Source organism: Brachyhypopomus gauderio, chromosome 14, assembly GCF_052324685.1.
Source record: "Brachyhypopomus gauderio isolate BG-103 chromosome 14, BGAUD_0.2, whole genome shotgun sequence".
Taxonomy (NCBI): Eukaryota; Metazoa; Chordata; class Actinopteri; order Gymnotiformes; family Hypopomidae; genus Brachyhypopomus; species Brachyhypopomus gauderio.
The window spans coordinates 9337258-9467066 of NC_135224.1; the positions used below are offsets into that span (position 1 = coordinate 9337258).

General features: G+C 45.8%; 1 protein-coding gene and 3 long non-coding RNA genes across 17 annotated transcripts; 1 reads left to right on the forward strand and 3 right to left on the reverse strand.

Annotated features, from left to right (window-relative positions):
* Positions 1-17980: 17980 nt before the first annotated feature.
* LOC143474562 (uncharacterized) lies at positions 17981-30714 on the forward strand. The gene is made up of 4 exons (XR_013120812.1): positions 17981-18141; positions 19006-19092; positions 28735-28839; positions 30429-30714. It is a non-coding gene; the product is annotated as an uncharacterized LOC143474562 (long non-coding RNA).
* LOC143474955 (uncharacterized) lies at positions 23363-24202 on the reverse strand. The gene is made up of 3 exons (XR_013120890.1): positions 24161-24202; positions 23838-23911; positions 23363-23624 (listed from the first exon to the last, which is right to left on the reverse strand). It is a non-coding gene; the product is annotated as an uncharacterized LOC143474955 (long non-coding RNA).
* Positions 30715-42457: 11743 nt separating the features above from the next.
* On the reverse strand, positions 42458-99391 carry dysf (dysferlin, limb girdle muscular dystrophy 2B (autosomal recessive)). 12 transcript variants are annotated; one of them, XM_076973379.1, is made up of 57 exons: positions 99109-99391; positions 92967-93022; positions 92739-92830; positions 90993-91098; positions 87027-87141; positions 86357-86571; positions 85542-85670; positions 85357-85419; positions 85223-85273; positions 85025-85055; positions 84730-84845; positions 84470-84596; positions 84241-84344; positions 83371-83439; positions 83229-83272; positions 83038-83120; positions 82007-82039; positions 81620-81735; positions 81258-81371; positions 80975-81152; positions 80652-80776; positions 80450-80556; positions 80166-80361; positions 79803-79949; positions 79585-79713; positions 79228-79394; positions 78812-78926; positions 78278-78383; positions 77321-77463; positions 76291-76461; positions 74776-74863; positions 74610-74687; positions 70595-70776; positions 70137-70277; positions 68640-68669; positions 68022-68057; positions 67797-67841; positions 66322-66417; positions 65957-66118; positions 64748-64913; positions 64582-64655; positions 59990-60049; positions 54173-54271; positions 52722-52850; positions 52010-52165; positions 51372-51463; positions 50757-50927; positions 50273-50415; positions 48508-48647; positions 48004-48092; positions 47799-47894; positions 47382-47523; positions 46485-46584; positions 45636-45808; positions 45361-45470; positions 44557-44704; positions 42458-44225 (listed from the first exon to the last, which is right to left on the reverse strand). In XM_076973379.1, the coding sequence occupies exons 1-57, from the start codon at positions 99194-99196 to the stop codon at positions 44166-44168; spliced, it is 6342 nt and encodes a 2113-aa protein (XP_076829494.1). In that variant the 5' UTR covers positions 99197-99391; the 3' UTR covers positions 42458-44165. The 12 variants fall into 12 exon arrangements, with proteins under 12 accessions (XP_076829494.1, XP_076829493.1, XP_076829492.1 ...); XM_076973378.1 differs by having other exon boundaries at positions 84730-84848; XM_076973377.1 differs by lacking the exon at positions 99109-99391 and adding an exon at positions 95996-96396.
* A 5385-nt stretch (positions 99392-104776) lies between these two features.
* On the reverse strand, positions 104777-109920 carry LOC143475328 (uncharacterized). Of its 3 annotated transcripts, none has more exons than XR_013120998.1 (3): positions 109307-109920; positions 107471-107874; positions 104777-105085 (listed from the first exon to the last, which is right to left on the reverse strand). It is a non-coding gene; the product is annotated as an uncharacterized LOC143475328 (long non-coding RNA). The 3 variants fall into 3 exon arrangements; XR_013121000.1 differs by lacking the exons at positions 107471-107874; positions 109307-109920 and adding exons at positions 106130-106240; positions 106588-106794; XR_013120999.1 differs by lacking the exons at positions 107471-107874; positions 109307-109920 and adding an exon at positions 106130-106794.
* Between the last annotated feature and the right edge of the window lie 19889 nt (positions 109921-129809).

A 129809-nucleotide genomic window follows, 5' to 3' on the forward strand; every position in this document is an offset into this window, starting at 1 on the left:
ACAACTGCCAATGCAGTAGGGAACCCATAATATGACAAATCCACATGACCGACGGTAAACAAAACAATCTTAACACGATACCATGATACAGATACAGAACAGCAGATTTCATTTTTGTTTGTTTTGTTCAGTGCAGATGGGGAATCCAGCACCACATACGTCGCAGAATCAACCAGCGTTCGTTTGTGAGTGATGAAGACTGAGGTAAATCCAGCAGACAAATCCCGAGCAGTGACGTATATTGAGGGATTCACTGCGTAAACCATGAAAGGGAGAAAAAGTTCAACAGAAACTGTGGTTTGGTGTATGCTGTGTTATATAATGGTTCCCTGGTTAGTGTTCTACTGTGTTTCAACCAGAAATGGCGAAGAGATGTATGACATCATAGGTCATGTTTGTATAGCTCAGGCATCAGGTGCTGTGCACTTTATATCGTTAGTCATTCAGTGCCACACTCTCTGTATCCATGTTCACATCCAGTCAAAACACACACACACACACACACACACACACACACACACACACACACACACACAGCCACGCCCCAACACACATGCACTCACACATTTCTACAGGCACGCAAATTTACTGTCAAAATATCAATTTGTACGACATGTGTTCACACACCATTTTGGAAATAAATGTGTATATGTACAAGTATTTGTTTTAATAGATAACCCTTTCTGTAAACCCCATGGCTGCTGTTAGGGAATTCATTTCAACTTTTTATTTTAGCTTTTTGACCCTCAACGCCAAGACGGGAATGTCTTTGTCGCTTGTGTTGTTGCTGAGTGATGTGGTGGCTTGGGTTTCTGTTTATTTTACTGTATAATTACAGATGGGAGAGGGCGGCGAGCGAAAGAACACAGAGGAGGAATGGAGTGAGAGAGAGTAAGAAGGAAAGAGAGAACTATCACATTTCAACCTCTCGACCATCAGTGGAAAACACATGTTCTGCAGAGACACCCAAACACTGAGGACTGACAGGGTTGGGATGGGCAGGCAGGAAGTGAAATCTCCAAATCTCAGACCTGGAGGGCATAGACCTCCCCCTCCTGTCTCCAGTCTTCCCCTGGTTTCAATCAGCTAGTTATGGAGTGTTATAGTTTTTGGTATTTCATGTTTAACAGCCCTGGGAATGGGTGCAAGTAGATTCATGAAAGCATGCCACCCAAATCAGCTTATTACCTCAAATAGAGTGCTTGGGTCACGTTGTGTCTTGTGGTGAAGGTTACCTTTAGGGGATAGTGAATGTGATATATTGGTGCTTGGTCAGAATTAGCGGGCACCTCTCTGACTGTCTCTCTTTCATACACACACCCACACACACACGCATGCTCTTTCCCTCTGTAGACAGGCTCACCGCAGGGTGCCGTTAGGGCCGGGGAAAATTCTGGAACCTTGCCTGAGGATGCTGATCATGCTTGACGGTTCTTTGGAAACGTGTAAAGGGAAGCATGGTGCACACGCATCGAAAAACACCTTGGAGGCCTGCACATTCCTTCACTTTTACCTCTTTTATCCCTCTCTCCCTCTCTCATTTGCTCCCTATTTACTGTAACTTCACAGGGCCCAGGACACCCTTTCATGTGGCAGCCTGGGTTGGAGAACGGGAGAACGGAACCAGACAAAATCCTAGAATCCTCTGGAAACCTGAAGATTGAATGGACCAAAAGACGACAAGGGAAAAGGAAAATCGTGGCATGTGCAGTGAAGAACTCTGAGACTTAAAGGGCATGTCGATGGACATGTTTTGTTATATATGTTGGCAGCACCAAAGTCAAGTTTATGACCCAGTACAGATCACTGGAGCTGCTTGGTCCAAATTCTAGAGGTCTTACATTCAAAACACTTCAAAGTACTACTTTTGCAAATACCAGTCTATTACTTATGGTTCTTTTTTTCCCTTCTTACTTTCTTTTCTCCCATCTCACTCTCTTTTTCTCTCTTTCTCTCTGGTGTGCCAGGGCCCAGGGCTCAGTTATTTTGGTTAACCACTTTACCTCAAAGCAGAGGGTTCTGGAGTCAAACAACCCGTTTACTGTTCAACTGCATGTCTGCTGACATTCAGCCATCCACATAACAAAAGGCCCGTTCCTTGGTTTGCAGCTGCACAGTACGAACATTATTCTTCGTTTCCTTCACGATTGGAGTTCTACTGATATCTGCTGATATCAAGCGTCCGACCTTTCCTTGCTTACACATGGCTCAGTAAAAACACACGGGATGCAAATGGATGCACTCATGTGTGCTTTTTTTATTGCATGATAAAAAACTTAGCCTGGGCCAAGCTGAGCAATCGGTGACTGTTTAAAATCATTTTTGCTTTGATTAATTGCATATTGATACCTAGTCTCTTAAGTATAAAAAAGTCAAGAACCCCTGTGAAGTCCAGAACCCCTGTGAAGTATGAATGATTTCATGTTGGAACTGTGATGTGGTTACTGTGGCGTACCTTCACAAGGAGGCCCTCAAATGTTCTTTGCATATATAGTTGAGTCTATATCTGTGTGAACACTAGGGATGGCTTTTGGGGTGAAGAGTTCAGATGTGCGTGCAATGCAGCCGGTGTTGGAGGAAAGTGTATTGCTCACATGTGTGACTCTCTACCTCCTCAAACCGTCCGCCAGTGTTAGCAGCAGCGTGGCTCTGCTAAGCCTCTGCAGCCCTGATGAAATCCAACGCAAGGAAGAAGCTTCAGCTCAGACTGAGGCTCCGCCCCAGCTACACCGGCTCCTTCAGCAGGCCTTCCACTTCTCAGATTCAGTTTGTGAGGGTGCATGAACTGTAGTGGAGGGAGTTTGGGTGGAGGGTGGTGGTGTGGGGCAGGGAGGAGGGGTTCCTCTGGATGCTCTGCCACAGGACCGTTGGGTGAGGAGTTCAGGTCTTATAGCAGTGTGGCATGTATGAAGTGCGACAGTGAGAGAGCGTTGGTGGAGGGGTTATCATACACACACACACACACACACACACACACACACACACACACACACACACACACACACACACACACACACACACACAACTGCATGGCTAGAGAAGCAGAGACTGAGGAAACAGAAGTCAGCAGGGGGAAGGGGAGATTCCCACCTGGAGTAGCAGATATCCCTAAACTCCCTAAATGACTATGACATTCATAGCCAAGCTACTGGCCTGGATTAACCTTGCTCCAAGAACTAAGAAACTCGTATATAGTCTCATTGGGGGTTGACCTTACAAACACACCCACACACACACCAGCAGACACAAATCTTCACAAAAATGCAGTAAAAAGAGGAGCTTGCTTTGAAAAACAAATCCATGTACAGTGACATTCACACATGCACCACTCTTACACTCAGTCCCTCCTTCACATGAGTCAAAGAAGTATGTAGTTTAAATTTTTATTTATTTCATTTTTTACTTCTCGCACACCCTCACACACTCAACCCTGTCAGTCTGCGTGCAGAGAGAGGTGAACGTGGGGACAGAGGAACTCGTAAACAGGTGAACTTAGGGAAGAAAGAGGCAAGGGGCAAGATAAGGTCACCACTCGCCCAAAGTTTCCCATGAGCACGTACTGTGCACGTGTGTGCGAGTAACTTCTGCAGTAAGGGAATGAAAGAAGGGTGCCCCGGCAGCCCCAGACCCCGCACAAGCTCACACTAACCCCTGCTGTAAATTATCATTATGTTTGTAGCTAGCGCGCAGCAAAACAGTCCTCCGAACTGAAGCTTTGTAGAGGTCAGCGAGGAGCTAGCATCGCAGAGCTAGCAGCGCAGAGCTAGCAGCGCGGCGAGAGAAGAGGCTAGCGCTAGCAGCCAGCATTCTTCCTCCGTTGGGAAATTTGCAAGGCGGTGGTCTACAGGCAGCGAATATGATGAAGACAGATGAAGAGAAATGTTAGAAATGATGAACTTGAGAGATGAGAGGCAGAATGAACTTAGCAAGAAAACAAAGGAGAAAGGACGGTCAGTAGTCTGCAGTTGTAATTATAACTTCTAATGGATGAGGTCTGATTTGGTTTCTCTTCCATCGTTCAAGGTAAAACATAAGCAACATTTAGCGATTTTCTCTGTCATCAAGACCGTGAAGCTAAGGGGCTTGCTCAAGCTCTTTCCAAATGCCTGTCCTCATGGATGCGGGTTTCCTTGGAGAGCGTCATCTTGGATACACTCGCCTTGCCGCTCTGGTCAAACTCCAGGCTCAATATTTTCCCTCGTCTCATTCCGAAGCAGCAGCTATGTCTGCCAGGCTTCCGTCCTGCAGGAGAAAGATGGCGCTGTGCTTTTTGAAGTCAAACGCAGCCCTGGCGTCCAAAGCACACATCCAGGAGACCTCGGAGTTCCACGCGGTGTGAACCCAGGGATGATGTCCTTCAGCCATCTTCCAGCATCCGCGGCCGCTGGCCACCGTGATCTGGGAGGTATGTGGCAGAGCAGAGAAGAAACAGGAGACGAGTTCTGCATGGGTTAGAGACAGGGCGGCTTTCCTGGACCGGTGTATCGGACGGGGGAGGGGCGGTCTTAGTGTACTTGTCAGTGGTCTAAAGGATGTCTTATATCCTAATTGAATTGATTAATGTTACACTAATTCTCAAATGAACGTGAAAAGCTTGCCTTTCAGCCATTTCACTCATGAATGATGACTGTTTAGCCATGTAACAGTTATGACATTTGGATGGGATACAACATGGCTGAAATATAAGGACTAGCTTGTGATTACGATAAACATTTCACCTCAGGATTGAAAACTTTGACTGACAGATTCAGGCCTGCTGTACTCATCTGTGGGAACTGGCCTGTTACTCCAGCTCGGCCCTTACCCCCCAGACCCGAGGAGGCTATAGCACCCCCCAAACACCCCCCCCCCCCCCCCCTTCATGCAAGATGTGAGTCTCTAAAGGCCACTGAGGGGCCCTGACTTCTTCACCTCATTCTCTCTCTTCCTCTCCCGTGTTCCTCTTGTCAAGTGACTCTTATTTAACAGGGATGGCAGTAAACCTTCATCATGGGGTGGGAGAATGGTTTTACTAGTTGTCCAGGCATGGCTGGGAGTGTTTATTTTCACTCCGTTCACTGGGAATAGATGCCTTTGGTTTGTCAGAACACTGCTACTGTGGGATGGGAACTGAAGGAGGGACTTCAAAGAGAGCACAGCACATTTAACCCTTCACATTTTGCCCCAACAACATCATCTTTTTTCCCCTTTCCTGTATAACATATGTAACATTCATAAATCCATATTTGTGGGAGTACTTGATGTTTTACTGGGTAAGTACCCTTATTAAGATTTTTTCTTTTCATATTGGTTTTATGTGATTGCTTTGCAACATTAATCTGTAATCTTCAGTTTACCTCTTTTTTTTAATACAAAATCAATGTAGGGCTAAAGAAAGGTTTGGAATATGAGGCATATTCAAACTTTCATCCAAATCCCGAACATTTCCTTTTCATTCTGAGAAAGCAGAAAACCATTATTGTGAGCTGTTTGTATATTGTTTTATTTCAGGCCTGAGATGAGAATGTTACAAAAACACTGCTAATAGCATGTTACTCATTCTACCCGCGATCGCTCTCCACTGGTTTCCAGTGAGCTGGGGAAGGCTCTGTTTGTTCAGGGACACAGCGCACCCTGTTGCTTAAGGAGGTAAAGAGGAAACAGACCACACCGAACGAGCATCCCTGAGTCACAGGAAGCGCGGAGCACCATAATGTCGCACTGCCGTGTGCCTCCGGGAGAAGACAGATGGGTGTCCACGCTGCGGTTATGAGCCGGCAGATCTGGCCGTTCGTGCCGTGGTTGGGAAAGTGCTCCGTGACTCACGTTCTCCGATTCGGAGCCCGTGCAGTGAGGACAAAGACTGAAGGTGCCGGATGACACGGCGCAGTGGATGGTGCGGTTTGCGCTTCTGTGTGTCAGTAAAATGCTCGGTGACAAATGGTGGCATCAAGGTATTTGGGAGGTGAGGAAGAGGGAGAGATTGAATTGCTCTAAATGGGGTCCGTCTGAGTGGGTGAATCTGACAACCTTCGTCCACGTGAACTGGCCCAGGAGTAACAGATGTATTTAAGAGGCTGGGGGGTCAGGCGCCACGGCGGGGGGTGGGGGGAGAGGGGCAGTCTTGCTCCTGTTGGGTCAGTGGGAGTCACTCAGCGTGACGGGCCTGGCTGCGCTACCCAGCCTCCGGTTTGGACCCATTGGGTCCAGAGGGCGGAGGCTTGACCCGGACAGTGGTTCAGTGGTTTCATGCAGCCTGTGGTCAGTCTGCAGTCCAGCTCCTACTGCTGTGACACACACTTTCAGCATATGATCATGTGTGTGTGTGTGTGTGTGTGTGTGTGTGTATGTGTGTGTGTGTGTGTGTGTGTGTGTGTGTGTGTGTGTGTGTGTGTGTGTGTGTGTGTGTGTGTGTGTGTGTGTGTGTGTGTGTGCGTTGGATAGTATGGCCTCTGACCACCCAGGCACATCTATTCTCAAATGATCTGAGAAATGGTGTTATTGTCTGTCAGAAATGGTACAACCTTGACAAATTTGAGGTTAAGGGCAGTTGAAAGGCATACATAGTTATACTGTGCAGATTGCACACTAACTCCTGGAGATGCGATGGCCGTTCAGTTTAAGGGTGTGTGTTCAGTTTAAGGGTGTGTGTTCAGTTTAAGGGTGTGTGTTCAGTTTAAGGGTGTGTGTTCAGTTTAAGGGTGTGTGTTCAGTTTAAGGGTGTGTGTTCAGTTTAAGGGTGTGTGTTCAGTTTAAGGGTGTGTGTTCAGTTTAAGGGTGTGTGTTCAGTTTAAGGGTGTGTGTTCAGTTTAAGGGTGTGTGTTCAGTTTAAGGGTGTGTGTTCAGTTTAAGGGTGTGTGTTCAGTTTAAGGGTGTGTGTTCAGTTTAAGGGTGTGTGTTCAGTTTAAGGGTGTGTGTTCAGTTTAAGGGTGTGTGTTCAGTTTAAGGGTGTGTGTTCAGTTTAAGGGTGTGTGTTCAGTTTAAGGGTGTGTGTTCAGTTTAAGGGTGTGTGTTCAGTTTAAGGGTGTGTGTTCAGTTTAAGGGTGTGTGTTCAGTTTAAGGGTGTGTGTTCAGTTTAAGGGTGTGTGTTCAGTTTAAGGGTGTGTGTTCAGTTTAAGGGTGTGTGTTCAGTTTAAGGGTGTGTGTTCAGTTTAAGGGTGTGTGTTCAGTTTAAGGGTGTGTGTTCAGTTTAAGGGTGTGTGTTCAGTTTAAGGGTGTGTGTTCAGTTTAAGGGTGTGTGTTCAGTTTAAGGGTGTGTGTGAGACCGTTTGTCTTTGCACTTCCCATTGTCTCCAGCCAACAACATTAAATGATCGAAGAAACCAAGAATTCAAGCAAAATCCTAGTTGTTATGGGAAGACACTTGGAAGGCTTTCATTTGTTGTTGAAATTATGAAACCATTAAAAAAACTGAGTTATATATACCCACCATAATCAAAATGTTTTCTTGTTGTTGTTAGAGTAGTAAGAATGCAGCATCCCTGACTGTGGAACCATTTCCTGTTTAAATATACATATAAACAAAAAAAAAAAAAATATATATATATATATATATATATATATATATATATATATATATATATATATATATATATATATATATACAGTATATATATATATATATATATATTTTATATATTTAATAAATATGTTCTTATATGGATTCCAAGTTTGCATGGAGATAATCTTCAAATTCTTTTTGACTTTTTGAAATGCTGTTTTATGGTAAGTGTAAGTCATTCTACATAAGCACCCACAGTCCTGTAGGTGGTTATACGTCCACACTCACTGCCATCAGCCAGAAGGGCCTCGCCTTGCTGATACAAACAGATGGCATTGATAAATCAAACCTGCAAAAGGTTTATTGAAAATAAATTATAAGCATTTTGCTTACGTACGCTTCCATTAACCCATTCCTATGTTTTATACCTCATCTTTCTCCTTGCCATAGTCAGCAGTTACAGTAAGAATAGGCAATAAAAAAAAATAAAAAAAAGTTCAAACACTTCCACAAATGTGGCTGTACAAAGAGGAAGTGGATTACAGTAAGGGCCATATTGTAGCTGCCAGCCACATGTGTGTGGGGTTACTCATTACCTCACAACCTAAGCAGTATGGTCACACTTACTGTACTAGCATGTGTGAGTGTACTGTAATTTCTGAATTGATGTTTCAGATCGTATGTCTGTCCATCCATCCATCCATTCATCCATCCATTCATCCATCTCATGAGGGTTTCTGATGACTTCCCATCCTTTAAGACTCAAATGTGTCATCTTCAGAGCAGAGTGTAAACACAAGGTACTCACACAGTGTTCACTTCCCCGTCCTGTAAAGCCAGCAGACTATAATGTTCCCCACAGCACCAGGTTCCATCAGTCCAGTGTACGCAAAAACGCTAAACACTGGCACTAACCATAAACTTCACTTCCTATGGAGATATAACCGTGCCCTCTACCCTCACACACAGGAACTGATCCCCGGTCAGTCCCTTTAAACTGGACCAATTACCCAGCTTACACAATCCAACAGGCTAACGGAGGGCCCCTCTGCAGCCCCGCAGACCCCAGGGCTGTCGTTAAAGCACGGTCATTACTCCACAGCAAATCCCTGCTTCTGGGGTTCAGTAAATTCACCCCCTTCACCCCTCTAAATCTGCCACTCGCCTCCTCCCGCCTTGCTCTCTCCATCCGTGTTCCTTCTTTCTCTGTCTAACGAGAAACAGGGTGAAAAGTGCAAAAACATACCACAACAGAGCTGGAACGTATTTACTGTGAGCGCACGGGTCATTATTTTAGTGTAGAGAGCCCTGTGAAACTCTGCCGGGGGATGGTAGCTGTGTGTGTGTGTGTGTGTGTGTGTGTGTGTGTGTGTGTGTGTGTGTGTGTGTGTGTGTGTGTGTGTGTGTGTGTGTGTGTGTGTGTGTGTGTGTGTGTGTGGGTGTGTGTGTGTGTGTGTGTGTGAGCGAGAGAGTGTGCGGGGGGTAGATTTACAGCCAGAGTCGGCCAGCCTCAGACCCTCATTAGTCCTCACCCCCATAACACACACCTCCACTTTGCTACATCGTCCAGCACACACACACACACACACACACACACACACACACACACGCACACACACACACACACACACACACACACACACACACACACACACACACACACACACACACACACACACACACACACACAGAGGCCTCCTCTCTGTGATAGTTTTAGCAGAACACGTCTGTATAAGACTCGCCAGGGACGCCCACAGGTCAAAGGGCAAACAAATTTTCTGTCAGATTTACTGGTGCAGCAAGGTTGGTGGCAGTGCCGTTAAAACCTTCAGCGCGAGTTCAACAGCGCGAGTTCAACAGCGCGAGTTCAGTGCTTGGACCTGGAGTGCTGAGCCTAAAACAAAGAATAGGACATGACAACAGAGTACTAATGACATTTATTACCATGTACATAAAGGTGAAGAGCACATAAATGTCTGAGGATCTTTTTGTTCCTCTATCGACAATTTGCAGAACATGATCTGCATGAACAAACCACGAAATGCTGTTTTGTTTAATAAAGTGAATTATGGTGGCCATTAAGAGACTGCTATATGTGCCTCTAGTGTCCTGCCTTTGACCAGAGTCATTGTAATGGTCTGCTGATAAAGACATGGCCTACTACTGACCCTGACACGCACACACACACAACACACACATACACGCTCACTCAATCTGTTAATGGAGTGCTGATGAGGACATGGTTGTACTGTTAACCTATCACTGACCCTCACAAGAGCCTTCCTATGGGAACAGGAAAAAACTGCACACAAACACACACCCACCCACCCCCCACACACACCACTGGTAATGAAGTGCTGATATAGTCAAGAATGAATTGTGGCCTCCCTCATACTCTTACTGGTCTCCTCTTCAAAAAACATACCGTAACTCCCATGCATCTGTTTTCCATGCACGCACACACACATACACACATGCATGCTACAGTGTAGAACATTTAAATAGGAGATATACCCCACAAGTCCCACATGGTTTATGTTTAACAGGAGGAGTTGGCCAAAAATGGGGTGAGATGGGGTTGAGGTTGGGGTCACCAACATTGCAAACGATGTTTTGTCACCTGCACAGGGTTTGTACCCACAACCCTGGAACTCAACTGGGGCTGATCTCATCCCTAAGCTTTCACCGATTTAAACAGGAATTGGTCCCTGTAAATACTGGTTTTAAAAGCTACACTGCATTTTTTTTTTACCCAAAGCAGTCGTCTGTACCTCAGCTAAAACCTTCATGATTTCTGGGAGTAGCCTCGACCGAAGATGGAATTAGACCGATTTCCCTCAGCATTTCTCATACTTTTACATGTAAGAGGGGTGTCAACCCAAAACAGGCCTACAGGACTAAATCTGTAGGCTTCAGCTGTGCTCCAGACAGAAGAGGTCTGGGCAGGAACAGTGAAATGTCATTTAAATTCCTCTCATTTTGGGGCTCGGTCAGTATCATCAGCAATCACAGAGCAGCAGCTCCAGGTCCCCACTGGTACTCCAAGCTGCAGAACAGCAAAAAGACGAATTTAAAAGGTGACCAGCCTCTGGTACATGTCAGGAAGGAAAGGTCAGCACACCACATCAAGCGCCATGCGGCCAGCGTGACCAGAGGAAAGAATGCATCGTTTACTTGAATGCCACTAAACAAACAGATTAGTAAACACTGTGTCCCGAAGCCCTGCAGACATTTGCAGCAAACCTAAATCACTTTACATTACCCGCCTATTCTGGGAAGTCATGCGAGTCGGTCTGCTGAAGTGAACAGAAACATATCTAGCATTTTAAAAGATTGATTAGAAAAATAAATCAAATGTCTCCCCCTTGCCATCAATTTGGAAGAGCTCTGTTGTTGCAAACACACTATGTGCAAACCACACTAGAATGGTTTCTTACTTATGTATTTATTTAGCTTAATAAATGATTGTGCACTGGGGTGCTGTGACCCTTACAGGAACCTCCTGTGCTTTCAGACCCCAAGAATCGGCACTCGCATAACCGTAGGCCAAAGTCCATCAAATCTGCATTTTGAACAAATAAAGAACAGAAAGAGACGGAGGGAGAAGGAAGGATGGGGGGATAATGTGTATGTGGTGAGAATCCCTCGTGTTTTTGTCTTCTGTCAAGCCCCCTCCGACATTAAGCCGACTTGCCAGCCGAAGTAAAGACAGTGAACACAGTTCCATTGATGTCAGGCTACGCTGCCTACCCACAAACCCCAGCGGTGTACGGACTGCATGCGGTGTTAATTGTGGAATGTACCATGCGCCATCATTAGGGGGGAAAGGAGGAGTTAGCAAGGGATTAATATTCATCCTCATCCTCATCGTTCCACCTCTGAATGACAGCAGAGGGTTCCCATATAGACAAGAATGATGCAGTAACATTCAAAACAAAATACCAAATGTCACTGTCGATTAACGCGACTCAACAAGAGGAACTCCTGCAGGGCTCCCAGCAGACGCGCCTGTCAGTTTGCAGTGTTTATCGCGTGGGAACAAGGCGACGAACTCCAAATCAACAGGATACGTGCGTGAGCTGCACAAGGGCATTGTGGGGTGTCAAAAAACTGATTTCATAGGCGCAAGATAGCCCTCTTAAAACTGACTCCAGGGGGCTTGAGTATTCCATGCTTGCCTGCGGTGAGGTCCAGGTGCCGTGTCTGACTGGCTGCACCTTTCTGGGGTTCATAGTGACCCCACTGCCTTCTCGTGACTTGGCAGTCTGATGAAGTGGCAAGATCACGTACTCGTCACTCCCTCCATACTGTCGTTCCTTCTCCCTCTCCTGCTTTCTTCTCTCGCATCCATATTCTCTCCAGACAGGTGGCATTTAGTAATCGGTGCAGACTGAGCCGTCTTTCTCCGTCCGAATGGGCCTCCTGTTCTCTGCTGTCTGTGGGTGACCCTCACACCTGCGCTGGCCTTTCGCATCACTCATCATTGTTTGATATTCCAGCCCAGCTGCCGAGCGAATCCATCGTCCCATTGAGTCAACTTATCGCTGTGTCCCACCAATGAGATTATTCTGCCGCTCCATCATTCCCTGTGCAGTGGTCCTCTTTCATCTCCAACGGCCTGCCCCCCCTTTTGTCCTATCAGATACAGTAAAAGCGCAAATGTAATGAGAGGCTTGCAGGAGGGCCTTCTGAGGAAGGGTTTGGGGGGGTATCTGAGGAGGCACACACACACACACACACACACACACACACACACACACAGCCCAGCGTCTGACCTCAGCCTTTTCTGACTTCTTTAGTGTTCTCAGCTCATCTGAGCCTGATCCCCATTAGATCTTACACACTGCTTTGCCTGATTTAAAGGACACCAGGGTTAAACTCACAAGGTCTTTGGGTGGTTCGTTTTTTTTTTTTACTGCCAACATGTGTAAATTATGATTCTGTAACAAAAGTTCCAAGACAACAAAGAAATAACTGAACCATTACAATTGCTTGAGATGCCTTCAGGGTCTACATAAAGTTTGAAGTTTGAAGAGACGGACACAGGGGAGGGACTCTAACCATCAAACTATTAAAGAAGCAATGAGAGGGGAACAAATTCTCAGCAAGAGGTTTGCTAGCTTCAGTCAATAGTCCATTATTAAATACCAATAGATCATCTGAAACATCATCTGGTATAAAGAGGGAAGTCCCTCTTAATGTAAGGATATTTGCTATCAAATATATTATATTTGCTGCTTTATATCTTAAATAAAGAACTCCCACCATATGTCAGTCTTTCTACCATTTAATTGGCTAACGAATGGACATAAGTCAGAACGGAACTTCAACATCCAGAATATACGTATTCAGTGTCATCTCACACTCCATTAAACTTGGAAAATCAGAGTTTTGAATCACTGGATCACGATGTCCGCTCAATAGCCCATCTAGAATATTTATAAAGAACACAAGTGCGGCTCTCCGGCTAATGACTTTAATGCTAGTTAATACATGACAAAATGTTCTGAGGGCTCATGTTGTGAACCTCCTGGGCTCGGAGGGAAGTGAGAGAGGAACAGAGTGAGATGAGAGCAGAAAAGGAATGTTTTAAATGTGCTGCTCCAATCTGAGCAGTAATGAACCCAGAACACAATATTATGGCTGGCAGCAGGTCAAAAAACCTGATGATCTAATCCCACATGGCCTGATTTGTTTATGTTCCAACTCTTCTTTCAGGATGTTAAGGTCAACACAACTAACGCTGTGTACCTTGATGCTGTATAATAACATACCACACAGTAACTTACTTTTTAATAACGAGGTACCTTAGCCTTATCGACTAAATGGCAGCCTTAATCTATACTGCAATACTACGAGACGTACTGAGTTCTGACTTCACCAGAAATTTCTGTTCCTTTAGAATTCGGATTTTTTTGTCCTTTAATAAATGAAGCTCAGGTCAGAAATGTATTGTCTCAGCTCAGCTCATTCTTCTTTCGCATTTGAGACTTGGTTCAAAATGGTTCCAAAGGGCCCCTTGGTGACAGAGTGCAGGGGCCAAGAGGAATCGGAGACGGCGATATGGTTGACTTGACGGGGATGACGGGCCGGAGGGCCTGCTTGTTCTCAGCGAGCACTCTGTAAAGCGCAACAACAAAGCTGATCTCAGACCAGCTCCACTGAGGAGGAGCAGGCCAGAACCTAAGAGGACAACTGGTCAGAGAACAGGCCTTCTGAGAGAGACTAAGTCAATAGTCCAACGAGTCTTGATTTTTGGTGGGAGCTGATGGAAAAGTCAACAAAGCAATCGAAATCTTCTGCAAACGCACTAGTAGAGTTTCAGAGATGCTTAGAAAGTCTGGTAGTCACCACGCTCGTCACGATTACTCCCCGCTCAAATGACGCCGGGAAATGAAGAAAAAACAAAACAAAACAACTATGACATACAAAGCGACCTGCTAACATTTCAAAGGCCTACCCTGCACCTGTGGAACAATATTACCATCCGAGGTGTATTATATCAAACCTCAGTGAGATTGTGAGCCTGACAGAGATGCTACAAGGTGATGGGACGCCGCACTAGATCTTTTACAGAAAGGGACATGAAAGGATGTGAACAGACGTCAAGGGAAGTAGCGCCGCCTAAATGTAAACCAGCCCTGTGACTTTGAGGGTTGAGTATTTCCTCTCTGGAGTCTCTTCCTCTCTCCTCTTCTCTGTCTCGTCTCCTCCTGCTCCTGCAGGGATCTGGAAACTTAAGGTTTAATGCTTCATTGGCTGCACATGTGGTGGCCACGGAGATTTCTGCAGTCTCCCATTGCCAGCTCATCTCCACTCTTACACGGGTTTGGTCTCGAGGCATTAGGGACTGATTGAACGGCCCCTCAAACAGCTTTTCGGCTGGTAGGAGATGTTATTCTGGTAACGATGAAAAGGCGAATTCAAGACATCCAGTGAGCTCCTCTCTCTCCACCTTCCTTTGAAAAAAAAGAAGACTTGCACAAGTGATTCTGGTAAATGAGGCCACGGGCCTAATTAGTTTCTTAAGCCAGCAAGGGGTCATCTTGAAGTAATTTGCGGATAGATGAAAAAGAGAAAGTCATTTCCAAAATATCTACAGGACAGAACAGAACAACACTAATCCTCATCGTGAAAGGGAATGAGCCAAAGGTCACATCGTTTTTATTTTTTTCAACTAGGCAATACAAAATGGTGAACAAGAACATCATTATTGCATAAAGCTGCCGAGGAGAAACCAACTCAATTTCAAAGATCTGCTACGTACATAACTGTTTTCCATTCATGATCTTGTCTGCATATATTTTACCACTTGATGATGTCACTGGGGGAAAAGGCTCCATCAGCAGCCGCTGGGAACTTCGCAGCACCAGAAGTTACCGCAGTGCCGTAAATCCTCATCCCCTACCAGACACTGTGGTCATGTCAGAGTTTTGCCGTGAGTGTATCCATGCTATCTCATCAGTTCCTTAGGCTCTCTGTCAGTGTCAGGCATCAGAAAGCTGGAATAATGATCAAAAATACCATTGACAAGCCCTAAACTTGAGGGGGGAAAAAAAGACAAAGAAATGACTCGATATGATTCATTTTACATTTTTATTACCAAAGAACAGCAGATGTCACAGAAGGTTGTGGGTCTGCAACAGCTTTCAAATGTCCCCCGCCCCCGTCCTTCTCAAAGATACCTCACAGCCCTGATTTCCTTCACCCTACAACGTTTATTCTCCTTTATTCCCCTTCCCTCTTTTCTCAGCCGGCGGCCTCCTGCCTGTTGTTTTGAACTCGACAGGGAATGCCTCAGAAGAGTGTTTCTTTACTGCCAAACATGCCCTGAGCACATTGTTAGCGAGCGAGATTTAAAGGATCCGTCTAATCAATCCCAGATCACGGTTCACGTCGGGGTCAGCATTCCGACTCGGCAGGAGCCCCGCGACCGGGCCACGCCTGCTTATCGCTCCCATTCCACTAGTCTGGGCTTTGGTCGTTTGACCAGGTGTGAGGATGGGATCTGGGAGCCCCCCCCCCCCCCCCCCCCCCCCACACACACACACACACCAGTCTCACCATAGAGCTCTACTGAATATAACATACTGGTGCCAGATTTTTTTTCTACTGATCCTATTAGGAGAAAATGAATAAAAAGGAGGAATGGCAGAACGAGTATATTAAGATTCCAAGGACTAATGAGGGTACAATTTGTTCTTGTGGGAATTTTAGGGATGTAGAGTGTATAATGTCCAAACATGTGGCCTGTGCTAATGAACAGTTTAACAGTGTTTCAGTCATGTAACCAGCTCAGGAAGGATTAAGGGTAAAATTAAGGCTCAGTATTGTTGTATATAACCATGTTGAAGTAAACAAAAACAAACAAATAAACTTTGTTGCAAGCTGTGAATTAGAATAAGTTAATAATAAATTACAAAGAGCATGTATATTCTGTATGTGTGCAGTCGCATACACACACACACACACACACACACACACACACGCACACACACACACACACTGGTGGACAGAGTCTTTGACTTTGACTTTGAAATGGTTACACAATATCTCTCAATTTTTCAAAGCTCTTGATACCTGTTATAATGACTTAGTGATGCTGACACATAAACTTCCAGTCCCCCCAGTCTCTCTCTCTCTCTCTCTCTCTCTCTCTCTCTCTCTCTCTCTCTCTCTCTCTCTCTCTCTCTCTCTCTCCCCTGCTTACCTTTTGGCAGTGTTACATTCTTAACCTCTGACCCCTCCTGGAAGAAAGTGTGAGATACAAAATCCATGTACCTATAAAGAGTAAACGAGGCCTCTGCTACCCCACCACTCATGCTCCCCCCCCACCCTCACCCTCTCCATCCACCAGCCCCCCCAAGCACTGCTGGCCACAGCTCCTAACTTGGCTCCCTCTGAACCAGCAGTCAGAACACCCCTTGAACAGCATGTCCGAAGAACAGCACGTTTGAACAGCATGTCCAAAGAACAGCACGCTTGGTAGGGCCTTCGATGGAGGAGGATCCTTAAGTTCTCCTATACCACATTCACTCACTGTAATGTTGTCACCAATGCCACCACAATGTCAATGTCTCATCTATAAATTAATTTTATTGACATTTCAGCTTCTGATTTCTATTACTCATCCACACTGAAAGCAACTCCATATTACATATATTGCCAAAGATAGACCATCTTTCTTTCTCATTTACAGAGTATCATCTGGCCCTGTGCAGTAGGTGTGCTGGACTGAAGGCTTGACATCCTTGGCTACGTTGGATCCCATCAGTGACGGGGCGTGTTGCAGGTGGACGTGGTGGTTCACTTCTGAGGGTTGAATCTGAGGTCCCAGTGCCCAAACCCATCTTCTTTCAGCGCGGTTCTGATTTCTTGCAGATGGCATGGCTAGAGACGGGGAAAATCCAAGGGGCGAACAGCAGGGGTGGGGGAGAACACGCCGGGGAAAGACTTGCGATGCTAAATCTTCTGTTTTAAATTGGGACCGGGCCCCGGTGTCTCAGGTCTCTTGGACCGCATGGTGGAAACCGAATACCCAACCCAACTGTAGATCTGTTTCAATTCTGGAGTCGAATAGGGGACGTGTGTTTGAGAGCTACTTGAGTGCACAGACGTGTTGACAGGCAGAACAGTACAGAGGCAATGTGAATGTGCACGGAACCCTTCAAACCTCTCAGCACGTGGAGGAGATCCAGGGCGGAGCCCCTCACCTTGACCTTTCTAGCAGTGAATATTCCTTTCCATTAGCCATATAGAAATGTTGTTCTTTAAAATGGTAAAGACTGTTCTGTGGATCTATACATGTTGATCACTGATTTTCTTAACACTTTTCAATATGGGCCATCAGAAAACTTCTATATTTACCTCTGTGTTGAGGATCATTTGGGGGTATCATCTGGAGGTATCAGAAGTAATGTACAGCAGTAATTTAATTATGATTATGTTTTGTTGTGACAAGCAGAGGTGGGTAGGAACGCGTTACATTTACTCCGTTACATTTACTCAAGTAGCTTTTTGGACAAAAATGTACTTGTAAGAGTAGTTTTAATATGAACGACTTCTACTTTTACTTGAGTAAATATGTGCTGAGAAAAACGCTCATAACGCTCATAACGCTTATAACACTCCTTGTTAATTGTTAGAATTAATACTTATAATATATTTTTATACATTTTGGGATTTTGTCATGTAAAAAATCATAAAATATATATGTTTTCAGAGAGTGAACGAGAGCTTTCACTTCATGAACGAATCAGAGAGTGAACGAGAGCCCTCAGTACAGTGAACGAATCACTGAACGAATCACTGAGCATGCGCAGTTCTCTCGCAATGAATGTGTCCGCCTCCAGATTCTCAGATTCGCGGGTGATTCGGTGATTCACAGACCACACTGCAGTTCCCCTGCCGGCCTGCACGGTCGCTGCTGAGCTCAATTACTGAACTGAAATAAGAACGAATCAGCTGAGGAAGTGATTCGATTCAGTTCGTTCACTCAAATGTTTCGTTCATTTGAACGAATCGTTCGCGAACGACACAACACTAGTGGTCGGTGCCTCGTGAGCTTTTAGCTCGGGTTAGCTAAGTAGCTAGCTCCTAGTCGGCGCTGCTGTGAGGTTTTACAAGGATGGAATCGCAGGATATTGTCAGCAAATTGCTAGGTATGTTTATAATAAATAAGTGTTCAGCTATTAATAATTTGCTGACATTTGTGAACTAATTGTGATGTTTGGACTTTTTTAACTGGTGGTTAAATGATGCAGAAGTGGTGTAGGTACGTTGCACGTAGTACACGCGATGATGACAACAGTGGTGTGGTTGTGTGGTCATTGGCTCTCATTTTTATTTGAAACAAATCCAAAATGTTGCCAATCTGTAGGTTGCCAATCGGTGTTTCTCTTTTGAAACCAGCTCGCTTGACTCACCGTCATTGTGGCTTTGCCCCTCTGTATGATATTAGTGAACCGCCACTCCATAACCAATCAGTGAGCTCCAACTGCTGACCCCGCCCAAGATCTTTTTTTTTATTTATACATCTTTATTTCTCATTTTCCAGCACACATTTACAAAGGGTGAAATAATATGCAATTTTAGCCCAAGATCTTTTTAATGGACGTGCAAAATGTCTAGATTTGGCAAGTTACATGTCACGTGGTTAATATACTGCCACAATTTTACAATAGTCATCATCCTGCCCAATCCTAGTAGGTGCTATTATTAGCTTAGCTCAGCAAAATAAATATATATTAAAACCTCAGTTCATTGCAGATGCACTTTTGAAATAATAACAATGTTGCAGTAGGCAAATAGCACTGATTTGCACTGGTGGTAGTTGTTGTTTTTATTTTTTTAATTTATTAATATTTAAAAGTTGTTCTCTGCACTACTTTATGTAAAATAGTTTTTAAATATTTTTTGTGCAACACCTTTATATTGATTGCTTGTTATACTGTAATATTTAAGTCATTTGCTTTTTATTTGTTTCTTTAATACTGATACAATCAACCCAATGATTAATGATGCAGGGGGCACCATTCAAAATCTCGCCTAGGGCACCACATTGGTCAGGGCCGGCTCTGGAGCTTCTGGCAAACGCTGAGGACCTCCGTCAGGTAGAGTCTGCTTCTGTGCTGTTTGTTTCATCATTGATTATGATTGTGTAGTAGGCTACACTGTAACAACACACATGGTCTATTCAGCACTTAGACACGTTTTACAAACATAGAGGGTACGCCGAAGCATAATAAATCTTATTACATTCTGAGATCTATTTGGAAGGGATTTGCCAAACAAATATTGCAAACAGTTATTTTTAAAAAATCTATTGATTTACATAAAAATAGTCAATTTAAAGAATAGAATGAACATTTAATAAAGGATACATTAAAAGAAAGGATAAAGCCAAAGTTAAACTACAACTACTACAAGTAAAATAAAGTGCACAGTTTAAAAGTGAAAAACAACGTTTAAAAACAGGCGTGGCACAGCTGAGGGCCTGTAAGTCTTAAAGGCCTTACAAAAGAAGATCTTACGTTTGTTCTTGATAGTGTTTACATTGTCAAGGGATGACGATTGTAGAGCAGCCTGGCAGTTCTCTAGTTGCATGGTGGAGCCCAAACACCCTGCGGAGGAAACTCATTTCAGCTGCTTGTATCCACGGACCCATTCTTTCAGTCACTACCCAGAGCTCGTGACCCTACGTGAGAGTTGGAAAGTTGATTGACCACTAAGCTTCCCCCCTTTTGACTCAGCACTCTCTTCACCACAACAACCCGGTATGAAGTCCGCAACACTGCAGACGCGGCACCAATCTGCCTGTCAACCTCGATCCTTTCCTCACCCTTGAACTCGTCCACTTGGGGCAATAACTCACTCCCAGCCCAGATATGGCATTCCACCCTTTTCCGACTGAATACCTCGGTCTCAGTTGTAGAGGTGCTGATTTTCATACTGGCTGTTTCACACTTGGCAGCAAATTGATCCAGGGAGGACCACATCATCCAGAAATGCCAACAGGACCAAAACAGCCACAAAAAAACAGACAGATGGAATCCTGAGGCCATCAAACCGAACCCCATCCACAACTTGGTTATGCCAAGAAATTCTGTCCATAAAAGTTATGAACAGTATCACTGACGAAGGCCAGCCCTGACAGAGTCCAACCCCAACTGGGAAGCAGTCTGACTGGTGGGGATCTGAACCAAACTCCTGCTCCTGGATAGCCCATAGAAGCAGGCCCATTACCCCATACTCCCGGAGTGCAAAACCCCAGTGAGAAAACCCAGAGGGACACAGTGAAAAGGCATTTCCAGTTACACAAAACACATTTGGATGGGATGAGCAAACTTTCATACACCAAAGGGATGTAGGAAACCGTGGGCTTAAATACAGAAGCAAGATGAGTTAATGCAGTGGTTCCCAAACTTTTTCTGCCGTGCCCCCCTTTAGTAGATGAGAATATTTTTGCGCCCCCCCTACACCCCCCCCCCCCCCCCCCCCATATTGACTAGGGATGTGTTGAAAACTTACAAAAACAATAGGTTCACAACTTTGGTCAAACATGAAAAAAAATAACTGCAAGAAACATTTTAAATGGTTCAAGAATTCTAAATGTAATTTAAAATAAATAAGGAGATGAAATAAGAGAAACAGCAATACATATGCGGCTAGTTTGCAAGCGCAGACATCACGCAGAGCACAAAGCATGTAACGGCCAGAAATATGTGTACTGTCTCTTTAAGGGAGCGAGTTGAGCGTGCGTATGGAATATTGTTTTTTTAGCTTTCCGCCGTAGACCGAGTCAGACCACTGCTCTTTAATTTATTTCTGTAAGTAACGCATTAAATGAGCTTTGGACAACTCACCAGTTCATGTATGAACAGTGAAGTATTGCTGGAGCCCAGGTTTATTTTGGTCAACCAGCAAATAAACGGACTAAGTGGAATACCACCAGCGCGAGTATTAGGGTTGAACTAACTCCGAAAAGCAAGCAATACAAGCATATAATTAGAGTGAATAGATCTGTTTTTATGGATCGGTCACATTGTCCCCGATACCCGATCTAGAATTTTTTCAGATATTAATATCGGAATCGGTGCATCCCTAATATTGACACATGTGCACGTTTTACTTTCAAGCTCCGCGCCCCCCCTGCAATAGCTCCGCGCCCCACCTAGGGGGCGCGCCCCCCACTTTGGGAACCACTGAGTTAATGCAGTGTGTGTGTGTGTGTGTGTGTGTGTGTGTGTGTGTGTGTGTGTGTGTGTGTGTGTGTGTGTGTGTGTGTCAGTGTGCATCTATAGGGGCATATACAATTGTCAGCTGCATACTGGTGAAACAAGATTATATATTTTCTGCCAATTATGACCAATGGAATCTTTTACCTTTAAAGAGATGTCATCTTGGTGCCAGAGTAGCTTGTGAAATGTTCTGCCCTGCTAGACATACCCCAGTCAACTGGAAACACCATTGCCATGAAATGGAAGCACGTAGGGGCAATGAAGGCTCAGCCATGAAGCCATGAGCCAATGAAGGCTCAGCCATGAAGCTATGAGCCAATGAAGGCTCAGCCATGAAGACATAAGCCAATGAAGGCTCAGCCATGAAGCCATGAGCCAATGAGGGCTCAGCCATGAAGGCATGAGCCAATGAAGGCTCAGCCATGAAGCGGTGGATCATGTGAACTCACAGAGCAGGACACGAGTTGCATCACCCATTACGGAATTCCGACCTGCCTCTGGAAGCAACATCAGCAGAGCACCTGTGTGTTGGAAGCTTCATGGAACGGGCCAAGCAGCCACACACAGCGAGACCCACAACCTCCTAAGATGACCCCGTTCGATTCCAAGCACCGGCTAGAGCAGTGAAAGGCACGATTGCCCCTGGAGCGTGGAGCAGTGCAGATGGGTTCTCTGGAGTGACTGCTCAAGCCTCACTAGCTGGGTGACTGAAATTTTGTATTAACGCCCCATTGTTTTGGAACAGTGGGACGAACTGCTGTGGTAAGGGAGTGAGTCGTGAGTGGAAAGGCAGGCAGACAGATTCTTAAAATGAAAGAAAGAAAGAAAATATTGCTGAAGTCGGAATAGAGGGAACGGAAACAAAGGAGGTCCCTGAACAGGGCAGGAAACCTAACAGCAGAACCCACAGGAAACACTGGAGTTCCAGGTGCATGGGCCCCTGTATTCCTACCTCAACCTTGTTGGATCGCATGGAGATGAAGGTCTCACTGATGATCTCCTGATGGAGGGTGAGAAGAGCAAGATGGTGTCTAAGTAATGGCAGATCAACTCTGGAATTCCCAGACAACCGTGGGGGGGGGGGGGGGGGGCATTTTTATTTTGCACATTCATGAATATTCATACCTCAGTGCATTCCTTATGAAGATAAATATGTAGAAACGTGTCTAGGCAACCTTTATGGATTATTGGCATAACACAAAAAAAGGCACAATTTAATAGTTCAAAACATGTCTTTACGTTTTTCTTAAACATAGAGAACATGCAGACACTCCCCCACCTTCAAGCATTCACCCTACAGTCACATAACCTGCAGGTGAAGAGCAAGGCAGGGCATGGTGCAATCATGCTGGGTGACCTTTGGCCGAACGGACTCCTAACGCTCTTCAGCGATGGTGCTTGAAACCCATAGAGACACGGAGCGGCGACAAAAGCCATGCCTGCTGCCACGCGGCGTCCCCCCCCCCACCCCCGCCTCCTCCCCCCGCCTTCACTCTGACAGCCATGAAATGCTTCTGTCAGCCTGCTATACACTAGCCCGGGACGCCCAGACGAGCGGCACGACTTCACACTGGCCCTCCCGCTAGCCGTCCTCGCTACGCTGTTGTTGTCGCTTTAGCAACGGGGCATGACACGCAGCTCTGAACACACGCCACAGTTCCTCGGAATTCAAAGACGGTAGCGTAAAGTACGCCTGTTGCTGTTCTTTTCTCTGCGAGCCTTGAAAATAGGTTGCGATTTGTTTAGCTTCCAAAGCAAGGAGCCACTTAGCTACATTTAATGACAAAACCAGCATCAGGCTACAGTCAGTGCTTAAATATTCCATGCCATGATGGAATACTAATTGGACATAAATCTTTGCTTTCATGGGATGATTGTGGTTTAACGAGAACTGTAAACCTTTCCTGCACTGTTGTACAACTGACGGTGCACCTGTTTCACCATCACCTCTTTAACAGCACCTTTTGTTAACTAAATTACATATTTAGCTGCCAAACAGCCATTTGCTGATGTATTCTGCTTCAGTAAGGCTTTAGAAGTGCATGCAAGCCCCATTAGGAGTGGATGTGGTCACAGTTTTAGGATGAACACTGAAGGCGAGACGGGGGAAAGAGTCAAAAATCACCAGATCAGAAGGGTTGTGCTGCACGGACGCTCCACATCAGGGAGCAGTTGGGGAGGAGGCCGGGAGTCAAACGGAGCCACATCTGAGGAGAAGCTTTATGCAAGGCGGAGTGGTGGGGGTCTGACACCACCGCCAGGTCTGGAAGAGCAACTGGCCAGGGCGTAGATCACGGGAGGAGTGGAGGGAGGAGAGGTGGAGAAGGAGAAGCCATGAACTGCCTTCCCCATTCAGATATTACAGGGGACGGCAATTCATTCATTTTTATATCAGGATGATGGACCTGAGGAGAGTGGAGAGACGTTTTAATGGAGGCTGTTGCTTTGGAGACGCTCTGTGCACATGGAGAATCATTGAAAGGGCAATGAGAAGATCTCAAAAGATGTGTCCATTTAGAACAGAATAATTCAGTTCAGAGATAGAGGATTTAAAGAGTAACAAATTTTAAACCAAAGCAGATTTTCTCTTCATATAAGGACGAGACTAGTCAATATACCTGTATTTCTTCTGCCTGCTGAATGAGGTTGAAATCATTGTGCAGTAGAGATCAATACTGGAGCATCACAAATACTTAAGAAGACAAACGACAAAAGCAGACAGGGCGGGTAGCAGAAGGAAAACAGGAAAGGTTATGAAAAAGAGGGCGATGAAACACTTTGAAAGTTCACTCTGTGCTACTTAGGCGGAAAAGAAGGCAGTGAGCCACTTCAAGGCTAGACTTTTCCATTTCAATTTGTCTATAAGACTGACAGCTAATAACTCTTGAGCTGAGGCTTTATACACATATCAATGCGCACGCACACACACACACACACCCACCTTTCTCTTCAGTAATGGAGCTGGCCGATGCACACTCTAGACCATGTCTTTCTCTTGTGGCTTTTCATCGCAATTACCATCCCCCTGTTAATGCTAGTGACCATTTTCCACACCCACTCCCCACCCCCATCTCTCCTCCATCTCTCTTACATCTCTCCTCCATCTCCCCTCCATCTCTCCTCTATTTTCATGCTGCTGCTGCATTCTGGGTCTGGTCACCACATGGATCGTCTCTTTGACCCCAGGTTTACAGCCAGACGTGAGTCCAGCCAACATTGAAGGCTTCTCGCACCGCGTTCAGTCTGCTCAGGCATTTCAAGCAAAAACCCTGTTTAAATAGCCCTATCACATTTGCCAAGATCTTTATTATTTTTCCTTCCCAAATGGACAGTGGTGCTTCTGATAAGTATGTACTGTAAGTTCCTGCTACGGTCCTACGAAGAATTCACCTGTTTTAAATGAATCAAACAGATTTCATGGTGAACGATGAATTTGTCAGCCAGGATTTCAAGTCCTTATTGAAGTTACTTCTTAACTCTACATCCTAATTAGGATTAATTAAGCACCCGGAGGGAAAACTCACATATGGGCTGGGAGAGCACAGACCGACTCAGGGAGCAGACAGTGAAAGGGCGACGTGTGTTTAAGGTCTCGTAACGTGACGGGTCAAGACCATGTTGAGGCCAGCCATGCCAAATGGGATTCACTGCAAAACACAACTGGTAGTAGCTGCTGATACTACCTGTAAAACTTTATGAGACAGCATTTCCCACAGTGACCAGTGCCAACAGGACTAAACACATAGGATCACAGTATTAGGATGTCTGGCTCTGGGTTTATGAAGCGTTGCTCATAAACACAAAATACACATACGATGAGACACTGACGCTGGTGTCTCAATATCGCTTAGTCACCGAGGTGGCCTGTCTCATGCTGATTGGTGGCACAGCAGATTCGAGGGTCTCCTGGCTTTTGCCATCAGTCTGACATCGGGTCAAACAGCAGCAGAAGGCTTACTGGTCGTAAATTTGGATTATTACGTTCACCCCTTGTTCATGTCTGCTGGACTATGAGACTGTGGCAGTAAAGGAAGAAAGGAAGATTTTCCCCAGATCCATTTACACTTGTCATTCTTATTTACTCCAGCTGTGTGGCATCATTATTACCACTTACCTTTGGTAATATTAGGTGAAGGAGTTTTTCGAAGGAAGCAGTAAACGCTGGCACAATACGTTTTACGGCGGTTTTAAAAAAGAAGCTTTTGTTTTCCCCATGATTCTGCACTGCAGAACAGGACACGGCCTCTTATAGGAACAAGCTGTAGTTGAATAGGACAGAGGCTTCATTCAGCGCTGTTATCTTTTCTGGGGCTCGTCAGGAAAGGAGGGACATTGTCTATTAGAACAGGACCCAAGGTGTTGTTCCCTTTTGGGTGACTGAAAAGAACTCATTCTGGGTGTAGTAATCAGGCCAGGGGGACCACTGATTAGACCAAGTCTCATACAGTCCTCTGCGTCCAGCTTTCAAGAGAGCAAAAGGGGTGGAATGCCAACCAAGACAAACAGGGAAAAGCTCTGAGCGTAATGGTGCCTGGTGGGCAGGCTTGCCATAAGGGCAGTGTGTGAGAGAGTGAGCACATCTCCTGCTGACATGGAAAAGGGCACTTTAAACACACCAGTCACTATTAGTGCTTAGTTCAGATGCTTTGAATGTAAATCTGAACTTCACCTTTGACCTCAAAATCCCTTCATCACCACTTATCAAAAGTACAAGAAAATCCATCTTTGAGAAATGCTTCTAAATGCCCTTTTATGTTTAGACCTTTCTCTATAATCTGTGATAACTAGGGCACTATAGCAAGTTTACTCTGATATGACATTAGTATGACATCAGCATGACATCAGATCTGTGTACTATTCTATGATGTCAGCACCACTGTGCATAAGTGCTTTCTGAGGTCTTAGCTTTTATTTTCTCTGACAAGGCCAAAACCAGCTCATTTGCAGCCAGACAGGTGAAAAGTTAGCCTGCCATGCCTGAGCACTTCAGGATCTGTAGAACAGGGTTTCTCTGCGTTACATTTCATGTGCTGGTCCTGTTTTTGATTCTTTCCACTTGGTCCTCAGTAAAGCAAACAGTCTAGTGTCTAAAGAAAGAGAGGCTTGTTCTGGGGAGTGTGGGTGGCTAACGTCGACACACACACCCACTTCACTCCATCACAAAATATAAAAAAAACTATATATATTATAGTAATCATTTTGGGCCCCTGGTGCAATGTATAAACATATGAGGGAGAACATGTATGTATATGTGAATGTGTGGGTGGGGTTGCATGAAAGTGTTACAGCATAATTACAGCATAATAGAGACATGCTGTTACAGTATAATAAAGATATGGTGTTACACTGTAATTAAGACATAGTGTTACAGCATAATAGAGACATGCTGTTATAATAAAGATATGGTGTTACACTGTAATTAAGACATAGTGTTACAGCATAATAGAGACATGCTGTTACAGTATAATAAAGATATGGTGTTACACTGTAATTAAGACATAGTGTTACAGCATAATAGAGACATGCTGTTACAGCATAATAAAGACATGTTACAACATAATTACAGCATAATAAAAACATGGCGATACACTGTATTAAAGACATAGTATTACAGTATACCTGATGTTACAGTATAATAAATACATTGGGATAAAGCATAATAAAGATGTGGTGTTACAGCATAATTACAGCATAATAAAGACATAATAAAGCGTAATAAAAACATATTGTTCCAGCATAATAAGCTAAACAAAGTAGCAAATAAAGATGTGGGATTGGTTTTTCTTCAACTCCTTGCTCTGAGGAGAATGGGGGAAAGCATATGAACAGGGGCAGGAGAGGGGTCATGTTGACTGTCAAACCCCAGTTCATACTGGTCCACGGAATGTCATATCCCAGCTGATGCAGGGATTTGATTTGAAGTTAACACTGCACTTGTTTTAACCCTAGAAAAGGACAAAGGGCAAAGGACACAGTTAGGAAAACAGTACTTCTGTTAGCCATAGATCTTTAGAGCCGCATCGCTCATTGTGGGTTTAATCAATCACCTGCTTTTGCCATTCTTAGCACACACACACACACACACACACACACACACACAAAAACACTGTTGTTTGCATAGGCACAGTTACTTTCTCTTCTACACACCATGTGCATGCACACACATATATACACACACATACACACACGCACAGAGTAATTTCTCTCCTGAGACGTGACCTTTTTAAGTGGAATAGAAAACAAAGGCAGGGCTTATGCGCGCCCTCTTGTCCAAGTTTTACATGTGATTTATTGTGATAACAGCGAAGGTTCCAGTCTTGGCAGACTCCCTTTAGATTTCTACAACGACGATTTCTCCTCCGCTATTTGTTTTGGTCGTAAGCTAATAACAGGGCCTCTGACGAGGGTGCTTTGAATTTCCAGCTACTGAGAGCATTTATGTATTCAGCTATATTTTCAAATAGCACTGCTTTCTGTCATGTAAATCATTATTTTTAAGTGCCATTGTAAGGACTGAATCGTGTATATTAACTTTGGTTGTTATGGCATCCCAACAAAATTTTCCCTCAATTATCGCTGTTTTGTAAGAGATGAAAATGTAAAAACTGAAAAATGTATTTAGCGCTCCTTTTCCCACACTGGCTTGAGGTTAGCACACAAATTGGCCTTTACTGTGATACTTATATAAAAATTACAGTAGGCATCGAAATAAATATTAGAAACTCTAACAGATGAGTAGATAAGAGAGACAGACAGAGAGGGAGAGAGAGAAACAGAGAAAGAGAGAAAATGAAGAGAGACAGAGATGGAGATAGTGAGAGAAAGAGACACAGAGAGCGAGAGGGAGGGAGAGAGAGAAGTTCAGAATGTCTCATATCTCATATCTCATTTGCACTAGAAGAGACAGATGAGGAAGGAGAGAGTGATGGACTTAAGAAGGTTATTATACTGAGAGAAAAAAGAAAACTCAACGAGAAGAGGAAAAAATGTCTCATTTCTTCCTGACCAAACAGGCAGTGACTGGCTAGTTTGGTTTTTTTTATTCCAGTATTCCAGTAATGCAGTTTCAAACATGATTACTTACAAGCGTTTCAAACCTGACTCAAGCATGCTTTATCATCATGTGATCTCATTCAGAATGACCCATGTCAGGAAGGCAACAGGAAGGCAGAGCATAAACGATATTTATTTAATCATATACCACAAATGTATTTAACTAGTATTTACATGCAATTGTTAATCGCATATTAAATGTAGTATAAATACCAAAAATATAAAAAATGGATACTGATTATAGTAATTAGAACTTTACATAAAGTATATATAAGTTTAATCGCAGAAGCTGCTGGTTTTGTTAATTGTGATATAAAGGCTGTGCTGAGAGACGGTGAAGCCACCAGTCCACTGGTTGTGAGCACATTACGCCGGTTTGCCACGTAACAAATCATTGAAAACACAATTTCGACTGCACCGCTATACTGTCCTCACCATTCCCATGTTCTTACGACTCTTCAGAGTAGATTGTCATGAATCGGACTCACGTACATGAGGGAACCATGTGTCGCCAACCCAGGGGAGGGCCTTCATCGTGGTGGTGGAAGATCAGAGAGGATGATCAAGGTGGGGTTTTTTTTGTCCTTTCAAAACATTTATAAAAGCATCCAAACTGAACAGTAAAAAGGAAAAAAAGTAATTATAGCTGTTCTGTGCCCTTCTAAAATCGTACCACACAGTTCTAGAAACACATGGAAATGTCTAGAGAAGAGGGGGGGGGATGTTCAGCCCCAGAGCATTCTTAAGAGCAGAGAGGGTAGACGCTTGTCTTGATGGAAGACGAATAGACCAGAACAAACGCAGACGATGGTTCTGAAGTACACTGAGCTGTTGACGATGCCATTCGAAGTTTTGGAGCCAGACGGTGGTGAAGCACCAGACAGCTCAAGAATCTGGACTGGCGGTGCATACGCGATCCGTTGCATGTCTGATTTAGAATGAGCTCCGCTGTTAAACATTGACCTCATGCCTGATCACGTTTGTGGCTGGGCCTTGGGCGTGTCCTGTTTCTTTACTCCACGCTCCTAACTAGCGCCTACACGCACTTACTAACGCTCTCCTGAACACTCCGATGAATTATCATTACACCAGAATGAGATCAAAGCGTAATAATGATTCTGCAATGAGCACAGACTTGCTTGAAACAGACCAACAGCATTTACTTAAGGACAGAGAGCAAGAAGTTGCAAAATTACAACCCAATGCAATCTGACAACAGGCTTACCTGGACTGAAGATATTTTGTACACGTGTCATGTTGAATGGTTTGAGATTGCTAAGTTGTGAACATGTAGTTCAAGGTCTGAATGCCTTATTAGTCTGTTTGTGCTGTACTATGATCTAATTTGAAGCACAACCAAAACATATTTTTCATTTCTTCCCATGTAATGAATGCAGTAATTTTTATAGGTCTAGCTTATAATGCAAATATTACAACTGGGCTGTAAAACCCAGCCCCACCATTATGGCAGCACTAATAATACTGTAAGCAATTGAACAGGGTCCTTGGCATTGCCCCGAGCTCCTGCTCCTGGATGAATTAAGAAATGCGAGATGTGAATCATTAAAAATAAATCCAGCAGCACCACCCAGTGAGAAGGCAAGCACTATGGCCATGAACACAGGCATGAACCCTGACCCTGCCACCAGCTCCCACTGCTTCTCTGGGTCGAGTCCTGGACTTCAGCCAGTCCCTTGGAGGAGCCTTTTCTCTACCATTAACCCCCTCTTTCATCCCCGATGTAGGGAAAGAAACGCTTACCGACCTTTTGGGGATGACTTATGGAAAAGGAGAGGGGCTGAGTGGTTATTAGCCCCATTTTGCTAGTGGGTGGTGCCAGCCTCACAGCCTCACAAAGGCCGCCTTAAACCAAGAAAACCGGACAAGGCAGCAGAACGATTTACTGGTGTTACTGGGAGGCATTTTCCACTCCTGTGGGTACCAGCCCCAATTCTCTGCCTCTTTTGGTGAATTTTGCCTTGTTGTACAAAGTTTTTTCTGTTGTTGTTGTTGTTCATTTGTTTCCTGGCACCAGAGGCTGGCCTGACTACACACACACACACACACACACACACAAACAACACACATATTCTTCTCCAGTCCTCATGTTTTACATTGCTGCACACAAATGATTCTTGTGGATTTCTCTGTTTCAGAAAACCCACGGTGTAACCACACAATTACTTTACGAGTGAGCGGGAATGGGAAACACACTGCTGCGGGGCATTCTGTGGGGTCAGTGGAGCTGGAGATCGATGGACCAGGTTTACGACTGCAGGGTTTCTAGTGAGCGCGCTCCGTCGATCGCTAGGACATGTCAGTGGATTCCACTCGGCACCCACACTGTGCCCATATTTGTGGAAACACAATGTAGCACTCAAGTCAACATCCTGCCTCAGTTCTTTTATATTGTTTGCACTCTTTACAGTTAGCCCAGTGATATTCTGCCCTTCTGAGGTCAAAAGCAGCATAGCGGCAAGACCTAGTTTTTGTATATTGGAGTAAACACACATGTGGGAAATATACCGGATGTCTGAATCACTGACTGTAAAACAGCTGCCTGTTGAACTTTTAATACCGATGTGTAAAAACCCTGCTGGCCAGTCAGCAATGAATCATATGAGTGTTTCTTCTACAGAAAGCAAACCCTCAATCATAACGAACTCACTAATTATTTGGTGCTAATTGAGTTTCCACGGTTCACGTTTGACTCATACCCCACTACACTGTGACCGTATCCTACCTCTTATGAGTAGTCATCATGTGCTTCTATAGAAGTGAGCTGTTTGGGCCCTGTGTCTAGAGCTGGAATCTTCTCATTTTACATGGGAAAGTTTAGGGCCGTTTAATGCTCGCATATGGCTGAAAATAAGGGAAATATCTTCTGTGGTTGGTATAGTACAGTTGGCACTGGACCTATTGTTACAAACCTGTTCGTAATTGACAAGGTGGTTTACTAGGTCTGAAATATATCAGTAATGCAGCAGTTTCATGCAATAATTATAACTTGGAAATACTCACTATAAAAGCCTAATTAATGTTTGACCTGTCTGGATCCTGTATCGAGGTGCAGTAAAATCATACAGGAACACAATAACCCTGGGCTTTAAGAGGGTACAGTTTAAGAGTATACAGATGTTTCAGCTGTTCATAGCCCAGAGGGGGTCTCTCCAACTCAGGGCAACACCAGTGCCCAAATAGCTCACCATAGAGTCTCACCTACACATGCTCCGCACTTAAAAGATATAAAAATGTCTAAACATACAGGAACATGTGCACTGGCTGCCTAATAGCACACGCATGCACAATACCTTCAGTCATGTTCTCAGTGCAGACACCCCAAGGCTCACGCAAGTTTAATCTATCACAGGAAGCATTATTGGTCATTGTTGGTGTACGTGGTTCACACACATGGTGTTTCATGGAAACTCTTGAGAGAATAAAGCTGCCTATTGCTGTTTTATCTTGACAGGACACATGGGAATTCTCTAAATTCTCAGAATTCCTGGAATCTTCACTCATCCATGGGGCTCTGTCATCCCGGCAGGGTCTAGATAGAGCGTGAGGCTCCCAGGGCCTCCACAGAGAGGCGGCACAAACTGGTGACAGTACACCTTTCTTTAATATCATGGTCATGTTTGATGTTGCGTGGTTCTGCTCCAGGTGCAAAGTAACTGTAGCATGTTCCTGATCAGAAACACAGTGGCTCCAGTGAAGCGTGAGAGTTTTAGTGTGTTGGGATGCATCTTTGTTTACTGGTGATGTGTCGACATGGATGAATGCAAGTGGGTTCAAGTCTAGTCAGCGTTGGGCGATTCGTAATGTACAGGGGTGGCGTCCTAGCCGAACGGTGTCATGAGCTCATGGTGCAAAAGACCAGACAAGCACAATCCCAGTCTGCTTTCAATAAGGTGTATAGGTTTATTGTGAAGGCCACACTCGATTGTGTACGCAACAGGAAACTCTGACAAAATAGCCAATAATGGTCATCCCAATGAAAACACATCTGGTACAGAAAATTCTAAAACATGTCTGAAAGTGGCCTTTTACTTTATGTTCAAGCTCACCATAAGTAATGTATTGGGCTTGAAGGGAAAAAGGTCTCCTGGTTATGATTTAATAACCTCTGACACATTAGGTGTTAGTCTTTTTCATTATAGAACCACAGGCTCAGGGCAAATTCCTTTATTCAGGATTCAAAGGGATTCTTAGTAGGGCAAACATTAAACACCGTGAAAGAGGGACAGCTTTTTCATTCGCCATGGAACCAATATTTTAATTTTAATAATTTTCAGACCCCATTTCTTGAATGAATTCTTTGAAGCGTTGTAGAAAACGTTAGCTTTACAAGCTCACAAGCCATCAATGAATGTGCACTCCTGAGACCAGTGACGCTGAACATGTAAAATACCAAAACAACAGAGCTTTTTTTAAGAGGGGAAAATAAAGATCAGGTTCCTTGGTGAGTGCTTGTAACACAAAAAGCTAAATTAATTTATGAAATATAACATGAAATATTGCAATCTTTGCCACAGCTTGAAATATTGTTTTTGACAACTCTTCCACATATCCTGTACTCCATGGTTTTATTAGGGTGGGTTAAGGGATATGGTCATTTGAGGGGAAAGTCGATCTCATTAGGAGAACTGGAAAAAAGGTCTATTGAAGTTCACACTGAAACAGGATATTAAGTCATAATGGGATGGGAACTCCCATTTGTTGGGGCCATTACACTGTTGAGGAAATACACAAGAGATACAAAAATCACTGTAAATTGACATGGAAAAAAAGATGTTAACAGTAATAATAAACTGGCGAATGATATAAAGTTTCCATGTTGGTTAGTGTTGCTCTAGACTGTATTCCACTAGATTTCAGTATTTCCCTGAATGGTAAGTAAGGCCCTATCCAACTTGCAGCTTCAGAAAGATGTTTATTTATTGACTGATTTGTTTATTTGCTTTTTGACAGAAATGTGTTCCTTATGATGTTTTTAATTGTCCTGCATAAAAGTTGGGTTTTCATTTTCAGCCTTTGGTTTAGAAGAGTTCCCAGCGCTGACTGTCGTAAAATGATGGTGACTTCGGGCCAGGCGTTACAAGCTAAACTCTTATCATAACAATAAGATCATTGCTTGGATTCATTCAGACACAGGCGTTCCTCACCATCAAAACTTTATTTGACTTGATTCTACTGGGACAGTAAACATCATAGACACATGCATTTGCCTTATTGTTTCATTAAAGACGCAGGGCATTCAAATTCAAAATATCAGCAAAAAGTGGGCGTATCATTTCCCACTGGAATGTATAGCATCTCCTCCTGCTGCTGGGCTCTCTGGGAGCGATGCGATGTTTACGATGCTTTGGTCGACAGCGCGGATATTTTTCCTAATTAAAATGAAAATCTTTCTCCGTGTAATGGAAGGTTCAGCTAATTGGCTGTATAGATGAGATGCCTACCCACCACTCGGGCTAGGCGCGCTTTTGCCGGGAACTCTGGGTAAAGCGAAAAGCTTGCGGGCACATCTGGGGGAGGCCGGCGAAACGAAGTGGTAAGACCCAACGCCACTGGGGACGACAGCACAGCTACCCACAACAAAAGGAGACACTACTGGAGCTCGATTCTTGAGCTGAACAAAATAATGACTGGGAGGAGGCGGGGCCTGGAGAGGAAGAGCGCAGTTACCACGCCCACAATGCAACTTCAAAGCAGGGGGCATTTTTACGTTCCTGCCCGCTGACCTCTAATGTTTCCTCTTAATGTAATAAGAGGACAGAGATGCTGTCTGGTTTGAGCTGGTCTCCCAAATGCCCCACCGAGAAGCCACTGCCCTGCTGATGGATTTTTCATCTTACAGCAACCGAGGAATCAACACACTTCTCCTCATTGACAGAAGGTCCTGTAAGGTCACTCTCTCAACTTCCCCTGCTTGTTTGACTGCTTCTCGCACAGATCCTTAGAAGCGCAGAGGCTTTGTACGTGTGCACTGAGTTGCTGCCGTAGCTGTCCACTTCACAGTCACGTCCCCACTTTACTGCGTATTGTCATAAGCCTTGCTTGTGGTTTTTTGCTTGTGTTGTCTTACAGGTCCTTGGCGAGGAAGACGTAGCAGGAATGGCCCTGGTAGGAACAGCTTGACATCTTTGTGTGTGTGTGTATGTGAATGCAACACCACTGATTGCAGAACTCATAAACTATGCAAACAATTAGATCCATAGACTCGTTAAAGCTCCTTGGTTGCGTTTTCAGGAGTGCACAAAGCACATATGGAGAGTGTCATGATGTTATACGGCCTGTGGGGTGTCATTACTGAATCTGCTCCATAGTGGGCATGTTACTGTGGGCATGTTCTTAAAACAGAAGCAGCAGTAGTGATATACAGGTAAATTCACCTTAAAAACACGTTTGATTATTATCTGAGGGCAGACCAAAACAAGCAAAGGTATTGTCAAAACAAAAGTGAGAAAAAAATGGAACTCATCAAAAATTCCACGATTGCCTGACTCATAAACTTTAGCTTTTTCCATTTCACTTTGCAAAATTCCACCTTATTTATTCTGTTGATTAGTCTGTAAAATGAGTTAATACCTATGCATATGCTTGCTATGTTTGCTTTAAGAGGCCACTTATTGGAGCTATTAAGCAGTTAGATGTCATAAAGGTAGAAAAAGTGATGGAGAAATAGCCCCTATGTCCCAAATCACCCACTTATCAAAGCAATGTTGTTTGAGAGCTGTTAATCTAGTCATTTCATTTGCGTAATAATGGTCTGTTGGTCTACAGCAGTTGTGGAGGCAGCATTCTAAGAGGTTGCCAAGGTCAAGTTAGCAGTCAATACAGATGTTGTTTATGAGTGTTGCTTTTTGATGTTGACTTGTCTGGATTTTCCATGACCTCATTCCAAAGGTGATAAAACCAACATTATACCAATGATCTTTTTCAAGGTAAAGAACAAGTAGAGATCACCTTTGTAACCGTAGCAGCTCCTACTGTAAGATACTTCAGCTGGGAATTATAGTTTCAACCATGCATTTAATAAATTGTAGTTTGTTATATTTTGTAATCTTTCAAAATATAATACGCTAGCATTTATGATATGACATTACACATTTGAAGTCATGGAAGGCAAAAAAGTGATTTGTGAAATGACTCATAGGTGCAGGGCTACATATTGTTTTATTCCATGCTAAAAGTTGAGCCTGTGTAACTGTCTACTTCCTATCAGACTAATGATCCCCCCCCCCCCCCCACACACACACACACTCAGGGTTGTAGATCTGATTTGCGTCTCACACACTCAGTGTACAGTTGTCAAGGAGCAAAGTAAGGTGTCTGATGCTGTGACTGTTTCATCCCCTTATACACAGACACATGCTAGTCAGACAAAGTGAGGAGTGGTGGGAGAAGAGATGAAAGAGGTTTGGCTATGAGGAGTCTACTTACATGAAGATATGGTGATGAAGAGAGTTTGGGTATGGCGTAATGAATGGAGCTGTAGTCCCCTTGTTGTCATGACATTTTAGGAACTACTAGTTGCCACGGTTCAGTTAAACATTCTGCCCCAATATTTCCTGCACGAGAGGGACATGAACTTATCATCCACAGAAGGGATACATCCTCAAAAGTCCTTAAAATATCAATATGCATCAGAAAAAAATATTTGCCATAAGGAACCTTTTCTTTAGAGAGATCATTTTAATCAAAACCTTTCCACCAGGAAATTATTTCCGCTCGTAAGACCGTTGGAAACACCGGAAGGTTTTCAAAGCACAATTTCTTCTAAAGCCTTGGATACACAGAGCCGGTCTCACTCCAACAAATCAGTTTGGAAATGATTTTGAGAGGACATTTGTTTATGTGTCATACTGGAAAAGATGGACAAAGTCACGGATGCACATTGTACGGGGAGTTCTGAGGAATCTGAGCAGCGCCATGTTTATAGTGTTGTCTCAAACATACCCAAATCCACTCTAACAATAAACAAGACAACCTGAAGAAAATTGCAATCAAACATGATTGCTGCTTGATTTATGCTCGTGTGTTGTTCTCATTGCACCGCAGTGGTGTGGATTGCTTTGTCACGGTACTGCAACGGCGTCCTGAAGAAGGTCTTCTGGAGGTCTTCAAGGCAATGGTGTCTAGTGGCGTGTGACCAGTCACGATATATTGTCAAAGAGCCAGTACAAACATTTCATGCAGAGTACAGACATAGTCTTTTTCCACTTTCTACATTCTTATCCAAACAAGGAGCCCGTTCATGCTACGGACAGTGAACCCACAATTAGGCTTTTTAAGCTTGGAGCAGTTATATTTGAGCTGCTAGACAGTAATACATGTATATAAAAGGTGGCTATAATGTGGTGGTATCCTAGCAAAGGTTAGCAGGTGCCAATTATCCCACTTTGGTTGCACTGGGCAGTGTAACATGGGTGTTTCCCATGACTGTAACCTGGTCAGAGAGGGAGTGTGGTGGCCCGTGGGTTTTGCATCACTTTCTATGCAAAGATTTATGAGGGAATAATATATTCTCCACAGACACACATTTAACAAGCGCCACGTTGATGTGCACACAGCTGGGTAACCCTGTTACATGTTCGTTACTGTGTAACAGATGTAGTTCAGATTGTCCCCAAGCTTTTGATTCCTATTCGGTTATATGTGGAGCTAATCCATGATCCAGTGCAAGGCCTAGACATCTGAGAGCAGGACACCTGCACTTGTGAGGTGGATACTAGTGCATTTGTGTACTTTATAATGCTTACGATATTCAGGAATACTGCATACATGACATAGCACAGGGGTAGATCTAGGAATTCTGGACCCAATGAAAGATGACTGCTGTGCACCCATTCCACACACACCCATGCTTTTTACCAAATGTCATTATTTCTCTCTCATTCTCTCTCTCTCGCATGGAACTGTGATAGGATGCCAACTTTGCAACAAATCCAGTTGTGAAATTTCCTCGCTCCTAAATATTCCACAGTCAACTGTCAGCTGTATTTTGAGAAAATGGTAGTGTTTGGGAATGACAGCAACTCAGCCATGAAGTGGAAGGCCACATAAACTGATGCTGAAATGCATAGTGCGAAGAGGTCTGCAGAGTCAATCACTACAGACATCCAAACTTCTGAAGGCCACATGATCAGGTCAAGAACAGTGTGCAGAGAGCTTCATGGAATGGGTTTCTATGGTGGAGCAGCTGCATCCAAGCCATACATCACCAAGTGCAATGCAAAGCGTTGGATGCACTGGTGTAAAGCACGCCGCCACTGGACTCTAGAGCAGTGGAGGCGCATTATCTGGCGAGTCTGGGTTTGGTGATTGCCAGAACTGTACTTGTCTGACTCCATTTCAGGAACTGGTCTTGGTTCCTTCATTCCAGTGGATGGAACTCTGAATGGTTGAGCATTTTGGATAATTCCATGCTCCCAACTTTGTGGGAACTTTGTGTGGAGCTGGCCCCTTTCTCTTCCAACACGACTGTGCACCAGTGCACAAAGCAAGCTCCTTAAAGACATGGATGGCAGAGTCTGGTGTGGATGAACTTGACTGGCATGCACAGAGTCCTGACCTCAACCTGACAGGACACCTTTGAGATGAATTAGAGCAGAGACTAAGAACCAGGCCTTCTCGTCCAACATCAGTATGTGACCTCACAAATGTGCTTCTGGAAGAATGGCCAAAAATCCCCATAAACACACTTCTAAACCTTGTGGACAGTCTTCCCAGAAGAGTTGAAGTTGTTCTAGAGGCAAAGGGTGGACCAACGTCATATTGAACCTTATGGATTAGGAATGGGATGTCACTTAAGCTCATATGTGAGTCAAGGAAGGTGAGCAAATACTTTTGGCAATATAGTGTATACATGGTGCTGCTTGAAAGTGTGACACCAGGCACAGGGAGAAGGACGAGGCACGAGTCCAATCTTGCACACTCTTAATGTCATGTTTATTGAACACAAATAGCACAGACGATGCACGTATAACAATCCACATAAACACAGGTATGATTCTGACAAAGACGAGCACGGGACACTGCGCAAACGCACATTAAATAGACAAACCACTTAAGCCCCAAGTGATCTCGAGACGAGCCACAGGTGAGACCAATGAACACACTCAGACACAACCACAACCACAAAGATAAATGTAAATGTGCCATATTTTGTGATTTTTTTCACCGCAATCGAAATTTGTCCTCCGCCTTTTACCCATCTGTGAAGTTAGAACACACACACACTAGTAATTACTAGGGATGTGGATCACACATGCCCAGAGCGGTGGGCAGTCCTAGCCCGGCGCCTGGGGAGCAGTTGGGGTTAGGTGCCTTGCTCAAGGGCACCTTAGTCATGGCCTCAGGTCTGGGAATCGAACCCATGACCCTCCAGTCACCAGTTCCCTAACACCAGGCCATGATTGCCCCACAGATGCAGACGTCTAGACGTAGATAACATAAACACACGCCCAAAGGGGAGGGGTCAGGGGCTGTAACGTGACAGAAAGATTGTGAATTGTGATTGTGAGTAGTTCTGGATTTTCCTGGTATTTTACCATGATACTCCAATTTTGAAATGTCAGGCTTATGTTCTTCAATTCCATTTACTTGTTTTTAGGGAAATATGTGAGTTGCCATGAAACATGGAAACAAAAGTAAAATCAACATGTAATGGTACGCCCTGCCTCCAATCCCCCCCCACCTCCTAACCCCTGTACAGGCTTACTTGGTACGGTCCGTTTTGTGCGTCTTTGTTGTGCGTTGTTTGTTACTGTTGTGGTTGTTTGTTTGTTGTTGTGTTGCCACTCCTCTGTCAGCCTGCCTCCTGTCTCAGCAGTCTCTTGTTTTCCCCTCTGTAATGTGTGCATTTAAACCTTTGTGTTGTGTCCTCTGTTGTATTTGTAATTGTGGTGTTGTTGGTAAATGTTCTAAGTTTGCGTAGCTTTCTCAGCCTCTCCTCCCTCACACCATGACAGAGCCACAGCTGCACTGGTAAAGTCAATTAGGTAAAAGAAACATGTGAGTGCTCAAGTATTCAATTAAATTAAGCATATCAATCAAATGAGACATGCTTGAGACTAGATTTGAGCCGCACTGATTAAAACGGAGAGGAAAGCAATCAAACCAAGACCAAGGCGTAAAGCACACAGATCAACAATGCCAAGAGGAAGGGAGACCAAAACCAAAAATATACCAAAATATATAACCACAACAAATCATACACAAATACTTACAATGACCAACAAACAGAAGACCAAACACAGGGTTTAAATACAAGACTAAACTAGAAACAGGTGACAACGATTGCAAGGGGCGTGGTTACAAATGACAGGGGTGTGGCAGGAGAACACAAGAAAAACCAAAACATGAGCACATGGACAAACCAAAAGAGACAGGGAGACAGAGGACAGGGCTGAAGGGGACAAGAAACTAGATAGATAGATGGGGGCAGAGCTAAACGTTACAAAGGTGGTGACCATCAAAACAAATACTAAGAAGCACCAGAATAATAATAATTCAGGTAAAGGCCGACCCACACACCATCTCCAAAGAGTTGCAGACTTCTCTGGCAGCATCTGGGATAAATGTACATGCGTCTATGATCATGCGAAAAATCAGTAAACATGGCATTCATGGGAGAGCTGCTAGAAGGCTTCTGCTATCAAGAAAGGACAAAGTTCCATGTGTAAAGTTTGCCAGAGAGAACTTGGACAAAACAGAGGCTTTCTGGAAGTCCATTCTCTGAACAGATGCGTGCAAAATTTAATTTATATATTTGGCCAAAATCACAGGTGCCGTTGTTTGAAGAAAAGTCTACACTGCATATGAAGAGAAGAACCACCTCTCAACAGTGAAGCATGGTGGTGGAAAGGTGAAGGTCTGGGTCTGCTTTTGTGCCTCCAGACCTGGATGATTCTGTATTATCCAGCGAAGCATCAATTCCCAGTCCCATCAACAAATTCTTGACCAGAACGTCCTGTCATCAATCAAGGAGTTGAAGCTGGGACGGAAATAGATTATGCAACAATACAATGACCCAAAAAATTGCAACAAAACTACCAAGGAACGGCTTAAGAGAAAGAAGATTTGCAGTCTGGATTGGCCCAGACAAAGACCTCAATCCCATAGAAATGCTGTGGCAAGATCTGAAGCGGGCGATACATGACGGATGTCCCTCCAACCCCCCTCAGCTGGCAGAGTTCTGCAAGGAGAAGTGGGCAAAAATCCCCAAAAGCAGATGTGAGACACTCGTTTGTGGTTACAAAAGACATTTGGTTGAAGTAATGGCTGCAAAAGGTGCCACAAGCTACTAACTAAGAGTTCACATACTTTTGTACTTGGCAGATTTTCAGTTTTTGGAGAGAGAAATTACTTTTGTTGAATAAATAATGAAAAAATATATATATTTTTTTTTCAATAGAAAACAATGACCATAAATGTGTGTGTGTGTGTGTGTGTGTGTGTGTGTGTATATGTGTGTGTGTTTGTGTGATGGATGAGTCTAAGAGTGCCATTAAAATGGAACCCTATGAAAACAAATGGAGTTTGAACACCTCGTCATGCATTAAACCACTGATTTATCCCTCCTACTGGACTAGTGTGTGGGGCCTCTCTACCCATGGGGCACTAATATTGTCAGCATTCTGCACCCCACTACATTTGAGTTAAACGCAGATAGCTGAAGTAGGACTAAATCAGTAGGGTACCATGTTTGTTCCACTTTAGCTCTCTCTCTCTCTTTACCAGGTCATGATTCACACTCAGTTAACGTCCTTTTTTCATTTCAAGGTGGGCAGTCCGTCCGACGCGACGGCTCGGCGACGACAGCGAGACACTCTCCGGCGACGGGCAGAAGGCGTCTGCGCTCCAGGTCTGGTGGCGGTCCACTCCGCACGGCACGATCAGAACACCCTGTTCCCGCGGCGCGTCCGTGCCAAGGGCAGGCTGGGTAATGTGTTTTCCTAAGGCCAACGCCTCCTCCACGCCCCTGAAGCATACTCAGCTGTGATGCTTCAGGGCAAAGTTACAGTGGCTCTAGCTCAGCCTCTAGCTTGGCCTGATGACTACAGCCATGCAGACTTCACCTCTAGAAGCACTGAAGAATCAGCACAGGAAACTAAAACAGCTCCCCCACCAAAACAGATAAAGCCCGATTCACACTACACGATTTTAGGCTGGTTTTTCAGTCGCCGACTGATCGGCGACAGAAACTGTGGTCGGAGGCAAATCGGCGATCACTCGTCGCTCGCTCAGTCGTGTAGTGTGAACTGCTGAAAGACGCTCGCCGAGCCGTCGCCGACTCGTCGCAGACGACCGGCAGATATCTAGCATGTTTAATATCTAGCCCAGTCGGCGACTGAGAGTCGGCAGCAGCGTCTAGCTACAGCCAATGGGAACGCGGAGAGAGAACCGCGGCACCGCTGAAGATATCTCTGAAGAATGTAAAAAACTTTCAAGAATGCTTTCAAAACAGTAACCCAGCAAACACACAAAATCCTCACCTTTCTTACAACTTTACTACAACACTGTGTTTAAGTTATTGTGACAGCACTGGAGAAATAGTGCGATTGATTATATCTATGTTCACTGCAACGGAGAGATGAAATAATTCTGGCAACTTGGGACTATGGAGTGTTTAAACGGTAAAAAAATAATAACGAAAATGTGGAGTACATGTACATAGTTTTTTTTCTTCTACGTGGTGTTGCTGGTTCTCACGAGAGTTTAGTTTTCGTGTTCTCGTGTTTTTGGACGGCAGCCAGATGAGTCGGCGATTCCCCAGTCGTGTAATTCGTGAGCCCGCGTCGCCGATCAGTCATGTAGTGTGAAAGCCACAACAACTGAAAGACTCGTGATTACAGCACAACCAGTCGTGTAGTGCGAACGGCACAAAAACCTGACGACTGAAAAGTCGTGTAGTGTGAACCAGGCTTAAGAGGAGGTAATGAGCATGTCTTAAGTTCACTGGTAAAGCTCAAGATTTTTCCCCCCCCACAAATTAATTTGCTCTGCCACTAAGACATTCTGCACTAAAGACTGAGGTGACTTAGCCGATCGGTATCCACCTTTGTAACAGCTATTAAGGCTGAACACATGCGTGAGGCTTCTTTAGAAAACAGAGAGTGTCTCTCATACTTTGTGGCATACACACACCCCTGGGCATTTCTTCAAAGATTTCATGTAGTCAAGGGAATATATATATTTTTATTGGAATATTGCTATGTCATACACATACAGCATATTGCTATAAACAGATACATATACAATGTCTTGATCTTATCCCCATGAAAGGCACAAGCAATAAGGCATTAAATCCAGCACATTCAGCATGACATTAGAGATTGATAGAGGAAGAGATTGATAGAGAGAGACTGATAGAGGGAGAGATTTATAGAGTGAGAGACTGATACAGTGAGATTGATTGAGAGATAACCTTCATAACCATGGGTGATATGCAGCAATACCAATTTTTTAAAAAAAAGGGATCGTCGTGTTGTGTGAATCAGACAGAATTGCCGGACATTTTCTGAACAACATGGGACCCTCAACTAGTTACTTTGGTTGCATTTCAAGTATTTTGAAAATTGCATTGTAAGGATTAAGGCAAGGATATAATGGAGACACTTTAACTAGAACTCATGGAGAAGAGGCTATTGAGCAAACAAACAAGATTGTTATGTTTTTATGATAATTGAAACAAAACTCTCCCAGGCTGCCCTCAGCGTCCACCCCGCCCCCTGCTCTCTCTCTCGGTACGTTCACGGGCTCATAGCTGACCTCCCCTTCTGCTTCTAGACCAGTGAGGCCTGTGTCCAGATCAAAGCCCCACTTTAGGGCCCCTCCTTCTTGGTTTTCGGGCCATTTTCTTTTCCTTTTGAGTGGCATTGTGTGACACTGGCTGTCTGATAAACGACACTGCTTGGCGTGTGCACAGGTCAGCTTTACGTATTAGGTGCAGCACTGTGGAGTCCTGGACTTGTGTGACCCCTGGGCTGGGACCTGTGTGACCCCTGAACTGGGACGCGCTGCCCACAGAGCTTTGCAGTGTGTTTGAACACTCTGACTACATTTTCAGCTACTTAAAGTGGTTCTGACCAGATGCTCATTCATTCAAATGCACAAAAAAATGAGTTCAAACTCATCACAGGGCCCCGATGTTTTTCAACAGGCACTCTCTCCCTGTCTTGATCTCCTAGCCTTAAAATAATTCTCATATGCGCAAACTCGCACAAACGCACGCACATACACACCAGCCCATGGCAGGTCCCTTTAGTGAGGGATTGCCGTGCAAAAGAAAGAAGAGAGGGATGAGGGCGTGAGAGGAGGAGGCTCGTGCTCCCCTCGGTGTGAGAGCAGAAGAAAGCCGTGAAAAAGCCTGCGTTTTACATGACATAAACAAGGGTTTAGAGCAGGCATAAAAGAGCACGCACGAGAGAGATAAAAGTGTCTGAGGGAGTGCAGAGGTCAGTGCCCGGTCACAAACAAAACTGCAGAGCCCAGAGCTTACGCGCTCGCATGTACGCGCAAGTACACGCAAGTACGCGCATGTACACGCAATTGCACGCGCAAGGCTGCGCAAACGTGCACGCTGAGACATACGTGTGCAGGCATAGACGGGTTGATCAAAGGCACACATGTCAAACTGAACACACAACACACACAGCGTTACTGCCACACACACACACACACGCGCGCGCTCTTCCAGCGCTCTCGCATTTCTGCATGCACGTACGCGCCGCCTGCCCAGGCAGCACGACTCAATTGGCCCCTCGGAGCCGAGTGGGAGAGAAGGGGGCGGGGAAGCGTGCTGAGACGCCATCCAGTGCCGGTAGGTGGTAGGCGGGGCCCCACCATCATCCTGCCTTCAAAGTCTCTTTTCATTGGCCCCCTGCTCACTGGGTCCCTTTCCCCACTCCGCTGAAGGGTCCCACCATCTTCATAGCAGCATAGTTCTGTGAAGCCAAATAAAAACAGGCCATTCACATGACAGAGATTAAAATACCACTCCCTACAGTCACACTAAGTGGAGCTCTGTCCAGGAGTGGCCAAAGAATGAGTGCTGACAGGATATTCTAACCAAAACTATGCGTGCCTACAGCACACGCCCCGCCGATGAGCTGCTCTCATTCGTGAGTGCGTGAGCGTGAGAGAAATATTCGAAGCAGGTGTAACTTTCAATAACGCATGCAACATTCCAGAAAAACGGTCAGAGTGATACAAGCTATTTGCACACCAGCCACCCACAGATACGCACGCACATGCGAAAACACGCGTGTGACTTACGGGGAAGGCGTAGAGGAAGACCCCGAGGAAGAGCAGGATGAAGAAGAGGAGGACAAGGCCTAGGATGACCCACTTAAACCGCCTCCACACGATGAACTTCAGGGTCTTGTACGGAGAGGAGAACCACAGGAAGGAGGTCTCAGGTCTCCTGCACAGGAAGAGCAGACGGACTGGTCAGCATGCGCTGGGGAACACTGGGGTATACTGGGGTACAGTGGAGTACACTGGGGTACACTGGGGTATACTGGGGTACAGTGGAGTACACTGGGGAACACTGGGGTATACTGGGGTACAGTGGAGTACACTGGGGAACACTGGGGTATACTGGGGTACAGTGGAGTACACTGGGGTATACTGGGGTACAGTGGAGTACACTGGGGTACAGTGGAGTACACTGGGGTACAGTGGAGTACACTGGGGTATACTGGGGTACAGTGGAGTACACTGGGGTATACTGGGGTACAGTGGAGTACACTGGGGAACACTGGGGTATACTGGGGTACAGTGGAGTACACTGGGGAACACTGGGGTATACTGGGGTACAGTGGAGTACACTGGGGTATACTGGGGTACACTGGAGTACACTGGGGAACACTGGGGTATACTGGGGTACAGTGGAGTACACTGGGGTACACTGGAGTACACCATGTGTGGGCTCAGCATGAGTGCTATGTCCTTCATCACGGAGCATTGGGTATGCTGACCCTATAGGGCAGGCTAGGTGGACCTTAGAGGACCAACTAGGTGAACCCTAGAGGGCAAGCTAGGTGGACCCTAGAGGGCAGGCTAGGTGGACCCACTTACTGAGGCTCCTCCAGACGAGGGTTCATGTTGGGCTCGTCTCTGCCCTGTCCCGCTGGACGCTCGTCCTGCTCCTGCTCTGACACTATCTCCAGCGACATTTCTACCTTTCCCTGAGTGAGAGAGAGAGATAGAAAGAGAGAGAGACCAGGAGAGAACACACAGATATGGACTGTGGTTGCAAACATGGACACTTTATTGTTAGATTGAATTGTATGTTAGATGTATTTAACACGAAGAGGGTACTTCTTTCTGGAAAGTTATCTGAAGTCACTCACAGCTAAGACCTTCTCTCCATGACTATCACATGTGCAGGGCCACCAGCCTTTGACTGTCTTTTGCTCAAACAGAGACACCAGCTTGTCTGGGGTCTGAGAGAGCAGCTCCAGGCTACATTTCTCAGGGGACTTCGCGGGTCTCTGCATGTGGTTCAGATCCATCTCCAAACAACCTGAGAGGGATGCAGGGGAAGAGGAGGGAGTGCGTTTTCAAGCTTTGATAAAGACGGGGCAGGAATACACTGTGCTGTCGGGTCTGCGCTCAAAAGGGGGCCGTTTGTCATTGTCACTTTTTACACTGTGGCTGCATGATATTTATTTTAAATGTGTAGATATTCCATATTTCAGCTCGCTGCGTTTTCAGAGCGCCTTAAGGGAGTCGTGCTCCTAGGGCCATAACTCTTATTCCCTCAAATGTGCTGATTTGCTGGAAATAAGGTTAATAAGTACAGCAATAACAGTGCCAGTAAAGTGGACCATGGGCCAGAATGATGTATTTGTGCATGTGTGGTACTACTGTGTGTGGTGTGAGGCCATGGATGGAAGTTACAGGTTACGTATGCTCAAACCAAGGCCTGTACACACAACTTAATGATCAAAACACACACACATGCGCACACACACGTGCGTACACACACGCACCCACTAAGCTGAAACATCAGGATCCTATCAGTGTGGTCCTATTTCACGTCGTGTTTTTGCTTTGCGTTCCCCTGTCACGGTCAAGGCTGAGATATGGTGCGGTAGAGCAGCACTGTGGTTTTGGGGGGAGGTTAGCAAACACTGAACTAGCCGAGGTGGAGGTCTCTCAGAGGATCTGGGACTTCTTAGCTCCCTGTGTCTTCTTACCGAGGTAATCGTCAAAGGAGAACTTGTCATTGTCCCAAATCTGAAGAATAAGCTTGGGAGGAATCTTAGTCTCAGCCTTGTCCAAACTCCAGAAGTGCTCCTGCAGAGACAGGGACAAGGACACGGAGAGAGGGAGAGGGGAAGAGAGAGAGGGGGGGAAGAGAGGGAGAAAACATGAGACAGACAGAGAGGCAGAGGTAAACAGACAGACTTAACGAGTGCCTGAGAGGAACCAAGTGAGAAAATGATGGAGAGAATGTGAGAGGGGGAGAGAATTAGAGAGGGGGTGAGAGACAGGCCCAGAGAGAGAGTGAGAGGGAGAGAGACAGAAAGGAGACAGGACAGACCCGGTAGGAAAGAGAACCACTACAATCCCACTTCCACACCCGGTCACCAGACAGGATGCCATCGCGGTGACAGCGTCCTGGCCGTACAGTAGCCGTGACTGATGTGCGGCGCTGCTCCGCGGGGTAATGAAGTCCCGCTTCACGCCAGCACGCTGCTGCTCCGCACCAGTAAACACCGCCTGCCCGTGTGCGCCTCCCGCTTGACGACCGCGGCACCAAAGCAACGTTTTACCATAACCGATCTCCTGCAGGCCAAAACCTCCCGCTGTCACTCTGTCCATCACCCCTGCTTGTTCTGAGCCAGGCTCAGAGAGGACAGCTGTACCTGGACGGGACACCGTCGTCCCTCGGTTGGGGGAGGACGGAGACACCCCAGCCTGGCAATGTGAGGTGTCCTCACCATGCAGGACTAGTCTGTATGTTTCATTGGGAAGCTGATGCAAGGTAAGACCATGAGGGTTTTCTTTCTACGCCAATAGCACCAGCGGCCACACAGTCTCGATTTCCACCCACGGACGTCTCCGCCCAGGGCGTTCGGTCTGAAGCCCACCTTCTTATCAATGGTGCAGGTCTGCTCAGCCGGCAGGTAATAGAAGGGGAAGAGGAACCTCCAGTTGAAGTTGCCCTCGCCGCCCAGTGAGCGGTAGTGCACGTCCGTCTTCTGCTTGTTCCCCTCGTGCCCGTGCATCCAGCTACAGGAGAGGAACCAAAAATGAACACAGTCTCCACCCCCCCCCCCCCCCCCCCCCCCCACCGGGCGGTGTCACCGGCCATGACATACGGCCCCAGTTGCCCTGCGACACTGTTTGTTTGCCACTGTTCGATCTCTTTAGCGTCTGTCTGTTACTATTGGTCACATTGGCAACAGACAAGCAACAAGCCCGTGGCGCGGGCAACCGGAGCGGCTCCGGCCCGGCAGAGCCAATCGACAGGGGCTTAACAACCTCATTAAGACACCCAGACGTACCCTTTCACATAAATGTCACTCATCCTCTCTCCGGTGACACTGACATCATCCAGGATGACATCACTGGTGTTCCATATAATACAGCGCAGAAAGAACCTATGGCAAAGGACAGGGGCAGAGCTGACAGCAGCACACAAACACATTCTCTCCGGTGCTTTAACAGAAAACGCTGCCACGCTGCCAAATTCGGTCGGCGCCGTCGTACTTCTTGGCTTTGCGTGGAGTGATGTTGAAAGGCGGTCCTGGGGGGCCCAGAGACTTAGGGAAGAGGTCCACCCACAACTGCAAGCGTCCCTGAAAAAGGGCATACAAAATGTGCCAATCAGAGGCACACCATAGTACACGCCACGAAACACACACACACACACCGTAATACACACACACACTCCGTAATACACACACACACACGCCATGAAACACACACACACTGTAATACAAGCACACACATACACCATAGTACACACCATGAAACACACACACACAGTAATACACACACACATCGTAATACATGCACACACACACACACACCATGCTACACACACACACACAAACCGTAATACACACACACAGACCATAGTACACACAACCCAGCATACAACCCCTCCTGTCTGGAAGATTAGGTGTAGGTAACACAGTACGCCACCACTCAGACTTGCGCTGTAGTTTCAGCTCTCGGAAACTCTTACGGGTGAAGCCGGGCTGGCGGTACCTGTTCTATGTCAGGCTGCAGGGGGCTGTAGAGCGGCCTGCTCTCCACGTGCTCAGGCACCAAGCCCTGGGCCCTCAGCGCCAGCAGAGCCAGCCTCTCCTCCAGAGGCCCGAGGTGAGGGTTGGACCCACCCGTCTCATCTGTGGAACCAGATAAGCAGACGCTATCACCGCTATGGCTACATGACCAGTTCCTGTGTGGGTGGAGGACGCTGCTGGTAGGCGTAGTAGGTGTTTTAACATAGCGGGATATAGGCGAATGGCACGGATGCAAAGCTTTGGTACAGGAAAAGCCATGTTGAGACACTAAAATCGTCAACGTGTTATTTTCTAAAGACGCACGCTGACAAGTCTTAATTTTAGAGGTAGAACACTTCATTGCAGTTGAGCTTTGAAAGAAAATCATCAATGAGACTGTGAAAAAATGTGAGGTGTGAAGTAAATTCATGAAGCGTTCCATTTCTATGGTGTGAAGTGTTTATTTTCCTCAGTTCTCTGGATGATGCATTAATTTCATCACTGTTGATCTAAGAAAAGAGCTTTCCTCTTCCAAGGCAGAAAGAAGGAGAGAAGAAAAACCCCTTCTCCTCCTCTAGATTTTAAAGACTGAAACCTTGTGTCACATCCCTGAAGGAAACATGGCCACGTTGCGGAGAGGAGAGGAAGAAAGGGGAGTGGAGGAGTGGAGGAAGACGGTCTCCCACCGGGTAGCTGGAAGCCCAAAATGGCTACCTCACAATCGCTCAGAAGCGTGGGTTGCCGCGGATACGTGGGGGGAAAACAAACCGAGGCGATTTTCCTCCACGATGAAACTCTGGAGACAGAGGCGGCCGAGCCCACCGCAGTGTTGACCTTGGCCGCCTCGGCCCTGCACACCAGCCACTGTAAATCTGGAGCCGACCTTGGAAAGATGGCCGCCGAAGCAGTTTTGCCTCCCTCAGGCACCGTGGGCTTTACCTCACGAGCAAAGGGGAAAAAAGGCGGGAAGATCCTGCTGTTTTTTTTTTTTTTTTGTATGTGTTAATTAGTAGTTTGGAGTTTGGATATTGGGGAATAACGAGGCAGAATATATGGCGGAGGAGAGGTGGGAGGAGGAGGAGGCAGGACAGGGAGGGTGGAGGAGGTGGAAGTCACGGTCGGACACCATAAATCCGCGCAGCGCTAATGTGAAGCTAGCGCTAGCTGTTAGCTTCACTGAGGCCTGAGGCAGCGAGGAGGGCGGGGTCTGCCGTGAAGGGGCAGCGGCAGCACGGACATCGCGCATTCACTCGGACCCTCGGCCTCCTCTGACTCCCCCCGACCTTCTCCCCATGCTGAGACCACGTTCTTCCCACCCGGTCCTGCAGCCCCCCCCCCCCCTCCACACACACACACGCACACACACACACACAGATATGATGTATGGCGTACACCCAGACATGAGCAGTTATTCTTTTCCCCTCCGGTGTTTTCACACAGCCGCAGCCCATCGCGCGCTCGGCACACGCCTTCTTCACGACGGAAGACGCAGACGTGACGGCGCTGGGCTGATGCTTTTGTTAGCTTTTACTCGTGACTAACGCACGCGCCGGCTCCAAAGAAAAGACCTCCACCTTCACCCCACAAAGCCCTGGGGAGCAGGTCCGCCTCACACCGGCACGAGGGAACTTTCCCCTGATCTGCCTCTGGAAGTGGAAATTCAGAGTGGAAGTGCGTGTGCGGGTGTGTGTGCGGCCGCGGGTTCACGTGCGTGTCCAAGCGTGAGTGCGTGTTCACATGTGACCGACCCAGGTCTGCAGCGGTGTACGTGCGGCCCCTGAAATACAGTCTGTCCTGCTTGTAGACCGGCAACTTGTAGTGTCTGCTCCGACACAGGCGCTGGATCAGCTGGCTGGGTTTTAGTTGGTCCCTCCACTGGTTCACTCCGGACCTGGGGGGGGGAGGGAGGGAGGGAGGGAGAGAGAGAGAGAGAGAGATTTAATTTCAAACTATCAGGCTTCATTTCATATTATAAGCTTTCATTAAAACTGTAAATGTCAGAATGCAGGAGTGGACTAGAACACAGTAATGTCACTTTAGTCAAGATGCTTTGGAAAACACTTTGTGTTATATTTTTTTTTCCCAAAAGGCATTTGGACAGTGCCAGAGTGAAGTGTGTACATCTTTACAAACAGCTGCCTTTACACACAGTAGGGCTGGGACAGTTCAACAGTTTGTGTGTGTGTGTGTGTGTGTGTGTGTGTGTGTGTCTGTAAACATTGCTCTCCTTACACACAGTAGGACTGGGGCAGGCCACAACGGGCACTATAACGCGACAGGAAGCGGTTCTCCAGATCGATGACGGTCTCGCCGATCTTCTCATCCTTGGAAAGCATGTCATAGTCATAGAGTGTGACTTTGAGGTCCTTCTCCAGGGGCAGGGAACATGTCAGCTCGAACATCCTGTGTAAGGAGATACTCGCTTGCTTACAAACACACTTCCACCCTGGCTCCTCAACTTGACCCACAACACTCAAACACACCCTCTCCTGCACCGAACTAATTGACTCACTCTTTTTCACGAAAAAGTCTGCTTGAAAAAGTATAACCAATCATTGTGTGATTTAAACAATATCTAACAATATAATTAAACAATAATTTATTTGCTTACTAAGAATGTCACCGTCTGGTGCTGTTATCTGTTTCGCATCACCTCCATGTGTAACTTATCAAAGTGCAATATCTGAAGTGTTTTGGTGACGGTTATTGCTATGAGTACAGCGACCCCTGCTGGTGTCCAAAAGTTCTTCAGTCAAGAAGAAAAGCCACTACTATACATGAATACGTGCTAAACTAGTCTGGAAAATGAGAGGGAGAGAGGAGAAAGTGTGGAGGAAGATCTCTTACTTCCCAAACACGGGGTTTAAGGTGCAGGGGATGTAGTTGTCATGGTCACTTATTGATTTCTTTCCTAGTGTGATCTTGACATATGGGTCGCACTGGGAAAACATAAAAAAGAGTGCAATTAAACCCACACACACACACGCATACACAAACACACACACAAACACATACACACACACACACGCATACACAAACACATACACACACACACAAACACATACACACACACACAAACACATACACACACACATACACACAAACACATACACACACACACAAAAACAGCAAAGACCTTCTCTGGCTCAGACCATGTCGCGTCTCTCACTAGCACTATGCAACAAGCGTCAGTTCTGCCCGGGCCGTGTGGCACCAGGAGACACCGTGCTCTGTGTCATAACTCTCCGGCCCGAGTGGGTAATGACAGGACGACGCCCATTTGGCCGTGGCCGATGGTAGAGAGGTCGCAGAAGGACGCATGATGGTTCCATTCAGTGAGTGCACCGTGTCTCCCGAGATATTGACACTGGGGGCCTGATGCTCCACTCTCGTCTCCCGCAGTAAACAGCCCAACACGCCCACAGCGTGCAGACGTCGGGTCGAGGTCTCGTGAGCGGGATACGTGAGCGGCTGGCGACGCCTACCTTGCCATTGGCGTCTTTGGGTTGCAGCGCGAGGGCCTGGACCACGTAGAGGCGAACCAGACACACCTCCGTGCCATTGGGGGGCAGCTGGCGGAACTGGCGGGGGGGCAGAGGGGACGACGGTGCGCTGGGTAACGGGTAGATCATGAACATACCCTGGGGGACAAGACACCGAGCATCAGAGCCGTCTCTGTCGCACCTATAGGAAGAAAACCACTATTCCGGCTGGTCAACGGAACCTTCGATGGCGATGGCGTAACTCTCTTTGGCTAACCCTGCCTGAGCATTAACTTTGTCCACCGCCATCACACAAAATGACAATGAACAAAGCCTTTTTTCCCCCCTCTCTCCCTCTCCACAGAGAGCAGTGCGTTATCCTAATGCAACATTAGAGCGCTGAATGAAATAATAATCCCAAGGCGGACTTTGACAAAGAGCAGACGTCGGCTTACAGCTCAAAGAGGAGAGTGTGTATCCCAGCTGACACGAAGGGTCCAGACACACAGGCCTCTCCTACCGCTACACAGGCTGTGCTAATAAGCATGGCCGCCCCTTCCCCTCCTCATCTGGAGCACTTATGTCCGCCTCCGATTTTCACTGCAGGCATCACCGGGGATGAAAGCACACTCCACACCGCATCGGGTCACCGCTGTGTCTTTGCACGACTGCGGCCCGGGGTCACGGCCTCGGCCCCGGGTCTCGGGAGGCTCACCTTGAACTCTCCGACAACAGAAGGGTCGTCGCTCTCGTCCTGCGTGCATCCGCGGTGAAGCCGGAACGTCTGGCAGAAGTCGGACAGCCGTTCGAAGCCCTCCACCTTCTCCAGCTCGCAGTCAAACACCTGTGGGGGAGGGGAAACGCTCACCTGTGAGGGAGGGGAAACGCTCACCTGTGAGGGAGGGTGTCTGTGTGAAGATATCAGCCCCTGCAAACTCCGGAATTGAACTTACCTCACGCTTACAGTTCCACAGACACACATGACACACAAGGCACGTGACTGCAGCTACAGCCAGCTGTCGCTTAGTGTCTTGGACATTAACTGTAAGTTTAGCATTTCAACAGTGAAATGACCTCAAACGCTCGTTGAATGTAAATGGATCATGGAATTCTCAATTACGAGGTTTAAAAGCAGCAATAAATTGTGCAAAAGTGGTTTGATGTGCTGGAGGCGAATGTGCATGACACCAGCCTGTGTCATAGGGGCCGGCCATCCAACGTGAAACTCAGAAGGCCACACAGGAGATGGTGGAGTGTCCAGCGTGTGAGAGAATACACGTAAACCGCCCTGTGCTGTTTTAAAAAGCTGATCCCTGGGATCCAGTAACGTCCCAGCAGGCCAGACCGTGCGACACGTCACACGTCATCTGAAATCTCTTTCCTTCCTTCTCTCTCTCTCTCTTTTCCCCTCTCTCCCCGAGGCAACATTACAGCGAAACAAAAATAACAGCTGATCTCAGCAGTTCTGAGAGGTCGTCTCCCTGCAGGGACCGATCTGAGTTCACGTGACTAAGGGCGGCGGACACGCCAGGTAACCCCGAGAAACGATGGCCGTCCTGAGGACTCACACACCAACCTACGTGGACAGGTCAGGGACGGGAACACCGGCTAAGAGCAAGCGAGAGAAGCCGTGAGGGAAGGAGAGACAAGGAGGGGGCGCAGGGAGGCTGGGGGCGGCGAGCCAATGACGTCTGCGGCCGGAGCCCCTGTCTGCTCCCAGTTATTCACCCCCTCCACTGACATGAATCCGTCGGAAAAGCTGGCGGGTGCGGGCCGTCCCGTGAACGCACGGGCTCGTGGGAAGCGGGCGGAGGCGTGTGCAGTCCCCACCGCCCCACGGGCCTTTGAAGCCCTGCGCCGGGACCGGCAGCACCGCGTCATTACACCACATGTCCACCACAGTGCTTTTACACTCGGTTCGGTTTGGTTTGGCACCACTCACACAATCCCGTTGTTCTAAACATAATGCAGCTATGATGTCAGTTCAGCTCAGTGACCCTATTACAGGGCGTTTAACATCACAGTCACTTTCCGGTAACGTATGTAATATTTCTCTAGACTCACCCACACAAACGACCCACACATGAAGCAAGCGTGATGTGTGAGCGGTGTGTGTGTGGCTGCATGCTGTTATGTAAGGGTGTATCTAACGTTCAGGCTCTTTACCTGCAGGGTGTCCAGGCCCTTCTCCAGGTAGTTCCCACACATCTTCCGCTCGCCCGTGGAGGCGTAGAACTTACTCCACCAGTCCATGACGTTCTCCTCCTAGTGTCACAACAGAGGAGTAAGAGAACATGCACATGGGATGATCCCCCCCACCACCACCACCACCACCACGTCACACAACCTATCCTACTCACCCACTGCCTCATCTTTGTCCAGCAAGGAGAAAAGACATGTGTAAGGTCAGAGGGTTAAGCAGGAGCCATCGAGGAACCTTAAAGAACTGGAGCGCTCGTGCACATGCAGGATGGAGAACGGAGGAATGACCAGTGGAAAAGAACCTCTTCCAAAGCCCTTCAGCTCTTTCCACTGCAAACTAAGAGTCGCTGACAAATCTCTTACAGGTGACGTGCTGGACGTCTCAGCCCCGTAATCTTAGACTTGCTATGGAAGCACACAGCCCTGAAAACAGGCAGCGTTTTGATTCCCCTGAAGAATGCCCCGCGCTGAGCCCAGCTACCGATGCCAGTTTGCTGTTGCACCCTGTTGGCTCAGCGTGAGGGGTAGATCCACTGGCAGCCGGGAGAGATGTTGGCGGGACACTCCTGAAGAGTGTCAAGGGACGTGCACTTCTCCTGCAGGCCAACAGCGCATTATCCCCCGAACAACAGACAAAGGGGTGATTTTTAATGCGAGACAACACCCTTCAGCAGTGACGCTGGCTCTATACAAGGAACAAAGGCCCAGTTCAACATCAAACACTCATAGTCCAGCAGGGTTTCCTCAAGCCATTACCTAATTGTCTTTGACCTTCAACAGAGACAGTGCTGAAATGAACGATGTGGTGCGTATGTGTGCGTGAGACAGCGTGAGGACAGGATAGGACGACGCGACGTGGCACGGGACTGTCTGTGTGTGTCCATGCGAGAGAGAGAGACGCGGCATGTGTGTGTGTGTGTGTGTGTGTGTGTGTGTGTGTGTGTGTGTGTGTGTGTGTGTGTGTGTGTGTGTGTGTGTGTGTGTGTGTGTGTGAGATCCCGGCCCTCGCTGCGCTCTCACACACTCCTGCTTCCAGAAACACGGCTCTGGCGTGCACTGCTGGGGGATGCGTTCTGGATCCAGCATTCTTTTCACTGCTATTTTATAACTCCAGCAAGGGAGGGAGGGAGAAACCAGTAGCAGAAGAGGAATGTTGGAAGCGGCTCGGTTCTCCTTCTCCTCCGCGCTCGAGGCGGATGGCATGGTGGCATGTGTTCTCGTGGCCAGACAGCGGTGTGTTAAAGTGCCCAATGTGCCACTGCGGTGTGTGAGTGTGTGTGTGTGTGTGTGTAAGCACACACATGTCTGCCCATCTCTGAGCTGTGAGCCTGGAGCTATTTGCCACAACTACACAATTAGGACAAGGAGGTACGCTAATGAGGGAGAAAGAGAAAAAAAATTAATGAAGGAGCGATTTTTTCTCTCTCTCTCTCTCGAAAGACAGAGAGAGCGTGGAGAGAGGCGAGGGAAGCCGCGGCCAGCCCTGGGGCCCGTCCAGAGCCCACAATCCCAGCGAGAGCGAGCGCTGGAGAGAGAGGAGCAGGGCCCGCCCGAGGCTCTCTGCCAGCCGGCGTGTCTTCCCGGAGGCGGCTCGGCGGGGAAGCGAGTCTGGGCACGTGGGGAGGTGCTGCAGCGTGGCTGCCCTGTCTCCCCCTCTCTCGCCACCCGAGGTGGGGCAGTAAGTGCCGGGCCGCAGACCGCCAACGCTCACCTGGCTGACCCTGAACACCACTGATCCCTGCACCGCCATAAGCCTCCATGTAAGAGCGGAGCATTATGGGGCCTGGGTCTTGAACAGGGTCAGCACCGGTGTTCAGATAAGGTCCTGAACATACAGGACTTTCTCCTGGACGCCACCCCGTGTTCGTCGCTGCCCGCCACCCTCGGCTTTGCTCAGGACTGGCGGGGTGCAGGCTTTGTGTGCCAGCTGTGTCGTGGCATCATAAGAGGGCATGAAGGGGGCATGCAGACCCAACGTCGATGGGCAGGGACAGGAACAGTGGGAGGGAAAACACAGCACCTCTCTGCTCCTCTGAGAACTCATTCATGCTGAACTTGTTAAGAGTGGTTGGCTGCTTTCTCTGTTCCAGAAATATGAATTACTGTAGGACATTTACACAGCCGGCATTGCGCCTGAACAAAACGAGGAGATCAGCCGAACTTTGTCCCAGTTCACGTAGGCAAAGGATAACAACAGGAAACCGCATGCAGTTCTGTAAACGGATTTAAGGTTCATCTACACACAGTTAACGTAAAGAATGTTGTGAATGGGCAGCGCAGGTGTGCCAGACGTCTTGACTGACAGGTCATTTGGGAACATAAATAATTTCCAAAATTACCTCTGGAATTTGCGACAGTGCTTCGAGCTAAATGAGTCGGGATTCTTGCACATGTTTGAATGTGAGGTCCAGTGTCTCTTGTCCAGCAGGACGTCCTTATTCGTCCAAGTGATATATGAGATATACGAGTGCTCTTTTGGGAACTGAACCCATGACCTTGGTGTTATTAGCACCGCACTCTACCAAGCAGTGTTCAGGAGCACTACCAGAGCGGGTTATTACAGGGCAAAACCAGTGCAGAATGTTACAAACCTATAACAAAGCCGGATGACCCAACAGGATGCTGTGTAAGCAGTGAGACTGAACTACAATGAAACAAGACTCGCCTCAACAAAGCACATTAACCCAACACTACAAACACTTTTCACTCAAACCAAGGGAGTCCACTAAATGTCCTTCAGCACAGTTGAGCTGTTTGTCGAGAATTTAGCCACGAACCAGTATTCCAGTTTCTCAGTGACCACAGTGCTGGCCCTTTCACTGCCCTCAAACTTCTGAAGTTGTTTTGGACGTCGACTATAAAGGCACAAAATGGAAAAATCACCGAAAATGCCTTTTGCCCTTTGGAATGTCTGGAGGCTTGGCGTGTACCGGGTCAGCCGTGTTCCACGTTCCGTAAGGATTCCGCAATGTTCCGTAATGACTGCATCATGGTGAGACGGGCCTCCGTGTTTGACAGTCATCATAAAACAGCGAGCCACCATGGGGCCAGCTGGCATTTGATTTAAAGAATCGAAACCACGACCAGCCACATCAGAAACAAGACGAACCGCACGATGATCACCGCACTCACTGGTCAGCACTGGCCTGAGCCTTTTTGATTCAGCACATTAAAGGCGTATTAAACTTCACCCAGACACATCTATCAGTGAGTGAATCTGGACTGAATACTTTAACACAGCAAATCTGGAAGTCATGAAAAAGACATAAAAATGTCATATGCTACAGCACTGACCACGCATAGATGGGCCTGTTTAGTTATTTCGAAGACTCGCATTTACGCCCTAGCCTATTAAGTCATCTCGCTAGCTGCGACATTAAGGCGGGATCGCACGTACTCACAAGGCAAGGCCGCTGACCTTGGGTTCACGGTGTTAGAGGACTGCTCAAAGTAACCAAGCTCAACGATTACGCTCCGACATTTTCCTGCGGGGTGACTTCAAGAATTAGGTCATGTACACAGCATCTGCTCTTTCCTTTCTATCGGTGTCTGTAAGTGCCATTACAGGATTATGTGTGTGCAGAGAGGGAGAGCACGAGGCCCCCGGAACGCAGACTGCTGGAGGACGGGTTGTCCGGGCAACGGAGAGGGCAAGAGCGGTGATTCTAGGCGCCTGTAAAATCTACATCTCCAAAATTTCATTAGTGGAAAACTGACTGAATGTGCTGCTATCCTGCTTCATCTGTTTCTGACATTTGGCTTTGAAGGGATATACACCGGGAATCTTAGAAAAGCCCTATTTACTTTGGCTTTAGTGAGAGAGAAAATTTGGGTTTTTGATCATCTGGTTCGAATATTTTCTAATAAAATAAATATCTTTGTTTGTAGAAAGAGAAACCTCTAAGTCTTGGCTTGTAGAGACAGTGAGTGCTACAATTGGACTGTCACATAAACATGCATTTGTATCAAAGGAGCCAACACAGAGCTGGCCCGGCCCGGCCCAGTAAAATGAGAAAGAACACGGAACCTGTAACGCTGTAGAGGCCAGGTCACACAAGCCCGCGGCCATTTACCTCACCCCGGTACCAGCGTGAAGCCGGTGAGACCCAATGTGCACCAACTTAACAGTGCATACACATGTCATAATGTGTTACAGTCAGACATGCGTAACCATTCACACTCACATGAGTCTTTTAGCATGTACTAAAATTCTTGCAGCCAAAAACGAGACAAAATGAACCCAGTGTTGAAATCAATTGGATGTTTTCTGCCTTAACACCAAACAGTATCCATCTCTGTGTTTCATCAAAGAGATCAACATTTCTCCATATTTTTCTGCAACCACTTTTAGGCATACCAAGAGGCTATTATGCATTCAAATCCGAATTAGCATTATCAACACAAGTAAAATGTTTCAAACTGGAGTAAAATGGTCAGTCTTTGCTAAGGATGTCAGAGATGTGAAACTACAGGACTATCATTACAACCATAGAATAATGCCGAGCTAAGATTCATAAGCCAGTCAATAATTCACAGGTTTGTTTTAGGGATGGGTCGCTTGAATAGGACATATATATGCACAAGAACACACACACACACCTTTCTCTCTTTCGCTCACACAAAAACATACACAAACACACTGTCACACACACACACTCACAAACACACATCTATTACAGGATATACCTTGGGAAACATTAATTCAAATTTTTCCAATTACTGTAAATTTTCTTTAACCTGACTACTACTTATGCCCTGAGGAATTCAGCAGTCTCTTTTATGAGTAATATTTATTTTTATTTTACTAAATTTATAACATTATAGCTGCAACTACCCTAAAAGACTATAAAACTGTGAAAATGCTCTTTTTTCCTACATTTTTTCAACCAACTCAATTAAGTCCCTGGCACCAAAGGATTACATAACTGTTCCACATTACGAGCTGGAGTGAAACACCACAGACTGCAGCAGGAGTTTTCAGGTTTGTAAATCTTCTAGTTTGTTGTTTCTGTTTTTCCTTACAGCATGCTTTACTCTGGCTTATAAACTCCAGTCTGGTGTACCTTAGGAGAGTAATGTGCAACCAGCTGCTTTTCAAAGATGCTTGTCACTGCAAGGGATGGGTGAAGCCCTACAGACATGCATACTGTTACGTTGGAGGAGGCAAGCACAACGAGGCACGTAGCAATGACACATAAACGTTTATTAACAAAACGGTGGAGTCCAGCGTGGGTAGCGCACAGCACTCTTAACATCAAACACTAAATGACACGAGCTTCAGACAAAGACGAGCACGGGACATTGCGCGAATGCACATTAAATAGACGAACTACACAATCCCCAGTGATCACGAGACGAGCCACATGTGAGACCGATGCACACGCTCGCTAACAACCCACACCCACGGAAATACAAATACGGACAAAACCAGACGCAGACGACATAAACACACCCCCCCAAAAGGAGGGGTCCGGAGCTGTTACGTGACACATACACTATACGTGCAACATGCACACATGCAGGACCACACATATGACATAACACACACATTTACACAACTTGCAGTTCAACATCTTCAGTGTCGCAGAAGAACATTAAAAGTCTTTGCATGTAAAATGATGGCCAAGTCTTATTCAGTGCTTTCTTGAGCACATCACCTCTTGGACTAACACATAATACAATAGCTAATGCCCAGGACAGAAAGAAGATGTTGAAACACAGCCGATCAAGGAGAACGTTGGGTAGCTGCAGGTCAACCGGGGACAGGACGCAAATACGTACGTGGAGGCTGGAGCGTGAAGGTGAGATGTTAATAATAGCAGAACTGGTGCCGTCTGCTGGCTACAAAGCAAAGGCGTAGCTGTTAGCAGGTCCTCGAAACCCAGAGGAAACAACAAAGTTTATACAACAAACCAAGTCGACGCAACGTGTTGCGAGAATCACCATTTAACGGGATGATTCGTTTCTTGCATACACTAGACAGACACACAACAGGGCATTGAGATGTGGACCCCAAGAGATGATGTGGTTTATTGCCTGCGCAAAGCTATCTGCTAAAATATACATTGCCCTCCAGCTATTTATGAGACACACAAGTTAACCTTAAAACAGACATGTCAATCTAAAACTTTCGCCTAAGAAGAGCATATTAAGTAATATGGACTTTTTCAAATCGTTACGATATAAGGGAGAACAGTTCGGAAAATTGAGAACGCATTAGTGCTCTTGGACGTGTATTCTAAGAGCAATATGAAGGCATCCTGTATGGCTTACAGATGAAGGCTCAGAGAAACTGGCGATGAGGCACAGATGGTATCCTCAAGCATTCTGAATGCGGCCTTTTGAGCTCTGACAAGCTTGTGCTTTCAAGCAAAATGTATTTATTATCATGAATGCTGGACCCATGAAACATGATTTCTTGATGAAAAATAACATAGTTGTTTTCCCACAACAGGGCTCAGGAATGTAATAACTCCAGAAGATTGAATAAGAACGAAACAGTGAGAATAGCTAATGCTACAATGCAAGCACTCAAGCTAATTAGACACAGACACAATAGACCCGCATATGCAGATAGTGCACTCTATTACCCTTTAATGCTAAAACAATCGATTGTTGTCCTTGGGAGTAGGGTCGTACAGAGGTGCCAAGCCCAGTCATAAATTAACAGCCCATGAAGTTCATCTTCTGAGATAAACAATGGGGAAATAATGAAACCCTGATGAGGGAGCCCGCAGGGGAGTGACGGAGATATATAGCAAAAACATCTTCAGGGCAAAAGACAAAAACAGTAGTGTTTCCTTTGGGCATAACGGGATGCAGTGTACACAATAAAACATTCCAACAATAAAACTGAAGATACAAAGTGGTTTAATTTTAAAAGTCGTTTAATCACTGCTAACTTATAAGCTGTCCTCACAGAACGCACATAGATCACATAGACCTTCCCGTCATGATCTTGCTATCTTAATGGCAGAGGGTATGCCAAATGTCAGTATTTGTGGACCTTCGCAGGGTAATTTAATTTTTAGAGTTAGGTCATGGTAATGAGATAGCCTTGAATTATCCACAGAGATATATACACGCCAGGTTGCCACTAAACACCAACCAAACATAAGTAGTGCCAAATCAATTAGGCTACATGATATGTCTAGCAGGCTAATGTCTATGCCAGAAGCACTAGCTTGAACACTTATCCCTGACAATTATTATAATCACTTCTCACTGAGAGACTGAGGGTGTGGGCAATAATTATGGTAGAATAGTTTTACAACTGTGTAATTTTTGCCCAAAGTTGTGTCAATGTCTGTGGCACCGCAGAATGTCTAGAAAGCATGTGAAATTAAGTTACTCTAATAAAACAAAAGTTAAATGGAGGTTGTGCAGTACGTGACAGATGACAAGAACTAGCTGAAGAGGTGAACATCCACATACGTCATAGATCACATCTACTCTTCTGTTTTCCCTCCAAGTGACTGTGCTTTAGGTCACACAAAGATTAGCCAACTCATTACAATGTGTAAAGATCCCAGATCAACACAACGTCACGGGCTAATCAAAGGGAGCCAAGGTCGTTCTCCGTCTCGATTGGGCCGAGTGGGTCTGAGTGGGACCTGGTTATGTAAGGTCTGTCAGCAAGTGCTCTCTTTCCCCTGGTGTTGACCCCAAGAGAGGGGGTGGAGGGCGGAGAGGTGGAGGCGGGGGTGGCAGGACGGAGGAGGGGGGGTTGCTGTGGCGCCTGTGGTGAACAAGCAGTGAGGGGGGGCACAGTTGCCTATGACTCACCACATCAGAAGGAGGACTGAATCCTCATAGCATCTTCTGCTGTATAGTGCCAGGGCATTATGTATACAACTGAGCCGGCTTTCCCCACGGCATGCGATGAGGATCAGCTAATTAGTACCATGCCCATTTGTTTGTAGTTGATCTCTAACACGGGACACTTGTATTACAACTTACTCGGAGTGCAGTGAGATGTTAAAGCATGCTGCATCACCTCGTCCTGCATCACAGCACGTGTGCTTCACCCACATTAAACCCTCCAGGCAAATCCACCCAGGAACAGTGTGTGGTGAAACCAAGCTCAGCACTTTACTATAGGGTTCCTCAAGCCCCATGTCAGAAACCTCCTCAAAGCTCCTCTATGTGGCCGTCCGCTTTTAGCACCCGGATCCTGAAGTTATGTTCTGTATCCCAGTCGGGACCATGGCAAATCTATAAAGCCACCAAAGGCGTGTCAACCTTCCCCACAAGATGTTGTTTTTGGCCTCATTGAGACCGGCGCTAAGTGACAAACATGGACCTCTTTACCAAAGACTGCTTTTTTCCACCAGAATACGAGATCCCAGTTCGGGGTTGTAGCTGGAGCCAAAGTGGAGTCTTTGGGGACATGATGAGGCTCGAGTTTCCTTTAATGCCCTGGGGAGTATATAGTCCAACTCTCTCTATTGCTCTCTGCCCCCACAGCAGAAAACACAAGGAATTCAAAGATGTGGAAATAATTCAGAGCACTCAGTGTGTTGACTTTTCTGTACTGCTGTTAGCTTGGTATAGCTTATGCATATCCAAACTGGTTAAATACACAGCATTGAACATAACCCTGCTCTTTTAGACAATGTGTCATACACAAAGGTTCAGGCCAAGGCCTATTATGAACCATCAGCCTGAAACCATTGGTCCAAGCAAAAAATGTCCTAGTGAAGAAGCTCGACTTCTCTAAAATAGGTTTGACAAAGCACAGGCTGTGGAGAACCAAGGGTCTGTACTGTGGGGATGCCCTAAAGGCACAGAACTCCCCGTGAGATGACCTAAGCCAAAGACCCAAAGAGAGTCCAAACAGTAGCTTCTGCCGCTGTGAGCAAAAAGTCTCACCACCATGTGCCCGAACCAGGCACAGCTAGAGACAGTGGAGGCGTCGTGAGGCCGCACACATGGCAGAGTGCGAGTGTGCACCCCATCAAACCCAACACATGAAAGATGTACAGCACTAAAGGCTGGAGCACTCCCGCAAGGCACGAAAGGACACATCCCATCCAGAAGAAATGCAGAAAAGGCATCCTGGGGAACATACCACCCCCACCCCCATCCCCGGGGCTCTCCTCTGCTTCCAGAACATTCTCAGATGGACAGAGATGAGAACCATGAGGGGATTTTCACATGCATGGCTGCGGTTGTGGTTCCTCTTATATTTGTTCTGACCCGAACAAGCCATCTGATGGCAGTCCTTTGACAAGGCAAGCCAGAAAACAAATAAGAGAAAAATGTTCCCGTCATACGAATGCGCAGTTCTAAATAAAACCGGTTGTGCTGTGGTCGCCAGCCAGCTGAGACCAGGACGGGGGCTGGTACGGGTGTTTACTGCACATTTAGCAAAACGTTTGCTTAGTCGAAAGTGCGGTCGTCCTTCGTAGCATTCAGCCAATTCCAGCTCCGCCGCAACTGGTGTAACTAATGATTGTGGGAAATATTACCAGAACGTAGAGCAATCAGATATGTTAAATAACCGCAACTATGTTATCTTGGGAATTTAGAGGGTAATCAAAATTAATGGTTTTTACGTCCTAGAATGCAAGGGACTGTCCGTTTTCATTACTACAAAAATGTGCCACTCTGTGCTACCAGAGATGCTTGACTCAACGTTCCACAGCAAATGGATGAACACAACACGCCATGTCAACAACAAATTAGATCTTGCTCTCGGGCCGGCTCAACAGAAAAGGTGAGAAGGATGCTCGAAAACAAAAAGAAAAAAGGACTCCATTAATGGTGCTTAACAGGGTATGGTGCTTAACAAGGGGTATTCCTTTTTCCACTCACTGAACATTAGACGCTCGACACCAGGCACAAAGCAGCCCAAACGGGAAGGTCAGTAACGTAAACAAACTCACCCTACAACTGCAGTATATTGCCAAGGGAGTGAGCTCAACCATGCAAACCCAGACTCATAGCTCTGTTTTTGTTTGTGTTTTCCAGTGACTAAACAAATAAAAAGCTAAAAGGTCAAAGTTGAGACATGGAAACAATTTTTCAATTTTCATAGCTCTTCTTGATCCTTTTTTATGTTATTTTTATCTAATTTTATTACAATTTTTTTATTTTACGGAGAGTGGGTTATTTGTAGTGTGTAGTCAAGGCAAGGAATTGATAAACCTTAAAAGGATGCTTTGTTAAAGCCTGGGCTCTTTTCATATGGTCTAAATTGGTCTGTCTTTTTCTACTTAGCTTTGTCAGTATGTATATGGGTCAGAAGCCTTTCTTGATGAGTATTTATTTTCTCATACCGCCCCTCAACAATCCTTGTGCGTCACAGGTTGACTAAGTACTCATAAAACCTTCAGAACAGGCACAGGTTCACGTAAAGGTGAAACCCCTACCTGTCCAGGAATGAGAGGTTCTTTGTCATCAATGTCAATTAGGACATCATCCCTCGGCGTGATAGCAACTTCATCTGTAAGGAAGTACAAATCAAATAAACTCATATTATTATTATTATTGTTGTTGATGTTGTTGTTACTATAAATGTCTTTTCGGGGTCCTTACCAGGCTCTTCATCCAGGGACTCTCCCTGCTGGCTCTCTGGAATGCACCGAAAGTCCTCCAGTGATTGGACGCTGCACTGGCCAACCACTGGCTTCCTCCCAAACTGCCGGTTATCGATTACCTTGATCACCAGCGGAGGCATGTACAACTCCTCCCTCGGCAGCCACTAAGGGAAAAGCCAAATGATCGTGTACAGAGGAAGAGGAAGAGTGCAGAGTCCAGCGCTCTGAGCACTGCCGGGGCTGGGACCGGGTGGGCTGGGACCGTAGTGCGTGCCGCACGAGGGTCTCATTTGTTTCACATGCAATCAGAGAAAAGCTCGTCTTGCCACCACCGTGCCCAGCACACACGGTGAGCTGAAGCGTTTCAGGCTTGACATGGGGCCTCTGAACCGGCGAGGAAGCAGCGGTGTTTGCCGGCGTCCCTAGTGTGGTGGTGTTAGGAGCCAAGGCCTATTTAATTACATCATACTCCTTAATAAATACTATATTTTAAGTGATTTGATAAATTAGTAACTCATTGTTTATTTTGTAAATAAAATGGCACAAGGGAGAGCTCATACTTAAACCAGTAATATAAATCTCATAGCATGATATTCTTCCACTGTTAATGACACCCTAGGTTATTCAGCCTGACAGAGAGGTCTGTTACGAGCAGGTAGAGGCCGTGGAGAACAGGGATGTGGGGATAGCACCTTCCGGGCTGCTGAAGTGTTACTGATTGACATGTAAAGCCCGATAAAAATTCATACATTTGTTCACTGATAATTTGTTCACTTATAAGTGAAATTATAGCATTAACATATGTTAACAAACGTAGATGACGATTCAGTTACCATTGATTAGAGATAATTTTTATAACATGTAACTAACGCTTAATGATTTTGTTTGTCTGTTTTTGTATTATAAAATCCCAGGGACATGATTATGTGATGGTTACGTGATGGTTCAGGGCAGAGTTTATTCTCAGTTCACGGGGAACGAAGAACAAACAAACCAACCAACCAAAGCCATGTTGTCCAACGAGAGGATGGCTCTGTTGTGAAACTCCTCCAGCTGAGAGGCAGCTGAGAGGCTGGATAACAGGGAACAGTGCTACTGGAGTCGGTCCCACCCTTTCCCAGAACCGGGGTGTGTGTGTGTGTGTGTGTGTGTGTGTGTGTGAGGGGTGGGTGGGGGTGCACAGCAGGAGCATGAGCCCCCGACGTACCACGTCCATGAAGAGCGTGTTGACCTCGAAGTTGGGGTTCTTCTTAGCATTGCGGATGACGCAGGACTGCACCATGCTGCCCCCACACTCCACCTGCAGGCTGGGGGAGGTCACGCTAGCCAGCTGGAAGCTCTTCAGGTTGCGCAAGCCCCAGGCTAGGATCTACAGGGTCAAAGGTCATTTCAAAACACCCGTTGCCTTTGCGACGGGTAGGTGTGACATCAACACGTTTTTGTAATTCTTCTGTAAACACATGGCAGGTTGTATTTGATCGAACATCGAACATTCATTTGCGAACGGTACAATTACAACATACGTTGTTATTATTACTAGTAGTAGTAGTAATTATTGTGCATCATGCTAACCTCAATAGCAGTGCGCTGTAGGACAGGTTTGATGCCCTGTGGCACCATGTAGACATTAGGCTCTCTCTGAGGAGGGGGGCGGGGCAAGTCCTCTGGCTGCCAATCAGAATGCAAAACAGCGTTTAGAGAAGAAATGTGCCACAGTGGACCTTGACATATATGGCAAATGAAGCCATGACACTTCAACATGCGCTACAGTACGTGACACATGCTGCCTATTTCTTTCGAAAGAAAATCACGGGTTTTCAAAACTAACAAAGAATCATGCACACTATAACAGGAAGAGACAGAGCGACCACTGACACAATTGACTGTCACTGCTGCTGTGTGTGCGTTCACTGATATTCCAAATTGCTCATATCACAGCGTTTGTAACTGGAAGATGAGGTGACGTAACTGCAATGGCTACAACAGCATGAAATGGGTGTGAAATTTGTAAATGGGTGTGAAATAAAACATGTACTTCATGGCCCAAAAAAAGCAGAGGAAATCAAACACAGTTATTTCAAACATAAGCTATAGCTAGCCAAAATGCCACAAAAATGGAACAAGGATTATTAACAGGATCGTTCCCTGAGCTGAACAGGCACCTCTCTTGAATACAAAGGCACATTGTGCACGAGCACGTTCTGTGATATGCCTCAGATGTTTGAGAGTATAATATGCAACGTCTGACTTTTATTAAACCGAATCACAAATTTAAAAGAATGCCTTTTTATTTTTGTGAAAGAAAAGCAGTCCAGAAACAGTTCAATGATTTAAAAAGACTTTTCCCAACAGCATGATAAAAGACCTACACAAAGGCAGCATGTGTAGCACACAGGCCTTAGTTGCAAACATGATGCAAACAACTTTTGCGCATTATAATATTAAACCAAAAATCTGGGGCTCCATAAAACTGGACATGCTGCTCATTTTTGCAATTTCCAAACTGTGCGGAGCTGCCAGCGATACAGTGGTGTGTTTCAGAGGAGCATCCATGAGGCCAGACAGACGTCACTCAGACTTAAGGTTCCTTTAACAAAAGTGAAATCAGCCAAATTACTCTGGGACACGTCAGAGAAGATTGACAAGCGTTGTATATGTCCTCATTTTTAAGGAGGACCATCGTTTAAAGTTTGTTTGTTTGGTTGTATGTTTGCTGTCTGGGAACTTCTAGAGCAGAAATACAGACATCTGTAAAGATGATTCCAGGATATGGGAGTGTAAATTGACTGGTCAGGCATTCTCCACAGCCCAGCATAAAGCATCTAAATCACAGCTCTGTTCGCAGTTAACCACAGTCCCAGGTCAGCATTCAGTCTTGTTGAAGTATTGCATCTTTTTAATTGTCTGGGATTAATACTTTTGGTGCATGATTTGTGCTCTGTTGTAAACTGCATTGTGTTTGAAGTTTGTACGTCTGTGGTGATTTCCTGCAACATGGCTGTGTGTGTGTGTGTGTGTGTGTGTGTGTGTGTGTGTGTGTCTTTTACCCATTGCTCATGTAGACTTTCAGAGAGAACCACTGGAAAAACAAGCTTTAAGACAAAAAATGAGAGAATTTTTTTAAAAAGCAAGAGGAGATGAAAGAGACAAAGTGTATTCAAAACTACAGTAGACAGCAAGTATCGCTTGGTCTTTGTCACAATAATTTAATAAGTAAGCTGGTAATTTATCAATTTTGATCATCAAGGAAATGTAATCTGCATTTTACTTACCTCATCCATGATGTGGGAATGTGGGGGAATATCCCCCTGGAAAAAAGCCAAATAATAATTTAAACTAAAATAATCTGACAATAGACATATAAGTGTGTGTGCGTGTGCGTGTGTGCGTGTGTGGACAAGTACATGGGTGGGCTGGCTAATGCTGTACGCATGGACTCTAATTTAATTTCCCACTGATTGTGCTGCACTAACTGGTGCCAGGTGGGCAGTTCTGGACTGGGTGGGGCCTCTGGCATTCTAGTAACACACTGGCATATCCAATCAGCCTGCCGGCAGCATACACTGCACAGATGCGGCCGTTTGGCTGATCTGAGAGCAGCGATTCTCAGGCAGGCCGTTAAACTGGTCCAAGTGCAATGTTAAGCCAGTTAAACTTATCCAGGTACAGTGATGTTTCTACCACTTATAGCAGCTCAGTCTAATTACTGTCATGCTTGGTTTGAAGAACAGTGCACGCCTGTGTCTCAGAACAGAGGAGAACAGAATTCTGTGAGTGTGCATGTGCGCATGTATGCATGTTTATGTGTGTGTGTTTGTGTGTTTGTGTGCACGTGTCTTTGGGTGTGTGTGTTAATCCGTGTACAATGCAGTAAGAAGAACACCACTGACCTCTTGACCAGGGATATGATGAATGGCAGGCTACAAACATGAATATACAGACAGACAGACAGACAGACAGACAGACAGTTGGACAGAGAAAAAAAATCAGTCTCAACATTAAGTGGTGACTTCATGGGACATTATGAAATTAGTCTGTAGCAGCTGGGAATGTGGCCCGTTCACATGTGAACAAGCACTCATCAAAAAGCACACAGTGATCTCCTGGGACCTAGACGCCCTTCGTACAGACAAACACACACACACACACACACGCACGCAAACACACACACACAAACACACACATGCACTCACAAACACACACACATATACACACGCATGCACTCACAAACACACACACACAAACACACACATGCACTCACAAACACACACACACATACATTCACACACACACACACACATGCATGCACTCACACACACACACACACACACACACACACATAATTCCCTAATGTAACACATTTATACTATACAGCTTATTCAGTGTAAAACCACAGCCTACAAACACAGCAAAGCCTACAAAGACTTCATCATCTTAAAGTGATTAAAATCACATCTGTACTTCACGTCTTTACAGTTCAGTCCCTTCCTGAGTGCATGTACCCAGGATCAGTCGGCTCAGAAACGTACGCATGAAGTCGAGAGCAAATGGGTCATGCTGCATTACTGCTGAGGTCTTCTGTGTTTTTCACCATACTCATTAAGATGCAGAATAATCCAGGCAACAGTCGTAAATTGTCAAACATTTATCCAGCGTAAACTACAGCGATCTGTTATTGAAATGGTTCAAGGTGTCGAAATGGGGTGATACAATTCTGAAATACGCTAAAACATTATCCTGCTTTGGATTGGAAGGGAGGATGTGAGAAGGGAGATATTATGGATTATAATGGTAGAGAAAGTCGTGGTATGGGGACCTAAAACAATAATTTTTTTCTACATTTATTTCCCATATCCTATTAGTTCTTGTTTTCATGTATTTTTTGTTGTACAGTGGTATACAAGCTTTCATTTTGTTGTCTTTTCATTTACGTTTTATATTATTCATGCTGTCATTTTGAACAAAGTGTAGCCTTCTGGAGGCAAAATACACCGAAATTAAACTGATGTGCTAATCGCACGTAGAGGCTTAGGAAGTTTCGATAATTCTAACAATGTTTGTGCTAAAGCAAATGGCCCCAAAGAGTGAAGTGGAATTGTGGGAGCTGCAAGGTTGAAGAAGCACCGGCTGTGAGTTGTGGTGGTGGCCCGCCCGGCCGCACGGGTCTAGGTGATGTGTGCGAGAGCGCTTCATCTCTGAGTCCATTTTGTTTTCCAGTGTCTTTGATTCTTATAATTATGCATCTGGTTATGTATGATGTACAACCCACTTGACTATTACCACAACGTCACACTATTTTTCTGAGTCTGAATAGGTATTTATTATTTTGAGGGTGAAGCCATCATCGCTGGATGGTGATGATGATGATGATGATGATATGCCCATACCTTGTCTCTGCGTAAAAGCTCAAACGCAGCAAGCAGCTCCCCGGCGTCCTTCCCACTTTTCCGGATGGGGTACCAGGCTAGGCGGGGAGAGGACACCATAGAGGGCTGGCAGATGCAGCGCCCCAGAAACTCATCTGCCCCCTAAAGGATGGAGGGCGAAGTGCGGAGGTCAGTAACAATCCAATGACAGGGACTAATACGTGCCTGTTCGCTTGATCTGGGAACATTCTGCAGCATCCACTGATGTGAAGCAGACTCTCATCACAGAACATAACAGTCACGCTGTCCAGAACCCTTCAGATGTTCCCCAGATTAGGCACCAATACCAATCATCAACCATCTGTGTTTAGACACACACAGTCGAATTTCTCCCTGAACACTGGAGCTCAGTTTAATGTATTTTAAGGTACTTTTTTAGGTTTTTAGGGTTGTTTCTTCGTTCACAATGTAAAACTCACATAAGTGTCCTGATCATACAGCTCCACTACAACATTAGGAGGACTCTTCTCAGTCACTATGGGATCTCCACATATCTCCACTTCGTAGAAGATAAGTGTCTGGTCCCAGGTAGGGTTGAGGGTGTTCTTCACAGTTACTGTCTTCTGGCTCTGGTGCAGGAAAGAGACAATGGCGTAGGGATCTACAAAGGAAGGTCAGAGGTCAACAATCAGCACTGGAGCACCACTCTTTAGTCAGAAAAAGATAAAGCTGATGGCGCTGGAGAGACTTAAGATGAACCTGTTGGATGTGAGGTAAATGTACAGTACAGCTTAGCTGGATCTTAGTACACGGTAAATTTCAGGGTAAATTATCACTTGCAGTGGAGGCACTTGTAACTACAGCATGCTTATTGTCGGCCAGGTTAAACAGTAGGTGTTAATTTAATACTGCAGATTTCCTTATGTGTGCACTGCAAGACAAATAAAAATGAAAGAAATAGCTTCCAGTGCTAGGATGTCCAACCACAAACGGGCCAGAGCTCTTTGCCAGCAAGTGATTTAGTAGTTAATGAAAGTTTTTACTCAGAGGCTTCCAATGCATCATTGAGTGTAATAAACTTTGTCTCTATTTGATGCTATAATAAGGGTGACAAAGCCAGGAATGCAGGTCCAGCCGCACGACCAAAGAGACGTGGAGATATTCAGAGTTATGGTGCAAGAAAACTGAGCATTTTTAATTTTGGTCATTCTATGCAATGTCTGTACAAGTGCATGCCTGTGTGAGGGCACCGTGTGCGTGTGGCTGTCCGTGGATGTTAGTGCATGTGCGTGTGTGTGTGTGTGTGTGTGTGTGTGTGTGTGTGTGTGTGTGTGTGTGTGTGTGGATGTGAGAGCGTGTGTAGATGAGAGTGTGAGTGTGTGCTTGTCAATGTGCACACATGCATTTGAACACTCTGCCCCTTGAGACAGCCAGAGACTTAAAGTTATATATTCTGAAGGGAGCAAAATGAAACAAAATGACATAAACTGCTAAGGAATGCCTGCAACTGGAGGGACCGTCTCAAAAGTTTATTATTCCAGTCTACGTAAAGCAGCCTCGATGGGATAATTTCACTAGGGAGGGGAACACATAAAAAAAAAACCCAGACCTGCTTTTTCCCAGCCCTGATTAACACACACACACACACACACACACACGCACACACACATACAATCGTCCTTATACCCCTTCCCACAAAATGCACTGGCTCAAATAAACAGGGCTAAATAAGCCGAGTGGAGAGTGCGCCGTTACCCAGGAGTCAATGGGAAATAAATACAGGCAGGGGCTAATCGGGTTGCTGAGAGTAAATAAATTCTCTGCCCCTGGGGATTATGGGAGGGGACAGCATCACGGCGGCCGACGCCCACACGCCTGGCTCAAACACGCAAGACTCTGGAGAGTGCCGCCACACACTTGAGCAGCCGGGAGTAATGGATGGAGGTGGATGGAGGTGGATGGTGGTGGACAGAGATGGATGGAGGAAATGCTGCCATGTTTCGCTCACCAACCATTTGCAGTACTTACACTCTCCATCATGAACGGTAGCATCTGCCTGCACGTTCCCTAAACAGACTGGGGTATTGGCCATGGTGCAGCGCGTAGGGCCTTCTGGGTTAAATTGCACACAACTGGTACATCCTCCTTGGTCTTAACTGAGGCTGTGCCCTATATCCAAGACTGCATACTGCCTCTGAACAGCTCTTTGGCACTGGGGTGTGGACCACTGCCACTGTCACTAAATTAAAAGTGTTGTGAAGCTCCAGTTCCTTTTTCTGGATTTGTGATCCATCTTGCAGTGGGACCCGAGTTCGAAATGTTAATTGCTGTCATCATAACTGAGTGCAGTGAGCTGCCGAAGTGTCAGTCTAGAAGACCTGCATCTGGCCCAGGACTCTCCGCAGCTCCGATTCCCGTCCAGTGGCTGAGCCGGGGTCTAAACCCTGGCTCCATCCTAAACGCCGTGTGCAATCCGTCATACTTTCGCTAGATCCAGCCCGGTTGCTCGGGACAAGTGATTCCAGGCTGGGCTTGATTTATTCCCGCTCCCCAAGGCTACTGAAACAGAGTTACAGTGTGTCCCATGAATCTGACTGACCCCAGAACGATTTGAAGATTTGCACCAGGCCTGCTGATTTATACCGGGCTCATAATTTTCTAAAGGATCTGCCATGTTTTCTCATATGGCCCTGTGGGCTTGAAATTAAGCTTCAAATGTAAAGCCCATCTAACCCAGTTTCCATTATCTCGTCAAAGCCCTGGAAAAAGAGCAGGGTGTCACAGCCCCTTCCACAAACACACGCACCTCACTCTTTTTCTGCTCTCTTTTCTTTTGGTGCCTTTTCTATTTTTAGCTGCTGTGGCTTTTCCAGGCAGAGGAAATTTATGCTGGACATCCGTAATAACCACCGAACGCCACTGAACACCACCGAACACGTGGAGTGCTGATGGTGCTTTAATAGCCCAGACGTTGAGTGAAAAACCGAAGCCTCCCAAGGTTTCTGGGGCTCGATCGCTTAAGTTTATTTGATCCAGACCTGGTGTAGCCTCGCTGTCATTCATGACATCTCCCGAGTTCTTGGACAATATGCCCACAATTCATTTATGAGGGCCATTGTGTAATAACTGGTTGAGCCATATGAAATGGTTTTGACTCGAGTTTTAAAAACAAGCAAAGCATTTGTGAGTTTGAGTGTTTTGTTCTTTTAAGAATGTGATTACATCAGACATGACACCAGTTTGATGAGAAGACACTCGGTGCTCTGCTGAAGCTCAAACACCTCGCGGAACACCTTGACTAGCAATAATCCACAGATTCTTCATCCAGGCATTCTGGCGAAGCAGTAGAAATCTGCCTTTTCTGCGTGCCTTCACCAAGCCTCTTAGACTAAGCATACAAGTCTGTCCTTTGCAGCAAAGGAGCCATCACTCAACTCCCAGATTAAGAGATTACAGTGAAACAGAAGCCCCTGCTCTCACCCACAGCATCTGGAGACTCATTTGTAACACAGACTAGCAGTTTCCACCTGATAAGCGCGGTTTCAGTGTTTATATCAGTATGTGTATCCAGAGAGCTAACCACACTCCCAGCGCCAATTCCCCCTTCTCCACTGCAGACATATGTCACGGCACGCGGGTAATCCCGCCGTCTGAGCGCACGTGTCGGCCCCACGAGCTAAGACACGCGAAGTAGCTGCACTTGCTTTGCTTTCCGTTTCCAGGGCTACAAGGTGCGACAGGCCAAGACGCGGCAGCGAAATGTTTGCACATCAACTGTCCTCATTTAGTCCCCGCCCAGCACTTCACGCCTTGTCTAATGAGCTGCGGTCTGGAACGGCTTCCTAAATGTCACCGTCTACCTAATTGCTGTCGCTCCTCTGATTTATTCCGTTCATTAGCGGACCGTTTGGCCTGACTCAACTTTAGCCCATCCCAGGCTACAGCGAAAGGACAATTCAAAGGGCGACTGCTACCCCGACGCTTGTGCCCACGGCCGTAAATCCGCACTTTCACTCGGGGACGATCGCACACAAAGCGGCTTCCCAGCAACAGCCAAGCATCGTATTTTACCCTTCCTGACGCAAACTCAGCTATGGTTACGCTACTATTATGTCTCCGAAGGCTTCACTTTTATGATTTTGTTATATATAAAACTCTGCTAGTACTCCGAGCAACATTCGTTCTTTTTTCTTTTTTTTCCACAGCAGGTTCATAAAATGTTATTCTGTCTTTCCTGTGTACTACTTTCAATGTGCTTCATATTAGCTTTCCCATGGCGACCAGTCTGTTTGATTCCACTTAAGTGTATATGGTTGGGAAATAGGGACCCTAGTGTGTGTGAAACCTCAGGGACTGGCAACCCAGTCGGGTGCAGTGTGTGGTGTGGCACGGCAGCAAGTGTTCTGGAGTCTGGAGTCATTGGTGGTCAGTTTGGTGGTGAATTCTGACATTTTAAATGCTATGCAGGATTAACATGGTCGAATTTTGACCCACCTGAGAAGCTGTCTTTATCCATGGCCAGAAGGTCTCTAGCCTGATACAGGTAGCAGCGCAAATGGTAGCGTGTGGCACCTGAAGGACAACAGTCCAGTGTTTTGGGTTAACTCTATGCTGTGTTAAAGTACAATGAATCCAATTTGGAAAAATGATGTGTTCTTACTGTCAAAGTAGCAGGAGATGGTGGGACGGTTGACACCAAAGGTTGTTGTAACTGATTTGTCGTCATTTTTGTCGTCGGTCACACTGCTCTGTTGATGAATCAGAAAGAAACAACGACGCTACGGTGAAACTCTGCACCAGTTAGACCGCACCGTGTTCCCAAAACATAAACGCAACGTGAACACTGGCAGATGAACAAGACAAAGGGCAGTGAGCAGATCATTTATCTGGAAACTCCAGCTGAGAGTTTAATACAATAATTCACAAGTCTACATTACTTAAAGTAATTAACCTCTGGAATTGGCCGGGGAAATCCCTAGCATTGAATCTTGCATCATAGTATCAGCGCTCAAAGAGATATTCTAACCATTCACGTCAGGGAACCGGGCTGTTGGTGCAATATAAGAAATGGGATCAGGGCTCAGCAGAGCAATGTGGCATCATTGGCTGTGAGCCCAACTGTCTCTGTGATGACAGACTACCTATATGTCAGAGGAAGCTTGTGTAGACTGCCATGCATGCAGGAGCACTGGGAGATAGGGGGAGGGGGTTACCAGACTGGGGGGGAATGACTAGACTGGGCCTTGGGGGGGGGGGGTTGACTATACTGGGGAGAAATACACAATAGTGAGAACAAGGCAGCTGCGTAGTAAGCAACCAGTTCACCCAGCTCCGGGTCTGACACCAGCCGTGGGTCTGACATCAGCCACGGGTCTGACTCCAGCTGTGGTACAGACACCAGCTGTGGGTCTGACTCCAGCCGTGGGTCTGACACCAGCCGTGGGTCTGACATCAGCCACGGGTCTGACTCCAGCTGTGGGTCTGACTCCAGCTGTGGGTCTGACTCCAGCTGTGGGTCTGACACCAGCCACCACGCCTGGCACAAACCCAGACTCTGCCACCAGCAACAGGTCTGACCCCAGCCGTAGTTCTGACACCAGCCCTGGCTCTGACCTTCAGAGTGGCACTCTCTCTCAAACACGCAAGACTCTGGAGAACACAGCAGAATAAGCCATTAAAACCCCTACCACATGGTCTGGGTGTGGCTATGTATGCAGATATATGGGTGATTGATTTTAATCAGTTGTTTAAGGTAAATGTCACTGCCAGCGGTTGGTATCAAGGTACGGCCAGAATGACAGGCACTCAAGTGCCTCTACACAGAAGGCTTGTCCATGCAGGGGTCAACAGCAGCCGGGCCCCCAGTCCAGAGGGGTCAACAGCCGTGGACCAAGACCAGAGTTTCCCCTTTTCCAGGATCATCCAGGCTAAGATCACAGCCCGTCCCCACACTGGAGAGGAGCTGAGACCACGAGGCCCGGTCAACTCCACTCTGCACCCCTGTTGCTCAGCGCCCCGCAACTCTCGCTCACACACAGCGAGCCCTCACGATCCAGTACCACTAATGACCCGACTTCATCAGAACATCACAGCCTGGCAAACGAGACCCGGTCCTTTCTCGCTGCTGCGTCCCTCTTCGTGTGGTGTGATTTCGGGGCAGGGCGGCCTCGTTTACCAGCGAGCACTCCAGGGCGAAGATGGCGGCCGGGCCGCTCTTCTCCAGCGGCTCCATGCGGCACCTCCAGCGCCGTCGACGGTACGTGTCCGTCTTCCTCTGTTGGAGGCGAAACCTCCAGCCAAACAGGGAGGCGTACTCCCATCCCTCACGCTCCCACTCCTCAGGGCGCTGCGCGAAAGAACACACACACACACACACACACACACACACACACACACACACACACACACACAGTGAGGCCACTGAACCAGCAGCACTGGGATCACAGAAGTTCTTCAGATCAGTGCTGTCAGAGCACCACCATGAGGAGAGATATAACATTTGAGATGAAGGGTGTCCTCTCCTGCTCTCTCTCTCTCTCTCTCTCTCTCATACCTCTTTATCCTTCAAGCGCTGTGTTTCATCTATCATCTCAAACAGGGAGTTAAGCTCAACAATACATCATTATTAACACAAGTCTCCTTATAGCCGTTGCATTTGTGGGTTTCTCAGCATGCAGCCACACAGACCTTCAAAAATAGAATCTTCTTGTCCCTCACATGCACAATATGCATTCGCACACACACGCACATACACATGAATACACACACACAAACACACACACACACTCACACACAGATGATAAACATCAGGCATATTTGTGGTGGAAACCTAAATGTGCATGAGTTTTTTGCCAAGGCAGAATAAGGCTCATGGATTAGAGACATCGATTGATTTCAGATTAGTGTCAGATGGTGTGATTGATTAGGTGTCCTTTCAACCTCCATACACCCCCCCCTCCAGACACGACCCTCCAATCTGCCAGATCCTCCACAGAACTCCAAACCCCCCCCCTCCACACTGACATTTCCCAGAATCTCACTGAAATCCGACAGCAGGAAGGAGCACCGAGAGGCTAGTACAAAGTACTGTCGAAATTAATTCCTCTTTTTTTTTTTATATGGTTCTTAATAGAAAAACAAGGCTAACATTGTATTTGATTGGACGTGACGGCACCATGTGACTAGGCCTGGGCCAATTACGAGACCTTTCTGAGGGCCTCCATTTTTTGCAGGTCTCTGCGTCGCAGACGGATCCAGCGACGTCGGCGGTTGGTGTGGTACATTTTCTCGGCGGGAGCCCAGGACTTGGGCCGGCGGTCGGGAGGGATGGTGATGCCGTACTCCCAGCCTGGACATGGAGAGTCAAGGGGGGACTTTTAATTCAACCAAAGGTAAAAGTCCTTTGAGAGCCATCTCAATTAGTATGTCCTTAAAGGGATATTCTTCTGCAACTTAATCTCGATATTCCCTGGCTGTCTGTAAACCGTAAACAGCTTGTTTTTAGCTGCTTTTGAAAAACGCTCCCAGGAACAAACAGATCACTGCAAATGAGCAGTGTTGTAAATTAACGTAATGTACTTGTATCAAAATTATATCAATTAGAGTTCAGTAGTATGTGCTTGGGAGATAAGGCTTAATATTATCTTAAAATCAGTTAATGGGTGGTTATTAATTAGGTCATAAACACCCTAAAATCGATTAATAAGCAGTTTAAACACATAAATAAAAAGAACAGTGACCTCTGCAATGCTGGGATGATATATTAATATAGGCAAATTGATAGCATGTCCTGGTGGTGCTTTAACGTTTTAACAAATATGTTTTATTGAGTTTTAAAAGTACGTACAGTATGAACATGGGCTGACTGGTCACTGTTACAACTGACACATACATGTTATAAGTGCTTATTCGGGTTTTTTTAAAGTGTTTATATCCTAAATAATAACAATGAAAAAAAGAAATATTGTAAAACTTAAAACCCATTTGTAAAAGTTCTTGGTTCTCTCACTATTCCTACCCTGAGAAATATACCAATGTCTAAAACAACAAACAACACAGGTTCACTGACTAATACTTTGTTTGTTACAAAAATGTCATTTACACAATTTTTATAATATTATGTATAATTTTCTTGTCCTATAAGTTCCAGTGAGGTTCCATACCCTGATCATCTACTGCGCGCTTTAAATCTTCACTCCATTCCACATCTTCCCACACCCAACCTGGAGGGCACTCGATGTCATCCCTGGGCACCGCTTTCTCTCCATTCTGCCCCCCAGTGGACAAACAAAGCAAGACATATCGCAAATATATATGTTTCTGTGTGTGTGTGTGTGTGTGTGTGTGTGTGTGTGTGTGTGTGTGTGTGTGTGTGTGTGTGTGTGTGTGTGTGTTGGTGTGTGTTGGTGTGTGTGTGTGTGTGTGTGTGTGTGTGTGTGTGTGTGTGTGTGTGTGTGTGTGTCTGTGTGTGTGTGTGTGTGTGTGTGTGTGTGTGTTGGTGTGTGTTGGTGTGTGTGTGTGTGTGTGTGTGTGTGTGTGTGTGTGTGTGTGTGTGTGTCTGTGTGTGTGTGTGTGTGTGTGTGTGTGTGTGTGTGTGTGTGTGTGTGTGTGTGTGGTGTGTGTGTGTGTGTGTGTGTGTGTGTGTGTGTGTGTGTGTGTGTGTGTGTGTGTGTGTGTGTGTGTGTGTGTGTACACACCACATCCGTGTAGCCTTCTGTCATGCCGATCCATTGTCCCCCTGGTAAGCGCATCTGGTTCTCAAACACTTCGTCCACGAAGCTCATGTGTCCTGCATCCACATCATACAGCAAACTAGGAGAAATCACAATGTAGGAAAGTCCCTAATGTGGCCAATAAAACCCAATCGGAAGCATGCAGTTAAGAAGAAGCCTGCCCCCAAAAAATAACAATTTAACTGGAACAAACGAAAAAATAACTGTAACGAACATCGCCTCATTTTACGGGCGAGCTCGGTGTAAACTTGAGTGCATACAGACAGACGTCTCTCATCTGTCAGAGGTAAACCAAGATCCTTTTAAGGTAATTATTAATCTTTTCAGAGAGGTTGTGAAGGGGGGTCGTGCTGAGGAAGAGGTCAGTTGATTGGTCTTACGTTTTCTCGGGGCTAACGAACCAGTCTCCAGCCCAGGACCAGCCCGGAGAGGGTTTGAAGCTCTCCTTGGGCAGCTTCACCCTCCCCGTGACGTCACTGAACTTGGGGTACGTGAGGCCCGTCGTGCCCCAGCTCCCCACCAGAGCCAGCTTGGTTTGGTTCTCGTACTGCGGGGAGAGCGAGCAGTCAGAACACGGGGCCACCGAACCAGGGGCTCTACACTGAAGCTAGATTATCTGTCATCGAATAACTCGGCTGTGTACTAATGCCAAAATAAAACAGCGGTAGGTGTTAAATAAAATTTATTCCCAGGACCGTGTGAGTGAAAACCCGTGAAATAAAATAAAAATCGCTCACCGTCTCTGCAAACACGGATAACTTGCCCTCAGAAAACTGGTTGAAGTGCTTAACGTCGGCAGCCAGTCCAAACCACATCTTCACCCTGACCTGTGCTGGGATCTTTGAATTGCCGCCATCCTGAGGGTACTGAGAAATACACCAATCAAAAGATGGTTGAGCTGGGAGCGCTGACATCTGATTGGCTGTCGTGGTGACCACGCAGTAGGCCCACATACCTTCATGAAGAGCGTCTGGAGTTGGCCACAGTGCTTGCCACAGTAGCCCTGTGAGAAGAGTACCTCGTGGGCAGGGATTCTGTGGTAGGCCACCCTCCGGTCCCCCTGAAGCATCCAGATCACTATGTCTGGTATACTGTTCTGGGGCTGAAAGAGAGAGTGAGAGAGAGAGAAAGAGAACGAGAGAGAGAGAGAGAGATACACAGACATTGATAACAGACAAAGTGTAAGAGAAGATAAAATGGAATGAGATAAAATAAGAAGAAAAAACAAGAGAATAAAAAGGAAAAGGCACGTGGGAGGCAGTGCGTCCGGCGTCTGGCCGTTTGGCCGTCTGGCCGCGGTGCCAGTGTAGGCGCTGACCTCCTCGGCGAGGGAGCTCAGTCTCAGGGCCCAGTCCTCCGCCTGCTCCATCACAAAGCTCAGCTCCGTTTCCTGCCCGTGTTTGAGCGTCAGCGCAGCCTGCTGGATCTGCCTCATGTTCACCTCCCTCGCGCGCCTCCTGGCTCGGTCCAGCGGGGTGGAACACGCCCAGTCGTCCAGCCGCGGGAGCTCCTCACTGGAGGGGGGGTCACATGGGTTACGCGCATCGACACCCACGCCGTATTTGACGTGTAATGGGTGGAGGGGGACATTGATGTCCTCACCTGCAGTCCGCGATGACATCTTCGAGCAGCTGCACCACCCTCTCCTCCAGCCTGTCCTGGTCGCCTCCGGCCTGGAGCTCCAACTGCACCAACTTCAGGTTGGATTCCTGAGTCACAGGCGCATCCACACACACACACACCGCATAAGTCTTAAATAAAGGCCCGTCCCTAAAAAGGCGGAGCTAGAGTGGCGGGTCCTCACCAGGCGCTCCACGATGCCGAGCAGCATGTTGAGAGCCTCCGTGCGTGGGCCGATCTCCTCCCACTCTGACGAGAGCACCACCACGGGCTTCACGTTCCCCCAGGGCAGGTAGTAGTAGTGACAACCTTCACTCACACCCAGGCCACAGATCAAGGGTTAGTGATAAACGCAGATCGTGATTGTGAACCAACGTTCTCTATCATTTTTTAACACTTTTTAATGCTTAACACATCATTAACAATATTCAGTGACATTCTCTCCTGCGTCTTAGAACAAAAAACTGTAATTAAAGTCAAAAGCCACCAGGTGGCGCTGTTTCTCACCGTCAAACACAGCACGGCTGTACTGAGTGGTGGAGGGCAGCGGCAAACAGCTGCAGTCGAACCTGTTGCCGTAGTTACCGATGCTGACCTCAAACTGAACGGCATCGTCCACGTCCTGGAGCAGCGTGGCTGAGTAGAAGGCAGCAAACAGCGAGTATTTCCTCTTCCTCATGAACTTCTGCAGGAGAGGACCAGGGGACGCACAGGTCACGTCCCGCACGTGCACCTGAAGACCACGAAGGTCTGAAGGTCATTTATGTGGGGTGAACTTTGAACCTCTCACCTCCACCTGCAGCAGGTCATCAGAGTGTATGTCTTCCACCTTCTGCTCCGCCCGGTCGCACAGCTGCGTGGTGAGCTCCAGCAGCACACGCCCGCGATACGCTACACCTTCACCCTGGACCAACACACACGAGCACTGATGGTTCTTCATTCCTCAATACATCATGTGGGGTGACCACTTAAATAACGTGGCCTCCAGAGGACTTCCGATCACCCCACCAACAGGCACCTCAACAGCCCGAAAACCCAGAGATCCATTCTGCAGCCTTAATGCGAAACATGCCTGCATCATTACAGAGGCTGTCGATAGAGACGTTAATCCGTTGCTCAAAGCGCCATGCTGCTCGAGCAGGTCTGCCTTACCTTGCCAAGGTTGAGGGCCTCGTAGGGGTCAGAGAAGGTGCTGAACTCTCGAGGACTTCCATACATGTTCACATAACACGGTCCAAAAGTAGGCAGGAAACCAAGGGTGTCGTCAACTAAGACGGGAATTGTAAGAGGCAATTGTTTAAGTATTGTTTAAGTAATAAATTAGGATCATACCTCCTGAGATTATAACACATCCTTCCGAAACAGTAAGAAAAATGTTCAAAGCTAAGGCAGAGAATTTAGCTACGGATCTGTAATCACATCTACACCCGCTGCACTAGAAAGGGGCTTGTGGGTGTCATAGATATAAAGGGATCCTTTATATACGATCTGTATTAAATGATTTGTGTCACACAGAAACAGGATGAAAGAGGGACATACTGGTGCTTGGGAGCTTCCTGGGGGGCAAGTCGTCTGAATGCGAAGAGAAATAAAGGATTGTCATGAAGTGCCAAAGCAATGAGGAGATTTAGGGTGGCGTGCTCACGTTGGCGCTAGCTCACGCCGGAACACAGGAGTTAAATCGCCAAACGGTTAGTCAGGCCCGTGCGGCCCAGTAGGGACCGGCGCGAATCTACACCCAGATGTCCACATGAACAATGGGGAACGCCCCCCGGCGGAGCGACGAGAGGCCGGCAGCCAATCACGGCGGCCGATTGCGCTAGCCAGAGCTCGAGAACAAGGAGAAGACCTGAGTGTAGCATCCGGGTGAGAGGCGTTAATGGACGCAAGGGAGCGTTAACTCAAATCCGCATGTTGCGCATGCAGTGATCTTCGTCAGAGACACGGCTAGTGCACAGGGCTACAAGCAAGGGGTGTGGCACCAGAAACAGCAGCAAGCCTCACTACTACACATGCAGTCACTACCACATGAGGTCTCTACTGTGCAGTATTCCACCTCCACCAGTGCAGGTGGCCCACGCGACCGCACAAGAAACCCCCAGTGTATAAACGCTGTGCCAGGAACCAGCACCACACCACAGCATGAGTGAAACAGCACATGTGCATAGACAGAGGTCACGGTAGCAGGGGACGGTGGGGGGGGGCATGCACGGATCACTGCTCATTCGTGCTACCGCCATTGGCCGAAGAGCTCGATTGGTGCAACTCCAAAGTGTCTGTCACAGTTGTTAAAAAAAAAAAAACCACACCCACAAAACGGATTTGGTGTTTTAAGCTTGGGTTACTCCTTTACACCCATTTGCAAAAATCTTGATTAAATGATATACTAATACAGCATTCAGATTTGTAGTTCTTCATATCTGCTATTGCAATTCAGCCGTCAACCTGAAAGACCAATAAGAACGCGAGGAATCGTGTCTGCCGTCGGTCAAGCGCGGTGACACCGGAACGATCCAGAAGGTGCAGTTTTGTGTCATGACGTTCTGCCGCACACCAGGTGGACAGCTCACCTTCCATTTGCCCCCCTGGGGCAGAGATCTTTGACATGCACAGGTGTGTGGTGCCGATGAGGTCGTTGTGGCTGGCCCGGTCCCTGACAGAGATTGGGGAAAAGTGAGATTACAGGAAGCACCTAAATCAGCTCGTGGTAATTACAACTCAGCTGATTTTTCATTTATCTAATATTTCTGGATTGACTAACCAATCCAGAATGCGTATCCTCATCTTCTCACACATTGATGGAAACTGCAGAGAGACACAGGAATGTTGACCAGAAGCGATGGAAACCGTGGCCGTGTGTTGGCCTTCTAACTGCATAAACAGCGTTTTGCGACCGTTCCTACCCGGACTGGGAGCATCAGGCTCTGGTTCCACTGGGGGTTGGCGTTCTTCTCCAGTATCTTACTGCACATCTGTGGATAAGCAAATATTGGGCCTCGACATGAAGCTTCTCAGAAGAACACAGCTCATACGGGAGTCTACTTAGCATTGATATGACATTCACAAGGTGTCATAAAAACGCTGAAGTGTTTGGGTCATCTGTAATTTTAGATATTTCAAAGGGGTTATAACATATGCATATAAGCAGTAGTATGAGAGGGAGATGGAAAAATGCAAAAAATATACATTTAACCAACTCTGTCATGAGAGCGTTTGTTTGTCATTCTGTAACTTGCCTTTTGGGTGTTCATTATTTTTCATAATCCTATTCTTAATGCTTAAATATTTAGTTTGAACGATTACAGCTAATCACAATTAGTGTTGTGAGGAATGTTTAAGTATTATGTGTATACATTTGAGGTTTGAAACAAGTTTGTTTTAGCTTTGGGGGAGGGGGAGTGTCACTATATGGGGCCAGAGAGGAAAAGGTTGAAGATGTCTCCTTTAAGCTGAGAGGTAGGACCTTCTGTTCTGTCAGGGTTTATCAGCTCTGGATCGTCCACCTGCCACAGCCTGACTCATGATTTTGAGCATTTTCATCAGGGCCAAAGCTGGCCAGGCCTGACTGAAACCTCAGCCAGACAGCTGTGCGTGGCTTCAAAGGAGAGGTGAGGCAAGATCTACTGCAACCCCCTGAGCAATTACCCCTGAATATCAGGGAGGGTTTCCCCTCTTAAGCCTGGGAGATGTAGTGAGCAGTGTGTGGACTACCTAACCCTGGCCAGCGGAGCTCTAACATGCTTAGGGATGACAGGTGAAATTCACTGCTGTACCGTTTTGCCAGCAAAGTTGACTTCCACTAATGGATCCACCAGGTTCTTTCTGTTGGAGTCGAAGCCCAGAAAGTGCTTCACGCCATCCATAAAAGCGTCATCCACTGGGCAGGAGACAGGAGAGGAAAAAGCCACAAATGAATGGATATACACATGTACACAACTTTCTATGTACATATACACACCTGCATACACACACACACACACACACACACATGGCAGCACGTACTCTGAGGTAGGTCCTCTGCTCTGTAGACTTTGAGAGTGAAGGTGGCTCCTCTGAGCGTTAGTCCCGCTGGTCTCAGCAAGTTTGCCTCGATATCCTCCTTCTCCTGGACACCCTCCTTCTTATCCACCTAACACATACACACACACACACACACACACACAGCACACGCATACAAACATTTATGAATCCAGTACTGTTTTCCAAAAGCACAGAGGAAGCATGAGAGTGACATTATGATGGAGAAGAGCAGCGTCACTCACCGGGGGCTCGTCGCCCGCAGCCAGAACGACCAGGCTGACCTTCAAATAACCTCTGGCCCCGGCAGAGAGGTCATCGGGATCTGCCAACAGCAGCCACTTCCTGAGGATGGCATGTCCTGCTGGCAGAACAACACCCCACATTACAGCTCCGCTCACACTGCTCACACCGCTCACTCTCCCTTCTGTTTCTACGTGGAGCTTAAAGCTGAAACTTCCAAGCAAAGTGTAGAATTCAAAACACAAGCACACGCTCTGACCAACGGAGCGTCGGCTGCCCCGCCCACGGTGTACTCACGGTGATCGTTATACACGGTGCCCACGTCCAGCTGTGAAAGTCGCAAAACGAGAGAATTACTATCATGTCAGAAAGGCACAGAGTACGTGAATCCCACAGCCCAAAGGTGACAGTCATAGATATATTATGGATTGACAACAGCTCCAACGTTATAGCAATGCCATTGATTGACAAGGAAAGAAAACATGCAAACACCACCTTGAATTCCCCAATGACGGAGTCTGTGCGTAGAGACTTGGAGTCAAATACCTTGAAGAGAAGTAGCAACTATTACTACGGTGTTTTTGGTTAAGTCTGACTAAAGAGCTTAGCGTGATGGCTAGTCTACTTACTGTTATAAATATAGGCTCATCAAAGAGATCTGTGGGTGTCTCAAAGAAGTTCAGAAAGAAAGTCTGGAGCCAAGAGAGAAAGTAAAGGACAGTTCCATTTATTTGTGATTTAATAACTTTTACTTTCAAAGTGGTTTTGACCCGCTACAAGGACACAAAAATTATATTAAGGAAAAAATGTTCACCTCATCAAAAAATGGATTGTTGCCCTTCCTGATACGTGTTCTCTTAGTCTGCCCGCCCACGGTCACCTTGACGACAGGTTTTATGTTAACACCAGGCAGTTGCCTTCCCTCGATGATTCGCACTCGTACCTGAGGGTTGAACAATTTTCATGGATTTAGAGCTGAAGTTCAGTACTTAATCTAAGGTTCCGCGTCTCAATTGGTGTAGAAATGCACACTCTCATAAAACGGTATGTACGGTTCCTCAAAGACTGTAAACGTTAATCCATGTGGTGTCTCGCTGTCGATAAATTAATAAGGATTGTATTTGAATTTGCATAGTAAAATTGTAATCCTTATTTCTGTAAGCCAGTATTTGTCAGTGCCTGTCAGTGGTTTTCACGTGTCAGGTTTCACGTATAGAAGACATATCTGCCTTCTCATTCTGGGAAGGGACGTGTGTTGGGTACAAGATAACAACAAATATGTGCAGCGGAGATTTGCTGTTTCAGGTTACCTTCCAGCAAACACTCAGATCAGCATAGTTATAGAGGAATCCATGACCAGAGCTGCCACAGGGAGGCACTGTTTCTCACTCAGGAATTGTCAGCAATTTCTAAATACAGGCTTAATCAGTCTTGTGAGGGTGAGCTACACACTCCAGACACCTAACATGCCCTTAGAAACATAACAGAAATCTAAAGAATGTGTTAGATGTGACAGGGAACTGCTGGTTTAGACAGCGCTACTTCACAAAATGCTACAATGCTCCGATGGCACTTACAGCTGTGTGCCAGCATACACTGTCAATGAGGGGGTGTGTGGTAGGCACATACCTGCAGGTCCTGGGGTTTGTTGGGAAGTGGCGCTTTATTGTGCTGCTTCTTCTTCTTCAGGCCCTGCTGAAAGGCTGGTGGAGCTCTCTTGGGCGGGGCCAAAGGGGCCCCGGGGTCCTGGATCTGAGGTCCGGGCACCGGTTCTGGTTCCTCGGCAGCCTCCAGGGTAAGCATGCTCTCTGTGTCTCCATCACCCACTGTGTCCATTGAGAAGACTGTATACGCACACACACAGACACACACACACACACACACACACACACGCATGAGAAATCCTTAGCTTTCATAGATTACACCCCACACACACTAGGGGTGGACACATTCTTTCTACAGAGATTTGCCTTCACAGGGAATGTGTAATGACCCTAAACCACCTTTGCTTTCCAGTAGCTACACAACAAAGTGAGATGACTCTTGAGTTCTATGAAGGTATCTTGGCAAATATTTGCACACTGGGCCCCTGTGTCTGGAAGTCTTTGTTCTGTAGCTTTTCCACTAGCGTTCCCAAACATCATAATGCCTTCCAAACATGTTCCCAAACATCATGATGTGTGAATGCCTAGTATTTGCTAGTAGTGTGTGTGTGTGTGTGTGTGTGTGTGTGTGTGTGTGTGTGTGTGTGTGTGTGTGTGTGTGTGTGTGTGTGTGTGTGTGTGTGTGAGCGAGCCACCTGTGACAGTGTCCAGTTCAGGGGGATTATGCTGGACCTCAGGCTGAGGTGGAGGCTGCATGATGGGGGTCATTCCTGGTGGAGGGATGTAGGACACCTGCAGAGTCACAGTGGCCTGGAGGGACACAGACAACAACACAGACCACTCAGAGGAAGATGATAGTACACAGACCACTCAGAGGAAGATGATAGTACACAGACCACACTCAGAGGAAGATGATAGTACACAGACCACTCAGAGGAAGATGATAGTACACCGACCACTCAGAGGAAGATGATAGCACACAGACCACTCAGAGGAAGATGATAGTACACAGACCACTCAGAGGAAGATGATAGCACACAGACCACTCAGAGGAAGATTATATTACACAGACCACTCAGAGGAAGATGATAGTACACAGACCACACTCAGAGGAAGATGATAGTACACAGACCACTCAGAGGAAGATGATAGTACACAGACCACTCAGAGGAAGATTATATTACACAGACCACTCAGAGGAAGATGATATTACACAGACCACACTCAGAGGAAGATGATAGTACACAGACCACTCAGAGGAAGATGATAGTACACAGACCACTCAGAGGAAGATGATATTACACAGACCACACTCAGAGGAAGATGATAGTACACAGACCACTCAGAGGAAGATCATAGTACACAGACCACTCAGAGGAAGATCATAGTACACAGACCACTCAGAGGAAGATGATATTACACAGACCACTCAGAGGAAGATGATAGTACACAGACCACTCAGAGGAAGATGATAGTACACAGGCCACACTCAGAGGAAGATGATAGTACACAGACCACTCAGAGGAAGATGATAGTACACAGACCACACTCAGAGGAAGATGATAGTACACAGACCACTCAGAGGAAGATGATAGTACACAGACCACATTCAGAGGAAGATGATAGTACACAGACCACTCAGAGGAAGATGATAGTACACAGACCACAGTCAGAGGAAGATGATAGTACACAGACCACTCAGAGGAAGAGTCACACTGTAAAGAAGAACCATCCTCTTCTGGGCAAAATCAGTGGACTTTCAATGTGGTTTGCAATTGCAGGATACAGCAGGGGTTCTGTTGTATGATCTATTTATTCCTGCACGGGTCATTATTTGTGAACAATAGATTCACACTTGCAGAAAGGACACTGAGTCATGAGTCACTGAGCAGAGCTGAGTACTGTCTAAGCTTTTCCAGTAGCTGTACCACCTTACAGTCAATACTGGTATCAAACAATACGAGGCATAGAAGACATTGATAAAAGTATTGTTTGATATTGATTGTGAAGATATTGCCGATATTGATCAAATCAGCGTTAGAAATTCAGAGGCGTTTACATTTCAAAATCTAGTGAGACGGATTTATTTCCATATACGTTGGTCATCTTTGTAACGCTCTTCAAAGGAATCAGTACCAGGTAGAGCTCAGAACTGCCGAGTTGGCATCAGATTGGTGGACAGAGTGGTCAGTTGGAGGGGGATACCCACTCGAAACAACAAGAGAGACAAGGCTGTTGGGCTAAGCCTAATGCGCCAGTAGGACAGATAACACCGTTTTATACTGTTTGTTTTACACTGAATGCCAGTTGCAGTTTTGAGGCCACACCGCACTCACGTGGCGAAGCAGGCCTGCCAGTGTGTGTGTGTGTGTGTGTGTGTGTGTGTGTGTGTGTGTGTGTGTGTGTGTGTGTGTGTGTGTGTGTGTGTGTGTGTGTGTGTGTGTGTGGGCCCACGTAGTCTGGAAGTACAACACGGTTAGTGGTTAAACAGGAAGTGATTGAGCCCAGAGCCTCTCGCATGTCATGGTCATGTCATGGGGCATTCATGGTCCTGTGGTAGGGAACTGGTCTTGTGACCGGAGGGTCGTGGGTTCGATTCCCAGGCCTGCGTCCATGACTGAGGTGCCCTTGAGCAAGGCACCTAACCCCAACTGCTCCCTGGGCGCCAAGCTAGGGCTGCCCACCGCTCTGGGCACGTGTGCACCACAGCCCCCTAGTAATCACTAGTGTGTGTGTGTGTGTGTGTGTGTGTGTGTGTATGTGTGTGTATGTGTGTGTATGTGTGTGTATGTGTGTATGTGTGTGTGTGTGTGTGTGTGTGTGTGTGTGTGTGTGTGTGTGTGTGTGTGTGTGTGTGTGTGTGTGTGTGTGTGTGTGTGTGAGCGAGCCACCTGTGACAGTGTCCAGTTCAGGGGGATTGAGAAGAAATAGTTTTGACTATTTGACTATGTGTGTGTGTGTGTGTTTGTGTGTGTGTTCTAATTGCACAGATGGGTAAATGCGGAGGTCAAATTTAAATTGCGGTGAAAAATCACAATTGACAAATATGGCACATTTCCCCTTCATGTACAACTTGTGGCTGGTATATGCTAACAAGGGTGGGGTGCTACAGTCACAGATCTCTAATTAAAACTCGATAGCTGGTGCAATAATAAACTGTCTAGTCCCTCATTCTGGTGTGACCAATGCCCCATTTTGGTGTGACCAGTCCCCCTTACTGAAATGCACATAAACTTAATGTCTAATGTTCATTCTTAGATATGTTTACCACTAACCACTGAACACTGCAAGGGGATTAATACATTGTTACTCTACACAGCAGCTCATCTCGCAACAGAGCAGGGCTGTAGGAACTGAGGCACATATCTGAGCAGTAAGAAAGAAGACCACTCACATTCTGTGCTACCCTGAGATTTCCAAGGGCCCTCGCTGACGTCCTGTTGACACTTGTACGTAAAATAACGGGCAGTGCATGGATTGCAGACAAAACTAGGACTGCCTACGCATGCAATGTTGTTGTTCTAATGCTGTTTGCCACGCTGGTCTATCTTGGTTCTGTGTTCTTTAGGGACGCCACCCTCATGAAGACCAAACTATCTCCATATCCTCTCGTTCCTCAGCAGGCTGATAGCGTGTACGCTCTGCCACGTTATATAAGGCTGTCGTTATTGGAAGGGTGGAAGGGAACGAGATGCCCTCCACTGCTGATGTTTGTGGAACGCAGTGTCCTGCTGCCCGGGCCATACCTGGACACACGGGCCCCTTTCCTGCAGTTATTTCCTTCTGCTGACTTATGCCAGAGAACACAGCTAAGAGTCCTAACTCCACCTTCTCCCTTTCGCCCTTCATCATCCAGCGTCACGCAGACACTCACACACACGCACACACAATGTCAGGAAGCAGCGCTTGGATGTCAGCAGCATAGTCTGACTTCAGGGCACTGGGAAAAATAAGAGACAGGAGTGTCCAATGTCAGCAGGGCAAAGGGACGGAGAGGGGAGAGGCAGGAACGGACAGAGCTTCTCTGGACACCTGCACAGAGGGGTCAGATCAGTATGAGCTCGACTGTGTGTGTGTGTGTGTGTGTGTGTGTGTGTCCGCTCAGTGGGTATGACCTGAAAGGTTCACTGAGGAAATGGTTAAAAATACTGTCTTATATTTAAACTGGCTCACAAGCGCATTGCTGGGTGTTTCTCTGATACTAAAGAGGGAACAACTTAAGCTGCTATTTTTGCAACATGTAGAGGAAATTAAGGGTTATTCAGCACACAGTACTCATTAGAGCCTTTCAGAATAAACAGTGTGCTACTAAATTTGATTGCAACATACATCTTTCCTCTTACTTTGTCTCATTCTTGGTAAGTGTTAAGTTACCATGAGTCTGTGTAAAGGAATTGTCCGAGATTGGAGAGAAGAGAAAGAGAGATTGAGAGAGGAAGTATACAGTAGGTGTATATACTGTACAAAGCTTCATTATATGTTTCTCTATATATTTTTTCCTCTTACACCACAGTGTTATCACTTATAATGTTAATAATTCTGTTTGTTAATTATATTTCATCCCAAGAAAGCTGTTGAGAGAGACAGGGAGGGGTGGGGCAGTGGGTGGGGCAGTGGGTGGGGCAGGGGGTGGGGCAGGAAGGGGCAGGGGCGGGGCCTACCCCAGTGTTGTTCCTCTTGGAGTCCACCAAGGACACAGTGAAGGTGGCTGCAAGGTTCGGGGAGTTGAGCACATCTCTTAAACACACCCGACATTCCCCCAGAAACCTGCAGGGTGAACACGGACACACTCATTTTTAACATTTGGGAGACATACAACACAAGACACACACACAGATAAACACATGACCATGTCCAAGTTCATCAGGCTAGATTCATCAACAGATACTTCACTGGTCAGTCACGCTGTCTCCACATTCCTCCCCTCGTGCAACTGTCTGCCCAATGAACCATTACCAAATGCTTCTGGAAGTATGTGTGAACATGGGTCAATTCTAATCTGCTCTCCAGTGTGCAAAGCATTGGAACAACATTCTTTCTTTCTTTTCCATTTTTGATCAGTTTTTTTTTATAACATACAAATGATCTTGTTATCAAGAAGAGTCTAACATATTCAAATAATGTTTTATACTAAGTAACAAAAATACAACTGAGTTTAAGACCTATTTACAAACCTATTTAAAGAGGTCTAATGTTCCTCAGTTCCTCAGTAAGCCCTAATAACTCTGGCAGGCCCTGTCCTGTGGACGTTCCTCTCCTTCATGCCACTCTTCCTTCATTCTCAAGATTCCCCAGCAGACATACGGTTGTCTCACGTGGCCTTAAATGTCCCACACAGAGACTTTCGATATGGAGGAGTGCATCTGTCAAGCTTCTGCCAGCAGCTGATTCTACTGATCTGAGAACAGCAGATCTGTGAATATCCTCCGGTAATGTCGACAAATTCATAGCCGCGGGACAGCAAAGACTACGGTCTGTGACTTCGGAAAGCATGGCAGCCACTAGGCACTAGTTAATTCCCCATCGCCACTTCTTGGTATGAAGTTTGGAAAACAGAAGTGAAGTTCGGTTATGTTCCTATCCAGATTGCAGAGGGAACAATGGGTTCTGATTGGTGTACACTTGGGGATGCCGAGTGAAACAATGCCTAATGGAACTAGAGGAAAGACATGGCTGTAATGGGCCTTCAGATAAACATTCAAATGTGTACAGAACTGATGTCTGTGAAAAGCAACAGGCCAAAGGCACTTAGGAATGACTTATGCACCATCTCTATAAAAAAAGAAAATGGATCATCATTGGTTTGCTGTAGACTCATGAAAGCCCACTGATTCTGTGCACAAGTTCAGGCAGGCTGCTTCAGAATTGCCTTTGGTTGTGAGCAGGAAGTTGGACGCTGGAGACTATTCCTGACCGATGGACATGATGCACCACAGTCCCCAGCACACGGCTAGTGAGTCAAAACTATTTCTTCTCATGTAGTCACATTGTGGAAAAAGCAAGATGAGGTCTGGACAGGAACCGCAACAATGGCCGTCTCTACATTAGCCGAGACAGAGAGGCCTACACACACCGGCGACTACAGGCAGGCCGGGGCACCATGCACTGTGCCCAAGGTCGCTAAAGGGTACATCGCTGACTGAACTGATAAGATAAGAAAGACTCAGGCTGGACAGTCTGGACGTCCTGCTCTAAATCAGTCTTGCCTTTGGAAACAACTATGCCTGGTGCCTCTAGGTCTAAGAGAGGCCCATCTGCAGGTTTCATTTAAACCTTGCCATGTGTGTCCTGGTGTAGCTTGGATCACTACTGGCCTGTCCTCTTCTGTTCTATTATCTCATGCTCGGAGACATTAGAAGATTAATATTAAGATTAATAGATCAGATTAACATGAGACACGCACGTACCTGTTTCTTCCCATTTTTTCATGGTCCTTCACGACCACATGCAGCTCTGCTGTACAGTCTAGAGGAACTCCTTTAAGATCCCATTCAAAACCCTGCCAGAAGGAACGGGTAGAAGACATCAGAGTGACGAATCTGAAGTTTGTCTCTGACATCTTAGTAAATTTTTTTTTACCATATATATTAATAATGAGTGCCATTATTATAATATCTCAAATGTAGATAACCAACCTCATTCCATACAGGGTTGACATTGTTTTTGATGACTTTGGTTTTCTTCTTACACCCTAGATGGACAAATCAATTGAGAGAGCATTGTCATCACAGGTTGCACTCAAATGCTGAACAGGCCCTGAAAATCAATGTTTAACAGCCCTTCTCTTCCATTACACCTATAGTAATTCTGCTATACCTTCTACCTATAGTAATTGCTGTAAGATTTTCTATAAAATTCACCTTAACAATTAGCTTTGAGTTTCTCTCACAATATCAACAACACACAAACAATTGCAGCTGTTTGTGGCATCATCATTACTGCATGGGATCAAACATGATGGGTCAAATTGTTTCACATATAATAGAAGGAAACACATTTCTTAAAATGGGAGGAGAAGGAAGGCTGTGTACTGACTTCCTGTCCACACAGGAAGTTGTCTATCTGGCAACTCTATAAACAGATCTAAGACTGACGTTTTACTGAAGGGTGTCTTTTTAAAGATTGACATGCATGGCTTGCGCTGAGCAGCTGGTCAAAAAACAAAACCATGACTCAGTGAGCATGTTTTGTCCAGTGAGCGGAAGAGATAATGCATGACTTGAATGTCTTCAGGAGAAGTGCTCGACCTGCAGTAATGTTCAGGATTTTACATTGAAGGCCCCCAGCAATCCTCATCTGGACTAATTGGTAATTCCCATAATCCCCCAGTACCTCCCCCATCTCCCGTGTGAACGCACAAGTCAAAAGAGCTGTAAAAACACACTCGTGTTCACGCCACCCTGGTCCCACCAATGTGTCATGCTATTTACTAGTTCAGGAAAGAGGTGTTTACCTTCCTGTTTGGATCACGAGTGGCAAGGGTGAATAAAAGAACGTATCTGGTAGACGTACATCATGCCAGACATTTTGGAAAATCAATCTACAGCAGTCGGTGAACGTCTATAAAAATAGTACGGGCCGTGAAAAGACCGGTCCAACCACCGAAGGAGAACAACAGGAAAGGGCAAGTTTGGCATTGGTTGATACAAGCACTGGAGCAGAAATGTGATGGAATTACTGTGACCCTGAAACATCTGAGCCCGGATTGGTGGACATCCTAAAATGCAGGAAGTCACATATGACTCCCTGGCCCTGCAGAGTGCAGCCCCTCGGGGCTCAGTGGACACACCCAGCTCTGGTTTGGTGTTCTCACGTCTCAGACGCTGGACGCTAATCAAACCCCATACTTTTTAATACGGTGCTAAATATATCCCGCCTGCCTATCTTTGTCAGTGCAATCTGAATGTATTTATCTCCCTCACATTATTTGTTGCTTGATCAGAGCTTGCTGTATGCAGGGTAATTTGCACCTCTGATGTGTATAAATGATGGTGGCATTTAATACCACAAGGCAACAATCCTGCATCATTACCCAGTAGGGTCTGTCCCTGCCACAGTGACATACACGGTCACATACTTGGAACCTATTTTCTTCTGAGATTGTGATTTTATCTTGCCTACAACATAATTAAATCGGCCTGCAAAAATAATGAAAATCCCCTTTAAACAGTAAACTCCAGTAATGAGAGCATAGTGTATATAATGACACAGTGATGCGTTTTGGCACTGAAAACAATCACATGGCCACAGCAACACACCCACAATCATCCGGACTTCAGTTTAATTCCTGCTAGTCGTGACCTGATCTATGAAAACAGTTTGGCTGACATGTTTCAATGACTTGATGTGTCTTCTTTTGGGTTATGTTGGATAGAATATGTCAGCTGGCACTCTGCATTTGCCTAGAATGGATTGATGTGACAGCTCTGTATTAACAAATAAACAATTCATATAAAGGTGGCTTGGAAATAAACTTCAGTTTTACCATCTCACCCAACTTTCACAAGTGTGATACTGCACATTACATGAAATAATGAAAATATTACATGAAATAAGAAATTAGGAAAATCAAAACAAGAATAATGAGAAAACTACTAAAACTTTTACAATTATTTATTTAGAACCCAGTGTTGGAAAACAGTATATCTTTACATCCTTTTGCAAGATGTAACCATTTCAACACTAAACTACATTTCATCATAGTTGACGTCTATGAAAACCCCTATTATATATTTCAGAGTCAAGATACAAGATACAATCTCACTTGTCCTCTGGACTGAAGGAAGAACACCTCCCACTGCCCAGTGGCCACCAGACACCCCCGTCTAGACAACATCCCACTACCCACCAGACGCCTCACCAGTATGCGGGAATCAGAAACCTACACGTCTCTCTGTTTACGTTTTCTTCACCCCCTACCCCCCCCCCCCCCCACACACACACACACACACACAGAATCTGTGATATAACATCACATAATTACTTAGCGAGTGGCCGTTGCTATAGCAACCCTGAACACAGACACACCCCGCCCAACACATACGTTCTTATGCATTGGTGTGTAGGAACAGGAAACAGAAGACAAAGACAGGAACTGCTAGTGGTCTCAAAGTGCAGGCTGAGTTTGTCCTACTCATTCTTTCCACTGGGAATGAGACATAAAGACACTAACGTTCAGTCCTATAGTGCGTCCAACTGTATTCCTGCACTGTGTACGACAACAGCAACAGTCGAGCCCATTACAGATGTTATCACAGCCGTTCTTGTAACCCTGCCACTGTATCTGTTTGATGTGTTGTCACTGATGATAACATCCTTATCATCAAACAACCCACACTGGCTTTGAGTTATTGCGGACGAACGTAGCTCTGCTCTCTGGTCATGACGCCATATCCATAACTGATATCACAACGTGAGTTCGACTACAACATCCCTCACATTCCACTCACGTTTGCATGTGAGCATCCCGAAGCTTCTGCCTGGCCCATTTAAGACAACATCAGCCTTCCCAAAACCCATCGCCTCACACAGCATCGGATCACCCCGGCCCAATGACCGTGGAGCGCCAGGACCCGTGCACCCTGCGCACTCTGACCTCCAGCTCCACGGGCGCATCAGCAGGTTGGGGATCAATCGGAGGTTCTAGGCGGCGCCGACGTGTTACCTCGGAAGGTGATGCTGGCCAGCGGGTCGCTATGACGCTCCCCCTTCTCCACGTTCTTCACGTGGGTGGCTCTCTGGAGCACACACCTCAGCATGGTCCACGCACTCCGTCCACCTCAGCACTGCAGCGCTGCCTCTCCACGCATCGCCCGACAGGAGGAGAGAGAGACGGGAAAGGGCAGTCGCCCGGGCCACGACGGGCCGAGAGGGCGGGGGGGTATTGGCGAGAATGCACGTGGTTCCTTCCTGCCACGGGTGGAGGTCCCAAACACGAACTCCCCGCGGGTGCCACCTGGTGTAGTCTGAGGGGGAGCTTGCTTGCCAGGCCCTCGAGTGTCTCACACTCCGACGAGGAGAGACGAAGTCATGTAGGGACTCGCTGGGAGAAGCTCGCTTTGGACCAAACCCCCTGAGCTCCTGTGACCCAGCCTGTACGTCCAGAGGAAGTCTAGACATTTCCTGCTGGCTTGTCCTATCTTCTTCTGCGCACCCCCCCCCTCTCTCTCTCTCTCTTTCCCTATCTCTCTCTCTCTCTTTTCCCTATCTCTTTCTCTCTTTCCCTCTCTCTCTCTTTCCTCCCTCTCTCTCTCTCTCTCTCTTTCCCCTCTTTCTCTCTCTCTTTCCCTCTCTCTCTCTCCCCCCTCTCTCTCTCTCTTTCCCTCTCTCTCTTTCTGTCTCTATGTTTTTATCTTGATGACTAATTAAATGCTGTATATGGGATTAAATATTCATTCTCAAACAAGGAAGCAAATATTTTATAATAATATTCCTACGAGACATGACATTGCGATCATGTAAATCTCTTGCCACTGTAATGGTTGTAACAATTAAAACAATTCAACCGTTTGTTTTTATCCATTTTTGAAAGCATTGATTTGAGCCATGTGCTAGAGGACTTTAGTAAACACAGTTTACTTCCTGCTCCGTCTTCTTCTGATTTACTCCACCCAGGAGCACCACCTGCTGCTTTAGAGGAATGGCACCATCACACTAGACCAATCCTCTCAATGGGGAAAAAGGGTCTTATGCACTGTTAACTGCCTTTGTCTACTCAAAATATCACAAAATAGCACTAAACTGCCATCAGCACCTAATAACAGATAATCATCTTTTTTATAAATGAGCTCATGTGTGGAAATGAGGAAAATCAGAAAATCACTGCAACTAAAACTTTTACAATTGTTTATTCAGTAGCCAGTGTTGGAGAACAATAAACCAATATGGCTTTATGTACTTTTGCTAAATGTAATTATTTCTAAACTAAACTACATTTTAAAGATCCTTCATGGATTTATATGAAAATCCCAATGACATATTTCAGATTGCTATATTTAGCAAGAAGATGATTCCCTTATTATTTGTACCAGAACCAGCTAAGGCGAGCAGAACCCTCAAGGCCTGGTGAAGGTTTGGTTTCATACATTAGCATCTAAGGTTCTCAGCGTATGGTTGCCATGGATGCTCAACTACGATTTGAAAGTGACATTCGACATAATTCACAAGAGCTACAAATAAGTTAAAGAGTATACAGAAGTCTCAAAACCTAAAGAGAATTACTATAAATAGACTACAACAAAAAAAATGTAGAAATCAAATATTCATAACATCATACATGTGTGGGAGTTTTACTATTTGACTAAATAAAAATAGTAACGAGTTAAACTTTCAGAAGTATAATTTTGACAGTCTCCTGTTTCCATCATTTGAAATCTCTGTGGATGAATCAGCATTGGTTCAGTTATTGATTCCCGCTGAAGAAGAGCATTCATGATTATTTCCGGATAAATGCCACAGGCTTCCTCAGCAGTACATAAGCAACATACAGCATTAGTTTGATATGATAGCATTCAGAGGAGGTGCCATATCTCACATACAGAGGAGGTCCCACATCTCACATACAGAGGAGGTGCCATATCTCACATATAGAGGAGGTACCACATCTCACATATAGAGGAGGTGCCATATCTCACATATAGAGGAGATACCACATCTCACATATAGAGGAGGTGCTACATCTCACATATAGAGGAGGTGCCATATCTCACATATAGAGGAGGTGCCACATCTCACATATAGAGGAGGTGCTACATCTCACATATAGAGGAGGTGCCATATCTCACATATAGCGGAGGTCCCACATCTCACATATAGCGGAGGTCCCACATCTCACATATAGAGGAGATACCACATCTCACATATAGAGGAGATACCACATCTCACATATAGAGGAGATACCACATCTCACATATAGAGGAGGTCCCACATCTCACATATAGAGGAGGTCCCACATCTCACATATAGAGGAGATACCACATCTCACATATAGAGGAGATCCCATATCTCACATACAGAGGAGGTCCCACACCTCACATATAGAGGAGATACCACATCTCACATATAGAGGAGATCCCACATCGAGTCTCTCTGCATTAACAACAGTCTGTTTTCATTTTGTAAATATTTTGATGGCTTGAGGCTACACGTGGTGCAGCGTAACGCATTCCTGTGAATATTGTGTAGTTGTTTATTCTACAGAACAATGCAACACAAGGGGCCACCGTGCTGTGAAGTAGAGGGCTGTGTGTTAACGGCTTCGGCATTTGTAACTGGTATGGCCACTAGGTCGCGATGCAACTTCAACAAACAGAAGCCATTGAGATTGAGGCTGCATAATGCTTCACGGCATTCACACTGGGCCAGAGAGCAAGCAGCATAAAGTCTGTGGAAGAGAATGGTGCCCCGGAATCTCCGATGACACTGCGCTGCTTACAGCTAAAGAGCCATGCTGTACACACACACACACACACACACACACACACACACACACACACACACAGCACCATGGTGTAACTGGACTCCCCTGCGTGCCCCACCCCACAGCGATACAGTGAGTGAGAGAGGGCTCTCTGTCACTCTGCTCTTCTAATTATAACCTCAGCTGCTGTGATGTGGATGAACACATGAAGAGGAAGGCATAGAGGAGGAGGAGGAGGAGGAGGAGGAGGAGGGTGAGCAGAGAAAGAAGAAGAGTAAAGTACAGCCGGGTGGTGGCCGGACAGGTTGTCCAGTCGCCATTTAATCACCATAGCGTAGTCCCCGAAGCCCCCAGCCTACCTTCATATGAGACGCAGCAGTAGGCATCCGAGACGTCCTCATCGTGCGTCAGCACATTCTGGGCACACAGGATAAACACACGCAGCATGAGGAGAGAGTCCCGCCAGCCCAGACCTCCTCGGAACTGCTGCTTCGCACTGGCCACGAGCGCCTCGGAAAGGAGGAGGGAGAGAGAGAGAGAGAGAGAGAGAGAGGGAAGGGGAGACAGAGGAGTAGCAGACTAGGACTGGGACAGCAGCTGATACTTCTGGTGCTGCTGCCCTACTGGATAAACACACACACTTACACACACACACATGCGCGCGCGTGCGCGGAAAGGCGCACACACACACACACACACACACTGTTCTCTCTCACCCTCTTGCACCAGATTCAGCCCCCCAGGGGGTGTGGTTTTCTGGTTGAGAGCCGCTTCTCGCCGGTGTGTGATTGGTCATGTAAGACTTTGTACCTGTGTTAAAATTGTAAAGTGACCTTAGGTGTCTTGAAAGGTGCTATATGAATTGAACATTCATTCATTCATTCATTCACAATATTGTCTTTTTATTCAATAAAAATGGCAACATTGTGCAACAATAGAACGAAGGTCAGTGGATCCAGACAGACACATGGATAGATAGATGGTGTATGAATGGACAGATATGATTACATATGTGCTTAAATGCTTACAGATGTGTTTTTGAAACCATATGTTTATTCTTTTGTGTAGAAAAATAACCCAATGTTCTATGGCAAGGCAAAAAATAGGGCTGAGAATAGGACAGAGGTGGCTGTTCCTCTTGATGAATGTGAGGATAGTTTAGGGTTCAGTGATGAAGAATATGAGGGAGATTTAACTGATACACAGGACGTGACAGCTATGTAGTCTTACATTCACACAATTGCTTTTCATATGTTTGACCACTGGGCAGAGATGACCACAGCACAAGGGAGGTCCAAAAATGCTGGATGCAAAGTCTACCTCTGCTTTACCAATGAGAAAAACTGCTTCAAAAGTTTTCATTCTGAGTGACATATGTATGCACACATATGAATTTGCTTTCATTGCTCCATAGGGTCAATAAGGCAAGTTTAAAAACAAAATTGAAATGGGAACAAAAGTTTGATCCCCATCTCTGTGCTAGGACAGCTCTGGCTCCGTGTGGCAAAATGACCTGGAATAACCTGGAGGAGTTCCAACAAAGAGTTCTCGGTTATTTTGAGAAGAAAATCTAAGTAGGAAGTTAAACTCTGTTCACAGTGTGCAGCAAGATTATGGACATTAACGAACATAATCCAGATTTATAATCCTCATATTTTTACTATTGTCAGTAGTGCTGGTAAATGTTATCAATGGCTACTATAGGTTTCCTAATCTCTCCTTCCAGATAACATGCTCCCTGAACAAATTGCTATCTAGTTAGCCAGATAGCCTCTTATGTAAGATACAGTGCACTCAGTAGTGTGTTCTTCCATTGTTAGCTACACCTCAAATTCCAGGTGATATCAATTGAATGTGTTGAGACACAGCTGAGGAACCTGGCCCCCTCCTTGAAGAATATCAGGATCTTTCCTAGAGAACATCAACATTTATGGGATAGCCTGGTTGGAGAGGTCAACTGACAGACATGCGATGGGAACTATCCACCAACCACCAAAGTAGCATGAAAACAGAGATGATCCCTTACATCATCCATCAGAACAAGAATGACCACCCTGTAGTCTGCACAAAATGCAAAAACAGAGATTAAGAAAAAACTAAAATATAATAAATCAGACCCGAATGAAGCAGAGTGTCTAACATGTCCTACATGGCATGACGTTGAGGGCAAACTTTCTGATCAAGACTAATACTAAAGATTAATTAATGTGTTTAAAGCAAGCAGACGGTAAAACAGCAATGACAATGGCCTCATCATTTCAAAAGCACAATCCCCCACACAGAACTCCACACAGGTTACCCCACTGTCTAAGTTCCAAGCAAATGCACCAACTTCGTCGCCATGTTATCCTGCCTTCGTGAACATAAAAGATGTAGTGGCACCAGAACACACTTAGTGGTTCTCTTGGTGATTGCATCACAAGATTTCCCTGCATAGCTGAATATGGTTATCGGTACAGAAAGACACTAATTTGATTTTCCCTTTTTACCGTCTTTGTCACGAGATACAGATTCCAGAATCTGCATCTTGATTGGGTCTTGATCCCAGCAGGTTCTTAGATTCTTCTGCAAGATTAACAACATTTCCTAAAATAAGGCTTATGAAAGTTATGGCTTGAATTTAAAAATTATGTCTGATTTTATTGCATTCTTTATGCTTGTTTGGAGTTCATCTTTGAGGTATTAGTACCAAGTGTTCCAAGCTGCAATGCTCTGAAATACGATGAGCGTCAACATTCCAGTGTCCTTACGATGGCAGCGACGACCTTCCAAACGTTTTCATTGTTTTGGAACAAAGTGGATCAAGGCAGCTGTGTTACCACAGTCTCCCTGGTCTCCTCACATCACATTTGATCTTATCATCACTAACCAGAGTGCTGACCACCCTCAGAGTGGGATATCTGAAAAAGATTGTTCTACAGAAGACTTTTCAAAGGTCATCTTACCCAACACTTCTGACCCCAAGACTGTTTGGTCCACTGCTAATGGATGACTTGAATTCTGTTAGTGATATACTCGATTACCCACCATGGAAATGACAGCAACGCCAACTGTGTACTTTGACGGCCAAGGCTGTGAGTGTGAATCTTTCAGGTGTTCTCCATGACAAGCTTTGAAACATTTTCTAGATGACCTTCAGCGTTCTGTTCAATTAGGATGCTGTCAAAGAACGGTGTGTATGTAGAAACATTTGCAGTTGTTTTGGACAGAATATTTTAGAAATTCTGTGACTTTGCAGACACTTATAATCAGTTTAGTGCTGGTTGACTTTTACTCTGTTGATTTTTGAGACCTACATGAGATCTTTAAGGACAAAGAATACAGAACTGCTGACAATGCCAGGAATGGAGATTACTCACAGGGACTTTGCCAGAATCAATGTCATGATAAGACCACAGAATATTTGATCATCCAACAGAGAAGATGTGATCAAACCGAGGTGGGGTATTCCATGAGAGAGTTTTAGAGATGGTTGAGCACACTTCCAGAATAATTGTCTTTCTATTATTCTATTTTATATTTTGTATTATTATTTAATATATTGTTCTCATATTTTTTTTATCTATGTAGCCATAAAAAAGTAATAAAATTCTATCCTGCTGAACATGAATCAGGATAAAGTACCATTCATTATGCAGTCTGGAGTTTACTGGAGATTCTGTTAATGGAGTTTCTGCTACTGGAGACTATGTTACTGGAGTTTGTTACTGGAGTTTATGTTACTAGAATGAATGTTACTGGAGTTCCTCCTTGACTGCAACCTTACAGTGTGGATCAGACAAACTAAGCAGTTGTAGTGAAATGTCCTCACAGTTGTCCTCACTCAGTGACACATAAACAAAAACGACTTTGTTACTGTGTAGGAGAAAAAAATGGTAGAAACGTCCAGTGGGAGGGAAACAAAGATGAGAAAGAAGAGTAGCTGAATTGTAAATGCAGAGATGGCATTGATGTAAGGCACAACTTTTACACAGCTTGCTCTTGTGGGGAATCTTCAGCTGGGTAAATATAAATGAGTGAGTGAGTTAGAAGACCATGCCAAGTGCCAGGTCCATTAAGAACTCCAATTAAAAAATGTCAATTTCATAAGTAACCAGCAGATGGAGACATTGCAACAGCACACGATTCAATATCAGTAATGGTGAAACCATAATGCAAAAGGAACTGAGGAACTGCACATGCACTGATTTGAGGAACTGCACATGCACTGATTTGAGGAACTGCACATGCACTGATTTGAGGAACAGCACATGCACTGATTTGAGGAACAGCACATGCACTGATTTGAGGAACTGCACATGCACTGATTTGAGGAACTGCACATGCACTGATTTGAGGAACAGCACATGCACTGATTTGAGGAACTGCACATGCACTGATTTGAGGAACTGCACATGCACTGATTTGAGGAACTGCACATGCACTGATTTCTAGATGCCAGTGACAGGAGTCCGTAAGCATGAGTGACACCCAGGCCAATGGTTGTCTCTTCTTAGGAACTGTGGAACTCCACAAGCTTGGACAACTGCCAACAATTCAAACTGAGCTATTAGGAAACAAAATTACCAAAATGTTTAAATTAATGTTTTAATTAAACATAATTTAACTCCTGATATATTTTGCATGTCCTGTTTCACATGTGACACCCATGTTTGGAGGTCCAGATGCTAAGCAGGTCAGAGCAGGTTGATGCATTAATGCAGCACAGATACTGTACAGCTTCATTTCTGGCCGTGAGGGTGCAGGTGCTGCTCACTGATGCAAAGAGGGTTCAGCAGTTCCTCTAAGAGCAGTGAAATTAAAATGAGTTTGCAGAAGACTTTACTGAGCTCAGCCAAATCAATTCAATTTATTTTTCCACCATCTTCCCTTGAAGAGTGGCAGTGGTTCAGTTCAGTGGTTTGAAGCTGTCACAGTATGATCCAAAAGGATGCTGCATGGAGCAGGTCCTTCATCTCAGATGTTTGCCTAGTGTAGTATCTCCAGTTCATCTAGTGGTTAATTGTTTATATCTAGTGTTGTATCTAGTTTTGTATCTAGTGTTGTTAAGATGCCAATTTGCCAATTGTGATTTACACACAATTTCAGTTGTATATCTATTGTATCTAGTGTTTACCAAGTGTTGTTTCTAGTGTTGTACCTAGTATTTATCTAGTGTTTTACCTAGTGTTGTATCTAGTGTTGTACCTAGTATTTATCTAGTGTTGTACCTAGTATTTATCTAGTGTTGTTCCTTGTGTTGTATCTAGTGTTTACCTAGTGTTTATCTAGTGTCGTACCTCGTGTTGTACTTAGTGTTGTATCTAGTGATGTATCTATAATTTATCTAGTGTTGTATGTATTGTTTATCTAGTCTTGTGTGTAGTGTTTATCTAGTGTTGTTTGTAGTGTTTATCAAGTGTTTATCTAGTGTTGTGTCAAATCCTTGGCTGCTGCTCTTAAGCACGAAAACAAACACAAAAACATAACCAATTATATGATGGGTTTGTTTTTTTCTGTAGGTTCAGTCCTATGATAAAATGTTTTTCAAACAGAGATACATCTTGCTCTTGACTGGACAGTTCCTGATCATCGATGAATTTGTAGTAGTTAACTAGCTAGATAGATCTATTATTGTCACTGTACAGTAAAAAAAAAATCTATATGTATTTTATTATGAAATTCATTTTCTGATTCCCCATATATAAGAGTATAAAGGTAGTGCAGGGTGCATACAATATACAATGAAATATGGTTATAATAAGTATGAAAAAAAGTGCAATATACATGCAATATTTTGTGTGGTGTGTAGTATACAGTGTGTAGTGTGTAGTGCACATAGGTAGAGTTTATCAGCTATAAACAGCTTGTGTGCGAGATGCATCATATAACCAATAGCATTTGTATGCAACATGCATTATATATGTGTTATTTGTGTGTGGTTTGCAGTTACATTATGGTAGGTAAAGTGCACTAATGTGTGTGACGCTCATTTCGTGTGATGCTAATATGTTCTCTCTGTTGCTACAGAAGAGGATGACAAGCCCATCTGGAGGAACAGGTTTATTGCGTAGCCTCAGACAGTAGAGGTGTCAGCTGTGCTCCTTCCACACCGCTGTGGAGCTCACAGGTCCATGTCAGATCTGCTGACATGTAGACACCCAGGAACCTGAAGCCAGGCTGATTGGAGCTGGAGTTTCACCTCCTTCCATGACACCAGTAAAGGGCTGCTTGGTTTTTTCTGAGCACGGCTCAGTCGTGCAATATGAACTGATTCGCTGATGTGAGAACTCAGCCTGATCACAGTTGCACCGTCATGACGATCCCGTGATCACCAGACCACACTGTATCTTCTTGCTGGAGTGAAGAAAGGCAGAGAGGACAAAGTGTAAAACATCTTCAGCTGAGGTAATTGTCCTGCCTGCTTACTAAGTCTCCTCACCACAGCGTCACCTCAAAATGTCAAGCCCATAATGTGACCTTGGAAGAGTGTGAAAATATCATGTAAGGAAAACGGAAAATGAAACCACAAAGAAGCAAAAATTGTAGGGCTCAAAAAATCAAATCTTTTGAGGTTAAATGATAACGGTATTATCAACTGGAAAAACGTGTTCAGTTAGGTGAATAGTTCCAGTTTTTAGGCCTGGCTACTGACACAATGTTGAGTGGACACCCAATTTAGCTACTGATATTGAACCAGTAGGCTATATGTAATATTTCCGTGCTACAAATGCAATATTTGCTAAATTATGGTAACCACAAAGACTGAAAACTAACAGGGAACGTCGGGCACTGGTGTCTAAAATCACATGAAAACTAAGAGGAACTGTGGGTAAAGGTGTTTGAAATCACACACACACACACACACACACACACACACACACACACACAAACACACACGGAGAGTGATATCCAAAAAAAAGTTTCTCTTTCCACCCACTCTCTCTCCCTCTCTCCCCCCTCTATTCTTCTCTCTCCCTATTTTTCCCTCTCTCTCCCTCTCTCTCTCTCTCTCTCTTGCACTCATTCACTCACTAACTCTAGCCAGTGGCAACTGCCGTGCCACATTGTCATGTACATGTTGTGATGAGAATGTTGCATGTAATTGGTTTAATACCAGTGCTCCTCCTCTGTCAGGTCTTCTGTCTGAAGGGCAGTTGCATTCTGGGATGCTCTGACTGTTCACTAGTCCCCTCTGTACTCCAAGGGGACACAACTTCTGCCTGGCTTGTCTCAACCAATAGTGGTTCAACCATCAGGGTGCCAGGGTCCAATTTGTAATTAGGGACACTAATAGGCCAGAACTTCTGCTTAACGCCTTCACCTCTGATCTGGCTGCTCACTTCAACACAATCAGTACAAGTGAAATCCTGGAGCTCCTGGAAGGAACGTCCTGCTTACACGTCTGTGGTGTGCGATGTCTGCACTGTTCCAGGAGTGCAGGCCCAGGCCGCGGTCTGGATTGGGGAACATCTTTCCGCGACACATGTCTGAAGCCTCTCCCAACTGCAGCTAAACTCAAGAAGCGAAACCCCAGTGATACTGTGCAGAACTTGGAGCAATACACGAGCTGTAGAGATGACAAGACGTGTGTGTGTGTGTGTGTGTGTGGTCTGCACTGAAGGAGGTGGCCAGGGGAAGGTAACACTTTCCTTTGCTTGATACAATGCCATTTGTTTCTCATATTTATTTTAATAATTATAGCTGAAGGCATTACAGCTTCTCAGTCAATATACTAGTAAGAAATAAAAGCTTTGTGCAGAATTGTGTCTCTGAGATGCTGAAATGTTAAAATAATAACAACAGACAGCTCATATCTACATGAAAGAGAAGATTTGAGTCCCTAATTCCATCCTTACATGAGATTTTCTTCTTTCTTCTCCAGGTTCAGCTAGAGAAAAGACAGACATACATTCTGGAGATGCTCCAGGAAAGAATGAAGAAGATTGAGCACATGAATCTACAAATTGAGTCCAAAGTGAAAGGAAGTGACTAAACGCGTCCTGCTAAGACGATCTAGGGATCCCTAATGCTTATACCGTACACGTACGGGCGCGTCAATACATGAGAACTTACTTTTATCGCATCTCAGAAGAAAAAAAAACCCGGCTGAAGAAAACTCAGACGCCATCGGAGAGTTTGGCAGTCTCTGGCCCACCCTTGAGACGATCCAGTCTGAGCTTTTGGAGGTTCTGGTTGAGGAGCAGAAGGCAGCAGAGACACAGGCTGAAGGGCTCATTAAAGAGCTCGGAGCAGGAAATCACTGAGCCAACGCAGAGAGAGACGCTGAAGCAGTTCTCCCACGCCGAGGACCACCTCCACGTCCTAGTAACACAGCATGCCAAGGCTGCCCGTGCTAAGGGCGTTCTCCTCTCTCCTAATGCAATGTAGATGTATCCATTGTTATCCACCCCGCCACATGGCAGGAAACTGGAGCCAGCTCCATATTAGCATTCGTCTGAGTGCCAGGAAGGCGAGCAGAGCTCTGATTCTGCTTAAACAGGCAGATAATTCAGCAATCAAGGAAATAAAGACGATCACAGAGAGGAGGGTGTGTCTGATACTATGTCTGATCTGTTATCTAATGTATTGTTCCTTGAGCAAATAGGTATCCAGAGAGAGCACTGTATAGCCGTATAGCTGTGTTTACTGTTAATGGTTTCAAGTTCAGTTTAGATTTTGTTTGCAATTTTACATCCATACATGCATCAAAATAAGTCAACATTTGTTAAAACAACATACCCTCCACATTTCCGTGTCCACTGCAGATCTGGACACCCAAAGAGCACAGACGGACGTGTCGGGAGGAGATACATGGTACCTAGTTGACAGTCATCGGTTCCAACCGTGGCAGTGATACACGGGCTGAAGAACTTTGGAAGTGTCCTGGGTCGAAGAATATGATCTCCACCCAGAACCAGTTGGGTCTCCTACAAGACGCAGCATCACTTTCTAGGAAGGAACATCTCATTGGTCAGCAGGATATTCTTCTACCTATTAAAACAACCTGAAACAAGTTGGATGAGCCTTAATGTGAAGGCATCTTCCTACAGTTTGTGAAGTACCACAAGGTGGAGGTCCTTCCCACTGAGGTTATATCAACACAGTAATGTAGAGAACGCCATAAGTCCTTCAGCAAGAAGCAGCTGAAAAGAAAAACCAAAGCTAATATAAATATACAATCTTGGTATTATATCCACAATTCACTACATATATGATTATTATGTGAACAAGACTAGTAATAATGGAAAATCGTGCATTAAATATAACATTTTCAAATATTTTTGTTGAAAATAACCAAAATGATTACAAATATTCATGTGACCATGATAACATTACAGGAAAATGACACCGTGGTACAGCAAGGCATCTTCAACGAATCTTCAGGGCATCTTTAGGGCATCTACCACACCTTCACCACCCTCACAGAGATCTGGAGACACTCCCACTCTACTGTCTACTGTTATCAATTATTATGTATAGAATATTTAACAATATATTATATACTATTTGTTTATATATAAATATTGTGTATATATATTGTGTATGACATTATTTTTGTTGTTGTTGAAAAAAATCAAGAGATTGCTCAAATCTGATATGTATTCATATGCACTCTGCATGGAATAAAAAATAAATCCGTGTCCTGTCTATATAGTATACAACATGTGCAGTGATCACAAGGTGTTCATTAGGAACCATTCTAAACTGACCACACTGACCCAACTCTGCTAAGCATTCAATTTCACTAATGAGATTTCCTTTAGAACGCTGATTAATAGAATGAGCTGTCATGCATGTTTGGACCATAGCCATAGTGACTCCCTCGTGTCATGAACACACATGTAGATTAAACCAGTCCTGGTGAAGCACGGTAAATGGGTTAGTTTTCCATTTTTCATGTAATAAACTTGGTTCACGGTTTGGGGGGGGGGGGGGATTGTACAGTTGTAATGCACCCACAGAGCTGGAGTCGCAGGACTACGTGTCCATTTGAGAGGTTTCAACAGATGTTCCTGAAACAGACTGAATCTGAATGAGACTGTGATTAATTAGTCCTGCACAATTGAAACTGAGCCCGTATGTCAACCGTGTTATTAGCAGAGGTGGCCACTAGGTGGAGCACTCCTACTGGCTGAATGTGTCCATTGCACGTAATGCCTCATCTCTTTTAGGTCTTTATGTCTTATTTGCTTTTATACTGCAATGCAAAATGATCAACATTGGACACAGGTGGATTATTAAAAGATAGATAATTAAAAATAATAAATTTTCCTGAATAATATAATATAAACTGTGTGTGTGTGTGTGTGTGTGTGTGTGTGCGCGCGTGTGTGATCTTATTAGCTTATTTTTCTCTTTCATTATTTAATGGATACGTGACTGAGGGGGTCAGTCTAACACTGAATATAAGGACAATAAAAACGCTAAGCACGCTAGCGGACCATTTTGCTGATGCACTGCAATACTGGGCCATCACAGCGTGTTGCTGTATGAAAAGTGAGGGGAAAGTAACCTGATCAGCATTCTTCCGCTCCGCCAAAGCTGTTCTCTGATGCGCATTAAAATGCCACCTACCCGTCTCCCATTACCACCTCCGCAGAGGCAAAACACCAGCCTTAACCAGCCACTGATCCGGGCCTTGTGTCGGAACTTCCAGCACCGTGAGCTACGAGTGTCTTGTGCTCCCCCACCCCGGGCCTGCAGGTCTTTTCCTTCCCCTGGTCCCGGGCTGGATGAATGGAGGGTCCCCTGCAGCACAATGGAAGCTGCTCTCTCAGGAATGCCAGAAATGTCTGGAGTCAGCAGGAGACTGGCGGCCACGGGCGATACGCTGCACGGCCCACTTCCATTACATCACGAGAGTTACAACCCCCCTCCTTCTTTCTCTCTCTCTCTCTCTCTCTCTCTCTCTCTCTCTCTCTCTCTCGCACACACATGCACTCATCCCTCCTTCCCTACTATTCGCTTCCCTTCACTTTATGGAATGGAGTGGTCATGTTCCTAGGGGGGTTTGTGCTGAGCTAGTCGTTGTCGGTTCTGGGCGTCGGCGCTGGTTTTAGTGCCGGTGTGATAACGCCCGCTATCACGCGACGGCGAACACGCCCGCCATGGCAGCAGCCGCCACCCGCCTTATCGTAAGGGCGCGGTGTGAAAGGCCACTCCGAGCCGCGGATGGGCGCTAGCCTCTAATGCAGATTTGCTTCACCGTTTTTTTTCTCTCTCTCGGTGTGTATTCATGCGTGCTGTGGTGGACGGAGCAGGGGATACGCCGAGCCAGGGTCAGACACCACCGCCAGGCATTTAACACACAGCCCTGCCCGATGTTATCTGTGCTGGCCGATGTCTCCTGGAGAAATCACTGTGGAGGCCTTCAGTGAGGGTGGACCACAGAGATCAATACCCCCCCCAACCACAGCCCCCCCCGCCCTCAGCGTGCTCCAGACCAGATCTCTTTAAATGGAACAGCTCGCCAACAGTCCACGCTGTTTGATATATATGATATTGGATTTCTCTGTTAGTTTTGTGTGGAGTCTGGGTCATTTTTTCCCCCTCTACCTTTCTCCTTTAGTCTCTCGTTCTCTCCCCCCCCCCCTTCTCTCCTGCCTTCCAGCACTGTCTCTCTCTCTCTCTCTCTCTCTCTCTCTCTCTCTCTCTCTCTCTCTCTCTCTCTCTGTCTCTCTTCCCTTTCTGGCCGACGTTCAATTTCACACTTGGGGGAGCGGAATGAGGGGAAGGTCAGGGCTGTGTCAACAGCGACTGGCGTTTCTCCTCTCTCCTTTTTTCTGCTGATACAGGAGGCTGGAGGAGGACAGGGAGAGGGACAGGCGGCTGTTTCTCCCTCCTTCACCACACTCTTCCTCTCTCACCACACTCTTCCTCCTCCCATATCTCTAGTTGGTAGTTCCTCCTCTTTTGCATTCCTCACTACTCAGAGCACTGGTCCATGAAAATGGCCATAACGTATGTGTATGTGTGTGTGTGTGTGTGTGCACTGCATATGTCTTTGAGTGAGGCTCTTGTTGTGATACTTAGCTCATGGACACACCCTGCTGAGTGACTCTGGTTGGCTGTAGTGCAAACACAAACAAGGTGAGGTTGTGAGACATATTTAGATGTGTCTCACACCCCACCCAGGCCTCTCTGGTCTCTTTCTTCATGTCCTGCCTCTGTCTCTGTTTCCCTCTCCTTATTTCTCTCTTACTGGGTATTCTCTGTCCCTGTGTGTATTCCTCTCACTGTCACACACACACACACACACACACACACACACACACACACACCTCCCCCTTTACTCAGCTGTTGGCAGAAGTGGAGGCTGATTTTGTAAGTTATGTAGCATTTCCAATATTTCCAGCAGGGCACAACAGTTTCTCTGACCTATTCCTAACTCAGGATGTACACACACACACACACACACACACACACACACACACACACACACACACACACACACACACACACATTCCCAAACACATACACAAATACATAAAAACACATGCACACACACATAAACACACACACACATACAAATACATACACATGCACACATGCACAAACACACTCACACACCCACACACACACATAAACAGAAACCCATTACTTATCATCCAACTCTCCACAGAGTTATGGCCAAGTCCTACTTACCCCAAACACTTCCACTCAACATTTGCATCATTACAGTGTAACGGTCCCTACAGCTCTGACGAATGCAGCACGGGTCAGTTCTAACCTTGGTTTCTGATGCAGCCTTTATAGTAACAGGCCGGAGGAGAAGCCATGATACAGGAACATCAACCTGAGAACACCGACTTCTGAATATTAATTAGTATATTCATTCAAACACACTGTCCTAGAAATGACTGGGCTGCTGGGTGATCTTCTGGCTGTCTCCACGTCCTCACTCTTACCGCTATCAAAATGCCACTTTTCTGACAACTTCTCTTCGTGAGGGTTTTTGTCACAGGCTCTGGAAGAACTCATAATTTCGTTGTCATTTCAAATGGCCTTAATTCGCCTTGTCCATCTATCTACTAGCAGCTTAGCTTCTGACAGTAAACAAAAAGACTCATTAAAAATAATTTGGTAATTTGCTGAGCACCTCCTAAGTAAATTTCTTAAGCGCTCCTCCTGGAGGGGCTTCAGGGTTGGCTGGCGGGCATGTCAGCCTACATTCTCATAGCTCAATCCTCCTCTTCACTCCTAGGGAAAGGATTCAGTGTGATTATGCCAACTGTTTACTCCAACGGAAAAGCGAGGTGTCCACAGGCTGACGACAGAGGGGACGCTGCCACTCACTCGTCATGGCTCGTGCTGAGAAGGTTGGTCAGATACCAACTGCCTATAAGCGGTTGGCCAAACATTGCGGTGCCTAAGCTGTAGAAGCAGCACGATCAAATGGGGGTTCAGCATGTCGCCCACTATATCTGTGGTAATAACAGATATCGATGACTGTAGTGTGGTGGTGTTGTGTGACTGTAGTGTTGCTGTGTGACTGTGTTTTGGTGGTGTTGTGTGACTGTGGTGGTGTGGTGTGGCTGTGTGACTGCTGTGGTGTTGCTATGTGACCATGGTGTGGTGTTACTGTGTGACTGTGGTAGTGCTGTGTGAGTGTGGTGTGCTGGTGTGGCGATGGTGTGTTCCTGTGGTGTGGTGGAGTTGTGCGAATGAGGTGGTGTGTGACTGTGGTGTTACTGTGTGACTTTGGTGGTGCTGTGTGACTGTGGTGTGCTGGTGTTTTGTGGCTGTGGCGATGGTGTGTTACTGTGGTGTGGTGGAGTTGTGCGAATGTGGTGGTGTGTGACTGTGGTGTTGCTGTGTGACTTTGGTGTGGTGGTGCTGTGCAACTGTGGTGTGTTTTGCCAAAGATGGGGATGGGGCAAACCAAATGATATCATTTCTCACGCTGTCAAAAACCTCTGCAGTTTTCTCGACATAAATTAATTCACTGTGATATGTTTCACTACATTTGATGCATTCCTAGACTTGTGAGCTACCAGTTCAAAGCAGCTGGCACTGTCGTCATGGAGTCATGACAGAGCTGCCAGGTTCTGTGTCTCTTTGGCTGCATTTCATTTGCACACTTCTCTCATGTCACGAGGAGCCAATCAGATTGTCTGATTAAAATAATGAAAGGTTTGCTTTAACCCATGAATGTATCGGCTACATTTCCAGTCAATAATTAAGCAAGCTTTTGTTACATTCACAAACAAATATAAATTCTGAATTTCTACAAAGCACAGAAATTGCCAGTGATTATGAGTATCTGTTCCCTGTTTTTACTCCCAGCCGTTAATTCAGAAAGCTTTGCCAGACACAGACGTGGAGTCACACAGTCACCACTGGATGGACATATAATAAATCTTGGTAACTAATTGGCTTATGAAGAAATATATATATAACCAGTAGACCAAAAACACATGCAGCTGGTTTGCAAAATGCCCCCCCTCACTCTTGTTCTGTTCAGTGCTCACTCTCTGTGCTCACTCTCTATACTCACTCTCTACGCTCACTCTCTGTGCTCACTCTCTATACTCACTCTCTACGCTCACTCTCTGTGCTCACTCTCAACGCTCACTCTTTGTGCTCACTCTCTGTGCTCACTCTCTATACTCACTCTCTACGCTCACTCTCTGTGCTCACTCTCAACGCTCACTCTTTGTGCTCACTCTCTACGCTCACTCTCTGTGCTCACTCTCTGTGCTCACTCTCTGTGTTCACTCTAGTCTCACTCTCTGCACTCACTCTATATGCTCACTCTCTGCACTCACTCTCTGCACTCACTCTCTGTGCTCACTCTCTGTGTTCACTTTCTTTTCACACACTGCATGTATTTCACTTTGAGAGCTGCAGCCTGGCAGGGGTTCTTTATATTCACTAATCTCTCCATGGTTAAAGAGAGGGGCTTCTTGTGTGTGTGTGTGTGTGTGTGTGTGTGTGTGTGTGTGTGTGTGTGTGTGTGTGTGTGTGTGTGTGTGTGTGTGTGTGTGTGTGTGTGTGTGTGTGTGTGTGTGTGTGTGTGAGAGAGAGAGAGAGAGAGAGAGAAGTCTTTATATAGTAGAAGACCTATGAATGCAGTGCTAGGCTGGTGGCTTGGAAAGTTGTATTCCTGCTCTTTTTTCAGTTCTTTGCCAGCTGTATGAGGGAAGGTTTTGAGAGGTGCTCTAGCCCACGCCCCCACTCGCCCCGTGCCCCCCCCCCCCCCCCCCCCCCCCCCCCCCCTGAACGGGGCAGACGCAGGAGAAAGGGGAGTGCTGACCTTGGTCAGGGAGAAGACAGGAGAGGTGGGCAAGTAGATTGCATTGAGGTTACCTTGACAACTGTCCATGCTGATTTTGGCTGTCTCTCGGCCTAAGGGAGAAGGAGGGAGGAGGAGTGAGAAAGGAGGGGGAGAATGGAGAAGAGTCTGTGTGTGTGTGTGTGTGTGTGTGTGTGTGTGTGTGTGTGTGTGTGTGTGTGTGTGTGTGTGTGTGTGTGTGTGTGTGTGTGTGTGTGTGTGTGTGATTTGGGGGGGAGGGTTGCTGAGAGGTTGGAATTCCTCTGACTTCATATTAATCATTAACACAATGTTCCCGAATGCTCCTGCCAAACTCACTCGGAAGAAATTCATGATGCATTTTTTTCCCTCATGTCATTCTCTGTCTGTCTGTCTGTCTGTCTTGCTGTCTGATTATCATATGTCTGTCTCTCTCTTTTCTGTTCCTGCTGCTACAAGAGTCTTGTTGGGGGAGACAAGCCATAACCAGAGGGAAATGGAAGGCCAATCTGTGGCCAAAGCATTAATTATTAACCCCTTACACACACATATAAACACCCATGAACACATGTACACACATACACACATATACGCACATGAGAGTATAACACATGCACACACACACATACACACACACACACGCACGCACACACACACACACACACACACACACGCACGCACGCACGCACACACACACGTTTGGTCTCATGTGACTACATATGAGCAGACCAACAGACACTCCAAGCACAGATTAGTATATCTCCCCTTCTAAGAGAGATTCTTGATTTTCTATACTTCAGTAGTCTATTGAGTATGTGTGTGTGTGTGTGTGTGTGTGTGTGTGTGTGTGTGTTATATTGTAATTTCAGCCATTCCAAAGCTCTGCTCAAAAGTCATCAGCCTAATAGAACAAGTCAGGCATCGAATGAAGCAATATGTAACAGACATTTTGGGTTTGCCAGTTGCCTGGATGATGCTCTCTGAAGTGTGTGTGTGTGTGTGTGTGTGTGTGTGTGTGTGTGTGTGTGTGTGTGTGTGTGTGTGTGTGTGTGTTCATTTCTGTGTATGTGCATTCATGTGTCTAAGTGTGTATTATACACATAATTCTCCTTAAAACCTTGTTGGCTGAGCTCCTAAAAACAATAATTCAGTTGAGTTCAGTTTACTAGGGTACTGGGGTTTTACTATTTGTACAACTAAACTACCTGCGCAATTTACTTGAGCATTTGAGCACAGGATTTAGAAGTAAAGTGTGGCTTAGGCTTAGAGGGAGTGAGAGGGTACGGTGGACGTGAGATGAAGGTGGACAACTGAGAAAGAAGCTTCATAAATAACTCTCCTAACCTCTTTGGTATGAGTGACATCACTGCACAAACACAATGTGAGTTTGGGAGCCTCTTTCTCTCCTTCTCCATCTCTATATCTCTTTCTGTCTATATATCTCTCCATTTCTACATCTATAGCTCTCTCTCCATTTCTACATCTGTATCTCTTTCTGTTTATCTTTCTATACTTCTCCCTCTCCATCTCTGCATCTTTCTATCTCTCTCTCCATATATACTTCTATCTCTCTCTCTCTCTCTCTCTCTCTCTCTCTCTCCATTTCTACACCTGTATCTTTCTCTTTCTCTCTCCATGTCTATATCTGTATCTTTCTGTCTATTTCTCTCTACCTCTCCATCTCTGCATCTTTCTGTCTTTATCCCTCTCCATATATGCATCTTTCTATCTATCTCTCTACCTCTCTCTCTCTATCTCTATATATGATTCTCTTTCTGTCTTTCTCTCTTTACCTCTCTCTGTCTGTCCGTCTGCTGGAAAGGGAGTGCTTGTCAAATCTCACGCAGCTATGACATTGCTGTTCTCACGTCCTTCTGAGCTGACACTGGAGAATCTGTCTCTCCCTCTCTCCACCTCTGTTCCCCTCTCTCTCTCTCTCTCTCTCTATCTCTCATGCACTTATCATTATATCTATTTTCACAACTCTAGCACTAATCACTTTTTAAAGTCTCCTCAAACACCACAATATCTTACATAGAGTATCTTACAATATCTTACATTTCTCATAGAGTGAGAAAGAAAGACAGTGAGAAATAGAGAGAGACAGTGAGTGAGAGGGAGAGAGACAGAGACAGAGACAGAAAGAAAGAGAGACAGAGATAATGAGAATGGACTGCTGTAAGGGGCTCCACTTGTAAATAGTTTTACATTTGTAACCTGATGCATATGGAGGACTAGCAGGGTGTGTCCGAATGCTTGAGATTGCTATCAGTGTGAAATTGCAGTGAAAATATGTGTGTGTGTGTGTGTGTGTGTGTGTGTGTGTGTTTGAAGAATAGCCATTAGATGTCCAGATGGTTGTTACGTAGAATATAATGTGACGTATTCTTGTCAAAGATGAGGGAATGGAACACAAAATATTAGATATGACCTGCTGTCAAACTGAGGAAGCAGAGCAAATGCTCCCTTCACGCTGTGTGTGTGTGTGTGTGTGTGTGTGTGTGTGTGTGTGTGTGTGTGTGTGTGTGTGTGTGTGTGTGTGCGTGTATGTGTGTGCGCGTGTGTGTATGAGTTTGCGTGTATGTGCATGTGTGTGTATGAGTTTGCGTGTATGTGCATGTGTGTGCATGTGTGTGTGAGTGTGCATGCACACTGAGTGTTGTGCTGTGTAACCTAACCTCTCCCAGCTCCAGGTGCAGTAAGGAGATCACTGCTCTCTCTCTCACAATGTGCTTTGTGCCTGTGCCAGAGTTGTACCACACTACCTCACCACCTCCACTGGGGTTTCACTCTTCCTCTCTCAATCATTCTCATCCACTTCTTCTTGTGCCAACTAGGATAATTGTGTGTGTGTGTGTGTGTGTGATTGTGTGTGTGTGTGTGTGTGTGTGTGTGTGTATGTGTGTGTGTGTGTGAGAGAGAGAGAGAGAGAGAGAGAGAGAGACTTAATTCACACTGTGATCAAGTATGGTCTTTATTTCTCTCTGAAACAGTGAGGAGATGAGCAGTGATTATTATTTGATTATGATTATTATACCTGTATTCATGTAAACATTTGCATAAGCTTAAACTCCACTCAATTGAGCCGAGATTTATGTTATCTGTAAACACGTCGCACGTGTATGCTCAGTACGTACACATATTACATCTGCATGAGTTTGTTTTATACATTTCTATATTATAATGTTGTCATTTAAACATCACACCTCAGTTAAATGCTTTCATAATTTACCTTTTTTAAAAGCCCTTTTCAATCTAAGACGCATTTCATCAGAGAAACACGTTGGGCACAAGTGTTGCCTCAGAACTCAAAGCTTTTGCCTGCAGAGTTATTTCACACAAAATAAGTCAAAATAAGACAAAAGGAAACTGCTGACGTTTCAAAACTTCCCCCCTCAGCTCGTGCTTTGTACTCGGCTGAGCCGGAATGATGTCTGTGTCACGGAGAGGCTCGCCGTCGGTAACTTTCCTCAACTTTCTCCCTATTGCTTCTTTATGTCCAGAATTACAAGATTAGAAACAGCCACATCGCACCTTAATCTGAAATCTTATAGTTTTAAAGTGCTGAATATGGTGGACTGTTTGCGAACAAATAGATAAATAGACAAATAAATGAATAAATCCTATGACCTATTAACTCCCGGTGGTTTATAGACCTACACGTTCTTATCTTTGGCTCGGTGGTTGTGACTTCCTTCGTCCGTTGCCTCGCGAGCTGGTCCGCACGCGCTCCGCGGACTGGGTGTCCCTTTAAGAGAGTGTGGAGCGGCGCGTCTCCTCCTCCGTGACAGCGCACAGGCGCGTCCTATCGCCGGGGTTACTCCGCCCTCCGGTAGGACACCGCGGAGGGCTGTCCCTCGTAAGCGGCCGTGCTGCGAGAGCGTACATACAGACGTTTGGACCTGCTAGTCGGACGAACTCGCCTGATACTTCAGCGGAATGTCAGATAAGCTCGTTTTCGGATCGAATGGGGCTGTTGCTGTTGTAGTAATGGTCCAGTAACTCAGCACTCCGCATCCGGCAAGTGTCGGTTCAAACCTTAATTATACGAATCTTCATTTAAACTTTTATTTTTATTTTTATTTGAGCTTTTTTAAATTATTATTGCGACGGTTGACACAGTGAAACAAAAGTGGATTTAACGGTGGCTGCGCCGTATACCACCACTCCAAGATGCTCCTGGTCTCTCCTCGGCTAGCCTCGCCTCGCATGGAGCCATTAGTAAGTTGATTAGCTTCTAATTATTGTTCATCACCAGCTTTTGATGTCGAGAGGGGGAGTATAATGAACACCGAGTAATTAAAAAAACTTCACCATGTTTGACTTTGTTCTTGCAATCGTTTTTTTTTTTTTTTTGACGCACTGGTGGATTTAAACTTTGTGTAGAAGAAATGCGTTTACACCTGCGTTCAGTGTGGTGCTGTTGGAAAACTTGATCAAGAAATCAGTGTTTTTTATGCGAGCTAGATAAGGACGAGCTGGAACATCGCATTAAAGATTAACTCGCGCCGTCTCACCTACTTACGCACGCAATCCAAGTCCATTCATGTAAGCAACGGTTTAATATTCCACATTAGCCAAATGTTGGTCCAAATCCTCTATTTAAGACGGTCCCCCGAGCCACATACGACGATATTGCGACGGGATGCAGATTCTGTCAGATTCATTCAAATGTTTAAATGATCTTTGCCCGTCGTTCCCTGCTGTATCCGAGAATGCGATGCGACTGATGAAACCTTTTGTTTTAACACGGCTGAGTGTGGCTAGCGAGGCTGCGAGCCCACACTGTTCACCAGCATGAGGTCTCCTCGCTGGAATTAAATGGCATTTATCAGACGCGGAATGGGCGCACAGCGGGGCTGCCCTCTGTAACAAAAGACGGTCCAGGGACCCGGGTCAGCGGTGCTGGTCCTGCATCAGCCCAACGTTAGTGATGTTGCACTGCTGGAACAGTGCCGTGTACCGGGTGCAGCGTTTAACCGTTCGTGTGGATTGCTGGGAGATAAGAGACAGACGGAGGATGAAATCTCATTGACATGCGGAAATGGGGGACAGGACTGTCAGTGTGTCCAGGATTAAGCCAGGCTACTAGAATACGTAATGGGATTAAAGTGGACGGCGGAAGCCCCCCCAACCCGTTAGTACGAGTAAGACTGAGGGCAGCGTCTAACCTAGAAACGGTCCTATTAAAATAAACCTTCAATATGCTGCTGCTCATAAATGGGTTAGAAGTGTGTGTGTGTGTGTGTGTGTGTGTGTGTGTGTGCGCCGCCCTGTCGCTCAATAATCTGAGCCAATTAAAGACGTCGGCCGTGATTGTGGAGCCGCCTCCATCCCTTTGTTATGGATTAACCTAAACACGTCTGAGCTTACGGTGTGATGCGCTGATGGACGTGTCCCCCCCCCCCCCCCCCCGTGCCACATCCACCGCTCCTCCGCCGGTGTTGTCTTAACCACTCCATCACGGGAAGAAGCTTTAGAGGAGAAGAGGGTCTATTTGACGTTTATCTACTTTACGTGACTGTGCGTGTGGTGAACGGGTCGTTTTAATGTAGGCTATGAAACATGGTCAACATGTCGAGCACCAGTAATCTAATAAGGTTCTCCGTTACATTCCTGGGTGAATACACAGGGATGTAATGTCTGGGTAATAGAGATGTCTTGGGCTGACCAACAACTATGTGCGTGGCATCCTGGAAAAGGGTTTTTTAAACAATTGTTTTCATAACTTTCTCGTTATTCCATAGTGATTTCATATGTACTAACCTAGACGATAGCTAGATAGCTCCGGTTCATAGTGTTAATGACCAGAGAAGCTGTTTCCGGCAATTAACATAAACCGACAACACTGTTACCGACTTTTCGGTATACATTAGAAACATGTAATCCGGAGGAGGGGGGGGGGGTGTCACTCTTTAGAAAGCTGTAGGCAGGACTACCAAGACGTAGAAAAGGCATCGCAGCGATGTTATCGAACATTGCCTGTAATGCGGTTAGCTTTGGCTTGTTGGCGGTGGTCCAAGGTTTATATGACAAACAGCGTTTTTATACTGTTAAATGGATAACATTATTATTATTATTATTATTATTATTATTATTATTATTATTATTATTATTATTATTATTATAGAACGCTTTCTGAACCCAGTTCGGAGAAGTCCGAATATTATCGTGCGGTTTCTCTTTCTCTTAGAACTACACCCACTTTAGGTTTCCCGAACCGGATCTTTCTGCCCTTTTCGATTTGAACTGATCTGCGGCCAAATTAGTCAGAGCGCTTTGATGTCGCAGTTAAAGGGAAAAGGCGCGAACTGGAACGCGCGAGGACCCTCAGATCTGGCGTCCCAACACCGCCGGTGCGGCACACACCGTAACGTGAGCGCGGCCGGAGTGGCTCGCGCACAGACTTGGATCCCACCTCAAAGTTGTGCTGAAATTGAAAACAACAACACTGTGTGAACTTTCATCTTACCGACGGTCTTATAGGATGAGATCACTGAAAAGAAAAAAAAAATGCGTGTGGAGAAAGCTGGAATTTAACTCAGAAGGCGCGTGAGTTCAAAGAGCCCGCCGCTGCGAGTTCAAAAGCGCAGTCTTCAAAGCGCGAGACCCCACTCGCCCTTCTAGAATAAACAATCGCGCTATCATTTTCCACTTAAAAAAAGTGCGCGGTTGCATTTCTTGATGGTGTCAGAGACTAACTGACAGTTTGTATCACCTTCGGAGGCTCCACCTTCATGAAACGAGAAGAATGAGTTTGTGCCGATCAGCGGTAGTGAGCCATATGGTGTCTGCCTGGGAGAGGGAGAAGAAGTGATTGCAGGGGGTCGGGTCATGTTGATGGAGATGGAGAGAGTGAGGGGGAGAAAGAGAGACAGGGAGAGAGGGGGGGGGGTGTGTGGACCGATTTGGCCTTGAATGTGTTAGCCAGGGCCAGCTGTTGGGTGAAAAGAAGTAACACGCCCTGGTCCTGGCTGGATGTTTAGCCATGGACCCCAACACTGGACCGGAAAGACGAACATTCAATGATAAAGTCCATAATATTCATTTAGTGTGTGTGTGTGTGTGTGTGTATGAGAGAGAGAGACATGTGATTGAACTTATTATACTCATTACGCTGAGGTAACCAGCACCTTTCGCAGTTTCTTTGACACGTGCATGTGCACGCAACACCCCCCATATACTGAAAGAAACAGTTATTAGACACAAGCAGGCCAGTGGACCATAAATACATCAGCCCTCAGACAGCACTGTGAACAGAACTAGGAGGAGAGAGGAAGTGGGAGGGGAAAGTGAGGAGCTGTTAACCCGTGGAGTGAGCTGCTCACCGTTTCCTGCTACCAGTCCGCCTCAGCGCCAAGCGTCCTGTCCGAGAGAGAAACGCGTGTGAGGGAGAACCCAGAGAGAGAGAGAGTGTACGTCAGTACAGCTATCAGGCAAACCCTCACCAGGAAACATCAGTGTTGCCTAGGGATGCAAAACAAACACCAGCTACACAGCAAATATCAGGTTGTGTGTGTTTCCCTTCACCCGCTCCCTGGCCTCACAAGGAAAGCACCGGCCCGGCTAGAGCCGCCCAGCCCGCTCTGCCGCACTCCGAGCACTTGGCCTCCGCCACGAGCCACTCTGGGAGCGACTTATCAGCCTGATTTTTGTCTCTGATTAGCAACGGAAAGAGTGAAAGGGCAGGAGACAACTGTGTACGCTTCACTGTTCAGCTTGTTCCACAACAACCGTTTTTTGTAGGGGTGGGGGGGGGGGGGGGGGGGGACTTCCTTAAAAAAAAAAAAAAAAAAATGAACACTGGTTTTATGAATGAGGCCACCGAGACCCTGTCGCCCACCTGCATCAGTTCGTGGTGCTGAACAACCACATTTTAGCTGATTAAAACAAATAAATACAGTTGTACCGCCCTGCGATTAGATGTGGATTAGACGTAGATTAGACGTGACCAGATGTAAATAAAGTGCTAAGTAAAGGCACTGAAACAGAACGGATTCCTTTGTTGCTGATCTGTTGCCTCTGTCCATTCATCTACTGTACAGCACCATATGAGCGGAGCATCTGTTGTGCCTCGTTGCCCAAAGGGACACTGTGCGTTTGTAGCCCCATTCACATATTAATTTATTTGCGTTGGAGGCATGAGGTTGATGGTCCTGTGATAACAGGATGGTCTAAGATCTCGTAGGGATTCTGTCCGTTTTCCAGGTCTTCGTATAGCTCGTTAGGTCCGCACGACACCTCCACTCTCGGGACGATTTTGACTCGAACCCTCACACAAGGGTGACGTTTGATAAGCCGGGAATCGCATCGGAATACTCCAAAACACGGGCAGCTGTTGGCGAGAAAACATGGATGGTTCTAGGGCAGGACGGATCACTACGGCCTTTTATTGGGCATGTTAAAGAGCCAAACATTTAGTCCCCTGTGCTCTGTGAGGGGCTGCTGTAATAAGCCCTCTGTTGTGTGCTCTGAGAATGGAGGGTGTTTCAGCAGACAGACGAGCTCCGTATCGGTTTTGTGAATGAGTGGGGAACATGGACGGTCAGATATAAAGCAGTGAAACAAAAAAAACAGCGAGCAATGGAAATGTCTGCTCACCCACACATGACATCATGACCACAAAATAGGTTGGAATTTTTCTTATTTGTTTTCATTTCTTTATGTGATTTCTGAGTCTTGTTTTTAATAGGGTTGTGGTAGAGTGACAGGGATTTTATGTTCATGTTTAAAAGCGAGAATTATTAAGTGATTAATGTATAGTAAACTGCTAATGAATTCGAGTGTCCTTCGCTAAATGCCCTGTGCTGTACTTTAATTCAACTTCAAGTCACCAAGAACAAGAAACCTGAGGCCCATAGTAAGTGCTTCTGACTCACACCTCCCGCTCTCTTTCTCTCTCTCTCTCTCTCTCTCTCTCTCTCTCTCTTTACATCTCCCTCTGTCTCTAACACCCCCCCCCCCCCCCCTTGCTGAGTCTCCACTGCACATGATGTGCATGGATAATTTTAACAGTGTTTCCCTTGTCTCGTTTCCCTTTTTGTTAGAGACGTGTTGCATTTTGGACCTTTGTAGTGATTTCCAAATACGTCACTGTATTCACATACATACCCACAAATGCACACACATTGAGCATAGAAGAGTACATTTAATGATCACTTATGCTGGGAGAGGAGGTGTCTGTCTGAATGGTGATGTTTCTGTAAGTAAGGGCAGGTGTGTGTGTGTGTGTGTGTGTGTGTGTGTGTGTGGGGGGGGGGGGGGGTGGTTGAGGGAGGAAGGGAGAGACAGAGATGCATACCGAATGATCGTGGAATCATAACATAGAATGTGTGAGAATATTGTCAGGATGTACACACTGTGTCTATCAGTGTCTATATATGTATATTTTGGTCATTTCACTGAATATCTTGAATCTTGTAGTTGATTTTTCACTAAAGTACTTTTCTAAAACTCAGAATCCTTACTAAACTCATAACCCTAAACTTACAATATCCCACCTGAGCAAAATCGATAATTAAACATACTCTTCTAATACAACTATTTACAAGTAAGATGCAGTATAGCTAAGGTAACCCGTAATGTGCATTAACACATACATGTTTGGAACATAAGCGTTTGTCTGAGATGAACTTTTGCCAGACATGTTCCATGTGCACTTTAGTGAAACACACATGCTCACATTTGCACACATGCAGACAACTCTGCTTTCATCTGTGGTCCAAAGTAGAATTACCCAGAATTCCTGGCTCTACATTATACACTTGTTCCAGAAGCAGTTGTCGTAGTAACCTTGGCAGCTTTTCGCAAGTATGATCTTTTTTCCACTCTTCTTCTCTATGAGTGATATAAGTGTAATAGGATGTAAATTATTAATTAACAGAAATGGAAGAGGAGTGTTTTTTATTTATTCATACACAAAGACAGAAGGTTCATCTCTAACTATACTAGGTTAGAGAAATAAAGAGATATGTGTAATTTGTTGCCTAGAATTGCAAAATTTCAAATTAAAAACTATGTGAAAGACGGGGAGAGAAAGATCTATTTCTGTTGAGGGTATTATTGGCCTGCCTTATACATTGCTTTGTTGTTGTCTTGGCTGAGTGTGCTATTCTAGGTCACTCTTCTCCTTTCTGTTCCCTTGTGTCATTCATTAACTGTGTGTGTGTGTATGTGTGTGTGTGTGTGTGTGTGTGGTGTGTGTGTGTGTGTGTGTGTGTGTGTGTGTGTTTGTAAGGTAATAAAGGACAGCATCAGAGGTGAACATTAGTCTGTTGTGTTGGACGTCAAGATATCCATGAAGTATTTGTATCCATGACATCCACTTTGTGTCTATATACGTGATAGGAATTATTTTTGCATTAAAACCTCACTTACTGTTACAACAGACACTTCATGGACTATTTTCCTGTGAACTTTTCCATTGTTCCTCAGTCATTCACTGGACACATACACACACACACACACACTCACACATTTTCTTTTCTTTTCTCCCTTCCTTCCTCCGTTCTACCCACCGCCCATTTTTGCATATGATCCCTGTAATTTCTCTTTTGCTCTCATTCTCCCTCACTTGCTCATTTAGCCTCTCTAGTTTCCATTTTAACTCAGAAATATCTGTGTGTGTGTGTGTGTGTGTGTGTGTGTGTGTGTGTGTGTGTGTGTGTGTGTGTGTGTGTGTGTGTGTGTGTGTGTGTGTGTGTGTGTGAGGTCAGTGAGAGTATCACTATAGACGTAGTGGGTCTAAGCAGAACAACGGTGTCAGTTTGCAGCTACACACTAACAGATTGTGGCACAGGGTTCACTGAGTAACTTGATATGGCGTTAATGTTGTTCTACGGCAAGCCAAGGGTTCAGAATGACTCTGGTTACGGTCACATGGCTATGGCCCTCCCACACTGGACACCATCCACTGGGCACTGGCCACATGACCCGTCCCAGCCCCAGGTCACTGGAGGGGCGGGAGTCCATGTAATTGCTATAACTGATTAATAGTCGTTCAAGCCCTCTTTCTGACTCTGAGCCTAAAAGCGTTTTCATTTAGCTATCAGCTTGGGAGACAGATAAATAACAGCAATTATTGGTCCATTCTGTCTCCATGACACTTTGTGCCAAAGGACATCAGTGTAATTCAGTAAAAAAGTGTGTGTGTGTCTGTGTGTGTGTGTGTGAGAGAGAGAGACAGAGAGATATAAAAAATTGTAGTAAAGTACATAAGTTTCCATAATGTAATATAATTGTGTGAATGTAGTTGAGAGTGCTTTTGGAGTTCCAATCTTCATGCCTAGTTCAGATGAAGCACGATGTGAATATGCACCCTGGTGTTCCTTATCAGCTTACAGAGCTGTATAGGAGTTCTGTTGAGTCTGTTTCACAAATTCTGCAACAAAGGAAATTTTGAGATGGAACAAAATGGGTGTCTCATGTTTGAAGAAGGAAAGGCCATTCAGACTGGTAGAAGTGCTATCGAAACAGTCTGACGAGGCTGACTTACACTGCACTTTTCAGTTCTAGTTTGTAAGATTTAAAATGCAGGGAAACCAACAATGGCTTTATAACGCAGATAGAGCCATGTTTTGTTATGGGTCTTTTACTTCAGGTTAAGCTCCCTGTATCTCAGTGCAGCAGGACTGTGTCTCCTGTTTTTGTCTCCACTGGTTTATTTTTAGAGAACATGGGAATAGTGAGGGGGACATGCTCATTTTGGCAAAAGGACACATTCAAGTGCATGTCGCTGATCTAGTCCTCACCGAGCAAAGAAGGGAGGGTGTGTGTGTGTGTGTGTGCGTGCGTGCGTGCACACACAAGGGAGAGAAGAGTGTCTGTGTTTTGGTCAGGTTTTTGTATGAAAAAGGGATGACCGAGGCTGTTTGTGTAAGAAGGAGAGAGAGAAAAATATACAGTGAATCCTGGTTTCAGTCGTCTCCATCTGCACGCCTCTGTCCTACATTCTTAAGCCATTACTGGAATATTGAAACGTTTGTTTCAGGGTCTCACCATGAAGCCCTGACATTCATCACTATTTAACTCCTACTTGGACGGGTACTATAACAGTAAAACTTCACTAGAAGGGAAAATGGTTGTGTGAGTGTGTGTGTGTGTGGTGTGTGTGTGTGTGTGTGTGTGTGTGTGTGTGTGTGTGTGTGTGTGTGTGTGTGTGTGTGTGTGTGCACGAGTGTGTGTGCGTGCAGGTGACGGATATAGAGGAGGTTCATTACAGGCTAAGTATCTTTAACTTTTGTCCCAAGAGTGCTACAAAAAGCTGATGATGTAATTGAGAAAGGGGTCATTAGGTAAAGGCAGGTTTGCCAATGCCCTAGTGTAGATTTCCACTGGATCATACCCACACAGCTGCACATTTTCCTACATTATTTATACAGAAGCTGGAACAATTAAGGTATGCACCATATTCTGAAGCCCTCTTCAACCCTCGCTATTAATTTAAGAGACTTAAAATTATTCTAAGGAAGTGAGCCAGTACAGACTATTGGAAATCAAGAGTTTATACATTATGGCCTATAAAAAGCCTATACATATAGTAAAAAGTAATCCTCCCTGTATTAAGGGGCTTCTGATTACTTTAGTGAACGGAGAAGCATATCTTGAGTTGGTTCATCAATTTTTATTGATATTCGTTCCATCTCAGCCACTCATTTTTATAACAGACACCAAACCTGCTTTTATAGTGTTAGGCCTACTCTAATGGCTTCAATCACTGTTTGGCCCAGATTCGCTAAACCCTGGAGAGCTCTGAAATGAATTAAAATAGCTTAAGACCCCGTTGAAACCACAAAATAAGGGACATCAAAGGGGATGATTTTTCTCGCATTTGTGATAGCGCTCGCTTCAAACACGAATCCTCTGCGTTTTGGCGATGCTCACCAACCGCCCGAAGTTTTTAGTGGCAGAGACGTTGAGACAACATCCGGGTTATCTGTTAACAATTTGACACATTTGTCACAAGTGACTTGTTTAGTCTGGTTCGCGACTTGTATATGCCTCAAAGTAGGCAAATCTATTTCGTGGTAACGAAACGTTCAGACGTGTGACATTAACACTGCGTTAAATGTCGGCGAATTTCTGTAGGACAAAAAAAACTATGTATTCCTCCCCAAATAATGTAGCTCTTCGGTGATAGTCTGATAAGAACTGGCGTTGAGACTCAGCTGAGGCGCGAGGACATGGGCTGGAGCTCGAGAGGTGTGCTAGTACGGCGGTAGCGTGGCGCGCGGGATTGTTTGCTGTTGCGACAGAGCCGAGGGTGGAAGGGAGGAACATATTTCTACCTCGCGCAGGCGTCCAAAACAAACAGCGCTAGGAGGGCTGGAGCTACTCTCCAATAGGACCAAAATTCCACAGCAACCACGCAGCCAGGGAATCTCTCTCTCTCTCTCTCTCTCTCTCTCTCTCTCTGTGTCTCTCTCTGTCTCTCTCTCTCTCTCTCTCTCTCTCTCTCTCTCTCTCTCTCTCTCTCTCTCTCTCTGTCTCTCTCTGTCTCTGTGTTCCTCTGACAGATGTTTGTTAGTGGTTAGCCCTTTAAACAGATGTGTTCTTGCTTGGTATCTGGTTGTCCAGAAGGGCATAGCAGTGTGTGTTGAAGTTGGCTACAAAACAGAACTCGTGAAAAGAACAAAACATCCCAGAAAACTGAATCACCTCTCTGCTCTCTGAGCGGCGTCAAGCCCACAGTGCATCTGTAAACAGGGCATCAGCTAATCCCCACTAAACATCTGTTCAAAAACAGGGATTGTGAAGGATTGATCGTGGTCTGGTAGGTGATGTTCGTGGCGATGGACAGTGGGTGGGAGGGGTCGGTGTGTGTGTGTGTGTGTGTGTGTGTGTGTGTGTGTGTGTGTGTGTGTGTGTGTGTGTGTGTTTGGGGAGGGGGGGGCAGCAGTCATATCCGTTTTTGTCCTCTCTTGCTTCCCCTCCCTCGCTCCCAGAGCCCAGCTGTGCCTCTCCATCCTACCACAGCAGGAGCTAATAAACATGATACACACACACTCACTCACTCACTCTCTCTCACACACACACACACAGTCCAACGATTTCTCTCAGTATGTTTGTGCAGCTGCTAAAATGACTTCACTGTGTGTGTGTGTGTGTGTGTGTGTGTGTGTGTGTGTGTGTGTGTGTGTGTGTGTGTGTGTGTGTGTGTGTGTGCGCGTGTGAAAAAGAGACAGAAATCAAGTTTCATCTGTAAAAGCCTGTAGTGATTAGTTCATGGGTACATGCCACCTCTTGCCCTGTATTGATATGACAAGACGACATAGCAGTGTCCAGCAATCTCAATCAATCTCTCTTCTCTCTCTCTCTCTCTCTCTCTCTCTCTCTCTCTCTCTCTCTCTCTCTCTCTCTCTCTCTCTCTCTCTCTCGCTCTCTCACACACATACACACACGTTTACCTAGGGGACCAGAGACAAGACAGAGTGGCACATGCGGCATAGCTAATCGATTGATGTGTGTGTATGGGTGTGTGTGTGTGTGTCATAAAGCATTGATCTCCTTAGCCAATACCCTTTCAAGAGAGGCAAGCTGCATGGCTAATAAGTATCACATTCTCTCTCTGTCTATCAACTGTCTCTCTTCAACCGTCTCTCTCTATCATTCTCTCTCTCCATCACTCTATGACTGTCTCTCTCTCTCTCTCCCCCTCTAACTCGGGCTGTCTCTCGCTCTCTGTTAAATTGTTATGACACTCAAGCACTTCGGCATCTGCTGCTAAAATATTCCTTTTTAATGACTAATGAACATGAGGATGGATTTCTCCCTTGGCGGGTTATTACCATTCGACACGCTGGCAGTGACGCTAGCGTACTGCATTCCACACACTTCCTCCTGCATGGCTGTGTGTGCCTGCACCCAGGGTCTTCATGCATTAATTCACACCATCAAATCCCCCTTCATACGGATTATTAGACCCTTCTGTAACTAAGGAGATTATTCTTGTTTTGGAAGTTAAGTTGTGTGTGCATATGTGTGTGTGTGTGGGTGGGTGCATGTGTGCGTTGTGTAGAGACTGGGAGAGTGGCCTAGTGTTATTAACACTTTAAAGAGTGCTACTGGTTTTCATCGTTGCCTGGATAAAGAGATTTCTCCCTCTTCACTCTGTGGCGCTGTGCAGTGGCCGAGATTAAGACACTAGGAGGAAGAACTAAACGTCCCTCTCGTTCCAGGACTACTGTGGTTCCTTCACACCCATCACTTATTCATAATCCCATTCACAGAAACCTCAAAGAGAATCTTCACACACCACTACTTTTTAAAATGTGACCAGCATAAATCACATTTACCAAACGGCACATCTGAATGGACCCGGCCTAAATAAAGAATTATGTCATGCCTGTGTTTTGCCCTTTATGACCAAAGAGATGTAAGCCTGACCACAACAACAAAATCACTTTCTGTGCGAAGTAAATATCCAAAACTACAAGAACCTAAAACAAATAAATCTCGTGTATGCGGGCCAAGGAGGCGGTGCTTAAAGAGGGTCTGCAGGCACCTGCTTGATGAGAGCGTTTAAAGAGGAGAGCCTCCTGGGTGTGTTGCTGTGTACGGACCAGACTAGCGTATCACGTCTGGCTGAGGGTGGAGTGGGGAACTGCCCCGGCTGGGTGGTGCAGGAGGCAGGAAGGCCGGGGACAGAGGAGCGCCACCTTTGACGAGGGTGTAGACGGGCAGGCCGAGGGGAAACTGTAGTGGGTGGATGAAATGAAAAGCAGACACACTGTGTGCTATACGGGGACGTGCAATCAATAACCATCTCCTCTCTTGCCCCCTCAAGGACGTGTTAATACACACACACACACATGCGTGCAAACACAT

Coding starts and splice junctions, on each gene's coding strand:
- dysf (XM_076973376.1), bottom strand. CDS start 96,089: ATGCTGAGGTGTGTGCTCCAGAGAGCCACCCACGTGAAGAACGTGGAG. Junction 83,121..83,228: donor AGGATACGCATTCTGGATTG/GTTAGTCAATCC, acceptor AATCTCTGTCAG/GGACCGGGCCAGCCACAACG. Junction 50,928..51,371: donor TTAAACCCCGTGTTTGGGAA/GTAAGAGATCTT, acceptor CTCCTTACACAG/GATGTTCGAGCTGACATGTT.